This window comes from Coloeus monedula (assembly GCF_965178545.1).
Source record: "Coloeus monedula genome assembly, chromosome: 12".
In the NCBI taxonomy this organism is placed as follows: Eukaryota; Metazoa; Chordata; class Aves; order Passeriformes; family Corvidae; genus Coloeus; species Coloeus monedula.
Window position 1 is genome coordinate 1,230,648 of NC_138792.1, and position 115,177 is coordinate 1,345,824.

General features: G+C 55.3%; 5 protein-coding genes across 6 annotated transcripts; 2 read left to right on the forward strand and 3 right to left on the reverse strand.

The window, feature by feature from the left end:
• Nucleotides 1-6,572: 6,572 nt before the first annotated feature.
• On the forward strand, nt 6,573-37,612 carry LOC309577573 (endothelin receptor type B-like; the record flags this gene model as incomplete). The annotated part of the gene is made up of 8 exons (XM_082289700.1): nt 6,573-6,641; nt 32,053-32,565; nt 33,295-33,407; nt 33,876-34,080; nt 35,201-35,350; nt 36,014-36,147; nt 36,736-36,844; nt 37,463-37,612. 8 exons carry the CDS (start codon nt 6,573-6,575, stop codon nt 37,610-37,612), a joined length of 1,443 nt encoding a protein of 480 aa, XP_082145826.1.
• A 1,141-nt stretch (nt 37,613-38,753) lies between these two features.
• On the reverse strand, nt 38,754-41,859 carry LOC309577473 (DNA-directed RNA polymerases I and III subunit RPAC2-like). The gene is made up of 5 exons (XM_082289535.1): nt 41,787-41,859; nt 40,696-40,793; nt 39,652-39,728; nt 39,248-39,330; nt 38,754-38,947 (listed from the first exon to the last, which is right to left on the reverse strand). The coding sequence occupies exons 1-5, from the start codon at nt 41,820-41,822 to the stop codon at nt 38,900-38,902; spliced, it is 342 nt and encodes a 113-aa protein (XP_082145661.1). The 5' UTR covers nt 41,823-41,859; the 3' UTR covers nt 38,754-38,899.
• A 35-nt stretch (nt 41,860-41,894) lies between these two features.
• Nucleotides 41,895-55,729, forward strand: VAMP7 (vesicle associated membrane protein 7). Of its 2 annotated transcripts, none has more exons than XM_082289412.1 (9): nt 41,895-41,938; nt 44,023-44,126; nt 46,998-47,156; nt 48,743-48,800; nt 49,286-49,423; nt 51,164-51,254; nt 51,534-51,601; nt 53,074-53,166; nt 54,045-55,729. In XM_082289412.1, exons 3-9 carry the CDS (start codon nt 47,011-47,013, stop codon nt 54,111-54,113), a joined length of 663 nt encoding a protein of 220 aa, XP_082145538.1. In that variant the 5' UTR covers nt 41,895-41,938; nt 44,023-44,126; nt 46,998-47,010; the 3' UTR covers nt 54,114-55,729. The 2 variants fall into 2 exon arrangements, with proteins under 2 accessions (XP_082145538.1, XP_082145537.1); XM_082289411.1 differs by having other exon boundaries at nt 47,001-47,156.
• Nucleotides 55,730-57,958: 2,229 nt separating this feature from the next.
• On the reverse strand, nt 57,959-75,019 carry LOC309577329 (SLAIN motif-containing protein-like; the record flags this gene model as incomplete). Its single annotated transcript, XM_082289268.1, has 9 exons — nt 57,959-58,125; nt 58,895-59,204; nt 59,298-59,435; nt 60,232-60,549; nt 61,096-61,236; nt 63,504-63,653; nt 65,727-65,860; nt 73,968-74,671; nt 74,969-75,019. The coding sequence occupies 9 exons, from the start codon at nt 75,017-75,019 to the stop codon at nt 58,059-58,061; spliced, it is 2,013 nt and encodes a 670-aa protein (XP_082145394.1). The 3' UTR covers nt 57,959-58,058.
• Nucleotides 75,020-81,811: 6,792 nt separating this feature from the next.
• Nucleotides 81,812-101,877, reverse strand: ZNF185 (zinc finger protein 185 with LIM domain; the record flags this gene model as incomplete). The annotated part of the gene is made up of 27 exons (XM_082289702.1): nt 81,812-81,910; nt 82,459-82,561; nt 83,378-83,458; nt 84,457-84,525; nt 85,832-85,909; nt 86,922-87,017; nt 87,256-87,366; nt 88,580-88,729; nt 89,246-89,347; nt 90,715-90,822; nt 91,045-91,128; nt 91,548-91,631; nt 92,747-92,836; nt 93,160-93,204; nt 93,406-93,489; nt 93,992-94,060; nt 94,358-94,438; nt 95,027-95,110; nt 95,650-95,688; nt 96,547-96,630; nt 97,936-98,016; nt 98,509-98,577; nt 99,508-99,582; nt 99,793-99,831; nt 100,709-100,768; nt 101,416-101,551; nt 101,853-101,877. 27 exons carry the CDS (start codon nt 101,875-101,877, stop codon nt 81,812-81,814), a joined length of 2,226 nt encoding a protein of 741 aa, XP_082145828.1.
• Between the last annotated feature and the right edge of the window lie 13,300 nt (nt 101,878-115,177).

Below are 115,177 nucleotides of genomic sequence, written 5' to 3' on the forward strand. Positions count from 1 at the left end.
AAGGGCGTTGATGTGAGAAACAGCCAAACTCCACAGACAACCAAAGGGAAGGAAGTGCTGGGACCTTCTGGGTCTGACAACAACCCCAGCCTCATGTGCTGACCACGGCACAGGTGTCCCAGCTGCTTCTCAGGATGACCAGGTGGCTTCACGTGCTGGGGCAGGTCAGAATCCTGGTGTCACCAGGCATCTTCCCAATCAATTCCAACACTGAGGCTGCAGGACAGAGCCCTTCCCTAGGCCCTCCCACAGCTCCATCCACCCAAAAATGAGGCAGCTGAGCCTAAGCATCCCTTTGTCCCATGGAGAGGGACAGCAGTGCTGCCCAGAGCTGATTCACTCACCCCAGACTGAAGTGTGGCACACGTGGAAAAACCACCTGCCAAAGGGGTTGTTCTTCCAGGAACTGCAACAAAAGCCTGGATTTCCCAGGAACTGGGAGATACCCCAGTCTTTTCTGCCCCACAGACCACGGGACTGCCCCTGGGCTGAGTGCCACAGTTTGTGCTTGGCTGTAGCACAGTTTGAACACATTGCACATTCCCTGGTCCACAGGATTCAGTGCCAAAGGCTCTGTCCACACCAGGGCGTGGGGGCGAAAATGCAGGAATCTCCTCGTGGCCCCTCCTCACGTTCTGCAGCCACCCTGGGGCAGAGCACATCTTCCCCCCAGTAACCCCTCACATCCTTATTTACACTTGGTTCTTTCGCTGCACACGCCTCCCTCATAAGCCCAGGAACCTGGTTTGGTTCATTTTTAAGTTGTTCTTTTAAAAAATGCACGAAATAAAAGAGTAGGAGCAAAAATTTAAATTGTTTACCGGAATGCAAATTGGGGTGAGCACCATCCCAGCATCAGCTGGCTCCAAGCAAAGGGGAATTCATGGTTTGGTTGGTGGTGGTTTCCAGGGCAGGAGGCTCCTTGCAGGAACCCCTCTCGGCTTGCTTTCAGTGCAAGAAGACACAAATGGAAAGGGAGCCTTGCTGGGGATGAGGTGATGGAACATTTGGATTGTCAGCGTGGGTGTGAGGGAGAAGGGGGAAAGTGGCAATTGTTTGTAGATATTGGGCTGTAGAAATAACCAAAGGGACTTCAAAGGGAGGCGGTGGCCTCCTAAAAGAGCAGATTAAAACTGGGCAAAGGGTTAGTAGGAAATTCCCACCGTCCCAGCCAATAGTGAGGAATGGGATGCCAAGACACCTCAACCCAGAAGCTGTGGGCTGGAGGTCACGCAGCCTTTGCCACTTGGGTCTGAAAAGAAATGGAAAAGAAAGAATTGAAACCCCAACAGAATCCCACAATGGTCGGGTCGGAAGGGACCTTGCAGCTCATCCCATTCCACCCCTGCTGTGGGCAGGGACACCTTCCACTGTCCCAGGCTGCTCCAAGCCCCGTCCAAGCTGGCCCTGGACACTGCCAGGGATGGGGAATGGCGCAGAGAGGTTTGGTGGCATCCAGGAACTCACATCAGCTGGTTGGTATCTGACAGGACTGAACTCCCAGCTTGGTCTAGAAGAAAAGGCATTTCCTGGATCAAAGCCTGGGCTTGGGGGTAGTGCAGCTTTTCCAGTGTCATCCCTGTCCCAGCCGAGGGAAAACCAGGAAAGAGCATCCATTTCTTGGTTAAAATAAGAAATTTATTCCTTCATGTTTCCAGGCAGAAATCACTGGGATAACTAAACCGAAAAGAGCTTGGCTGGGGTTTTTGTGACTCCCCAAGCCCTGACAGGGAATAGTCAGATTCCCAGGAGGAAAAGGCAGAGCAGTGGGATATTTCACATCCCTTTCACAACTTAGACTCAAAAAGGCCACTCAGTTTTAGCAGCTCAGGTCCCGAGGTCTCACAAAAATGAAATCCGTGCCCAGGAGCAGAGGAACTCCCCGGACCTGTCCCATGGAGATATACCTCACCTGCATCACAGATGGCACTCAAGGGTTGGACAGGGGATTGGGGATCCAGGACCTGGTGTGGACAGTGCGGTTCAGCCACTTTTCCAACACCTGGAAGAGCCCCAAAGGGTAAGAGGGATAACGGACCAAGTGAGTAGGAACTGCTTCCAGCCATAATCTTTCCATGGGAAAGATCTCCTTGGGCTCATTCCAGTTTGGGTTAAGCCCATCCTCCCGTTCACTCCAGCCCAGAGCAGATAACGAGGTTGTGTCCTGCTGGTTTTCCCTCTGCCCTGTTGGGATCCCAGCCCCTCCTCAGTTACACTGCAGCAAAATCAGCCTCTCCCAGCCCTGACCTTCCCCCCGCAGGATTTGCAGGGAATCCACTTAAAATGATATTAATGAAACGACTTTGACGTAATTAAAGCAAATTATTGACAAACCCATGTCCTCACTCGCTGAGCAGCGTCAAATGGTTGGGTTTCCTCTCTCACCACCTGACGCCGAGCACGGGTTGCAGATATTTCCTGGATTTCTGGAAATCACTGCGCTGCTCATGGCAGGCAGCCAGGCTTGTGAAGAGACAGAGGCTCCGCGGCTCCTGTCAGGGTGGAATTCCTTCCTGGGAGGGCAGTGAGGCCCTGGCACAGATTCCCAGAGCAGCTGTGGCTGCCCCTGGATCCCTGGCAGTGCCCAAGGCCAGGATGGACACTGGGGCTTGGAGAAGCCTGGCACAGTGGAAGGTGTCCCTGCCCATGGCAAGGAAGGAGACGAGCTTTGAAGTCTCTTCCAAGCCAACCATTCTGTAATTCCACAATCTGTGATTCCATGGACGAGTTCAAAACCCTCTCCTCTTCCTCCCTTCAGAGATGCTGCTTGTTGCTCCCTCAGGAGAAACCACAAGGCCGAACCGTGAAACCACCACTGAATTGCAAAGCCGGCAGAATTCCTGGTGGGAAACCGAAAATGTCCCAGTTCAGCAGCGGTCTGGGAGCGCGGGAGGGCCGTCGCTGGAGCAGATGAGGAGGGAGCTCCGTGGCACCGCGGCGAGGGCGGCGTGCGGCCCTGCCAGCGGCGAGGAAGCATCACTATCAAAATCAATAGCTCCTGTTCTCAGGGACGGGAATGATCCGAGCAGGGAGGGAGCTTCCCTCGCAGCTGGGAATGGTTGGGGTAATCCATTATTGATGCTTGACTGCAGGCCCGGCACCCAGAGGTTGCGTTGGTGTGGGAGCACATCCGTTGTGTCCAAACATTGCACCGTGGCCGTGGCCAGGGAAATTAAGTTGGGGATTTCTGTCAGGCTTTGCCTGCAGCTTCTCTCAGGGAAGGTCTCCTGAGAAAATCTCGGCATGAGGGCAAGCACCAGGACCCACCTGATCCCTTTGGGGCTGCAGCTCAGCCCTGGCAGAACCCCATGAGTGGAATTTTGTCTTCTTTTCCACAGGCACTGAAGGGTCTCCAAGGGAATGGATGGCATTATATGCAATGAACCCGAATAAAAGATCTCAGCATGCAGTTGAAAGGAAGGATGAGGAATTTGGGTGAGGTCATGGTTGAGCTGAGGAGCCTTGATGCTGTTTAGACCCAGCTCACCTGCCCTGACACCAAATATTCCTGTGGTTTTGAGGCAGGTGGGTGAAACTCTCTCACATCATTCATTCCATCAGATTTCCTCTGCACATCTCCAGAGAACATCTCCAGTTTTCCAGGAACAGCTGTATGGACATGGAGCATGGGACAGCTCCAGACTGAAATCCCAAACCCAGATCCCACCTCAGACCAGAGCCTGCAGCTCCAACCTGTCTTTGCTATTGAGCAGCCCAAATAAACCTGAGCTCTAAGAAAAGGTCTCTCAACCTGAGTTCAGAAAGAGAAGAAAGAACCTCAGAAAGAGTCTTGACTAATCAATAAATCAGTGGAATCATTCAATAGTCTAAGGAATTCTTCAGACTCAAGCCTTTGCAGGGTCTTACGTCGGTATCCAGCTTGGACACCAGCCAGCACTGAACCCAACTGGGCACGGATGGTGGGGAAGGTGGGAGATCCCAAAGAACAGATTTTTAGCTGGATTTGGTTAGGTTTGATCCAGCTTCACAACAGAGGATGAATTTCCTGAGGTTATCGGCATCGTTTGCCAGAATTTTACTGAGTTAGGGAATCCTCCCTCCACAAAAGCTGTGGTCAAATCCCATCTCCACCAGCGTTTCAGGAGTGATGCTGAGCCCTCTCCCTTCGGAAGAGCTCTGATCCAGGAACTCTGCCTATGGAATCCGTATGGGGTGGGGAGGGACAATCTGAAGGGAGAAACCGCCAAAGCCCCCAGTTTCCATGGAGAAGTGGAGAACAGAGAGGAGAGTAAATTCCAGCCGGCTCTGAGCACGGAGTCTCCCTTTCCAGAGGAGCTGGCCACTGCCCCTATGGCTGCGCTCGGAAATCTGCTCTTATCAATAGCTGAATATGCTCAGGGCAGCATTGAAATGCCTCACATCGGTGTCCCTGTCCCCTGCACCATGGCACCAGGTCACCTCCCACACATGTTCATGACCCCCAGGGTGAGGGGGTGCTTTCTGCCGGCTCACCCACACTCCTCTTTATTCAGTCCCTGTGCGTGCCCCAGGTTTGCGCCCTTGTCACTTATTTTATTCTGAATCCAAACACTGCCACACAATGCACTTGACCTTTGCCCTGCAGGGAACACTCTTGGGACGAAGGAAGAATTCACTCTTTATTCCTTTCTAAGTCGAGTTGTTCCTCCACCATCCCGGACAAATCCCCACTTACACAGTAGGAATCCAGGCGTCTGTTCTCCCTGGACCTGGGACTTGGGCCAGGCTTCCTCCTCCCGCCGCAGGCGGTCCTGCCTTTGCCCCTGTCTGGGTTCCACACGCCGCCCCTGCCCCGATTAACTCTGCTCATGGCAGCACAGCAGCTCCAGAAGGGGTGGCTGGGCTGGGCTGGGCTTTGTGCCCCTGCCAGACTGGATGGGTACAACAAGAATCCGCCACAGGCAGGGAGAATTCCAGAGTCATGGAATGGTTTGGGTTGGGAGGACCTTAAAGCTCATCCAGTGCCACCCCTGCCATGGGCAGGGACACCTCCCACTGTCCCAGGCTGCTCCAAGCCCCAGTGTCCAGCCTGGCCTTGGGCACTGCCAGGGATCCAGGGGCAGCCCCAGCTGCTCTGGGCACCCTGTGCCAGGGCCTGCCCACCCTCACAGCCAGGAATTCCCTCCCAATCTCCCATCCAGCCCTGCCCTCTGGCACTGGGAAGCCATTCCCTGTGTCCTGTCCCTCCATCCCTTGTAAAAAGTCTCTCTCCATCTTTCTTGGAGCTCCTTCAGGTCCTGAAAGGCCATGATAAGGTCACCCCAAAGCTTCTTGTTTGCAAGAGGTCAAGGGCTGAGCTACTCTGAGGATGTTTATAGGAAGCTCCTCCATCTGCTGGGGCTCACCTGTCTCCACATCGGATGGGTGGAAATGTCCCAAACACCACACCCTGGGCCGTTCCACCTGCACCAAACCAGCTGGGGAAGAGCCTCATATTCCCTGACTTCTTAACTGCCCATCCTCTACATGGGACACCCCATGGGAGACTCATCCAGAGCCAAAACACTTAACCCCCTGAAAGACCAGGCCCCCTTTTCCCAGAGAACCCGGGAGCAGCCTTCCTCAGCTCCAAGCATTTATTCATCCCTCTTTTTTGTTTCCCTTCCTGTTGTGTTAACAGAGCATCTAATGTGACTAAATAGGACAACCTGCTCTCCCATCCCCATAAAAAATAAATTATGTGCATTCCCTGGACTCCCTTCCCCCTCCTCCTGGTGCTTTTCCCACCAGGCAACTCTGGGACCGGGTCTCCCTTGGGCAGAGCTCATGGAGGGGCCGGGGAACCTCTCCCAGCCATGGTGGGAGCCGTCAGCTGGAGCCAGGGAAGTGGTGGAGGCAGAGTTTGGGGGAGCCAGAGGAGGGTGGGGGGTGTGTGCATGTGGGGGTGGAATGTGTGTGCAGAAAGCAGCCAAGTGGCAGCTTACCCTGTGAAATATTAATCATCTCTGCTTCTGCAATTTCGGCAATGCGTTCAGGCCCACCACTGCTGAATATTTCATTAACACCACTCACTTCCCACTGCACTTCTCCCACTTTTCTCTCTCCCATGGACCCCTCTCCCATTGCTGCCCCCCAGTCCTTGCCCAGCTGCCACCAGCACCAGCCACGGCCATGAGCTCCACCCTCCATCCCCATCCTGGACATCTCAGCGGTGAGACCAGCCCAGCCCTGCTTCGGCCACAGTCCCCCAGTGGTGGGGAGAGAGCAGAGAAGCCATTCCGAGGAAGGAAGATCATCAACTCCACTGGGAGCAAAATATAAGTGCGCATCAACAAGTCCCGTGCTGAATAATCCATGAGGCAGGGCAGGGCAGAAATGCTGACTCTGGGCTGGGAGCTTTTTAAACCACAGAGTCTCTGTTTCTTCATCCCTGACTTGCTCAGCGGGAGCACTTTGGGAGTGCAATCAAACGTGCCAGGGTGAGCTTTGTTGGGGCTGAGCAATTTTCACCTCAGGCTCCCAACTGCAGCTTTCCCTGGCTGCTTCCAGCCAGGACGGAAGGAGCCACGTGGAGTGGGGGGTGTTGGGTGGCTGGAAGCAGCGGGGGCAGGAGCTGGGGTTGGAGAAGGACCATGAAGGACATGAGGATCTGCCAGGAGACCAAAGCAAGGCGAGGTCTTGGTGCTCCAGTCCGCACCTGGGTGGGTTTAACCCTCTGCTCTCCCCAGACGTTGTTAACACCCACCGTGAATCTCCACCTCTCTCATCCCAAGCCCTTTTCCATCCATCCTCTCCTTCTGTTCCACTCTTCCTCTCACCTCCATTCCCAGCCTTACTCTTTCTCCTGTCCATCCAAACTTATACCAAGTGAAGGACCGAGGAAGCTCAGGTTGACCTATGAGCGCTGCACTTCTGAGCACTCAGATCCAGGATTAAATGTTTGTGTGATCCCAATGGATTGTGAGGAGGTGCAGGAAACAAACCAGGCTGCCCCGGGATCACATTCTCTCTCCTCATGGTGCATCTGACTCACTGGTGGAGATTTCTTGTGCTGATGGGGAGACCTGGAGAGCTGTGGGCTCACAACCTCTTGCTCCAAGAGGAGATGGACATGGAGGGAAAGAATCCTACGGGAAAGCTGGAGAGAGTCTTTGCAAGAGCATGGAGTGACAGGAGCAGGGCAGGGTTAGCTGGGAGCTCAGCTCCGTGTTGGGACTCCTGACATGGCCACGGGGTCTCTCCAGCCTGGAGAACGACACGCAGGCTCCTCTTCCCACACACAAAGTGCAGATCCCAGGCAGGCCTCAGTGCCCTTAGCTGGGAACGAGGAATTGGGATTTTGATCAGCAACAGAGGGAACGCCTCCAGCCAAGGGCCCGCTTGGAGCAAGGCAGGCTTTGCTCTGCAAGTCTCACCAGAGGACCAAGACGTTCCTTTTGTGCAGTATATGAAATAAAATGTGCACTGGAGAAGCCACTGGAAAATATTGAATGAGATAACTTGGTCTGATTAATGTAGCGTGCTTCCTTCCCCCTTTTTATTAAAAATTCACAAGGCTTCCCAGCCCTTCTCTCAATTAAGCAACTTGTTTGTCAGGATTATTTGTTACGCATTTTCATAAACATTTGATGAATTATATGCAAACATCTCACTAATGTATTAACAAAGCTGAGGTTTTAATTACACAACACCCAAGGAAAGTGGGCTTAAGGCTCCTCCAGTGGAGTTAATTGTGCTTTCTGCTGTGTCTGGGCATTGCAGGGGGAATTTTCCTCTGGGGGAAATCCCATTACAGTGGCAACGTCCCCGCCCAGGCTCCCTGCGAGCCCCAGCTGGAGCCCCATGGAATTCAACCACTTCAGAGCTTCCCTTCCCTCTGCTGGAAGGGCTGTGGCTTCACCCAGACTTTGGTAAGGAGGAGTTGGGGGTTGATGAAATCGGTTTTCCGTCGGTCCTTGCTCACGGTTTGTCACGTGGAGATGGGATTTTTAAGGGACTTCTGACAAAACAGAAGGGCTGTGCTGGATCCCCGCTCTGGGCATTTTCAGTTTAGGAGGACGTGGAAAGTTTCGTGGAACGGTTTGGGTTGGGAGGGACCTTAAAACCCATCCAAGTTTTTAGAATACTTCGCTTCCCAAAAAAAAGTTGGAAATCCCTGAAAGTCCACCTTATTATTAATGAAATATTAGCTGTGGTCCAATATTTGCGGCGGAATAATTTGTTCAATGTAATTTTTTATGGTTTGGTCAGAGCTGTACATACTCACTACCTGTGACCCCTGGTGACACGTCCTGACGTATTCTGGTAGGATAGAACAGACAGCTATATGAAAGATTCCTTTTTTAACTTTATTTTCAAGCCTCTGATTTTGTTTTCTGGTCTTTTCATTCCCAGATTGGGAGATTTGCAGTGTTTGATACCCTTATTTTAAGCAGGCAAGAATTTAAGACGTTTCTTCTAAAATCAGCTTCTCCCCTAATTAGTGCTGAGCCCTTTTCTTTTTTCCCTTTTTCAGAAATAATAAAACATCAAACTCTTTCATTAGGCCAGCGAATGGTGTGGCCTTTGATTAATAAAATAATTAATAAGTGAACTGCTAATTAGCCATTCATTATTGGGCCATTTGCTTTGTGACATGGGATCAAGAATGGGTCTTGTAGGTGGCATCTTGTGGATGCCACTTGTCCCTCCCACAGATTTATCACCGGAGCACAGGTGCTCGATTCAAGGACAACTGGAGGAGCAGGAGTTGAGTGGCTCTTTGGACAAAATTAAAAAGAAATTAATTGTTTCGAGACTTGTATTCCACGGACAAGGAATTCCCAGAATCATGGAATCACCCAGTGGTTTGGGTTGGGAGGATGTTAAAGCTGACCCAGTGCCAGCCCTGCCATGGGCAGGGCCACCTCCCACTGTCCCAGGCTGCTCCAAGCCCCAATGTCCAGCCTGGCCTTGGACACTGCCAGGGATCCAGGGGCAGCCCCAGCTGCTCTGGGAATTCTACCCCAGCACCTCACCACCCTCCCAGGGTGGAATTCCTTCCCAATGTCCCATCTAACCCCCCTTGAATTCCTAACTACCACCTAATCTAAACCTGGCTCCAGCTTGCCTTGGATGAACCCATAACGCTGCTTCGAAATGCCTGAACTTCCCTGGGAAGGCAATTGAGTTTTCGCCATGCTGGTGCTGACACCTCCCGTTCCACCAGCACGGGGATGGCTTTGGGTGCTCCTGTCCCGTTCCTGTGGGATGGAGGGGGCAGAGCTGGTGCCTCCATCTCCCACAGCCCCGGCCGGGCTGACAGCTCCAGCCAGGAGTGAGCTGTGTTTCCCTTCCCCGCTCGCCAGCCCGGCTGGGGCAGCCGGTGAATACAAATCAAGGCAGCAGCGTTAATATTCTCATTACATTGAAATCCAACGGCCTTTTTGAATATTCAGAATCAAAGGCACTTCACCACCAGTAGATTCTTTTATATTATTTTTTTTTTAAATGGAGCCCTGCATCTCATTCCCCACTTCCTCCTCCTCCTCTAATATATATATATTTTAATTAATTTATTTATTTTTATTATTTTAAGCCAGGCTAAACCACCAGGGAAGGGCCATGGCTATAAACAGATGCCACTCGCAGAGGGGCTGGGAGGCCTTCCCATCATTAGATGATGCTGAACTTTGAACTTGTGATTTGGAAGCTGCTTTTTCCGGAGAGGAGGAGGAGGAGGAGGAGGAGGAGGAGGCAGCCGGGATGAGGCCGGGGTGGAGGGAGCTTGACGGGGCCTCTCTGGTGAATTGCTGCTCTGCCCAGCCCAGGAACGCTCAGCACTTCAAATCCTCTCCAGTCACTTTGAAGCTCCTCTCTCTTAATCTCTCTCTCTCTCTCTCCCTCTCTCTGCCTTTTTCCCCCCTCACATCGATGAATCATTCATGCCTTTTTTTCTGCCCCCCCCCACCCCCGCCCCGCCACCTCAGAGGTTCCTTCAGGAAAAAAAAAGGGAAAAGAAGAAAAAAAAAGGGGGGAAAAAAAAATTTCTCCACACAAAGCTCTGCCTGTGTTTATGTTCTTATTGCTTATTATCACCAATGTAGAACAAATTACTGACATGATGCTGCCGAGGCTCCGGCGGCCCTCGGAGCGAGGCTCCTGATGGAGCTTCCCGCTTGTTTTAACTGGAAATGCTCCGTGGGGCACCGCATTCCACGGAAACGCGCCGGGAAGAGTCTGCACGGAGCGGGGAAGGAGCCTGGACCCAGCGCTGGAGCTGCCAGGGGAGCAGCGGGATCCGCACACGGGGCTCGGCAGAGCCGGGGGCCGGTGCGACCACGGGCGGGTGGGAGAGGGGATTCCTGGTGGGATCGCAGAATGTTTCAGGTTGGAAAAGCCCCCGAAGACCATCGAGTCCAGCTGTGCTCCCAGCGCTGCCAAAGACACCACGAACCCGTGTCCCCAAGTGCCACATCCACGTGTCCCATACTCCCCCAGGGACGGGGAATCCACTGTGCCAGGGCAGGACAGCTCTTCCCACAGAAACCTCTTCCCTAATACCCTAAATCCAATCCAAACCTTCCCGGGGACAACTTGAGGCCGTTTTCTCTCGTCCTACAGGAAGGGTTTGACAGACTTTGGGAAAGCTCTCGAGTTTCTCCAACGATGCACTACCTCCTCCTGAAAATGGGATATTTGGGTTTTTGGAACACGTTCCTGCTCCTGAACCGACCCAGGAATGGGTTGATCCCATGTTTGTGGTTGCACCACGTCCACTCCTGCTCTTTGCTGAAGAGGATGGTTGGATCAGGGCCTCCCCACCCCCCCAGGCAGGAATTCCTTCCCAATCCTTGTACGGGTGCCTCGACTGCCCCAGCTCGTGGGGAAGGGCAGAGCCTGGTGCTGTGTCCCACATCGAGGTCAGGAATGAGGGGCTACATTGCACTTGGAAGGAAATTCCATGGGGATAGCCAGCTTTTCCCAGCTCCTGGGAGGCCTGGGGAGATTGATGTGGGGTTAATGCCATCGGAAGGGGGGTGAAATGCCGGGGGGTTGTGCAACACTCGTTTCCCCCCCCGACACCTGGACTTGGCAGCAATTAAGTCCTGATGCACTTAAGCATCCAGCAAACTTCAGGAACTCCGGCTCTGGAGCTCGGGAAGCTTCGTAGATATTTGCTTAATGATGTCTCAGAAGGGGGAAAAGAGCTTTTGCTGTCACCGTGTGCCTCCCAGTCACTCCGGGGATCCCAAAGGGCCGCTTGGCGCGATCCCATTTCCAGACTCCAGCCCAGTCTAGGGTTTAAGTGGTTTATCCATCCTGACACGGGGAGTCCCTGGATGGGCTGAGGCTGGACCTGCATCCCCACCTCTTGGTCACATTTCTAGACCACGTCCTGGGAGATGCCAGGAGCAGCCCCGCAGTTACCCGGGAAGGAACCTTCCAGCCCTCCTGCAAACCCAAAGGCTGGAACTGTGGATATGATCCCAGCTTGCCCAGCCCAAGCAGGAGCTCCTGCATTCCCTCTTTCTGCTCACACCACAACAGCGAAATCCTTCTCCAGGCGAGCAGAGCCAGCCCTGAGGTTTTATTAGATGAGATATGACCTATTTAATATGTAAAAAATAAACAGCTTTGCTATTAATAATAAATATTTCGGGCTCATTCCAGCTGTTCTTGTGGAGCTCTGTGATGGAGTGTTTACCACGGATTTGGGTTCTCAGGAAAATGTTTTTCCTGATGCGATGCTCTGTAAACCCCCTGGGTCTCTATTATTATTAATAATATCATTAATATCATTGTTATTATGATTGTTGCTGTTGTTGTTATTGTCATTATTTTTACATATAACCCAATCACCTTCCCAATAAATTCAGGGCAAGAAGGGTTATCAGGAAGCACACGAAGGGCACCCACCTCCCCTCCCAGGCATCCTGGGTCATTTCTCTCCATCCCTGTCCGATTTTAACCCCAAATTCCAAGTACAGGCTCCAAGTCCAGCACCCTGGGAAGTTGATATGGGGTGGAAGGGGATGACTTGCCTGGCAGCAGGTGTAATTAAACCTGGTTTAATTAGACACTGCTTTCCCACTCCACAAGGGTGCTGGATTGCCGTGGGATGTGAGGATCACAAGAAAAGGACACACGTTTGGGACAGAGACCCAGAATTCCCACTGCTGGGGCTATAAAACCATGGAAGCATTTTCCCTAAGCACTTTTCTTTCACTTTTCCACACAGCTGGGATCCACAGCAGGACTGGGAGACTTCCATGTCCATCAGGGACATCCAGCAGGGATGCAGCAGGAGCGGGGACAGGCTGCTTGCCCTGCCTGGGGACAGGAAGGGAGAGCCTGGCTGAGCCAGCAGGGTTTGGTCCACGCCTCTGGTGAATCCCACCTTGGCAGAGAAAACTGGGCTGGAGGGGGAAATACACAAGGGTTAAACACCAGGCTTTAGGGGAGGCTCCTAAAACTTCCCTGCTCTCTGCACAGAGCTGGGAAATACATGAAGGGCTCGTGGAAAAGCATCAGCTCTTCCCAGGCTATTGATTCCTGACCTTCCTTCCGCAGCCCTCAGCTGGCTCGTTAGCCCCGGAGCAGGCAGCCTGATCTGAGCTGGTTCTGTGATCTTCACTGACCAGGCCGAGGAAAATTCCCCTTCCCAGCCCTAAAACCGAGCCTAATGGGCCACCTGCCCCCCTCCAGGGACTGCTGGAGCGCCGGGAGCTCGTTAGGGCCTGGGAAGGGCATCAGCATCCAAGGGTTCCTCAGGCTGGGGAGCAGCATCTGCAGCCAGGCACGAGTTTGGGTCAAGGTTAAAGACGGGCTTTGGGGATTAAACTCCAAGTTCAGGTGCAGAAGGGGCTCTGTGAGGATGCTCTGCTTGCCAGACACCACAGGCTGGTGCCAAACCCCACAAACACCCAGGAGCACTGGTGATCCCAGGCTCCGGCATCAGCTGGAAGACGAGCAGGAGCCACAAACCTGCATTTATTTTCAGGTAGAACCAGAGCAGACTGGTGGATTTTTTGGCAATTTGGTCAAAAAAGGAGAGAAGGAATTAGGCTGAAAGGAGCTGTGGAGTACAAAAGTGGAACAACGTTGCTTTAGATCAAGTTCGAGTTGCATATCCCAGCTTGAACTTTCAGGAAAATAACACAACCCCTCGCCCTTTTCCCAGGAGGTTCATTTCCACCTTTCATGGCTCAGTTTCCCCACCTGCCCCACAGAGTTTGCCTCCATGGGGTTCTCTTTTGCTCTGAGGCCTTGACAAACACTGTGAGGCTCTTACTGGGAGTTTTCAGTCGGTGGCTTTGGGCCCCCAGCTCTGTCCTGTTCACATCCCTGAGGGCTCCAGCCTTCCTCACCCCACTGCCTCTCGATGGCCAGGCTGGAAAATTGCCTTTATTGCTTGGAGTGTGCCGGAGGCAGGGAGTGGGGAAAAGGAGAAAGGAGGGGAGGGGAGCGGTCGGTGTGGCCAAGGCAGCCACGTCCCACCAGGACATGGGGGGCAGAGGGTCCCCTGTCCCACTCGGGTCACACCCTTCTCCCCCACTGGCCAGCTGGGCCATCCCTGGAAAATCCCTGGGGCATCCATCAATCCCTGGGGCATCCATCAATCCCTGGGGCATCCATCAGTCCCTGGGGCATCCATCAATCCCTGGAGCGTGTCCTGACCCTGCAAGGACAAGAGGAAGGTTTTCCTCAGTCCTTGTGTTTTAAACCCGCACCCATGCGACCGATGCGGGTGAACCGAAACACTTCTGGACCGGGAGAAACTCTGGCCCTCTCCCTCCACCCAGGGCTCTCTCCTTCCCTTCCCCACAGCTTTCAATTATTTAATTTCCCCTCCCCCTGGCAGCATCTGAAAGCCGAGCGCCTTAAATACAAATCACCTCCAAATCATTACGAGCAGGACCTTTCGGCCCCGTTCAGAGCGGTGGGCCCGGAGTAATGAGCTCTGCTGAGAGTTTGCTGCATTCCACATCCAACAGATGTAAAGGATGGGATTGGGGAAGGGGGAGGGAAGCGGGAAGAAGGCCAGACCCAGCTGGGGAGGTGAAATATCCGCCACTCACCTTTTCTTCCCTCTGCAGGGGCTGGAGGAGGTCCAGGTCCTCCTGAGCCTCGGGCTCCTGAGCTGGGATCAGGTGGACAAACGGGGAGGTTGCCACTGGAAGTGGAAGCCCTGAGTCCCTCCAGGGCTGGGTACCTCGCCCCCAGCAGACCAGGAGCAATCCCTCATTCCCAGGAGCTGTCCTCCCCTTCCTTCAGTCAAATCCATCCCTGGAAGGGACTGTCAGGGACCCCTGGGTGCCTCTCCCACGTCTCCATCCCAAATCCCTCTGGTGCAGGGACCAGCCCACCCCATCCCACCCTGCCTTCCCCAGGGCATCTGTGCCCACCTCGGAATGCCCTTTGCAAGTGAGTGCCACTCCCTGCAAGACCTCATGGCCCCGAGGGGCCGGACACCCTGGCCTGGGGGTCACCAAGGCCTTGCACCCAGGTTTAGGATGCTCCAGGCTCAGGTCCTGGGAGTATCCAATGATTCCTGCAGAGCCTGGAAAGAGCAGGACAGGAAAAGCAGTATGGACCTCCCTGCCACGAAAATGCTGCCCTCAGCTCCTGGGGGCTGCCAGGGCACAGCAGGACCAGGTGGAGGCCTTCACTGCCCCTTCTCCTTTAGCATCCACATCCAGGCAGCTGCTGAGCTCTCTCCAAGGTCCCTCCTGGTCCCTGGAATCAGCACTCAGAGCTTCCCTCCTGCTCCAGCAGTGCCAGCGAGCTCCCACACAAGGACCAGCACACCCTCCACGCCCTCAGGCAAGACCCCATCCCCTTCGACAGCCGGGCTGGCCAGGACTGCCCTGCCCTCCCTCCCTGCCTGCGAAAAGGTGTGGAAGGAGGGGATGGAGCAGGGAGGAAACGAGAGCAAACCCTTGCGCCCCAGACTTCAAAGTCCTCGTCAGCAGGAGCCTTCGGAACAGTTTAAGTACAAAATGAATTGTTTTAATATTTAATCAGCCTATAATAGGCCCGGGGATCCCAGCGGAGATGGTTTGCAGCTGAAAGGATGTCCAGAGCGAGTATCCCCCCTCCAGAAGGGACAGCGGTGCTGCAGGAGCCCTGGGACATGGGGAGGGACAGTGACAGGGCCGGCTGCCCTGGATGTCACACAGCACCTGGGACCGGCTGCCACCCACTCACCTGCGAGTGCTGAGGGCTTGGAGAGCCACAGCCCTCAATCCTCACCCTGCAGCGGGATGATTTCATTCTCTGGCGAGCTCAGAATAAATTCCAGCCGGCTCCCCCCGCTCTGTAATGCCCATCCCGAAGGGTCAGCGCCCCTCAGCCCCTGCTCTCCCCCTTCCCAGTGGGGCTGTGGGGGCACCCAGCCACGGAAAGGGCACAGTCCCAAACGCTGGCACTACCCAGGCTGGGGAGAAGCCCTCGGCCCTTGGGAATTGGGGTTCTTGGATGTGCAGGGATACAAACCAGAAGTGGCTCAGCTCAGCCGTTCCCCTCCAGCGTCACTGCTCGGCTCCACAGGCCGGGAGCTGGAGCTGGGATCCCAGAGCCTCTTCCCCACAATCCTGGGGCACATCCCAGCCCCAGCCCCATTCCCACCTTGGACATGGGGTGATGATTTTAAACTAAAAGAGGGTCGGATTATATCAAATATGAGGAAGAAGTATTTTTACAATGAAGGTGGGGAGGCCCAGGCACGGAGGTTTCCCAGAGCAGCTGTGGCCGCCCCTGGATCCCTGGAAGTTTCCAAGGCCAGGCTGGATGGGGCTGGGAGCAGCCTGGGGTAGTGGAAGGTGTCTCTGCCCATGGAATGAGATGATCTGGAATGTCATTCCCAACCCAACGCATTCCATGATTCCCTGATGCCGGGCTCCTGCCCAGCGCACGCAGGTGGATGTTGGGAGGAGGGAAGGAGCCTGCCCTGGCATCAGCTTTGGTGCCTTTGTCCTTGGCAGAGGGGCAGGTTATCCCCCTAGGCTGGCAACGGGGATCCCTGTGGGACTGCAGACACCGCGGGCAGGGGAATCAGGGAGCGGCCGAGGGCAGCAGCAGCTCCAGAGGCACCGGAGACGCCCCTGTGTGACCCCACAGCGCGCATGGCTCCGGTGGGGATTCCCCCCAGAAGGACACAGCGCGCCCAAACTGCAGCAGAACAAACCAACCCCAGCCTTTCCCAGCCTTCACCAGGGGGACACCCCAAAAAAGCCCTTCCCCAGGGTGGGGTGTCCCCCCCGTGCTGCTTTTGGGGGGAAATCCCCGGAGTTACCCCCCTGTGGGGCAGCCGGGCTCAGCCCAGCCAGTCCGGAGGATGTTCTGAGAAGGATCCAGGGGAAAAATAAATCAGCTTAAGCCCATTATCCATCAGGGCTGTGCTTCCATTAGAGAGCCCTCTGCCCAGAAGCTGCCGGAGCCTCCGGGCTCTCGGGTTACTGCAGCTGAGCTCCCGGGACCCCGCTGGATGCAATAAATAACCCGGTGGGTGCTGCGGCGTGGGACTGCGACCATTAAACCTGCCCAGTTATTTTTACAGGGACTCTTGGAGGAAGGAGGAGGGGGAAGAAAAGGAAAGGCCTGAGCTGTCCTCTCAGCAGAGGAGTGGAGCGAGGGCTTCATCACCTTCCTACCAGCACCATCTTCTGGCCAACGCCAGCCCCGGGCCACGGCTGCGCCCGTGGAATCCCGGAATGTTTTATTGGGAAAGAACTTTAGGATCATCGAGTCCAACGGGTCCCGCAGCACTGCCGAAGCCACCCCTGCCCCGTGTTCCCAAGAGCCACATCCACAGAGCTTTTAACTCCCTCCAGGGCACACCTGGCTTTATCCACGCCAGGGGCAGGGCTGCGATTGACTCTTCCCGTTGGAGCCCCTGCTCTGGCTCTGGGACAGGACCTGCAGCATTCCTGTCTCTGCAGCCCTGCTCATGCCTGCTCCTGCTTTGGAGAGTGCAAGGAAAGGTCTTTGCACTCCAACAGAAACGAAGGAAGGGGTGTGATCCATCCCCCCTGAGGCCGCAGGGCACCGGGAATGAGCTGCAGTGGGATTGGATGTCCCACCTTGGCACGAGTGCGAGGAAAGGAAGGAATTCCTCCCTGGGAGGGTGGGCAGGCCCTGGCACAGGGTGCCCAGAGCAGCTGGGGCTGCCCCTGGATCCCTGGCAGTGTCCAAGGCCAGGCTGGACATTGGGGCTGGGAGCAGCCTGGGACAGTGGAATAGGATGAGCTTTAAGGTCCCTTCCAATCCAAACCATGGTGAAAATCCCCAATGCCTAAAGAAAGAGAAAGCCCGGACACAAATGATGTACAAAGCCCGGTGCTGTGTGCTGGTTTGGCCCGTGTGGGAGGGGCCCTACCCCCACCACCCCAGAGGGCTCTTAGACCATCCTGCAGCCTCGCTGGCCCCTCCAGTCCGGTGCCACCACCGCCAGCAGTTGGCCCGGGGAGTGGCTTTCTCCTTGTGCAGGAGCAGCAATCCCAACGTTTCCAAGGAGGGAGAGAGGAGGAAGGCACGAGGAGCTGGAGCTGCTGGCCCACCCTCCCCACGGAGCCCGTGGGGCCCTGGCCAGCACACACAGAGCCACGGGGAGCTGCGGCCAGGCCGTGCCGATGGCCCCGTGTCGCTGCTGATGGCCCCGTGTCGCTGCCGATGGCCCCGTGTCCCTGCTGATGGCCCCGTGTCGCTGCCGATGGCCCCGTGTCGCTGCTGATGGCCCCGTGTCGCTGCCGATGGCCCCGTGTCCCTGCTGATGGCCCCGTGTCCCTGCTGATGGCCCCGTGTCCCTGCTGATGGACGGCAGGATGCGAGCGGCCGGCGCCTGGGGCACGAGTTAAACGTCCTGGAGAGTGAATTCCGCACGGCCCTTCCCTCCACGCAGTTCAGTGACACATCAAAGCCCAGATAAGCCTTGCAGACTGTTGCCCTCTCCGGGGGGCTCGGGGTGATTTATCTCCCTCCAGCTCTGGCCTCTGCATTTCTGGCCCATCACGTGGCCAGGGCCCATGGGGATGCTTCTGCTCCTGCTCCTTCTCTCTCTGCTGCCCATCCTTCGGCCCAGTTCTTCCATGGATGCCCAGCTGCTCCTAGAAGCAGACCAGGATGTTCAGCATTGCCACTGGACACTGTGGCCATGGCATCCGTGCTCCTCATCCACACTTGGCCCTCACGTGGACTTGTTCCAGGCTGTGACACCAAGAAATAAACAGCAATTCCTGTCATAAATTCCAAACCTGCACCATCTGGTCTCGTGTTGGTGGCTCAGCTCTCCCAGGTGACAGAGCTGTCCCCTCTCAGAGGCAGGGCCAGGTCCCACCAAGCAATGGCAGCTCCCACCAGCTCCGCTGGAAGTGTGGGTCATGGAATATGGAATGGTTTGGGTTGGAAGAGATTTTAAAGCTCATCCAGTGCCACCCCTTGCCACGGGCAGGGACACCTTCCACTGTCCCAGGCTGCTCCCAGCCCCAGTGTCCAACCTGGCCTTGGGCACTGCCAGGGATCCAGGGGCAGCCCCAGCTGCTCTGGGCACCCTGTGCCAGGGCCTCGCCTCCCTCCCAGCCAGGAATTCCTTCCCAATATCCCATCCATCCCTGCCCTCCTACAGTTTAAGGCTGTTCTCCCTCATCGCTCCATGCCCTCAGGGGAAATCTCTCTCCAGCCTTCTGGAGGCGAAATCAAGGGAAAAGTCCTTGATTTCACCTGCACCAACCTTTGAGGTAAGAGGGAAAACAGGAGCTGATCCAGCAAAGACAACAGGTAACAGTTTTTTTCCCCCTTAACTGGGACAACTGACCTGGAGCAGATTCCTGTTCCATACAGGACAATCCCAAGTGATATTCCAGATGCTGACCCTGCTTGAGCAGGGAGGTTGGACCAGAGGACCCGCTGTGGTCCCTTCCAAGCTGACCCATTCCGTGATGCTGTGGCAGCTGCCCGGAGGGTGCAGGGGCAGCTCTCCAGGTCTGTCCTCCCACAGCCCCTTCCTGACCCTCCCACAGCCCTGCAGCATCCTTGCCACGAGCAGCTGGAGTCTCCCCTGTCCCACTGGAAGCCTGGTGCCAGCTCTGCTCCCATGCCATTGGGATGATGGGCAAACAGATTCCTGGCATCCAGCCCCACGGAGCCATGCCAGCACTGCCCTTCTCTGTGCCACAGGAATTATCTGGAATCCAGGCAGGATTTGAGCATGGCATTGCTGGAGATGTCTCCTTTAACCCCGGGGACTGCTGTCAGAGGGGGTTCCTGGGCAGGGAGCTCTTTCTCAGCCTCTCTGTGCTGCAGGGCAGGAGGTTAATTAGGTAGCAGGGTAATGAGGAGTCATTAAATCTGCCTGCACCGTGCTGTCAGCATAACAAGGGCAGCCCAGGAAGGTTAAAGCCGGGATTCTCCTTTTCCCTTTGCCTTCAATTAACCTTTCCATGTTTTTGCAACACTCCGGGCCCCAGAGATGGGGTCTGGGTGTTCTGGTAATTAGCAGAACACAGAAACAAACTTTTCTTTGAAGTCACCGGCAGGAGCCTCTTGGCTTCCAGCTTAAAATAAACAGGAGGACCCAGCGTTCCCTTTAAACACCACCACTGTCCCACCCGAGCTTGGGGGGGAATGGGGTTTATTTGGAATTGTTACTCTACTTTTGCTCTCCTCTCCTCAAGTGGGAAGTGCTGGGGGCTCATCTCAGCCCCCCACCAGTGAGACCCCTTTACTGGAGTGTCACAGCTGGGACAGAGTTCCCTAAAACCGGAGGGGAATTATCCCACCACCTTCTCCTGCACCCCTGGAAATGCTGGTCAATCCAGCTGCCACAGTTGTGGCGTCTCCACGGGGCAACTCGGGGCCAGGAGATTCAGAGCTCCCACTAATTAGCAAGAGGAGTCTGGAACTTAATTTAGGTCTCTAAATAAAGATGTGCATGATGATGTATCCCTGGGATATTCGGGGGTAGCAGGCACATCCCGGGAGGCCGGACACGAACGCTCTGAGTGATCCGAGGAGGATTCTGGTCAGCCCAGCGTGGCTGGGATGATGGCTGAGGTGGTACCAGCCTGCACAGGGTTGGGAACCAGCCCTTGGCTGCAGGATTCGCTTCCTCTCCTGCTGGATTTTGCCTGACCTGGAGCAGAGAGCACCTCCCTGCGGGATCTTGCAGCCTCCACGGACTGCAGGAGGTTCTCCCTCCGGAGCAAACTGCCCCAGGGCAGACAAACCGCACACCCACCTCTGTCAGGCTGCACCTGCCGCGGGAAAAGCTTGGAATGCGAAGGTTTATGGAGCAGCTGGATGCAGCCTCTGGAGGCTGGGACATCTCCAGCCCAGTGGGGATAGGAAGGAGATGGAGGAATCCCTGCTGGAGGGTCTGGTAGAGCTGGGGGTGGGGAGAGGCGGTGGAGTAGGAGCCTTCCAGGATTCCCTGGTGTAGGATTTCCTACAGGTGAGGAGGAGCAGAGCTGACTGATCGGGAAGGACACAGCAGGGTCGGGAGAGCTCCAGCATCAGCATCCAAGAGTTCCTCAGGCTGGGGAGCAGCATCTGCAGCCAGGCACGAGTTTGGGTCGAGGTTAAAGACGGGCTTTGGGGATTAAACTCCAAGTTCAGGTGCAGAAGGGGCTCTGTGAGGGTGCTCTGCTTGCCAGACACCACAGGCTGGTGTCAAACCCCACAAACACCAGGGCTTTTCCTCCCTGTGCCGAAGCTCCTGGCTCAGTGAGGGAAGCGTTTGCTCCGGCAGATCTTTACCAGAGCACCAAGACATCTCCTTCCACTTCCCTGCTCTCTGCTGGCGCTCCTTCCTCCCCTCGTTTTGCCCCTCTGACAGATGAGTGGTGAGACTCTCAGGACATCCCAGCTCTCTGAACGAGGTCTTTCCTTCCAGGGCTGCCCCACGAGTGTTTTCAGGGTGCTTTCACTGGTGGAGAGACACCTCAGCATGGAGGAACCTCCCACGGCGGGTGGGTGGCATCCCGTGGTGGGGGGATGGAACTGGATGATCCTTAAGGTTCCTTCCAACCCCAACCATCCCGTGATGTGTTCAGCAGGTAACAGAGGACATCAGCTCCTGCCCACGTGCTGCTTTCCCTTCCTAAATCCCAGAGGAGCTCTGTGGGTGACAAATGAGGAGTCTCCACAAGGAAATCCTTGTCCTCGTCCGTCCGTGGCAGCAGAACCGCCTTGCAGAGCTGCTGTGTGCAGGAGCCCACAAAGCTCCCCAGAAACCAGCATTTAATAAAATGGGATATTGGGAGCGTTTTTATGACAAAACCCTCTAAACCTCTCCTGCTTAATTAGTGGAGCAGGGAGAGGCTTCCCAAAGCCCTGTCCTTAACTCCCCATCCCGAGGGATTGGCCGTGGTGGGGTGGCAGTGTCCAGTCACATGTGGTGCTTGTGACCCAGCGGCTCTGCAGGGACGTGCAGCCCTCACAGAGGGCCCAGTGTCCCCTCACAGAGCCCCTTTGAGGCTCCTCACATGGCCCAGTCAGCCCTAACACGCGTGACTGCCTCTGTCCCCAGGCCATCCTTGATTTACAAGGCAACTCCTCTTTTCCGTGTTTTTTTCTTCCCTCCGTCAGTGTCACTGCAGCTCCACTCCAGCGGGATGCAAACCCCCCCTGAGCCCCTCTGTCCCCCCGTGTCACCTGACCCTCCCTGGGCTCTGGGAGCCAGCTCCACACTGTCCCCCAGCACACCCCCTCCAGGGGTGTGGAATATCCTGGAAGATCCTGAGTTGGGAGGGACCCCAAAGATCATGGATTCAACTCGTGGTCCTGCCCAGACACCCCAACAACCCCACCCTGGGCATCCCTGGCAGCGCTGTCCCAACGCTCCTGGAGCTCTGGCAGCCTCGGGGCCGTGCCCATTCCCTGGGGAGCCTGGGCAGTGCCCAGCACCCTCTGGGGGAAGAACCTTTCCCTGATATCCAACCTAACCCTGCCCTGACACAGCTCCAGCCCTTCCCTGGGGCCTGTCCCTGCTCACAGGGAGCAGAGATCGGAGCTGCCCCTCAGGAGGAGGTTCCAGGCTCTGATGAGGTCTGCCCTCTTCTCCAGTCACCTCAGCCACCGCTCGTTTGGCTTCCCCTCCATCCCTCACCATCTCTTAGGCCTCCTTTGGATGCTCTCCAACAGATTTATGGCGGAGGATTTGCCCCCCATTCTGGGTGGACCCCCCGTCCCCATCAGGAGTGGGACGCACAGGGTCACTCGGGAGGCCTGGAGGTTCATGGCATTAAACCCAGGGCTTCAGCTGCTGAGGACACGAAGGTCCCCTGGGGCACGGAGATGGGATGGTTCCCGTGGATGGATGGGTTTTTAGCTGACGGTTCCTTTCCAAAGCCAGCTCTGCCCACGTGCTCTAAGTGCTCTTCCCACCTCTCGGGATTCCCTTGGAGCAGCCAGGGAATTAAAGATGGGACAATTCTTGTCTTCCTCAAACTTTTCTGGGGACACTGAACTCAACACTCAATGCCTGTCCCAGAGACTGTCCCAGGCTCTGGTGGGGCTGCCAACCTTCAGGGCTCTCACCATCAGTTAGGGACATCCCCTGGCACAATTCCAGTGCTCCTAAAGCATTTTCCATCCTTCATTTAATTGTCTTGGGGATGGCCTCCATGGGCAGAGCTCTAAAATTCATCTGGTTCATTCCAAGCCTCCTCCTTATCCCTGCTGGAGGTGCCACTGCAAAACTCATCAAAAAAGGCTCAGATCCTCTTTAGGCACTGGGGACTTGCAGGGACAGGGATTCCTCACTTTTCTCGGATGGCATCCATGATTTCCTCTTCCCGCAGGGCCCAGGCTCAGGGGTGATTTTGAACTCAGCAGTGCCCGGTTGTGATTAAATTCTGGTTTTTCCTGGCTCGTCCCTGAGCTGGCCACTAAATTATGGAAGTGATCTGGCAAATCCCTGAGAGAAGGCAGCCTGGAGCTCCTTGCTGGGCCTTTGGGAGCCTCCTTCCCCAGGGACGACCAAAGCCCAGGCCATGGGCAGGATGGGTCCTCTCCCAGGTGCCAGGGAGGTGATCCCCACTGGTGTTTTCCTCTGCTGTCATTCCCCTTTTCCCGCTGCCAAGGAGGCATTTTCCGCTTTCCCCATTCCCAGCTATCTCTGCTGAGCAGCGAGGGGGTGCCATGGGTGAACATGGGGAATCTCAGCAGTCCTGCCCTGCCCAGAACTTTGAAGACTCTAAATTCCACACTGTTTATCCAACCCGTCTCCCTCTGTCTTTCCTCATTCCCATTTCCTGGAAAGGTCAATGGCACTTGAAGCCGTCGGTGGCTCTTGGAGGAGAGGCCATTAATCTCTCCATAATTATCTGCAATCATTTCAGGAGCAATAACCCGTTTGTCCAGGCTTTTCTCAGAAGCTTGTTAAGCAGAAGGAGGGAATGGAAGGTGGGAGACACTGGGAAATAATCCAGGGGAGTCTTCTGGGCCCTGTGGCTGTGGGAGCTCCGGCGCCGGCGTGGTCCTGCCAAAGCCACCGAGGATCTGCCCCAGCTCATCCTCCCCTCTCCACTTCCCACACTGGAAAGGTTTGGAGATCTCCCCAGATCTTTGTGGGTTTCACATGAAGTGTCTGGATCTACTCCTGTACTCACAGCGCTTGAATTCACTTTAATTCCCATTTTTTAGGAAGTTCGGCCCTGAATTCAAAATATTCACAGTTCTGGAGCTGAGCTACTTCATTTAAAGTAAATTTCCCAAAAGAAATGAAGGTAATAATCAGCATTCAGACATTAAAACCCCAAACCCACTCCCATTTTCTATCAGTTTGTAACAACATTTTTTACAGACACAAGTGTGTATAAGCAAAGGATTGATTAAAGGTTGTAACAATTACACAGGCCAGGGGAGTTTGCTCAGCTCTAGCAAGGTCAGGTTCAAACCCCACTGATGCCTTAGGTCTTTTCCACCTTAACAATCCTGTGAGCCCATGATTTCAACCCTGCTCCCGCCAAGGCCGGGATCAACATCCTCCCACAGCGCTGGTTTCGACATCGCTGGAAGGCGGAGATGCCCTCGGTCCCTGTGACATCCTTATGGCTCCTGCACCCCCAGGGACACGGCGAGCCCAGCCTCTGATGTTTTGCCATCGGGGCCATCCGAAGGCAACGAGCGGCTCATCACAAGCCCCAGTTTATCCGACGCCCAGCAGGAGCCCCAGGCACGGCCACGGGACAGAACGTGCGAGCTCCGGGCAGCAGCAGCAGCAGCTGTCCCCTGTCCCCTGTCCCCTGTGCCCTGTCCCCTGTGCCCTTTCCCCATTCCCCTGTCCCCTGTCCCCCTGTCCCCCTGTCCCCATTCCCCATTCCCCTGTCTCCTGTCCCCCATCCCCTGTCCCCCATCCCCTGTCCCCTTTCCCCATTCCCCCGTCCCCCTGTCCCCTGTCCCCCTTTCCCCATTCCCCTGTCCCCTGTCCCTCCCGCTGGCCCGGAGCTCCCCGTGCCGCCCAGGCGGGGCCGTGAACGCCCCGTGCCTCTCCAAACAACTCCGGAGAACTCCAAGGAACTTGACTTCACTCGGCCCCGGCTGATAAGAAAGTTATGAGCAGAAAAACTTCAAGTGCGGGGTCAGCGCGGGCTCGTGGGAACAAGCAGGGATCTGGCTCCGCTTCCCGAGGCACCCGCTCCTCCAGGGAAGGGAAAGTCCCGTGCGCCCGAACAATCCCATTCCTGCGCTCACCCGTCCCGGCTGGAGGGAGGGGATGTGGCTGCAGGCACTGAAATAATCCCCATTTCCCAGCTCCTTGCGCAGGAGAACATTCACGGCTTGGTGGGATCCAGCCTGGAGCTGCTGGAGGTTTCACAGTGGGGGATCCAGGGAGTTTACCTGGAATTCCTCTTGGCCTGACACAGGGCAGGGTGGGGATGAGGGGCAGCAAAATGGGAGGGATGGGGGTTTTCATCCCACTGCCTCCAAGTTCTCCCAAGCCACTGGGGCATTTCTCCTGACTCATCTGAAGGGCATCTCTGAGACTTCAGACTCCATTCCCCATGAGGAAGGAAAGGAACAGAGGGCAGGGTGTGAGCTGGCACCACCTCTGGCTCTCTTCACTCCTCGTTGCTGCTCTGCTGGGTTGCTCCAGGAGTTAAAACCGGGGAATATCAGCCTGGAGGGGGGAAAGGAGAAGCTCAGAGATCAGAGCTTGATGCGAATGAAAATATTTGCAGCAGAAAAGCACCACTGGAAAGGTACCAGAGCTGTTCTCCAGCACTCCAGACCTCTCTGGCATAAGGGGCAGGGCGAGGGGAATGCTGGCAGCAGGATTTAAGGAATATGACCAGAAATGCAGGCACAATCTTCTATTTATTTATTTTAAGTGATGCCAGCGGAGGTGTTGGGCCGGGAGGCAGTTTTGGAGCGTTCCACATCAGCATTGCCAGTGCCCCAGAACTAAATCCAAGCCTTCCCAGAGGATGCCTGAACAGAAATACACCCAGCACTTCAGTCAGAGGACACCAGGCCTCCCAAAAGCAGCAAGGTTTGCCAGCTGACAACCCTGGAAAAGCTTCTTCCCGAAGGATTTGTCCCTGCAGGTCCCCAGCAGTCTCTTCTCCGTAATGTTTCACCTGTTTGAATTCCCGAGGGACCATCTCCGAGTTTTCCTGTTCAGGTGCCAGAGGAGAGGCTCTGTCCGTGATGCTCCCAGGAATATTCCCTCCTCCCGGGCATCCCTGCTGTCCCACAGCCCCCTCCCTGCATTTGGGATAACACAGACTCACACCTGCAGACCGGGACTCCTCCGGCTGAACTGAAACGGGGTCTGGGGCCGGGCTGGGTGTCCAGGGCCATAAAGACCAATTAGTGCCCTAATTAGTGCCATAATTAGGTCAATTAGTGGGGGGGCTGGGAGGCATCTCCATCCCCTCCTGGGCACATCCTAGGGCACACAGCTGCATTCCCTCTGCCATGGGGTGAGCACCCAGATGTTGGGGGGGGTAGGGTGAACCTCCCAGTGATTCTTCCAGAGGTTGCTCTGCTCGGTGACCACACCTGTAAATCGGATTCCTCTCAATCCCCACACCCCAAACCAGAGCCCAGCTGAGCCTCTGTGGGGCAGTCCCACACTTGTCCCACACCTGCAGGTTAAACCCTGTGACTCCGGCTGGGAGCAGCAGCGATTTTCCATCACCAGTCCTTGTCTGGCAAAGCTGTTCCAGTGGCTTGGACTACCAATCTATCAGCGTGTTCCCACAGCGGCAAGGCCATGAGGGATGGATTCCCTGAGCTGTGGCTCTCTCCAGACCTCAGGGATCTCTGAGCTCTCCTGGAAGCTGCTTTCCTGCTGTGACACAAATCACGGGATTTGGCACCACTTTGGGGTTTCATTCTCATCGCTGGAGCAACTCAACACCAGCCTTGCACCCCAATGTGTGTCAGGGCCGCTCTGGCTGGACAAGGTTGGGTTTTCCTGGGGGTCTCCGAGGGGTTGGAGCCATCCTTTGTCTCTGGCAGAACAGAGAGGGCCATTCATGCCCTGTCCCGTGCAGAAACGTGACTGGCCCAGAATAGGCTGCAGGACCCTGCCAGGGGTCGGGGAGGGGGGCCCGGCAGGCCCCAAATTCCTCTGTTTTGGGAGGAGAGCCAAGGAAAGGCTGCAGCCCCTCCCGGAAGGGTTAAAGGGTGGTTAAAGCCGTGCCGTGGATTCTGCCCTGGGCAGAGGAGCCCTTTGAGGGGCTGCTTCCTGCTCTGCCCGGGCATGGACTGAGCCGAGGGGACGGGGCCAGGGCACCTCCCGGGGCCCCTCAAAGCCTCCAGCCGGGAATGGACTTGTTTGCTCCCACCTGAGCCAGAGCAGGAGTCCGGCCCCAGAGTCCCAGGGATGCACCAAGGGGCAGAAATGATCCACTGAGCTCCAGAGTCAACTCTGGGACACAGATTTCAAGGTGGAGACACCTCTGAGTGTCACTGGCCATAAAGGGGGCACCAGCTGAGTGCTCCAAGCACGGCCAGGGATGGGCGGTGTCCCTCCAGCCCAGCCCACCAAACCCGGCTTTTCCTGCTTGTCTTCCCACCAAACCTGGCTTTTCCTGCGTCCTTCCCACCAAATTCGGCTTTTCCTGCGTGTCCTTCCCACCAAACCCGGCTTTTCCTGAGTGTCCTTCCCACCAAACCCGGCTTTTCCTGCGTCCTTCTCACCAAACCTGGCTTTTCCTGCCTGTCCTTCCCACCAAACCCGGCTTTTCCTGCCTGTCCCTCCCACCAAACACAGCTTTTCCTGCTTGTCCTTCCCACCAAACCTGGCTTTTCCGCCTGTCCTTCCCACCAAACCCGGCTTTTCCTGCTTGTCCCTCCCACCAAACCCGGCTTTTCCTGAGTGTCCCTCCCACCAAACCCGGCTTTTCCTGCGTGTCCTTCCCACCAAACCTGGCTTTTCCTGCTTGTCCTTCCCCACAGGCTCCTCACTCCAAAGTGAGATGGGCAAGGATGACTGAGCTGGAGAACGGAAAGCAGAATATCTGAGTCTAAAATGTATCCAAAGAGAAGGAGAAATGTGATCCTCAGGACCTCATAAAAATCCTTCTGCTCCAAAGAAGCATAAAGTGACTGTTTGAATAACATATTCAACTTTAAAATGAGAACAACAAAATCACCTCCCTCAGCACCTGGGTTGGTTCTGGTACCTTGGCTGGAGGAAGGAGCTGCTGGGGCCGTGTCTGTCCCTGGGTGATCCCAACCTGATCTACAGGGCCAAGGCTGGGAAACCACGGAGAGACGGGAGGGTGGCAGATCCCTGAGATGCCTCCACTTTGGGATGAAGAGGGAAGAGCCTGAATGAGGTTTTGTTCTCTGCTTGGCTCTGATCAACAAGGGCAGGAGTAAATGAAGACATAATTTTCCATGGATTGCCCACAGCTCTAATTCACTGAATATTCACGGAATCATGGAAATGACTCAGAGGAGAGACACAGACCTTCTGCTTTCACACAAAGAAGGAAGAAAGCACCCAAACAACCAATACAGATGATTTCTACCCTATTTCCAAACCTTGACCTCTGAGGAAAGCCAGGCTGGTCCAGTTCTCATCAGCAACTTTGAACAAGTCTTGAGATGAGAGGATCCCGTCACTCACGCAGCAGACGGTGCCACCCCCTGTCCAGCTCTATTTGTTTATTATTTTCACTCCTTCCCAGAGCTATCCCGTGTTCCTCCTGCTTTTCCCTCCTCCATCCCCATCCCACCCTCAGCCATTGGTCGCAGGGGCTGTGCTGGGGGAGCCCTGGGGTGTTCTATAAAACCTCCCACTGCGGGAGGCACGGGAGGAAGGAGCATTCCCCGCAGCCCCAGCCCCCACACAAAAGCCACCTCCTGGATCCAAACCTCTGCAGATCTCCCAGGACATGCCCAGCATCCCGGAGCTGTGAGGGGGAAGGAACAGCTCCCAGGAGCACCCAAATTCCATGGTCACCAGGAAGGTAACGACTCCAGCGGAAAGCTCTGCTGTTCTGTGCATTCATCTGCAAACAAAACGATCTCTTGTGCCAGGGTGAGTTTTTTGCAGGGTTTACAGCCCCCTCTGGGGAAGGCCTTGAAGGGACCACGGTGCTTGGACAAAGTCCAGGATGTGGGCAGGGAGAGGAGAAATCCAGCACAGCTCTGGTGGAAACTCCTTCTTCTGGAGCAGGCTGGGCTCAGGGCAGGGAGCAGTGGGATGTGCTGCTGTCACCTCTTGCCCTCCTCTCCTCTGTCCGCAGATATTTTGCTGCAATATTTATCCACAGAAGAGCTGTGTTTGGTGTCTGGAGAGATGAGTGTGGCAAGGTGGAGGTGCTCTGGAAGGGAGGGAGAGGAGGAGGAGGAGGAGGTGGAGGATGGAGGGAGAGGCTGCCAGAGGTGAGGGTGCTGCCCTGGGCTCTCCTGGGCTCCCAGGGAAGAGGGATCCCCAGCCCACACACGGCACCTTTTGGGAAGGATCAGGCTCTGCAGGGCTGTGGTGACAGTTTTCAGTCTTGTTTTCTCTCTGGGAGTCACTCCCCGAGGTCCGTGTCAGGATTCCAGCGGGCTCAGCTGCGATTTGGGCTCGTCAATCCCTGCTGGGATGGGTGAGAGCAATTCTCTGACAGCAGCAGCTCGGCCAGGCAGGTGGGATGGGGATGGTCCCTCCAGGCACAAGGTCACCTCCCTGAAGGATCAGCGACACAAGCAGAGCTCAGAGGACCTGGGGTTAAGCCGTGCTGGGATTGGTTTCCCATCTCAGCAAGTTCTTGATGCTCCCGTGCCTCAGTTTCCCTCAGCTGAGGAAGGGCTGTGCTTCCAACACTCCAAGATGGGAAGAGCAAGGAGTAAATGGGCAGCTGGACAGGAGAAAATTCTGTTTCTCTTTGCCTAAATTTCGGATTTAGTAAAAGATTTGATGAAGTTTAAGGCAAGATGGGGAGAAAGGCGAGATGGGGTTTTGCTTCTCCGGTGCTTCGCAGCTGCGCCGCGGAGCGGCCGGGCAGGAGTCGTGTCCTGTGATCCTCCCTCACATGAGCTCCTCTGCCAAGCCCCAGGGCTTTGATGCTTCTGCATTTGTCTTTCCCAGAGCTCTGAGGTCAGGCTGGGCAGATAAAACAGCCCAGGGCTGTGGGGGGCTCTGGGCGCCACTGACGGGGGGGCTCTGGCAGCCTCTGCCAGTGCCAGCGCTGTCCTCCAGCCACAGCTGGTCCCTGTGAACCCCCAGGGACCTCAGGCAGGAATTCTGAGCTGGATCTGCCCTCTCCTGAGAGCTGCAACCCTGTGGGCACGGCGGGGAGGAGAGGTCAGGACAGCCCGGGGGACCCCTGTCCCTGCTGCGGCTGGGGGGACAAGGGGGCGGGGGAGTTGAGCAGGGCTGAAATCCCTGGAACGGGTCAGAGCAGGGATTTGTGTCCAGCTTTGTGATCCTTTGGGGTATTTATCCATTCTCTCCCTCCCTTTCTTCCCCCCTTCCCAGCTCAGCCCAGGCACTTCCACCGAGCCCGAGCCCCGGGGGAGGCAGCGCTGTGTCCGCAGGAGCTGCGGGCGGAGCTGGGGGCTCCTGGCTGGCCTGGCCACCTCTCCCCAGGCTGGGAGCAGAGCTGGGCCCGGGTTCCCCCTTGCCATGGGCAGGGAGAACCCTGCTACAGCCCGGGGTGGATGGTCCTGGGATCAGATCCCGGGATGCAGCAGGTTTGGGATCAGATCCCGGGATGCAGCGGGTGTGGGATCAGATCCCGGGATGCAGCGGATTTGGAATCAGATCCCTCCCAGCTCTGCCTGGAGGAGTCAGAGCAGAGCTCGAGTCCCCAGTCCCCATCAGGCTCCCTGATCCCTGCCTCACTTGCTCCTCTGGAGCGGGGAAACCCCCGGGACTCTCGCAAAGGCTCCGGTTCCCAGTCCAGCAATGGCTTCTGCCTTCAGAGCTGGGAAGTTTCACAGTTTGACAAAAGCGCTCCCCACTCACTCCAGCCAAGAGCCCCCGGACTTATCCCTGTCTGAGGAACAGACTGGAGCTCGCTGCCCTCTCCCACTCCTTCTCCGGGCTCATTTCCAAGCCTGGATCATCCAGAAACCTCTTCCTCAAACCCACAGCCCCCAGGCCAGTGCCACGGCCACCCTCAGCCTTCTCCAGGCTCCTCCTGCCTGGAAGCGCCGTCAGAGCCGAGCCAAGCAAACCCACCCCGGGCATATTTATTGGTGTTCCAGCCCTGGAGAGCTTTTCCTGTGCCAGCAGCCAGGGCTGGAAAGAGCCCCGGGAGATTTATACCCCTGAGCACGGAGCCGAGCGGGCACGGGGGATGTGGGGAGGAAGGGGTGCAGTTAATAGGGATGGGGATGGGGAAGGAGGGGCTGAGCTGCTGCGCATAAATCGGAGTGAGATGTCAGGTATCAATACGGCATTGCTGGAAAAAGCCCTGCAGTGTTTTCCCATCAGGGCTCCCTGCAGGACTGTGCTGAGTCTTCCCTCGGCAGGGGCAGCCCCTGGAACTGGCTCCAGTTTCCCCATGGAACGAACTGGAAAAGTCCTGCTGGTTCTGTGGACCCCGAGGTGGGACTGCAGAACTGCCCAGATGTGCCCCAAAACTGCATCCTCAACCTGCCAGGAACGAAATGACCCAAAACGAAACCCTACAACTCCCTGACAGGAGGGGACAGCTGGGGAGGTTGGGGTCTGCTCGCAGGGAACAGGGACAGGAGGAGAGGGAACGGCCTCAGGCTGGGCCAGGGGAGGTTCAGGGTGGACACCAGCAGGAATTTCCTCATGGAAAGGGTGGTCAGGGATTGGCAGGGGCTGCCCAGGGAGGTTTGGAGTGCCCATCCCTGGAGGTGTCCAAGGAGGTGGCACTCAGAGCTCTGGGCTGGTGACAAGGTGGGCATCGGGCACAGCTTGGACTTGATGATCCTGGAAGGCTTTTCCAATGTCAATGATTCTGGGATTCTGAGATTCTAAGTGAGGAGAGGGATGGGCAGAGGAGGAGATTGGGATTGGCCACAGGAGCAGGAGGTGCAGTCACCGTCCAGCACTCTCCGAGCCCAGGCAGGTGCCCTCAGGGGCAGGGCCTGTCAGAGGCACAAGGGGCCGTTTGTTCTCCTCCCAGTTTGTTCCACTGAGCTGTTTAAATTTAGCAGCACTAATTTCCCCCTCAGGGTCAGCAGCTCTGACCTGCTGGGATCCAATCTGGCATCGTTTCTGTGTGCTGGGATGATGGAGCTCTCCAGCAACTCAGAAATAGAATTGAACCATAACACAGAGTACCCCAGGTTGGAAGGGACCCACAGGGATCATCCAGTGCAGCCCCTGGCCCTGCCCAGACACCCCAACAACCCCACCCTGGGCATCCCTGGCAGCGCTGTCCAAACGCTCCTGGAGCTCTGGCAGCCTCGGGGCCGTGCCCATTCCCTGGGGAGCCTGGGCAGTGCCCAGCACCCTCTGGGGGAAGAACCTTTCCCTGATATCCAACCTAACCCTGCCCTGACACAGCTCCAGCCCTTCCCTGGGGCCTGTCCCTGCTCACAGGGAGCAGAGATCGGAGCTGCCTCTTGTGAGGAGGTTCCAGGCCCCAGCGAGGTCTGCCCTCAGCCTCCTCCTTTCCCGGCTGAACAACTTCTCTACTCTCTGATTTCCCATCCCTCCTTCTCTGCTAAACAATGTCTCTCCCTGCTCCCTTTCTCCCCTGGCAGATCCCTGCAAGGCCCCAGGGACATTCCACAAGCACCATGAGGACTTCTGCCCCCCGCTGCTCAGCGGGACCAATCCCAGCTCCCACCACTCTGGCCGTTTTCCTCATCTGCCTCTTCTCGGGGACACACAGCCAGACCCCACGGGCCTTCCAGGAGAGCCCCGTGCCCCTCGAGGTGCTCAGCCAGGAGCAGGCCTACAGCCTGGTCCAGCCCGGCCTCTTCCGGGGCGTCCCGCTGTCCAACCTGTCGGAGAGCAGCCCCGGCAGCGTCCCCTCAGAGCCGCCGCTGCTGCCCGTGTGCGCCAAGCCCGCGGACATCCGCCACGTCTTCAAGTACATCAACACCATCGTGTCCTGCACCATCTTCGTCGTGGGCATCATCGGCAACTCCACGCTGCTGCGCATCATCTACAAGAACAAGTGCATGAGGAACGGGCCCAACGTCCTCATCGCCAGCCTGGCGCTGGGCGACCTGCTCTACATCCTCATCGCGCTGCCCATCAACGTCTACAAGGTGGGGTCCGCGTGGCACGGCTGGGGTGGGGCTCTTGGATGAGCTGTGGCCACCCCTGGATCCCTGGAAGTGTCTGAGGCTGGGCTGGGAGCAGCCTGGGACAGTGGAAGGTGTCCCTGTGAAACCCCTCAGGCATTCCATGATTTGCGCTGCTGCTGAGGCTGAAGGAAAGAGCTGGAAAGGTTCTGGGGTAACCCCAGGAAGGGCCCCAGGGGTCAGGGGACAGAAAGGGACAGAATTCAGGCTCATTCTTGTCCTCATGAATGAGTGGCCTGGATCTCTCCAGCCTTCAGCACATGTTGTCCCCACCTCTGCTTGTCACAGCTGAGCGTGGGGCTGCAGAGCCTGGGGTCTGTCAGGAACGTGAGCGTGCTCAGGGTCTGGAAAAGGCTCAGGACACACGGCTTTGGGGCTGTCCGGGCTGGATTTTGGCTGTGTCAGAGCATGACTTTCATTCTCCCTTTGAAAACAACCCAAAGTAGCCCCGTGTGGAGTTTAGGACTCAGATCCATTCCAAACCCCCCAGGGTCTGGAGTCAGGAGCTGGTGTCTGGACCATCCTTCATCTCTGTGTCCAGTCAGGGAAGCCAAAGTTTCCCAGTGCCAACAAACCACGGGAGAGCGCCCACGGCACCTTCCCAGTGGTGGGAACCTCCGAGAGCTCCCCCTGCTCTCCATGGGCTCCCCACACATTCCCAAAGCAGCCTGGTAACCTGTGGTTCCTCCCCAGCTCCTGGCCAAGGACTGGCCCTTCGGAGTGCAGGTCTGCAAGCTGGTGCCCTTCATCCAGAAAGCCTCCGTGGGCATCACGGTGCTCAGCCTCTGTGCCCTCAGCATCGACAGGTGAGACACGACAGCCATGCCTGCCCTGCCCAGCCTGCCTCGTCCCTTCGCTGCCACCCAAGGCAGAGCCAGGAGCTCGTTGCCAGGCCAGTGCCAAGATGGGGACAGGCTGCTCTCGTGTGGAGCTGAAATCCAGCAGGAGCTCTCCGGTGACAGAGTAGAAATCCTGCTGGGAAAGGCTGAGGGAGGATAGTGGTGTGGGTGGGGTGCTGGGAAGGGTGGCAATGCTGGCCAAGGACAGCCCCCATCCCATCCCATCCCATCCCATCCCATCCCATCCCATCCCATCCCATCCCATCCCATCCCATCCCATCCCATCCATCCAGCCCCTGCTTCCCGTTCCACTCAAGAAGGTCCAGAGGTGGAGGAGGAAGGTGTGAGGGAAAGGACCTTTGGGGACAGCGCTAATCTGCTCCTTCTCCTCCCCTCCCTGGCTGCTCTTCCTGTCCCATTCCCACCCTCGGGCAGGTACCGGGCAGTGGCGTCCTGGAGCCGGATCCAGGGCATTGGGATCCCCATGTGGAAGGCCGTGGAGGTGCTGCTGATCTGGGCAGTGGCCATCGTGCTGGCAGTGCCCGAGGCCATCGCCTTCGACATGGTGGAGCTGAGCTACTGGGAGCAGCACCTGTGGGTGTGCATGCTGGCCTCGGAGCAGAAATCCCGCTTCATGAGGGTACGTGTGCATCCCAACCCCAATCCCAACCCCAATCCCGCTTCATGAGGGTACGTGTGCATCCCAACCCCAATCCCAATCCCAATCCTAATCCCAATCCTGCTTCATGAGGGTACGTGTGCATCCCAGTCCCAACCCCAACCCCAACCCCAGTCCCACTTCATGAGGGTACGTGTGCATCCCAGTCCCAACCCCAATCCCAACCCCAACCCCGCTTCATGAGGGTACGTGTGCATCCCAGTCCCAACCCCAATCCCAATCCTGCTTCATGAGGGTATGTGTGCATCCCAATCCCAATCCCAACCCCAATCCCGCTTCATGAGGGTACGTGTGCATCCCAACCCCAACCTCAATCCCAACCCCAATCCTGCTTCATGAGGGTATGTGCCCTTCCCAATCCCGCTCCATGAGGGTACATGCACATCCCACCCCACAGCCATGCAGGGAACAGGGATCCCACCAGCCAGGGGATTGTCCCTGCTTGGTTACAGGGATAAATCCTTCTGGAGAGGGCTCTGGCCTCGGGAGAGCAGAGTCAGGCCAAGCCCAGCATTGTGGTGACGCGGGGCGGAGTCGTGCGGAACGTGGGGCCAGAGAACAGGAAACTCTGCCATGCTCCACCACCCACCTCAGCTCATGAGGCATCTCAGGAGACTTCAGAACCTCCCACGCTGTCCCAGCAGGCCAAAGAGTGGCACCTTTTACTGGGGTGTCAGTTTTCATTGTGAGCAAGGGAGTGAAGACTTTTATCCGTCGGGATTATCCCACTGTGCCAAACCAAGGCGCTCCTCCAAGAGTGATGACGGGACAGAGGTTCCATGGGCACAGTGGTGCTTGGGTGAAGGTTGAACTGGATGGTCTTGGAGGTCTTTTCCAGCCTTGATGATTCCATGATTGTATAATCCTGTGATTTTATAATTCTCTATAAACCAGCCTTTACATCTTTAGGTCAGACCTGTGCACTGGCCTTGGGGGAGGACAATCCCCAGAGCTCTTAGGGCAGGAGTGTGACACTGCCACACATCCTGAGTGTCTGTACAGGCAGCACCAGCTCCAGCTCATGCCCTGGTTCCCCCTCGTGCCCTTTCCCCCTTTCCAGCTGCTCTCCCTTTCCCTGCAGTTCTACCGGGATGTGAAGGACTGGTGGCTTTTTGGCTTCTATTTCTGCCTGCCCTTGGTGTGCACAGGCATCTTCTACACCCTCATGTCCTGCGAGATGCTGAGCAAGAGGAATGGGATGAGGATCGCTCTGAACGACCACATGAAACGGGTGAGAGAACCAGGGAGGGATCCCGGGATTCCCAAGGAGGAGGGAGAGCTGCTGGAGGGGGGTCACTCCCATCCCTGGGAAGGACGAGCTGGCAAAGCCTCACAGCAGACCTTGGCATGTTGGTGCAGGGATTAAACCAGGGAGAAGGGCCTTCAGCTCCGTGATCTCCAGCCTTGGGGATGACCCCAAACCCTTCTGGCCACAGCCCAGCTCTGTTAAAGCTCTCCTGGTCATTATGTCTGCCCACACCAAACTGGACCGAAGGCTGAATGTTCCAAATCCCAGACAAGGGGCGCAGGGAAGAGTTCATTGTCCCCTCCCACGCTTTGGGAATGATTCCCTGAGGAACAGCAGCCGCTTGCCACCGTAACAGTGCGAGGGGCGGAGGGAGGAGGCCCCACGTCCCAGGGAACACTGTCCCAGCCGAGCCCTCAGCAGCGATGGTGGGGAGGGGTCCGGCCCACATGGAGCTGCTGCTGCCCTGCCCCTCTCTGCAGCCTGGACCCGATGATGCCGGGCTCCAGGAGCAACCCGGGCTGGTGGAAGATGTCCCTGCCTGTGGTGGGAGGAGACGAGCTTTGAGGTCCCTTCCAACCCAAACCATGACTCCATGATTTGGGACCTGCTCCCCAGTGCTCATCTTCCCCCTCCCCTGTCTGGCAGCGCCGGGAGGTGGCCAAGACCGTGTTCTGCCTGGTGGTGATCTTCGCGCTCTGCTGGCTGCCCCTGCACCTCAGCCGCATCCTCAAGAAGACCATCTACGACCAGATGGACCCCAACCGCTGCGAGCTGCTCAGGTAGAGGCCCCACAGCTGGCACCGGCCTGGGGGAGCCCCAGTGGGACCAGCACAGGCTCTGCTGGGCTCAGAGCAGGTGGGGGAGCCGCCTTCCAACTCCTGCTTTCAGTAATTCCTTATCCAGACAGCGTCACCCTCCTGACGGGCACAGAGAGGGTGGGGGGACATGAGAAGGGTTAAATTGAAGTTTGGAATGTCTCTGTGAAGCTGGAGGTTCAGGAGGTCTCCTGGGCACAGGAACACTCCCAGCAGGGCCGAGGGCTCCACACTTTGTGCCAGGAGGGAGGTGTCCACCTCCCTCCCCTCCCACCCTTCCAGCCAAAATCCAGCCCAGGCCAGGGGCTGCTGCTGTGCTGGGGTTTGGGAACATCGGGAGCACCAGGAGAAATCAGTGTTCTTGGCTTCCTCAGGGAATGCTCCTCACAAGGAGAAGTGGTTTTTCTTAGGCAAGGATGGAGTTGTGCTCAGCTCTGCTCTCAGTCACTGCTCCTCCACAGACGCAGGATCCCAGGCCAGGCAGCTTGGAAATTCTGGTTCACAGTCCTCTGTGAACTTCTCACACATCTGTTCTCTCCCTTCCTGCCTCAGTTTCCTCCTGGTGATGGATTATTTCGGGATCAACATGGCCTCCCTCAACTCCTGCATCAACCCCGTGGCTCTGTACTTCGTCAGCCGGAAATTCAAGAACTGCTTCCAGGTAGGAATGACCCCTCCAGAGCTCCTGGCTGTGGTCACCAGGCCCAGGGGGACAAGCTGATCTTATTCCTCATCCCAAATTTTCCCCCTGTTAGGTACCTCTCTTCCCAGCTCCGAGTACACCAGAGCTCAGTGCCCTGCTAGGGGGAGGCTTTTGCCAGAGCAGGATTTAGGACAAGCCAAAAACTCCCTGTCATTCTGGAATGGGAACATCCCCACAAAGCATCAGACCAGGGGCTGCTCCAAACTTTGAGCCCAAGATGTTGGGAGATAATTTCCAGGAGTAATGAAGCCCTGAGAAAGAAAGGGAAGGAGATGGGATGGTTTGGGATGGGATGGAGTGGGAGTTGAGCCCAGCTAAGCACCACCTGTATTTTCTGTCCCCCAATGATGAGAACACACAACTACAAAAAATGCCCCGAATTTCAGTATCCTCATTTCCCATCCACACCAGCCCTACCCTGGAAAACCCGCTCCCAGCAGAGCTGCAGGCCAGCAAGGCTCAGCAATTCCCAGCCTGGCACTGTGCGGGGACAGCTGCCGGCACGAATTTGGGAATATTTCCTCCTCTTTCCCCGTATCCCACACGTGTGACCTCTCCCCCCTCGTGTCTCCCCAGTCGTGCCTGTGCTGCTGGTGCCAGCGGCCGGCCCTGAGCATCACCCCCACCGATGAGAAGGGATCTGTCGGGAAGTGGAAAGCCACGGGCCAGGAGCTGGGGCTGGACCGGAGCAGCTCCCGCCTGAGCAACAAGTACAGCTCTTCCTAAACCCCTGTTGCTGTGGAGGACAAGGCACAGGGCCAGGACAGCAGGACCCCTCCGATCCCACCCCAGGCTTTTCCTGGCTGGGCCTGAATCAGCTTTGCCTTCGTGTCCTAACCCACCTGGAAGGAGCTGGAGCATTTCCCCGGGCCCAGCTCTGACCCCAGCCCCTGATCCCAGCGACTGCCTCTGCAGGAGAGGGAAGGGGATTCAGATCCTCACAGGATTCTTCATTTCCTTGCAGGAAAACCAAAGGACTTCTGGCCATTTGCCTCAGGGTGGAAGGTGGGGATGTGTGTGGGAAGGGAAGGAAGGCTGGTGTGGTCACTTCGAGATGGGTGTGGGGTGAGGAGGAGAGGGAGAGCGACAATTTCCAGCTGTAAAAGCCAACCAAAGCTTGGATAAATCCCTGTGAGGGACAGAGACGTGCTCGTGGTCACGGGGAGGTTGGAAAGGCAGTGGAGAAGGTCCAATCTCAGCTGGAAGAGCCACTAGATCCAACCAAAATATGAGAAAGAGCTTCCTCAGATTTATTATTGGCAATAATTCATTCCCCAGGTGATTTTCCAGCAATTTTCAAGGCCAGGTTGGACAAAGCTTGGAGCAACCTGGGATAGTGGAAGGTGTCCCTGCCACGGCAAGGGTGCCATGAGAGGGAGTGAAGGTCCCTCCCAACCCAAACCAGTCTGTGATTCCAATCCATGTGATTCCATGTGACTGTGAATCATGTGGTTCCATTCCAACAGTCATTCTTGCCAAAACTTTCAGAAAAACTACAGAAAAAGTTGTATTTACCAAGTTTTTGATCATTTTTTGTTGGTTTTTCTGGCTCTCTTTTCCCTCTCTTTTCCTTCTTTCCCCCTCCTATCTTGTCATGGAAAAAAATGGAGAGAGGAAAAGGGGAGAAGAGACAAGACCTGCAATTAAAACATTTTCCAGGTGTCGGGGTGGATTTTTTAGCTTAACTTTCACTGAAATGTAAATGTTTTGCAAATAAATCATAAAGACAAATGGGTTTCAAGCAAAACAGAGACTGAGGAATATCAAGACCAGCCCATTTTCCATAAATTTCCCAATCTGTGGAGCAATCTGTGTCCATGTTCTATGACCTTCCATCCCTGTGCTGAGCAGGACACAGTGTCAGCTCTGCAGCATCTAAATTAATAAACTTTATTATTAAAGAAAATACGTTTTGCATCGAAGTCATAAAAAAAAGCCAACCAAAAAAAAATCTTCCCTTGGACACAGGGAATTCAACACACAGAGGTCACACATCCATGGACATCCCAAAGGCTACTGCATCTCCTCCTCCTTCTGTGCCCTGAACTCCTTCATGCTCCTCTGAAACAAGAGCAAAGGACAAATGTCACCAACATGTCCCTGAGTGACTTGTGGAGCACAGAGCCACCCCCCTGCTGTGCTGGGACTCCTCTGCCCGGAGCCTGGGAAGCTCTGCCAGAGCTCCAGGTGCCTTTGGAAGTGACTGGGGGAAAGGGAGCCAGGCCACGCCATGGATCAGGCAGAGCCTGTCCCAAAAAACTCCCAGGTTCTCCTGCCAAAGGTGTCTCCAACACAGGCTCAGCCTCCCCTCTCTGCGATCAAGGGCCAGAACAGACCCGGAGATCCCCAGGAATGTCTCACCTCAAAGGTGTTGAGCACGTGTTGGCAAACTCCCATCAGGTCGTTCAGCCCTTTCCTGAACGGCTCCACAGCAGGAAGAGTCCCTTTGGGAAAAGGCAGGAAAAGATGGATTAGGGACATGGGAGGTGGCTTCCCAAGGGCAGTCCTCACCTCCCCAGGTGTGTGCCACCTCCCCAGCCCCACAGCTTGGGGTGCCAGGGCTGCTCCCAGCCAGCCCAGCTGCCTGGAGGCAGAGCTGCTGGAGCAGAATTCTGTGAGCAGCCTGTGAGGCTCAGCACAGGGGCTCAGCACTGCAGTGCCTGGCAGAGGGCAGGGGAAAGGGCTCTTCTTTATTTAATGGACTCCTGGTAGGAAGCTGGCCTGAGAACAGGGCCCCAGACATGGAGGGACAGCCCCAGCCTCACCTCTGGTCTGGATCCTGAAGTTGATCTTGCTTTCTGAGGGGTGGGTGATGCAGTAGCCACAGAACTCCACGTCAGGGCTGTGGGAGGGCAGAGAGGAGAGGGAGCGGTGAAACCCAGGCAATCCACGGCACATCCTGGGAAGTCAGAGGCTTGGGGCACCCCACACCTGCTGGGGCTCTGGATATTTCTAGAATGACTGAGGGGAGAGATGTGCTGAGGGGAAACTCCCTATGTGAGGGGAAGCTCCCTGTGTGACCTTATTCCCTCACACCCATCTCGCCTGAACTGAGCTGGAGCTCTGCAGGGCAAAGACACAGCTGGCACCGTGCTGCACCACAGCAGAGCAGTGCCAGCCCTGCAGATCCAAACGTGGGATCCTGGGTGCTTGGGATTCTCCCTGTAACCCAACCTGCTGCTGCTCTGCTGGATGGAAGAGGCTGAGTGGTCCAGGGCACTGGAGGAGTTCCCAAGGCGCTGCAGGGCCTCTCCCTCCAGCTGAGCTGCGTGCTGGAGCTTTGCCCCCAGCAGGAAGAGCCCCTTCCTGGCCAGCAGCTTCTTTTGTGTTGTCACAGTGATTTATCAGAGGGACCTTAAAGCCCATCTCATTCCACCCCTGCCATGGGCAGGGCCACCTTCCACTGTCCCAGGCTGCTCCAAGCCCCGTCCAACCCAGCCCGGGACACTGCCAGGGATGGGGAATCCACAGCAAGTGGAGTCCATGACCCAGTTACTCCTCCAGCAGCTCAGGAAGGACTGAAAGCCCTGGGCTGAGCTTAACTGGGGTTCCTGGGCAGGGGAGGGTGTGGGTGGAGGCTCAGGAGAGGCTGGTCAGGCCCTTTAAGGGCTGCTGGTGCTCTCAAGGTCCTGACACAGCACAGAGAAAAGGAGGAGCAGCAGGTGGGTTCCATGTCTGACACAAAGGCTCGAAGGGCGTGCACAGAGGGGATTTGGGATCGTCTGCCTCATCCCAGCGACAGCTGAGGCGTGGATCAGGAAGGAGAAGGTCAGAGCAGGGCATGGAGGTCCCTCAGAGGCCACACTCACTTCTTCATGACCATGTAGCGCAGAGAGTTGCCCAGGGTGTGATCCTCGTCGTGCAGCACAAACGTGACACAATTCCCGTCCGTCCCATCCGCCTGGATCTGTCACCAGCGGGAAGAGAAGAGCAGCTGTAACCTCCCTGGAGTCAGGGACACCTGAAGGGTGAGGATCTGCTCCTGTGCTCAGCTTCCCAGAGCAACTGGGAAGTCTGGCTGGGCCACCTCTGGGGCTGCTGTGGGACCAAAACACCTTCAGACAAGAGGGAAAGCTCCAGAATTCCACCTAGTTTTAAACCAGCTTAGTCCTGACCTCCACCTGCTGGTGCTCCCCACAGGATGACCTCGAAACCCTGAACTCCATTAAACTGAGCTAAAAGGTTCCTTGCTGTCCTCAGCCTCATTCCCTGCAGACCACGGACACCGTGGCCACTCCATGCCAGGGAAAGCCCCGCGGTGTCCCGGGGTGGGCTGGGGGTGACACCTGAGGGGTTTAGATGCAGCAACGGAGGGAAAGCCCGGTGGGATGGAGCACCAGGGTGGGAGCACAGGGATCCGGGCTGTTTCCCACTGCCGGCATGAGGCACCAGCCCCGGGATGTGGCCAAGGGCGACCTGCAGAGCGGGGTGTCCCTTGGAGCCATCCCGACTCGGTTTGTGCTGATGCTGATGCTGATGCCACCCCACCCCGCGGGACGGTGCCCTACCGCTAAGCCAGGCTTGGGAGTGACGGAATCACGGAATCATTTAGGTTGGAAAAGCCCCCCAAGACCATCGAGTCCAACCATTCCCCAGCACTGCCGGGCCACCCGAACCCCTGTCCCCAGGCGCCACATCCACGCGGCTTTTAAACCCCTCCAGGGGTGGGCACTCCGCCCCTGCCCCGGGCAGCTGTGCCAGGGCTGGACAGCCCTTTCCACGAAGGAATTTCCCCCGATACCCCCTCTCACCCTCCCGGGGCACAACGTGAGGCTGCTTCTCCCCGGGAGCAGAGCCCGGGCCCTCCGCTCCACCTCCTGTCAGGGAGCGAGCGGCGTCCCCCCGCTCCCGCTGCCGTTCCCGATCCCATTCCCAGTCCCGATCCCCCGTGCCCCCTCACGGTTTCCAGCGCGGGCCCGCCGCCGGTGCCGGCCATGGCTGCGCTCGGGCCCCGCCGCTCCGGGGCTCCCGGCGGCCCCGCGGCCGGAAACGCGTCGGGGCCGGGCCGGGCCGGGCGGGGCCGCAGCGGGGCCGGGGGGCCCGGGAGCGCCGGTGAGCGCGGGGGGCTCGGGGGGCCCCGGGGCGGCCGCGGGGCCCGGGCTGGGCGGTGCGGATGGGGTGGGGGTGGGGGTCTGGCCGGGCACAGCTCCGGCCCCGGCCCCGGCCCCCGGAGGCGCTGCCGGCGGGAGGAGGCCGCGCTCGGCACCGGGAGCGGGGTGGGAGCGGGGGACGGGCCCGGGGGACACAGCGGGGCTGCGGGGGCTTACTGGGGGTTACTGGGGTGTTACTGAGGTGTTATTAGTGTGTTACTGGTGTGTTATTGCCGTGTTACTGGTGTGTTACTGGGGTGTTATTAGTGTGTTACTGGTTTGTTATTAGTGTGTTACTGGTTTGTTATTAGTGCGTTACTGGTGTGTTATTAGTGTGTTACTGGTGTGTTACTGGTTTGTTATTAGTGTGTTACTGGTGTGTTATTAGTGTGTTACTAGTGTGTTATTAGTGTATTACTGGTGTGTTACTGGTGTGTTATTAGTGTGTTACTGGTGTGTTTTTGCCGTGTTACTGGTGTGTTATTAGTGTGTTACTGGTGTGTTACTGGTGTGTTATTAGTGTGTTACTGGTGTGTTTTTGCCGTGTTACTGGTGTGTTATTAGTGTGTTACTGGTGTGTTTTTGCCGTGTTACTGGTGTGTTATTAGTGTGTTATTAGTGTGTTACTGGCCTATTACTGGGGTGTTACCGATGTATTCCCGCCGTGGTATTGAGGTGCTGCTGGTGTGCTACTGGTGTGTTACTGGTGTGCTACTGGTGTGCTACTGGTGTGTTACTGGTGTGCTACTGGTGTGCTACTGGTGTGTTACTGGTGTGCTACTGGTGTGCTACTGGTGTGTTACTGGCCTGTCTGGGAGTGGACGGTGTCGGGGAGGATGTAGCACTGCGTGGTTTAATTAGTTCATTCATTCATTCATCACGGGGGTGCGGGGAGGCTGTAGGGGGATGGGCTCTGCTCCCGGCGAGCAGTGACAGGATGGCAGGGTGTAGCTGTGCCAGGGAGCTTTAGGTGGGATAGTGGGAACATTCTGGCCTGGGAAGGGCTGTCCAGCCCTGGCACAGCTGCCCAGGGCAGGGGTGGAGTGCCCGTCCCTGGAGGGGTTTAAAAGCCGCGTGGATGTGGCACTTGGGGACAGGGGTTCGGGTGGCCCCGGTAGTGCTGGGGAATGGTTGGACTCGATGGTCTTGGGGGGCTTTTCCAACCTTCACAATTCCCTGATTCCATGCTTTGGGGTGCACGTGTTCCCTGTCTAGAGAGCTGCTGGCCTCATCACCGTCGTGTTCTGTGTCCTTGCCCCCCTCCAAACCCTGTAATGCTGCTTCCAGGAAGGGTGATGGGTCTGGAAGACCACGTGGATTAATTTCCTTGGTGATGCACTGGGGGAACCTGATAAACTCTGTGATCTTGAAGCTGAACTTGAGATGAGCTGGAGCACGAATGTCACAATTCTCAGGCTCAAAATGAACAGGAGAACCCCAGGGCTTCACGTTGGAATATTCTGTAATGAAATAATGATTTTTCCAGCTGCCCAGCAGAGGTTAAAGGGAAGCCTGGGCTGCTTTCTGCTGAGCTCACCCTGCTCAAACGATCTCTTTATTGCAGCAGTTTGCAACTCGCTGGGTTGCAACACCTCCCCTTGTTGGGTGCTTAAACAGCAGCGTGGTGCCCTTTGCTTTCTGTAAGGATTTCTGGAAGCACAGGCAGGGACCTCCTCCGTGGCACTGAGCTGCGAATCTTCTGGGCCGCAAGAGCCACTGGAAAACAGTAAATCATCCTTACAGGAGTTTTAAACATCGTGTTGGAGACTGAGCCTGTGTTTCTGGTGTTGCTTAAGAGGTTTTTCTGTGCCTTTTTTCTGTGCTCTAGTATTGGGAAGGAATTCCTCCCTGGCAGGGTGGGCAGGCCCTGGCACAGGGTGCCCAGAGCAGCTGTAGCTGCCCCTGGATCCCTGGCAGTGCCCAAGGCCAGGCTGGACATTGGGGCTGGGAGCAGCCTGGGACAGTGGGAGGTGTCCCTGCCCATGGCAGGGCTGGCACTGGATGGGCTTCAGGGTCCCTCTAACCCAAACCCTTCTGTGTTTCCAGGATCCTTCAGTTAAATCCCCAGAGGGACCTCAGACAGCAGCTCGTGCATCTCGCAGTGTCTTTTTGGAAGGTTTGATCTCGGCTGCTTCCAGCTGTGTAATATTGTAAGTTTAGATAGCAAACAGCTCTGCAAAGGGGTTGATTTAAGTGGGTTTCAATCCTGACTCCTGTAACTGCTGAGGAGGGACGTTCTCCAGCAGTTTAACAGCTTTGTGTTACTAACACGACTGGTACGGGGCTGCTCAGGCACAAAACCGCTCCTTGCTAATCTCTTTTACTTCCTTTAACCCGCTCTGCTCAGAGCTGGGGCTGGTATTCTGCAGAGCACGGGGCTCCTGTGTCCTGACTACAGCGAGGGCCAGGAATTTGGGGAGTTAGGAGTGTGAATTTGGGGAGCAGAGGGCTGTGAATGTGGGGAGTTGAGGTCTGAATTTGGGGAGACGAGGGCTGTGAATCCAGGGAGGTGAGAGCCATGAACTCAGGGAGTTGAGGACTGTGGGATCCTGCAGTGGCAGCGAGTGTCTCCTCCGTGCTGCTGCTGAAACGTCCCCTGGGGTGGGAGCTCTGTGAAATCCGGTATTGGAAGCACAGAGACTTGAGGGAATGGTCTAAAGCCCTTCCCAGTGCTCGGTGTGAGGCTGCGATTGTTCTGCTCCATTGTTCTGCTTGGGGAACCAGCCCTGAGGTTAGCTGGTCCTTGCAGGGTAGGGGGAAGCTCTGGGGAGGTGTTTTCTGGTACAGCTGCTCCTTTCTGTTGCTGCTGGGTGACTGCAGGAGCAGGCACTGGATTGCTCAAGAGGCTTAGTGGTGGTTGTGATTCCAGGCCGTGCCCTGGTGTTGCTCCACGGGCCTGGGGCAGCCCTGGGCTGGCCAAAGCCTCTGTGTCCAGTGGATCTGGAGGGCCAGGAGGGTGCAGGGAATTCCCTGGGGATAGTTAGCTTGTGATATTATTTAAGACAGGAGCATTTCGACCTGAAAATGATCCAAAGGGGAGATTACTCAGAGCTGAAACATGAGGGAATAAGCAATTCCTTGGAAGCTTCCTGCAGGAGCCACCACCTCCACCTGAAGAGCAGCCAAGGCAGAAACCAGACCCAGCAAGTTTATGAGGATGAAAGAAAACTAAACTGGGGATAAGTCCCACTAAATGCAGCTCACAGAAGGTCAACCCCAACAGCCAGAGCAGCTGTGGCTGCCCCTGGATCCCTGGAAGTGTCCAAGGCGGGGTTGGACAGGGCTTGGAGCAGCCTGGGACAGTGGAAGGTGTCCCTGCCATGGGGATGGTCTTGAGGGCCCTCCCAACCCAAACCATTCCATGGTTCTGTTCCCTTGGCAGTGCTGCCAGCTGGGTGTGTGGAGTCTGTCCTGTGGATAAATCCATGGCTTTCTCCTTTTCCCCTCCAACGCCAGGCTCAGACCTGTGGGAGGTTTGGAGGTGCCCTGGTTGGTGCTGGCTGAGCCTGGGTCTGTGGAGCTCAGAGTGCCCAGGTGAGCCCTGCTGGGACCTCCCTTCACATTAATCCAGGAGAGATCCCTAATTCCCATCAGGCAGTGCCAGGGGGATGGAAAGTCTGGCTGGGCACGGCCTGTGCTCGGATCCAGAAGCTCAACCAGCGCTCCTGCTCTGTGGCTGTTCCCAGAGGTGTCCTGGGGCATTTGGGACAGGTCTGTGATCTTTCCAGACGCTTCGAGGCACAGAACGGAGCAGGCGGTAAACAGGGCCTAAGTGCAAAGTGAAAAATGAGATTTTTGGGTTTTGCAGGGTCCAAAGTCGTCCTAAGCCCTTCCTGAGCAGAAAAGAGGCTTATGGATGTGTGGGATGAGCGGGGCAGCTGTCGCAGCTGGGCTCTGGCATGTGCTCCATGTGTTAGATCTGGCCCTGGCAGTAGATTAATGTGCTGATACTTGAGCTGATTAAGAGTGTCCCTGTCTGTGGCAGCAGGGATGTTCCTCCAGCTCTGGAGACCGATGGAGCCCCACAGTTTGGGTTTGGGTTGGAAGGGAGCTTAGAGCTCATCCAGTTCCAACCCCGACACCTTCCACTGTCCCAGGCTGCTCCCAGCCCCAATGTCCAGCCTGGCCTTGGGCACTGCCAGGGATCCAGGGGCAGCCCCAGCTGCTCTGGGCACCCTGTGTGCTTCACCACCCTCCCAGGGAACAATTTCTTCTGTATATCCGCCCTGAATTTCCTTCTTTCAGTTGGAAGCTGTTCTGCCTTGTCCTGTCACTGCAGTTCCTGATGCTGAGTCCATCTCCTGCTTCCTCGTCCGCCCCTCCAGGCACTGGAAGGGGCTCTGAGGTGTCCACCCAACCTTCTCTCGTCCTTCCCAGCTCTCTGTGCCCTGGCCAGGTGGATCCACGTGCAGCTGAGGATAAAGGATCCGTTTGCAGAGGTTCTGCCTGCTTTGAGCTGGGCAGATCGTGAGCTTTTACAGCAGTCCTGAGGGAACACACCCTGGGAGCGTCTGGATCATGGAAGGGAATGTTCTGGTGGGACTGAGCTCGGGGCAGTGATTTTGGGGCAGTCTGGGAGCAGTCAGAGCCCTGGGCTGTGTCACAGCTGTGTCACCAGCACTTCCTTTGTGCTCCAGAGCTGGGCACGGGCAGCTTTGCCAGGAATGAGCAAGGAAGAACTTAAAGGTCAGCTGAAGAGCAAAAGAGAAGGGCACTAACAGGTAGAAATCCAGGTGGGAACAAGGCAGGGGGAGTTCTCGGTGGGATCACCGAGTGCAGGGCACGGTGGTGATAAAAACCCCTCTTTCTAGAGGGTTTGGTGTCGTCCTGAGCAGAACCTAAAAGGAGAAATGAGAGAACTTTGTGGTCGTGGAGTCCTGTCTGAGTCCTGGCCACGTCCTTGTCCCTGTGCCAGGGGTCACCCTGCAGGTCCTGGTGCCAGGGGCCACCCTGCAGGTCCCAGTGCCACCCTGCAGGTCCCCATGCCCAGCTCCTGAGCTGAGCCCTGTTGTGTCCCCCAGCAGGAGAGGAGCCATGGCCATCCTGTTCGCTCTCGTGGCCAGGGGCACCACCATCCTGGCCAAGCACGCCTGGTGTGGAGGGAACTTCCTGGAGGTGACGGAGCAGATCCTGGCCAAAATCCCGTCCGAGAACAACAAACTGACCTATTCCCATGGCAAGTGAGTGAGCCTCTCCTTTGGGTGTGGGGGACACTGCTGGGGATGCACGAGGACAGAATAACCTGAGTGTGTTTGGGGGTTTCTCTGTAGTTCTGGATTTTTTTTCCATCCGAATTCCCGTTTGGTGGAATGTGCCACCAGCTCAGTAGCTGCTTTTGTCCCCCAGAGCTTTGCAGCATCACCAGGGTTTGAGTTCAGCTCCAGCAGCAGCACAAGGCAGTTGGTACAAAATCAAGTTCCCTCTTTTTATGCAATTCCAAAGTGGGCTGGAGGGTGCCCAGCTGTGGAATCTTTGGAGTTTGGCACATGGGAGCTTTCCCTGGATTTTCTGAGGCTTGAACGTGGCTTTAGGTAGAACTGTCACCCAGCTTGGGCTGCGTGTGGATCTCGGGGCCTGTGAGACAAGCTGTGCTCACAGATCACGTGGGGTCATCCTGAGCTGCCCCAAAGCCACTCTGCAGGACAGAGGGGTTTTTCCTGGGATTTTTCCAGCTCTCTGAACCCTTGGTCAGTGTTGGTAGGACAGGGATAAGCTCCTTCATCACCTGGGACTTCCTGCACGTGGGAAGCGGGTGAGTCAACAGGAACAAACTAAAAAAGCCACGGAAAAAAAACCAAATTTAGAGGTGCTGGAGCCCATTCCAGCTCTTTTTTTTGGAACTGGCAGCATGGCTGGATCCTCTCTGGTGCCCGAGCTGTTGTGTCAGAGCTGTTCTGAGGATGCAGGAGATGGGAATGGGCTTCCCACGTCCTCCCCTGCCTCGGGAGCACAGGCAGTCCCTGTGGGAGATGTTCTGGAGGCAGTGCCTGCCCTGGAGTCAGACACACCTTGGGTGCTGCAGCTTTTCTCTGCTGCTGGGATTTCCTTTCAGTGAAAGGAAAGGACTTTGCCTTGAGTGCTGTCAGCCAACTGCAGAGCTGAGTTTGGGGAGAGCTGGAGTGCATTTTTAGAGGTAACTGGGCAGAATGTGAGGGTTGTGAAGCTCAGTGAGCACCTGGAGTTGTTCCTCCTGTCTGGAGTCTCCCAGGGATCCTCTGCCTCACCAGGGTCCCAGCCCATAGGCTGGAAAACTCCCTGGGTTCCATCCAAGGTCGTTTACCCTGTTCTGAAACAGGAAAAACTTGAGTTACTTTGAACTCCTGAAATTCATTTGAGGAGTTCCTTTTCTTTTTAAGAAGAACCTCTGTGTCTTTTGTATAAATCTCCAGAGAAAAGGAGCCCTCTGGCACCAGGAATTCTTGGGGTTGCTCTCTCTCTGCTGTTGGGATCCTTCTTGGACTCTCTGAGGAGTCTCCAAGGTGGTACCAGACCAGTTTCACCTCCCTCCTTCCAGGAGACTTGTAGGATTTTGGAACTTTTTTATGGGAACAGACCTTCAGGGCAGAAACCTGTGCCAGGGTAGGTGACACAGGGTAGATCCACACCTGGACATTTACCTGGCACATGTTGGCACCTGTGCCAGCTCCGTAGGAAAACTGGGATTTTCTCTGCCCAGCCCCCAAAGGCCCCAGAGGCAGCAGTGGCTCCTGGAAAATGAGTCCTGTGGCAGCTTGCAATGACCTTTTGTTCCTTCAATTCCCTGCAGTTACCTGTTCCACTACATCTGCCAGGACAGGATCATTTACCTGTGCATCACAGATGATGTGAGTATTTGGGGCACAGCTGGGCCCGGGCAGGCCCTGGGGAGTTTGGGAATTTTGGGGTCTATTGAGGGCTGATCTGAGGTGCCTTGTGTCCCACCGGAGCTGCTCTAACCTCAGTGACAGCTTTGAACTCAGCCTGGAGCTCCAGTCAGAGCCGTGGCATGGTTTGGGTTGGGAGGGACCTTAAAAATCATCCCACTCCAACCCCAGCCACGGGCAGGGACCTTCCCCTGCTGTGGATGGTGAGTTTTGGGGTGAAGTCCTTGCCTTTGCCCAGTTTCTCTCTCCGTGTGGTGGGTTGGTGGTGCAGAGACCATTCCAGCTCCCAGTGGGATTTGCCTGGTGCTCCTGAGCTCTGGGGCTGCTGAAGGAGAAGCTCCGCTGAGAGCAGCGGTGCAGCTGGGCCAGCCAGGCCAGCCAGAGCTGGCAGCTGCAGCCCCTCCAGCCCTGAGGGACTCCTGGCATTCCCTGCTCTCCGTTCCCAGGACTTTGAGCGCTCCAGAGCCTTCACGTTCCTGAACGAGATCAAGAAGCGCTTCCAGACCACGTACGGCTCCCGCGCGCAGACCGCCCTGCCCTACGCCATGAACAGCGAGTTCTCCTCCGTGCTGGCTGCACAGCTGGTGAGCCCCCAGGCCACTCCCTGCCAGCCCAGCTTGCCCCAGCGATCCTCCTGGCCTTGGCTGGGGGGGGGTTGAGATGAGATTAAAGCCAGGATGCCCTGGGCATGGTGCCTGTGGGGTGGGAGGCTCTCGGTGCTCTGCTGTTCTCCAGGGAGGGCTTGGCTGTTTTCCTGCCGGTCCCACGGGAAGGGCCAGGTTTGGGGGTGTCAGGTGCAGGAGGAGGGGGACAGCCAAGGAGTTCTGGGAGACTCCCAGCTGTCCCAGTTGTGTGGTGGGTGCAGGGTGAGGCCAGGGCTCTGAGGGAGGATTTGCACCTGCGCTGCTGCTGCCTGGAGTTTGCACTGGAATTTGGGACTGTGAAGGGGGTGTGAAGCAGGGAGGGTCATGGGAGTTCGTTCCAGGAGCTGCTCCTTGGCTTCCACAGCAGAGGGAGAGCGGGGAACAGTAATGCCAGCGTGTAAGGAATGGGATTAACTTCCTGTGTGAGGGGAAGGAGCTTTTCCTCTCCAGCCTTTGATACGTGGGGACTGAAACTACCCACAGTGCTGACTCAGCACTTGATAAGCTGTTCAGGGCTGGAATAAGCTGGAATTGCCTTATCAGAAAAGCCAGGCTGTCTTTGGAGCCATGGGGCTGATATTGCTCTAAAATCCCAGCCTTTCCATCCCCCCCAGCACAGCAGGAGCTGCCTGCCCGAGCTTTTCCACATTGCTGGGATCCCAGTGTCAGTTGGGTGCTGGCAGAGCCCTTCCCTCCCTGATTCCACAGGATGTGAGGGCTGACATTCCCAGGGGGGCAGGAGCAGGGATGGTTCTCCAGGAGGTTCCTGTGTGAAGCTGAGGGGGAGGCAGAGATCCAGCCCCAGCTCAGGTGCAGCACTCGGATAATCCTGCAAAGGGAGGCTGTGCTTCCAGTAAAACCGGTGCCCAGCTTTGGCAGTGGCCAGTCTGAAACCTCCTGGGAATCTCCCCCTGAGGAGAAGGAGGAGGAGCCGCTGGATTTGGTGCTGTCACCATGAGTGTGAGTGCCCAGCTGGGGGTGGCAGTGTCAGACTGGCTGCCTGTGCTGTCAGGGATGCAAACTGAGCCTTATCCAGGAGAAAATCAGGATTTCAGCAGCCCTGTGGGTGATCATGGAGCAGTGACTTAAAATCCATGCAGGAATAGCAGAGCTCAGCTCCCTGATGCTGCCTGGGCCTTGGGTTCTGCCAGCACTGAGGCTCCTCTAAGCTGGCATTGGCTCGTGCTGCTCTCGCCCACCCCGAGCTGTGCAGTCACCAAAGGATCCCCAGGATCCCCAGACTGGGGGGAGCAGTCTGAGAGAGGTCCCTGTCCCTTGGGAAGGGAGTTGAGGGATGCCAGGAGCAGTGCTCGGGATAACACCAGAGGGGCTGGGAGCAGCAGAGCTGTCAGTGGATGCTCAGCTGTACCCAGGAGGTGGCAGGGGAGATCTCTGGGATGGCTCCAGGACGGGGGATGGCTCCTGGCTGCTCCATTCCTTTGGGGAGGGCAGTCAGGCCACTCACACTGGCCACCTGCAACGTCTGGTGTGGCATTCCCAAACTGTTGGTTTGTTGAGGGTCCTCTTTTCACTGGATCCTGGTTTGTTGAGGGTCCTCTTTTCACTGATGCTTGGTTTTTGAGGATCCCCTTTTCCCTGACTCCTGGTTTTTGAGGATCCCCTTTTCCCTGACTCCTGGTTTTTGAGGGTCCTGTTTTCTCTGCCCGTTCTCTGTTGCAGAAATACCACTCGGAGAGCAGAGGCCCAGACCAGGTGGCAGAGACACAAGCCCAGATCGATGAACTCAAAGGGATCATGGTCCGGAACATCGGTACTGCTTCCCTTGGGAAATGCTCTCTGCAGCTTCCTTTACTTTGGGTTTGGCTGTTGACAAGTCTGACCACTCAAAATAGAGAATTAGATCCGGAATTGACCGAAATTCAGCCCCAAATGCAGCCTGTGGGATGTGAGGCTGTTCCCTAAGTCCCAGCTTATCCCGGGAAGGCTGGGAACTGCAGCCAGGAGCTCCTGGCTTGGGGTTGGGTGTTGGGAGCAGCTTTTGGCACTGGGATTTCACCTTCAGTGCTGAATCTTTGTCTCTTTTCTCCAGACCTTGTGGCACAAAGAGGAGAGAAGCTGGAGCTGCTGATTGATAAAACAGAGAATCTCGTGGATTCGGTGAGTGTGGGGAGATCCTGGAAGTTGTGTTACTGCTCCACAGGGAGCAGGGAGGTGGGGACAGCACCTGGAGACACTTACAGGGACACAGAAGCATCGAGACCTGCAGGGAATCCTTCCCCCTCCTTTGAGCTGTTTCCCAGCTGCATCCATCCCAGTTTGGAGAAGATCCAGCTCCCCCTTGCTCCTGGTGCCACAGCCAGCCAAGGGTGACACATTCCTGCCCTCACCCTGTGTGCCCACTTCCCCACTCATTATCTGCAGCGATAGGAGAGATAAAACCACAGTTACACTTCCTGGAAGCCTGGCCTGAAGGCAGCTGGGTGCACATAAACTGGAAAATGTGCATCTGTGGAGCTGTTCTGATCCCAGCAGGGAAAGTGTGGCTGATTTAAAATTTAAAAAGCCGAGTTGTTGCATCTAAATAATCTTTAAAGACTCTGGAGCTTCTTGGAGTGTTTCTGCGGAAGTGCAGACTTAAAAAAACCCCAAATTAATGTAATTCTGCAGCACTGTTATCTGGTAAAGTGCTGTGCACTCTGGAAGCTTTTTGTCTTTCCTTTGGGAATCCCCTGCCCTGGCTCAGCATCCCCTCTGCAGCATCCTGGCCTGGTGCCCAGCTCCTGTGGCATCCAGTCCTCAGGCTGGGAGAGTGCCAGGAGCTCCTGTGTGGGGATCCAAACATCTCGCAGCTGTCAGGAAGCCCTCCTACTTTGGAGGGGCAGCAGAGATGCCTGGAGTTACCCAGCAGGAAGGGTCCTGCAGCCCCCAGGTGTTGAAACCTTCCCCCCTCCTCAGGTGGTGGCAGGAGTGAAAGCTCAGGGAGAGCTTTAGGGGAAGGGACTGGAATTCCTTCAGCAGCTGGGCTGAGTTCCTGGAGGAGCTGTCCCAGGGAGTGCTGGCTTTTGGAAACCACAGGGAGAGGAAGGATGGAATATCCTGCAGTGGGAATGTCCCACAGCCCAGCAGGGAGCGACCCCGGAGACCCAGGGCTGACATTGCCCACCTTGGGAATGGGCTCCAGGGCAGAACTGCAGCTCACAGGGATGTGGTTCCTGCCTGCTGCAGCCTCGTGGAGGGAGGTTTGTAGGAGAACTGGCACATCCCAGCTGGGGTGGCTGCTTGCATGGGTAGTGCCTCCTGCCCTGAGCTGTGTGGGGAACGTGTGGGAATGGCTGCACTGACCCAGCCTGGGGGGCATTTGGGGTCATTCGGTGCCCAAACCCTGGTTTGAATGAGTGGAATTGCAGGGAACAGAGAGGAGACACAGAATGGGACCAGCACGAGCTCTCCATAACGGGGTGCCCAGAGCAGCTGTGGCTGCCCCTGAATCCCAAGGCCAGGTTGGACGAGGCTTGGAACACCCTGGGACAGTGGGAGGTGGCCCTGTCTACGGCAGGGGTGGCACTGGATGGGCTTTAGGTCCCTTCCAACCCAACCCATCCTGGGATTTTCCTTGTTTTCTCTTGCAGTCAGTCACTTTCAAAACCACCAGCAGGAACCTTGCCCGAGCCATGTGTATGAAGAACCTCAAGCTCACCATCGTCATCATCATCGTGTCCATTGTAAGTGTGGAGCACAGGAGCCTGGAGCTGCTGAGCCCCTGGGAACACCGAGCCCACGCTGTTATCCTGGGATCTGGGGGGGCAGAACCAGGGCAAGGAGTGTCCTGATGGGCCTGTGTGAGGAGAGGGGGAAGGCTCTGGGAAATCAGTACTGCAGTACTCAGGGGCTGGGGGGGCTCAGCCTGGAGGAGAGGAGGCTCAGGAGGGACCTTCTCGCTCTCCAAGCACCTCGAGGAGGTCGTGGTGAGGTGGGGTTGGCCTCTTCTCGCAGGCAGCTGCAGAAATGGGCTCAGATTGCATCAGGGGGGTTCAGGTTGGATGTTAGGAAAAATTCCCTTACAGAGAGGTTAAACCCAGCTGGGGTCACCGTGGAGGTGTTCAGAAAACGAGTGGCTGTGGCGCTTTGGGACGTGGTGGGATTTGATCAAAGGTTGGGCTCGGTGATCCTGGAGGTCTTTTCCAACCTTTCTGACCCTCTGAGAGGAGATGGGAGCACTGAGTCCATGAGCTGCCCCTGCTCGTCCCAGCAGCAGCTGAGGTGCCCTGCTCGAGCTGGGGTGGCTTCTTAGCCCCCAGTCCTGGTGGGATCTTGTTCTGTGACTCAGAACTGGCTTTTTTGGTGTGACAGTTCCCCTCCAGCTGTAAGGACTGTGGATGGGGCAAGGGGAGGGGGCTGGAGGGCAACTGCAGGGTCAGGGTGGGAAGCCCTTTGTCACCTCCTGCATGGGGACAGTTCTCAGCTGCAGCGATGTGGAGGGACAGGAGGGTGGTACTTCCCTCGAGGCTCTGACAATCCGGGGGTTCCAGGCGTGTGCTGCGGGCACTTGGTGAGTGCTGGAATCCCTAATTCCCTCCGGCATTCCCGTTCTCCCTGCCAGGTGATCCTGTACATCATCCTGTCGGCCGTGTGTGGTGGGCTGGCCTGGCCCAGCTGTGTGCAGAAGTAACTGGAGCTGGTGCTGGGCACTCGGAGATGAGGCAGAGTGAGAAGAAGGAACCTCCAGAGAAACTCCCGTCACCACCTCCCACCTCCCACCCCTCCAGGACTTCAGACTTTTTGCCTTATCACCCAGACAGCCCCAGCTGGTCGCTGCTCCTGCAGCTGTGACCTCAAGAGTGGGCTGGGTTAATTACTTGAAAGGATTTTTGTGTTCCTTTTGCTGTCCCAATGCCACCCTTCCGGAGGGTTCCGTGCATGCCGGCCCTGTGTCCGTGTGGCTTCGCACCTGGATGGGGACAGGAGTGGCTGCAGCCGTCCCACCTGGGATGGAGCTGTCCCACAGAGGTGGTTCGGGGTGGGCTGAGCCAAACTAACGGGGACAGGCGGGTCTGGGGTGCCACATCTGGCCACATGTGGCTCTCAGTGCTGCTCCACAGTGTCACCCTGGTACAACAAATGGGGTCTGGGCTTTGTGCACTCACAGGTGGAGGTGCTGCTGCTGGGGACGTCTCCCTGTTCCTGGAGGTGATCCTGCAGGCAGGAGGAGGCTGTGGGGTCACCTCAGTGTGTGCAATGGCTGCCTCTTCATCCTCACTTCTTCCTCATCTCCCCCCTGATGGCTGAACGGACACAGGAAAGGAGACGGTTGCACAGTTCAGGATCTGCTTTCTCACAGATGATTTCTCCTGCTCCTCTTCGGAGGGTGGACTGCAATGAATAGAATTCTGTCACTGGCTATGGTGAATTTGGGGCCAGTCTGGCTTGCTGAGGTGTCAGGGAGCTGCTGCTTGTGCTTCTCCTGGAAGGTGTGCACTGGAACTGGAGGGCATTGGTGGCTGGTGACTTTCTCCAGGGTCTGAGGGAGAAGGGCTCTGCCAGAGGATGTGCTAACGTTCTCTGGAAGGATTTCAAACCAAACCCAAGGCTGGTAACCAAATGCAGGCTCAGGGGCTCTGTTTCTGTCCCAGCTGCACATCTCCATCCCCAGCCAGGCCTGGCTGAGGGAGCCGGAGCTGCTGGGGCCTGGGCAAGGGCTGGTGGCACTTCTGTGCTGGAGCTGAGGGGCTCCTTTCCCAGGGAAGAAATGGAAACACCCTTCAGGTGGGAAGGAATCTGTTTTTGGCCCAGGGAGGTCGAGGGATGGAAGGAGAGGCCTCTGGTGCCTGAGCTGGAGCACGAGGTCAGTGCTGCGGGGTCCTGGTGACACTGGCAGGGTGGGGATGTGGCTCTGCTGCTCCTCCATGTGTGACACTGACCATGGAGCTTCCCAGCAGGGCCCAGGGGAAGAGTTCTCCTGTGAACAGTGGCTCCTTTGGGTTGGGCTCCTGCTGGGCTGAAGTCTCACCAAGGGTGATTGGACCTTGATACCCACAAAGTGCCAGTGGCCACTGACACCTGCTTCTCTTTCTGTTCTGAATGTAAAGCTTGGAGAGCCCTCCCTGCAGCTCCTGCTCCTGCAGCCCCAGGTCCAGCTGTGCATGTTTTAGGGATCGTGCTGTTACCATGTTCATTTGGATGATTTCTTGTCTTACGTACCAATAATTTTTAAAGAAAATCCTTCCTTTCCTTCTCGAGGATGCACTGAGGCATTAGTGTAAAAACATGACCTTGATTTCAATAAAATTCCTGTACAGAGAGCAGAGTTCCTTAGTTCTGTGGGAAACCTACCTTGGGAATGCCCAGTGCTGATGCAGGGGTAGCTTTGGAAGCAGGCTCATGCATCAGGATGAGGGAGTTGGATTTCCTGCTGGACTTGCAGGAACTGTTGGAGCTGTTGATTGTTACCTCAGTTTGAGGAAAAGCTGCATTCTAATGGTATCAGCCAGGGCTGGGGGTGAGAGAGAATATTGGGAGCTGAAGGGAGATCACTTGGTGTGAGATCAGCTTAGAAAAATGAAAGGGTAAAGTTCAATTGCAGCTCCCGAGTTTGATGGTTCTGACAGGGCTGTGCTCAGGGCTCCCTCCTGAGGTGGGACAGCCTCTCCCAAGTACCTGTCAGCATCAGGTTTGTACTGAAAGCGCCGGGAATCAGAATCCAACCTCAGCACCTTCCTGCTGCTCTGCTCAGCCTGGAACTGGATCCAGGTCTGCCATCTCCACAGCCATCCAGGCTGGGAAACAATGGAAACAACCCCACCCGCCTGAGAGGCTTTAACTGAGACATAACCTTCAACTATTCAACATTTTACTCTTTCAGGAAGCTCCTGTTGTTTACCTGCTGTTAAATGTCCACAAAAGAGCAGCAGCTCTTGACTCAGGTGACTGCAGAGAAAGGCACACCTGGAAAATCCCCTTTGGAATGCAGAGCACAGGAAAGGCAACAGGAGAACCCTCCATGCAGAAATCAAACTGATGGTGCTGGTGGTTCACCCTTCAGTGCCCTGGGAAGATCAGTGTGAGCAGGGTCCAGCTGTGGCAGCAGGGAGAAGTTCTGCATGAGGGAAGAGCCTCAACAGGGCAGGGCTGGGACCCCACTGAGCTTTATCAGGGTGGGAGAAGCCTCTCTGTAAACTCAGCTGTGTCTGACCCTGTGGAGGGGAGGGGGTTACAGCCAGAGACTGAGCAGCAGCTCCAGCTGAGGCCCCTTCTGTGCCCTGTGACTGCTGCTGGTGCCAGCCCTGCCCTGGCACTGTCCTGGGAGGAGCTGTGGTGACGCAGGGACACTCCAGCACTGTGGTCCCAACTGTCTCTTCCTCTTTTCCTGGATCACAAGTGATCTCTGCAGGGCAGGAACTTCCCCTGTGCTGCTTCCTGGCATTGGTCCTGCCCAGGCCACGTGTGGATGGTTCAGAAATGGCACACACCGAGTGCTGTGCGTTTTTAATTTACTAGCACCGGCCTTGTCCTTCTGATCTCTGAGGAATTAAAGGTGACTCTCACTCCTTGCTTCCTACCAGGCTTTATTGGAGCCCTGTTTACCCTTGCAGAGCTCTTTTCTGTCAGGAAAAGCCTCGTTCACAGCACAAAACTCACCGCTGGAATAAAGCAGATCTACTTCAGCACCATAACATTTTATTAAACTACACTATCAAAGTCACATTGATGGCAGGGAGAACATTGCTATCAGTGCATGTTTCCTGGACTAAGACTGTACTTGTAGCATCCAGCACTTGCTGAGGAAAAGGACACTGGAACAGAATCCTTAAGAGACAGTAGAAAACTTCTACAAAAGTCAGGGCAGTTGGGAACCAGCTGAGAGCTCCAACACTTCAAGACAAAGCTGTCAGGGAGGGTGATTTTTAAAAAGTTTACTCTTAAGAGGTGTTGAACTCACTCAGCTGAGGTAAGAAGGTGCTGGTGCCCAGCAGTTTGTAACATCCCTGTCCCTGCCTGTTCACACCCCACACAAATATTGTGTACTGTTCCCTGTGACCTGTGCTGACACCCGGCTACAACTGCTCAAAGTGTTCTACAGTTATAAAAACCTGCTGCAGGCAGCTCTAGACCAAACAATAAAAAGTAGCAGAAATACATTCTATACAGAAGTAAAAAAAAAAAACCAAAACCAAACCAAACCCAGTCGAGTTCCAGACAAATATTAGAGTACATCAGGTCGGGTTTAAAAAGTCTCAATTCTAACACCTATGTCACTATTTCTACTCTCCACGAGCTCTGCCACAGCACCAGCTCAGAGCTGCTTCTGGCACAGAGGACACCCCCAGCCTGTGCAGCACCCTGGGAAGGGATGGTGGCAGACCTTCCCCAGGGCTGCAGGCGGGGTGTGGATGAAATAAGGCTTCTTCTGTCTTCCTGGGAAGACTCAGGGTTCAGCAGAGTGAGGAGCTGTCTGTCCCAGCCCCGGCTCCTGGCAGAGCAGAGGGGAGGTGCTTGGTGTGGAGAGCACAGGACGAGGGATATGTACAGCAGTCTGCAGGGACAGGGGCTCAGGGCCCTTCCCAGTGAGGTCATGCCCAGCCAGCTGGGATCTGCTCCACCGAGGTGTTTCGGGGTGTCAGTAGCACCCATCCTTCCAGGAGTCGTCCTCGGGGGCCTGGGGGGTCTGTGCTGCCTGGAGGAACCTGGGGGGACAAAACAACACATCAGGGACAGCTCCAGGCAAAGCCCAGGCACCTGGGGGGACAAAACAACACATCAGGGACAGCTCCAGGCAAAGCCCTGTGGTGCACACAGGTTTGGGGTTTGGGTCACCAACATCTCCCTGCCCTGGGTGAAGTGCTGCTGTCACACCCTGAGCACCAGCAGCACCAGTCTGAGGCACTTTAGGGAAATTCCATGACTGTTAGAGGATGCTTAAACACTAATATCTGCCAAATTAACGCTGTTGTGGCTTCAGCCCATGACTGAGTCCAAGAGAAATATTTTTCCATGCAAGAATAACTGAGCACATGAAAAATAATCAGGTATGTAGAGAACTGATATAAATTAAGAGATTAAAATTTCCCTTTTTCATGTTTTTAAAGTAAGTAGATACATTTCACATTTGATCCCATCAAAAATAATCAGGTAGGTAGAAAACTGATATAAATTAAGAGATTAAAATTTCCCTTTTTCATGTTTTTAAAGTAAGTAGATACATTTCACTGTAAGGCTCCAACAGGACATTAAAGATCAACAAGCACTGGTTGCTTCTCAGTCTGGTATCAGTCGTATCGTAATAATAAGTCTGAATCAATTTCATTTCACTCCCTCCTGAAAGTCTGAATTGTAGCATAACAGCTGTAAAAAACCAGCAGCAAGAAAGACAAATTTCAGTTTTGGGACACCACTCCCTCTGCTGTGCTTTCACCCTGCAGGATGGAGTTCTGAAGGATGAAGAGCCCCACTCACCTCCTGGACGGGGGCGTTGCCTTTCCCTTGGGCGCGGCCACCCCTCCCGCGGCCGGCCGTGCTTTCAGGGCAGAGCCTTTGGCCACAGTGACCATGGTGGTGCTTCTGGAAGTGCAACTGCTGCTGGGAGAGCCCGTGTGGAGCTGTGGCTTCCGGACCCCGGGCACAGGAGCCGTGTAGCTGCAGGGCTTCCCCACCTGCCTGCCGGACAGCAGGGAGCTGCTTCCCGAGGCCGCCTTCCCGGGCTGGCGCCCCGTGAGCGGGGACTGCCCGGCCCCCGAGGAATACCTGAGCTTGCTGGGAGTCAGACCTGCAGGGAACGCCACAGCGCTGTCAGCGCCCTGCAGGCCCTCGGAGGCTGCTTAAGGGGACGAATGGGGCGTGTGGCCGGCGTGGCACTGACCTGCTGACCGCTGCTGAGTCCTGGGAATGCGGCTGCTGGGCACCTGCAGGTCGGACTCCAGGCTGCGGCTGCTCCGCACGGCCTCGAGCGCGCGCAGGCTGCTCCGCGCCAGGTTGGGCATGCTGTGCCTCAGCTCCTCTGAAAGCAAACGCAGCCTCAGCCTCCTGCTGCTGCTGTAAGGCTCTCTTGAAAAACTCGTGCACTTAACAGCAGAGCAGTCTGCACCTAGTTCTTAGCTTCCAGGAAACAGCAGTGCTGTTGAAATCACAGGATATGGAGGTTCGGAGAGACCTTCAAGATCATCCCATCAACCCAACGCCACCATAATCACCCCTAAGCCACATCCCCAGGTGCCACATCCAGAGACGGTGACTCCACCACCTCCCAACTCATTCCAAGGCCTGACCACTTCTGTAGGGAAACAACTGCTTCTAACAGCTAATCTAGACCTCCCCTGGTGCAACTTGAGGACATTTCCTCTTGTTCTTTCACCTGGGAGATGGCAGAAGAGATCAACCCCCACGTGGCTCCAACCTCCTGTCAGGAGATGCAGAGACAAGTAAGGTCTGCTCTGAGCCTGCTTTTCTCCTGACTAAACAATTCTAGCTCCCTCAGCGTGGTGCTCCAGCCCCTTCCCTGGACACGCTCCAACCTTCAATGTCCTTTTTGTAGTGAGGAGCCCAGAACCGGACACAGCACTTGGGCTGTGCCCAGCACAGGGGACAATCCCTGCCCTAATCCTGCGGCCACACTCTTCTCGATCCAGGCCCTGCCGCCCTTGGCCTTGCCCACCTGGGCCCGTGCTGGCTCATACCCAGCACCGCCAGGTCCCTTCCTGCCGAGCAGCACTCCAGGCACTCTGCCCGCAGCCCGGAGCCCTGCGGGGGGATCCGTGTGTCCCAGAACCCCTTCCCTGGCTCAGCCCGGCCCTCACCTTCGCTGTTGGCGTACTTGAGGCGCTCCTGCATGGGGCTCTGCACGGCCCTGCGCGGGGCGCGCAGCCGCGACGCCGGGGCCCGGCCGAGATCCGCGGCCGACGAGGGGGACTGGCAGCGCGGGGAGCTCAGCGGGGACGGCGAGTAGCGGTGGGTGCTGCGGAAGGACAGCGAGCAGTCGCAGTCGTCCTCGTCCTCCAGGCTGTAGGTGTCGAACTCCTGGTCGCTGTAGGTGCCGCGGCGCAGCGAGTGCAGGGACGCGCTGGAGCTGCGCCGGGACACCGAGGCCGAGCTGGAGGCGCAGTCCTGGCGCAGGCCTGGGGACACGGGGGACACGGGCAGCACGAATTCCAACAGCACGTTCCAAATCCCGAAGCAGGGCTTTGGCAGGGATTTGTTTTGCGTTGGAAGGAGAGTCAGGTTAACACCTGTCCTCCCCGGAATCCATCAGCTGGGACAGCGTCACCTGCGTCAGCACTGGTTAATTACGGCGCAATTAACATTTGGGGGGCCTGCAGTGCTCCCTAATCCCACCTGAGACTGAGAACCATACACTGCCATCGAGCTCCAGCAGCTTAAGTAGCGATGGGAGTCTCATTTACAGGGTAAACCTTTAGTTTAATTAATTCTGCACCCACCAGCATTTCAAAGGTGGAAACAGAGATTTGAAGTCTGCCTCCCATGAACACACACCTGCCTTGCACTGGCACCTGGGTCATTTACAGCTCCTCCCCAGCCTATGCCTGTATTGAAGCTTTCCTGCCTGACAAAATACAAGCAACTTAAAGAAAAAAAACCCCAAACCAAATAAAACCACCCAAAAATCCCCCACCCTCCAAAACAAACAAACCAACCAAACTTACTCTCTTCCTGCAGCCGTGCCATGACCTGGACGTCGGTGAGGTCCTGCAGTTTGTACCCCATGGAGATGGAGTCATCCGAGGTGCTCAGCTCGCTGTCCACCGAGGACTGGGAGCTCAGGGCCGAGTGCATGCTCAGGTACCCTGGGGGAGAGGAACACAAAGCTAGTCAGACTCCCACACACCACCAGGAGCAGCAGGGATCTCTCCCGGGAATTCAGCAGTGCGGCCGGGAGCTTCAGGATAGCTGTGAGAAACACGGAAGAATTTAGACATGACAGAGCTCAGTTTTTAACCCACAGCTTTCAGGTACTTTTCAAACAAGGAAGTTGAGGCTGACAGGCAGGAAGCAGCTTGGTCAGGGCCCGTGTAAGAAATTCAGTTTACACCTGGACTTCACACCTGTGTTTTCCATGTCAGCAGTTGCTTCTCTTCCAAGCTGGCTGAAGAAATAATGTTGGGAACCTGCTGCTGTTTCCTGCCTGGCTGGATTTGATCACAGTTTGAAAGGGCTGCTCAGTTTTGCTGGGAAATGGTTTATTTTAACATCACTGTTGAGTATTCAGGAGGTGCCCTGCCTTCAAACCTTCTCAGAACAGGGCAGGAAAACTGTGAGCTTCAGGATGCTTAAGTAACACAGTGACAGAAGTGTGGCTGTAATTTAAGGTGCATCTGTCTGTGTGTTGCACAAATACACACTCAAAGTCCAGGTATTCCACAATAAAATCCCATTTCTTTCCTCCTGGTGTCAGGAAAAGACTGCAAGAGTTGAAATAAATCCATCCTGAGCAGGGCTTGCACCTGTAGGATGTGGTGTAATGAACAAGAACAGGTTTCCTGCTGTAATTAACACCGCCTTCAATACCGATTAAAAATCCAGATGGACCTTGAGATCAGCTTTTTGAAAGGCAAAACCCCCAATCCAACTTTTTTTTTAGTTTGGTTGTTGCATTTCAAATTGCAGGTCTAGGTAAAAATAGCTGAGGAGGGGAAAAAACTGCTCCTTCTTCCATCAGTAGAGCGGAGCTGATGATGGTTTCTGAACAGAAACCACATCTGGGTTTTGTTAAAAAGGGTTGGTTTGGTTTTCAAGGGAAGTCACTGTTTAACATTTTCCATTTGAAGGGTAGGAGAGCTGTTTTTTCTTAGAAATAAAATAAGTTTTGAGGCAGTCAGATTGACAGGAAACTTTAAACTCATGTTAGCACTTGCACAAGTCACAAGAAGAGGCACCTGAGATGAAGTGAACTCTCATTTTGCTCTGAAAGGACAGAGCCTGTCCTTGCCCTGCCCTTGCACCCAGCATATTTTCAGAGTGAACCTTCCAGAAGCCACAGACACTTTGGTTTGACTCATCAGGAGGTGTTTCTGGGTGAAGAGATGCTCAGACACCTGGACTGCCCCCCAACCTCATATGAAAAACAAGAAATTGCCTTAGAGGTGTTTCCCTGCAGAGCTCAGCTTGCAAAAATCCTCAGTCCTACGTGCATCCTTTTGTTTGCAAAACAGAGATAAGTGTTAATTCCTATTAATAGCAGAAAATCAGACCTCAAAAACAAACCTGCACCTGTGAAAACATCCACAGGCAACCCTTTTTCTTTTTTTAGAAGGGAAAAAAAGTTCATTTCACATCAAGTTTGAAGGCAGAGACTGTTAAACATGCTTTGTGTTTTGAAACATGCAAAGCAGGGTTTAGCAATTTCCACACAAAACAAACAAGTAAGGAAGAGTCCTTTGATAGCAGAGCCAGGAGGCAAAGCATTTATGCTGGGAAACAGCAGGAACTGCACCAAGGATAACAAATGAAGCTCTGGGAAGGGTGTTCCTGGCTCCTGAGGCAGCAGGGAGGCTGCAGGCCAAAGCATTTTGGAGGAGCTTCATTATCAGGCTGTAACAAGAGTTGTGGCTGAGCTGCCTCAGGTAGGGAATTTTAATCTTCCTCCAAGCACAATTAAGGCTAAATGAAAACTTCTGTTATCTTGTTATAGCTGCCCACTCAGGCAATTGCAGGGTTTGCCCTGGAGATTTTGGCAGCCCTACATTAATCAATGTTCCCAAGAGAAGCCTTCCCCAAAAACCTGAATCCAAGTAACTTGATAAAGATCACATCTACACATACAACACTATTTGCCAGCAATATATTTTTGCCCCAACAGCTGTTTTCTATTTTAAGCCACTTAAAATTAGTACAATTTATAAATATATAGAAAGTAGAGAAACCCAAACCAAGAAGTAACTACAGGACATTTAGAATGCAAGGAGGTTTTCTCCCACACAAATGAAACCTGGCTGAGCAAGGGAGCAAACCAAAAGGGGAAAACACCATGAGTGGCCATGCCAACCTTTTCCTCTGCCAATTCCTAACCCTCCTTGCATTTTAAACACCCCACTGCTGCAGTGCCATGCCATACCTGAGCTGCCACAGGTTAGTAGTGCTTTGTTAGTCGATTTGAGGTGCCCAGGAGAGTTTAGTGCATTGCTACAGGAGCCTGCCTCGGAATTCAAGTTATGTGCGCTGGGAGATGCCAGGGGGCTGCAATACAGGTTTTTCCATCTACTGGCTAGAAGGAAAAATACAAAAAAGCCACAAAGGTTAGCAAATTATTTTGGAAACAGAGAGCAAGATAAAGAACAAGATACAGAGGTATCAAACAGGATTAAATGCTGTAGCAGAGGTACTTCTGGGTGGTGCCAGTGCCACGCTGCAGGGAGCAAAGCAGTGCCCAGTCCCCCACTCTTGTCCTTCAACTGCTTTTGTCTCTTCTGAAGAATTCCAAGAGTAACTCCTGACAAACTTGGCTTTAAAAAAGCCATAAATTTCACAGAGTTCCATATGTGGACTGTTTTCATCAGTATCTACCACTTCTACACCCCTTCACTTTAAAGAGCTCACCAAACTTTATGTTACATGTGTGTTATTCTGAATTTTTATGATGGAATCAAGACAGTATTAAACCTCAGAAACTCTGCCATTAGATTAAAGGAACGCAATCTAATATAAAAACCAACTCTTTGAGTTAAATTCCTTCAGGTCACACACTCACATGTTCATCAAGGAACCAAAATCAGGCAGGTGGCAAAGCCATCCCTACTGGAGGTGGAACGAGCAGCTACAACACTGAGGAAATTACTCACACCGTGATCTGGAGATACTCAAGGGGCTGCTGAACTGCCCCCAGAACTCAGTTCTCCCTACTGTGAGAATATCAGCTAAGAAAATAACGAAGATTCACCAAATTAGTAAGTTTTCTTTTTTTATTTCTCTCACAAATTTTACCAGGTCAGACTAAGTACAACTAAAGCCTGATACATTTCAGAGAGAAAAGAGGCAATCAAATAGACTTCATCCAAAATTTTAAGCACAGATGGTTTATGAAAGCAAATGAAGTTTGTTCTCAAAGTATATTTGGTTATCTCCAATCAGGAATGCCAAGGTTAAACTCAAGAGAAGCCTGAGATCTCAAGCAGTGCCAAACACTGTTAGAATGAAAACTAAAAAAAACCCAAACCAACCCCCAGAGCAGTGACCTCAGACTCCAAACCACAGGGGCCAAACTGCTGGCTGAACTGAAAGCAGAATCCCTGCATCCCCATGGAGACAAAGCCAGGCACCCCAAACCCTCAGACAGCAACGTGGGGACCCAGCTGGGCTTGGATTTCCAGCAGTTCAAGGATATCCCTGAGCTTCCAAACACTGATTCTCTCAGAAGTGTCACTTGTTCAAACACAGCTGTTGTGTCTGGAGGTTCCTGAGTCCAACTGGACAGAGGAGACTCCAGCAACTCTCTGCAAGAAACCTGCAGCAAATCCTGACCAGGAGAGTTGGATGCCAGGGAATCTAGAGAAGGTAAAAATTAATTACTGATTCATTTCCCGCCCCTCGGTGTCCTGGCTGTCAGGATTCCAGCCCATTTTCCACAAACCTGGAAGCCATTTGAACTGACAAAGGCAGGATATGCACCAGGTGCTCTGCAGGGGATGCAGGACAGAGGGAGGGACAGAATAAACTCATTTTTGTCCTGTGAACTGCATCTGTTCTGAGAGCTCTCCCACACCGAAAGCCAAGGTGGAAAAGCAAACCCCCAAAGCCAGGCCCCAGAACAGTGCCTGTGGTCACAGACATCACCACAGCACACAGCACTCCAGGTTTTCACTTCAGGCAGGTGAAACCAGGGATTTCCCCCTCAGGATTAATACAGCCCACAGCCACCAGGAAGTGCTTCTAGGGGATGATAAACTGGAAGAAAAACCTGGTTTCCAAGTGACACCATTTCTTTAAGTTTAGCATTTCATTGTTGCAAGCTTTGAGCAGCAGACAACTTTTTCACCCAGGCAATAGCAGCTGGTAAGATTCAGGAGGAATATCCATAAGGATATCCAGAGGAGCAAGGATCACCACTGGAACACTCAGCACCAGGAGTTCCGATCTAGAAAGCTGCAGTAACAGTTTTCCATGGTTCTCTCCCCACTCCCCAGCAGCACATTTTTTTCCTCTACATATTTCCTACATTAAAAAATGTTTAAATATTAACAAAAGTTAAAAATTCAAGAGCCTGACAACACTAAGCTGGATCTCCCTGCTTCGACTGAGGTTTGAAAGGGACCCCACAGCAGTGAGGCTGCAGCTGCCCTACCTTGGTCCAGCCTGTTGATGAGGGTCCTGCAGGCAGCCTCAATCTCGGGGCTGGGATTATCCAGCACCTGCCGGCACCATTTCAGAGGAGAGGCTGTTTTCTCATCCATGGATTTCCTTGGAGACACATAGAGCCTTTGGAAGGATTCAAAGGAGACAGGAAGAAATGCTCGTTAATTCAAAGCATACAGCTACGGAAGCAGCATTTGCCAGAGCGTAGCCATCAGCAACCAACAGTTACCCAAATTAAAAAATTCAAGTTTAAATTGCGTATTATGGCTCGGAAAGAAAACGTACTGCCACCACAGGAAAATTCAATGGCTTCACAGAGAAAGCCACAGGCTCTGCAAGGCAAGCTGCCAGCCTGGGCTGTTGCACCACTGCTGGAAATGAAGGTGTTGGAATACTCACCTGTCTCTCCCTCCACTCCCCTCCTCCAGAACACCCCACCCTCAGAGGCAGGGAGGGTGGGAGCTGCTCCCAACTGGAGCTGCAGGGTGATCTCCTTCCAGGAGCTGCAGGTTTTGTTTAAAACCCTCTGTTCCACCTGTTCAGCACTGCAGGCACAGCTGCGTCCTCACAGAAGCTCTGAGCCACACAAAGGTGCGTTCCCAGATTCCAGCAATAAAGCCCTTCCTTGGAGGATTTAGACATTCCCAGACAGGTAGGAAGTGTGGCTGTAGCTCATCTTCCTTGGAATGCCTGATAAGGTCTCCTCCAGCCTGAGTAGTTGGCAGATCTCTGACACCTCCATTGCTTTGCATGGCCAGCCAGGATTAGCCTTATGGATAGACAGAGTTAATCATTTTAAACCCCTGGATTATTTACAAGGGATTGGGTGTAAAGCAGCATCTTCACCCTATTTCCAAAGCAGAACATTTCTCTGAAGAAAGGTCAAAGCTGGAAGAGCCTTTGCTATAAAAGCACCTCAAGTATTTTATTGACACATCCCACATCTGTACTTTTTATTCTTAAAAGCAAAAAGCAGTTCCCTATTTTTTAACGTTTTTGCTGTTCAGCAACACATTCAAAACTTGTAAGGGGAAAGAAAAATCAGTGCTTTGTACATCCAAAAGTGAAACTGTTTTTAATTCTTGCACATCACCTGGAGAACACCCTGGTGCAGAGGGCAGTGAGACCTTGACCTAGACCTGGAACTTGATGGTCTTTAAGGTCGCTCCCAGCCCAAATCCTTCTGGGATTCTGTGATCTGTGGACATCAAGTTTGCCTCTCGGGTCCCCCCTCTCCTGAGGCTCTGCTGAGCTGCTGGCACAGCCTTCAGCTGCTCCCTCTGCACCAAGAAAATGCCCAGCAGCAGCTTCAGGAGCTCCTGGGCCAGCCAGGAGCTCTTCCATGCACACAAGTGCTGCTTTCCCACCAGCACCTTCCCCCTCCTGGTGCTGCTTCACCTCACGAACTGCTGCTGGTGGGTGACAGAACCCTCCTGGGCACCAGCAAACCACTACAGCCACAGCTGAGCATTTATGGTGTTCCCAAAGCTGACCTCGCTGATGTATCCAGAGGATTGCATCTTCATCAGGCCACAATCCAGTATTTAGGCACAAAGTGACAATGAGGATGGAGTTAAGATTTCAAGGAATGTCTGCCTGTGCTTCAGTTGCCTCCTCCTCTCTCTCCCAACTTCTGCCACTCCTGCAGCAAGGTACACCGAGCCCTTCTGCTCCAGTTACTCCTTCACTCCCTGCCAGCTCATATCCAACCCATAAAATACTGATTTCCACAACAAAACTGATGTAAATCAGCAGGAATGTCGGTCATTATCCCATTCATTCCTGAAAACCCAGGTTTAAAACATACAGAAACACACTGTGGGACTCTCAGCTGTCAGGTGTCCTGTCTGTAACAGCAACATCTGGCCAAGACAGAACACAAACAGCTGGGATATTTAAAATATCGTACAGGTCTGCCTGACCTACTGCCCTGGCTCTTGTCCTGGATCCAGGCAGGGATAGTATGGAATGCAGAAAGCAAGACTCTGCAGATATGGCAATTTTGGGGCTATGAGAGGGAGCATCTCTGCATGCACCAGCTCTCAAAATACTGTTTATCATCCAGGGAAGGACATTATTCCTCTTTTTTGCCTCCTGACTTCCCAGCCCTGCCTCTGGCCAGAGCCATATTTGCAGGGAACAGACTCAGCCTCTTTAGTCACATCTCATACAGATGCTTTTCCACACCAAGCTTTACACAAATCCACATGCAAATAAAAAAAACAAATCCAAAGGCTAATTTGTTATTGACAAAATAAATGCTGAGGAATGAAAGCAAATATTCCTGGCTCTCCAAAGGCACCTTTTAGGGAAGGCCCCCCCAGCGAATCTTGCTGCGTTTCTGCATGGATAAATGAGCATTGCAAGCACTCAGATCCAATCAGGCACAGGAAGCAAAGTGCTCCCTCTCCCTGGGTCTATTTTACAGTTCAGACCACAAAAGGAGCAGTAAAACCATCACACAAAAAAGAGGCCAACAGCCTCCTTAGGGCAGGTCAGGCTGCTCCTCACATATTCCAGGTTCAGGGAGAGAATCCTGCTCTGCTCCAGAAGTTGTTCTGCCCAGCTCCTCCCATGCTCCTCACCCTGCTTCCACCCAGGACCATCCCAGCTGAGAGAGGCAACACTTGTTTGCTTACCAGAACCATTCCCACATGGAGCAGAGCTGTGGAGTCCTCTGGACTCTGCCAGAGGACTCTGATTTTTTCTGCTGACAAGTCCATCGGCAAGAGAAGCTCTCACAATTTCCCCAAACCCAATTAAGTGAACACAATTCCTCAGAGCACTGACAGGCAACTTATAAAAAAAAAGGAATTGTGGTTTGATTGCACAGCATCAGGGCTCCCATTTTCCTTGTGCAGGAGCTTGGGGAAGGGCTCAGCATCCTGACTTCCCCAAAGGTGCTGGCACAGCATTGACTGCTGAACTAAAAGCACCACACACAAATATGTGGATGTGAATATCTTTCTGGACATGACATTAAGAGCCAGAAGTCACCTTTTCCTAGACTCAGGAAAGCCCAGTGACCAGTGTCACCCACCAGAGGCTGAGTTAACCCAGCCTCACATCCAGGGAGCTGAAACAGCCTTTCCTCAGAAAAATGGGGGTGTGAAAAGCTAAAAACTCTCGGCTTTGTTTAAAAATACACAGAATTTTTCTTTCTGGTAGTTTCAGCCTCCAAGGCTGTTTGATTTGCCAGGTTAACTGAATCCCATAAGCACTGGAAAAGCAGGACCCATCCCAGAGTCAGGCAAAGCCGAACAAAGCCTGATCAAGACCAAGCCTTACCCTGCAGTTTGTTCCACCAGCTCAGCAGTTTGGGTGCTCTCTTTAAATGTCTCTGAATGTTTCCTTTTGTCAAATTGCAAATGAAAATCGGTTATTTAGATAGTTACAAGGCCTCATACAAAATGCACAAAGTAAACATTTGGGCAAATATTCCCAGTTTGATGTATTGGGGGTTTGTTGTATAAATTATTAAATGAGATTTTCTTCAGCTTCTGAGGGGAAACCCTTAGATAAAGTATCTTTAGTTTCTGCTTACTAGTGTTTGTGTTTACTCTGTAAAACAGAGTATTTTGTGACAAACACCTCTGGTAAATACCCAGTGCCATGAGCACAATGGGAGATTTTTCTTTCATTAAGTTGTAGCCACTCACAAATAAATCTGTGACACTCTCTGCACTTTATTCTGACGTAATCCAGCACACTAAAAACAGGGATTCTTCCACAGATACTGTTTTCCTTTTGGAATCAATGCCACAGAAGGATTTACAGGAATTAATGGCCACTGTTGTTGGATTTTGAAATTCCAGCTTTTAACAAACCCAAACCCCAAGAATGTAGGAAATACAGCAACTTTCTCAACTTGCACAGTGCACTGAGAAAAAGCATCCTCACAGCTGAATAACAGATCAGAGCGGCTCTAAGAGCACAAGCCTGAGAATTTTAGATCCTGCTCATGCAGAGTATTTGCAGCAGCCATCTGTAAATCGTAAGAGCAGAATTCAGGCTGCAGAAGGCTCTAGAACCAGTGCATTAGGGAATTAAACTGAGAGGAAAGCGAAGCCCATTTCTGAAGACACAGGCTTGGTTTATTATCCATCTTCCAAAGCACTTGGCACCAGTGTCTGCAGCAGCTCCAAAAATGGCAAACACTGCACTGATTTTCAGGGCTTTGAGTTATACACAACAGGGCAAGGAGAAGGAGACCTCAAGTAGCTGAAAGTGTTTAGAACAATTCAGGTTTATAAGATACACCTCCTTCAAGTGCTAAAAGGCAGCTGAATTCCTCTCTAAAGCATGTATTTCAAACAGGGAATACATTAATTTTCCTTTCCCTTACACATCAGACTTCAGAGAGCTGATTTTCAGATTTAGTACTCTGCTTCTGCTGGGCTAATCTCAAATCTAAACACTCCTGCTGAACAGAAATCCCAACACAGACAAGACTGGGGTAGAAAGCCACAGTGAAACAATATTATCCAGGTTCTGAAATGACAGAAACATAAAAGGAAAAAAATGGGAAAAATCCTGTGGAGAACACTCCACACAAAACATTCTGCTGTTAGCCCAAGTAGAGGCCTGAGCTTTATTCCTAAGAAACTGCAAAGAGAGGAAGAAAAATGACACTGCAAAGACACTTTCTCATGTCTATTTAGGGACTAATCCTGCTGAACAAACACCAAAATCAGTCCCCCAGTCCGAGCAGCTCTAAAGCTCACATGAAGTTAATCTCCTGACCCGGCCAACAGCCCATACAACGATCAAAAGGCCCCTGGGGGACCAGCTCCAGAGCGGTGCTGTGTGCTCCCAGCATCTGCAGCAATCCTGCAGCAGCAGCAGCAGGCTGTTCCCCACCTCTGGCACCCACACTGAGCAATTTCCCTGCCCACCCCTCATTTTACCAAAATGGGACCAACAGGAGCCGCAGCCTCAGCGCTTCCCGAGGCCTTGGACACTCACAGGCTCTGCCATCAGGAGCAATTCCCCCTCACAGGCTGTGCTCTGCACGCAGTGTCACCACCAGGCTGCCTTTTGGATGGCTCTGCCACGGAGGGGGGAGCTGGTGACACTCCCACAGAGCTGCACTGGGGTTCTGAAGGAGCTCCTGCACCCAGAGATTGTCCCAGCAGGGCAGATGTCACCCAGCCTGTGGCCATGGCCATCTGCAGCCAGCACAAACAGGTAACGTGCTCCTCAAACCAGTCAGGAAAGGTTTGGAGAAGTTACTCACTTGTGGTAAAAACACCTCACAAAATGACCAGTCTGAGAAAATAAGACTCTGCAAATTGCTGTTTCTAAGTCATGCAGATCTTGTCAGCAGCATCCTGTCACAAGGAGAGATGACAGGGGAAACTATGCCATGGGCTGTGAAGGGTATAAATTGATTACACAGAGACAGTCTGTAAGTAAAGTTCTCCCCCAAATTAGAGGCACGAGGTATGGTTCCTGGATTTTGTGCAGCGTCACATCCTCACTTGGTGGAACTTCTCCAGAGTTTCTTTACCCACCTCTGATAGCACAAGCAGCAATGATATCCTCCAGCATGTGGAATTAAAAGTCTCAAACATGAAAATAGAAGGTCACTGGACACAGAGCTAAGGCTGAAAAACCACACTGCCAGGAAGCTCCTGCACTGTCATTCCTTAGAGCAAACCATGCTCCTTCTCCCCACAGACACTAATCCAAGGGCACCCCACTTGCTGTGCTGAGCACGGATTCAGGCAGGAGACAACACCGCTGAGGTGAAGACAGCATGACCCAGTTTCAGCTGAGAGAGAAACTTTTGGGAATGAGAGCAGCAACACAGGGATTCACCTGAGTGCCAGGGATTCCTTCTCCTCCTCACCCCATGGAACAACACAAGAATGACAAACACTGGGGAACACAACCAATGCGATGCTAGCAGGTTTGTTCCCTGGCTAAGAGGGAATTTGGGTAACAGCCTTCCCAAAACAGCTCAGGAGCTGCCCTGTGCTGGAGTCCAAGGTGAGCATCACTGAGCTCCTCAGTGCCAGAGCCCAGTTCCATGTGATTGGTCTCCAGGATATTTACAATTTTGAGCAGCTATTTGAGAAAGGGACCTGAGGGAGCAGCCAGAGGCCAGGCAGCCCAGGGCAGAGTTACAGCTGCTGTGAGTGGGCACTGCCTCGGGTTTCACACAGCTCGGTCCCTACAAACAACTCCAAAACACAACTTCAGACCTGCTGAACCAGGGGGAGCTGCACAGAGACTTCTGCAAGTTCCAGCTGAATAAAGCCAGTAATTTCAAAATACAGCAGGAATTGAGACTCCACCTGTAGAGAACAGCAAGAAACCCTCTGCCCACTCCACCCTTCTTCCAGGGAAGAAGGATGTACAATATTTTTAAAAAGGATTGCAAATACACAATACAGTCAGCTATTCACTTTGGATTTGCTCAATCCAGGCAGGACAAAATTCCCCCCATCAGCAAAGCCACCTTATTAGAGCTGACTCTAAATTCAGAGAGAATTAAGGGGGTGTTGTTGGCTTTTTTGGTTTGTTTTAAGAAAACCCTCCCTCCCCTCCAAGCAGTTTCTTGGTTCTTGCTGTGGGAATGCACAAACACCTGCATGTGGGATGTGTTTGTGCAGGCAGTTTGGGATAGCTGGCAATAAGCACAGGCAGGCACTATTGACTGTACACAGGATTCATTCCCCACTTTCAGAACAAGCTCTAGAACAAGAAGCCACCACTAAAAACAGCTTCCTGTTTCAGCAGGTTTGTTTGACAAGAGGAAAAGGGAACAGATGGAAGAGATGCAGCACAATCAAAGATAATTTACGGTAACAGCACTTGCACAAAGTGCTCTGGATCACCACCCTCTCATCCAGCTCCTCAGGGGCCTCTCTGTCATAGGTTACCCTGTTCCAACCAAATCTGGCAGGAAAACAGAGGAAACAAATCCACAAGGATCCTACAAGGTGTAGAGTGAAGGGTACCTGGGAAAGAAGGACCTTACCAGCCACCAGCTGAGGGAAAGGTTAAAGAACAGAACTCCAGGGCACAGAATCTCTCCTGATTTCACTGGGCAGCAGCCCCTGCCTGGGTAAATTTCAGCCTCTGAGACTCAACAGAATTTGAAGAATCTCCCCTGTCACAGGCTATATAAATATGAATATAAACCTGGCTGCTTCCATTAACATAGAAATAATAAAGCCAGTCTTCCATATGCAACTTGGTAAATATATTCCTTTATTTGTAAGAAATCTGCTCAAAATGCTGTTTAGGTATATTGAACAGTGATCAAATTAGAACCAGGATTTGGGTTTTAAAAGTACACTTGCAAAGAAAAAAAAAAAATCATGTTTTAAATATAACCTCAAATTCAGGCTGGAGCTGATGCCATGACCTCATTGAGCTCCACTCCATTAACAAAAACTTTACCTTCCCTTCTAACAGCTAATGAATGTCTGGAGCTGAAGGTTTGGTTTGTGTTCAGCAGCCCTGTCCTTGCTGCCAGATTAATCTGCCTACACAAATTTGAAACCCAATTTGCAGAGCCCTGAGGCTTTTCCTCCCAAGTCTTACAAATTAACAACTCTGGCTAAAATCTCAAGTCTCAGTTATTGCAGGAGCTGGAATCAGCCTCAAACTTTACATCTCCCTTGCCCTTCCAAAGGTTGTTAATCTGCTGATTTATAAAACAAGTTTTAAACAAGGCTGGTGGTGGAGGGGAGAGTTCCAGAGAGTCGGGTCAGTTAAGGATTACATCATTGATCTGGTTCAGTTCATGTCTGAACAAAAGAGGTGCTTAACTGGAAAGAAACAGCCTTCAGGAACTGGGAATGGTTTGTCTCCTCAGGTCCTAGCAAAACCCACAAATTCCAGACAGTCTGGGGATTCTTATGGACAAAATTCTAATTTAAATATGGTATTTGACAGTTGTGTGCAAGGTTTAAAAGCTCCATTATTCATTCATCTGCATGTGCTACATATAACTGAACTTAGGGGGAAAGGAAGCTCCTGTGCTTGCTGCAGCAGTGGCTGGAAGGAAAGGGGAAAAACAGGGCCTACAGGTAAACTTATTTTTTAAAACATAATGGTCTGGCACAATGGACATAAAAATAAGAACAGTCACTAATGAGAACTGCATTCTTGCTGCTAAAAATCAAAAGTCCTGTACAGAAGTCAGTTTACAGCTTTAAAAGGAATTGCTCAGCTAAGCACAGAAAGTCCCTCTCCCCCCGAGCCTGGGGATACCTACCAGCAATCCTCCTCTTCGGGGCAATTTTCCAGTTCTAACACTTTGACTTCATCCAGATCCGCGTTACTCGGAAGCCCCTCTAGCTCTGCACGCTTTTCACTGGCATTCTGTTCATGGATTCCAGCTGGGGCGTGCATCCCTGCCATGAGCAGGCTGCCCAGCAGCTCCGAGCTGTCACTTGGATCCACAGGTGAGGGACACCGGCCCTCGCCAGGGCCCTGCCCCCCGTCGGGAGACACCTCCTCGGGGGCACTGTTGCAGCTGTATTGCACCTGGGCATCGAGGGCTCTTTTGAAGCAGTTGTTCTCTCCTTCCTCCTGCCTCATTTTGCTCAGCTGGCTGTGCAGGCCCGCCATGATCTGCAGCTCCTGCTTGTCGGCGATGGCGTTGATGCTGTTGTTGATCTCCATCCCGTTGAGGCCGGCCTCGTGGTTATCCACCCCGGCACGGATGTCCCCCGGCACGTTTGTCCCCAGCATGCTCCTGCTGCTCCTGCTCCTGGCGTGCTGATTGTCCAGCTCCAGCCTCCTGACCAGCTCCCGCAGCTTCCGCACCTCCGGGCCCACGTCCTCCTCCGGCTCCGTGCCGGGGCCCATGGCCGAGTGCTCGGGGGCGTCTCTGCCTAGGGCAGGCTCCAGAGCAGGATCCTGCTGGATGAGCGGGGCATTCCCGGGCACCACCATCCTCCACAGCGCCCGTTTCCACTGCAAGGCATGCAAAACACAGCAAAGGTCCACAAGGATGCACAAGACTTTTAGGCAAATGGAATTAAGACACCAAAAATTCTGGCCTTTATAAGCATCAGCTAATTACATTGGAGTGGAAGGTGAGTGAATTTCATCCAAATCCAAAAGGAACAACTGAAATTAGGATTAGACATTGCAAAGCCCACAAATTCCTCTTTTTGAACGGCAAGGATGCGCACCTGTTCTGCTGTAAATGAGTGTAATAAAAGGAAGCTGATTTAATCCCCCACAATAGTTTAGTTTCCATCTGTTTACCAACAAAATACTTGAGAAAAGCACTGACTGAGCGAAGTCAGGAAACATCATTAACGAGGTGCTGACGTCAGACAACAACAGCGTCAAGAAAATGGTGAAAACATCCTTTGTTCATTACCAGGCTTATCCTGGAAAAGCAGAAAAAACTTGGAAAAATTTCTGTATCACCTCATGCCAAAGTAACAACAGGAACTGCAGTTACTGCGGTACGTGAAAATAAGCTTAAACAATGTTTTTACTGGTGCATTTTTCCTGTTACAACTGAAAGGAGAGGGGTGCAAACAGCAAAAAAGAAAAAAATTTTAAAATATATCCCAACGTAAGATTACATATTCCACTAAGTTTTAGAAAATGAAGCCATCCCTCTGCTTTTTCCTTAGCTGAGCAAGGCAGAGCGTGCAGCTCACTGTCACTCAGGCAGCTCTGAACTGCACAAGGCACTCAGGCTTTCCCAAAAAACCATAAAGTGCATTTCACACCAGTTTTACAACATGAGCAAACACTGCTTTTCCCATCCACTTGATTTACCCGAGTTTTCAGTTTCATTGGGCATGTTCATTTCCAAACTGCCTTGTCACTGAAAACCCCTAATACTGAAAATCCCCTAATTAATGGTCCACGGAGCAGTAAAATGGATTAAAAGTCAGAAATCCTCTCTATTTTGCAGAAGGAAGGGAAATAGACTGAGGGAAGAGGGAGTGAGTCAACACAGCCAACTGAAGGTTTAAAAATTGATGCACTTGTTACAACTGCAATCAAACCCTGACTTTTTGTGGCTGTGGATGTTCTTCCCCCTCCCTCTGCTGCCTAAAAATGTCATCTGTTTTTAAGTGCCAGTGGGCAAAGGAAACCACAAAAATTAAGTGTCACACAAAGCAAGGTTACAAACAGACACCCCCACAGGTACCTCAGCATATCCCTATTATTTAGGCACTTGTCACAGCAATAGCTGGGTATGTTTCTTTAAAAATACCGTTTTGTTGGGGTTTTTTTTACCTGATTTTTTAAAATTATTTTGGTCCTCTATCTGCGAGATATAAATTTTCAGCTTCCCCTTGAGTTAGTAGGAAATACAAACAGCTCTTAAGAAGAGCTGTGAGTGAACAGAGCACACTTTCCACTCATATTCCAAAGCCGTGCCTGTAAGCAGCACTGCTGAAGGCATTTTGCCTTGGGAAAAGGAAACGTAGTGTGGAGTTACCAAGCAATGTCATTCCCACCCATGTGCCAGCTTCAAAAAGCTCCTTGCATGGATTCCCACTCCTACAAACCCATCCGATCCTCGTCGGGTAACGGCACAGGGCGATTCCCAAAGAGATCTCGGAGTAAGGGAACAGTGTGATTTCCAGAGGTATCCCAGAGCTCAGGAACTCTCAGGATGCACCAGTGGGCAGTTCTAGGCGTTCCACTGTCCAAGCAAAACAGTGGCTCAAGGAGGGGAATTAAGGAGACGGGTCACCCAAAAATGGGTTCCTTTCCAAGGGTGAGGAGCTGGGAAAAAACCTCACGTGAGGGGGAAGAGCAGCTGAACAGCGCTCAGTCTTTCCCCACAACCACCAAGTCTGAAAACCACCCCAAAAAACCTCCAGCAAAGACATGCGGGGGAAGAGACACAAACCCGCAAAAGTTCATTTCATTGTGTAAGGGGGGAAGAAATAAAACACGTTTGGAAGAAGGCAAAAAGGCGGCAGCCGTGAGCGGGCCGGAGACAATAATTCGGAGTTTGCCGAGCAGACATCCGGGTGCCTCACGGAGGGTAACGGTCCCGCTCACCCCGCGGGCCGCGCTGCCCACGGGGCTTTGAGGGCCGGGGGGCTGCGAAGGCTCTGACGAGGGCGTGGGGGGCTCTGAGAGCTGGAGGCGCTGTGAAGGATGGGGAAAGGGACTGTAAAGAGGCTGGAGGGGCTGCGATGGGGTTGGGGGGGTGTCTGAGGGGCAGTGATGGCCATGGGGCTGTGAGGGGCTTGTGCGGCTGCAGGCTCTGGGGAGGCATTGAGGGGCTGTGGGGGGGATCTGGGAACCAGGGGGGAGGCTGTGGGGGGCTCTGATAGCCATGGGGCTGCGACGGCCAGGGTGAGGCTATGGGGGAGGTGGTTCTGAGCGGCAATGATGGCCATGGGGCTGTGAGAGAGCTGCGGGGACTGTGATGGCCATGAGGGCTGTGAGAGGGCTCTCAGAGGCCGGGGGGCTGTGATGGCCGGGGGGCTGTGGGGGCTCTGAGGAGCTCCGAGAGCCGGGGGGGGGGGGTGCGCGGCGTGAGGCGAGGGACGGGCTGAGGGTCTGTGGGGGGCTGTGATGGCCACGATGAGGGTGCGCGCTGTGCGGCACCGGCGGACGCGACCCCCGCGGGGGGCACGGGCGCGGCCGGTCCGCACCGAGCGCGGCAGCGCCGAGCGCGGCGGGCACCCTCCCCCCTCGGACGGTACCTGGATGGATGGATGGATGGATGGACAGACGGAAGGACAGGCGGATGGCGGTCGGTCGGAGGGCGGGCGCCCGCCCGGTCGGTGCCGGTGCCGCCTTTCTCCGGCGGCTCAGCCCGGCCCGCGAACGGCGGGAGGCGCCGCCCCCGCCCCTGTGTGGGGAACGGGGGATGGGGGCGCTGCGCCTGCGCGGGCCGGGCTCGGGCGGCGGCGGGCGGGGGGCGGCCCGGGGAGGGACCCGGGGGAGCCCCGCGTGAGGGGAGATGGGGCGTGAGGGGAAAAGGGGTGAGTGAGGGGAAGGGGGTGGTTGGGAGGGGAGAAAGGGGATGACTGAGGGGAAAAGGGGGGAGTGGTGGTGGGAGGGAGGTGAGTGAGGAGGAAAAGGGGTGAATGAGGGGAAAAGGGGGGAGTGGTGGTGGGAAGGAGGTGAGTGAGGAGGAAAAGGGGTGAATGAGGGGAAAAGGGGGCAGTGGTGGTGGGAAGGAGGTGAGTGAGGAGGAAAAGGGGTGAATGAGAGGAATGGGGATCAATGCGGGGGGAAAAGGGGTGAGTGGTGGGAAAAGGTTTAAAAGGGGGAAAAGGGAGTGAGAGGGAATGGGGGAAGTGATGGCAGAAAGGAGGTAAGTGAGGGGAAAAGGGGCAAGTGAAGGGGACAGGCCAAGGTGGGGGGAAAGGGGCGAATGAGGAGGAAAGAGGGGAGTTAGAGGGGAGTGGAATGGGCAAAGGAGGAAAGAGAGAATTAGAGGGAAATGGAGCAGATGAGGGAGGAAAGGGGGCAAGTGAGGGGGAAAGGAGTGAGTGAGAGGGTGTAAGAGGGAGGAAAGGGAAGGAGGGAGAAAGGTTAGGAAGGGAGGGGAAAGGGAGAAGGGCAAATGAGGGGAAAAGGGCTGAGTAGGGAAGGGATGAGTGAGGGGGGGAAAGGATCTCTCCCTGTGCATTGATCTGGAAAAATGCACAAAATACGGCTTATCTGGGATCTCCTAAAGCTCTGGCGAGTGTTACGTCTCTTCAGGACAGTTTTATCAGGCAACAATAGAACTAGCACCATTCTTTGACATCCTCCCCCCAGATGTGCATGCTGGACCCAAACACCCTCTGGCACCTCCTGATAAGAAGCGTTGGATGTTTGGCAGTCACCAAGGCCACGTGCTATGAGCAGAATCTCGTTTTTATACCAGTTGGCCTGAACAGCACATCCAGCACTCACCCTCCTCAAGGTCTGCCCTGGTTTCAGCTGGGCTAGAGTTGATTTTGTCACTCTGTTGTTCGTTTTCAGATGCTCTGGGAAGGGTTGGTCTGTGTAGAAGACAGGCTTTCCAAAAGCAGAGTTCCTTGTGCCACCATGGGAGCTGCAGTGCCAGGATGGGTTTGCTTCCACCTCTGCTCAGTCACCACCAGCACATTTCGTAGCCTTTATATATACGTATATTTATTTAATTAATTTCACATGAAATAACCTGGTCAAGATTTGTCCCCACAAGCAGCAGAATCCCAAGAGAAATAAGATCTTTCTGTGAAAGAAAATGCCTGACCTCATCCATCATGTAGGAAAAAAATCTGTCTGCAGGTGACCCTTCTTCACAAATACCAGGAAGATTCACCTCTTTGAATAATTCATTTGGGTTTTTTTTTTCGTGGGGGGTAGGTCAGCAATTCTTCAAAGCTCAGGCCAGTACAAATTATAAAGCATAACATTTTTATAATAGCTGCAGGTTCCTTTTGGGTGATACATGTCTTTAAGGGGGAAAACCCCCTCCTGTCAGGGAGCTGTGCAGAGCCAGGAGGTCGCCGCTGAGCTGCTCTCAAACACGGCCCAGGGGGGATCAGGGCTCCCTTTTCCCCAGGTAATCACAGGAGTTTAGGACAAGCAGACTGAAATCTCTGCAGAGCGTCAGCCTGTGGCTTTGCCAAGCCCTTTGCTGAGCCCACCCCTGCTTTGAGCACACCCTGTCTGCGTGGTGCTGCTGCTGCTCCTCTCCCTCATTGCCTCGTCCTCCAGCTAAGCCTTTGGAGACTTCAGGGATGGGCCACGGATGGAGGAGCACAGGTGACACAGTCCCTGAGCTCAGAGGGCACGGCAGGAGCGGGTGATGCAGGGGGGGAGGGACACAAGCTGAGGCTGTTTATTAGAGCTGTTACCGAGGTGGGACAGTTCCTGCAGGACAGCCAGAGCTGAGGGGACACAGTGCAGAACCCAGACAAATCCAGCTCTCCATGAGGCCATGGACACTTCAGGAGCTCTGCAATCAGGGAATACATCATTGCTGCAGAAGATCTTCTCAAAGTGCGCTGTGGCACAGGCCCTTCTGCTTTGGCACTTGAAACCATCCCCCTTTGACCGTGCTGGAACAAGCCCTGGCTGTACCAGTCCTTCCTACTGCTGGAACTGGTCCCAGTAAGGAGCTTGTGGATGTGGTTTTCATCAGTTCTTGGCTGTGAGGGTGGGCAGGCCCTGGCACAGGGTGCCCAGAGCAGCTGGGGCTGCCCCTGGATCCCTGGCAGTGTCCAAGGCCAGGCTGGATGGAGCTTGGAGCAGCCTGGGATAGTGGAAGGTGTCCCTGCCCATGAACTTTAGAATACATGAATTTTTAACTCCTTCCAACCCAAAGCATTCAGGAAGTCTATGGTTCTATGATTCCTAATGCTTCCCATGAGGAAACAGTAAGTCTGGACACTTTTAAGGCACCTGACTTTCAGGTTTCAGTATTCAGCATTCCCAACCTGTCAGCTCTGAGTTAAGGGCTAAAATGATACGATTCTGATTTTACTGAGTGCAGCATCTGCTGGAAGTTCAATGCTGTTGGTGAGCATTTGGGCTGTGAATAATTCACAGCAATGAGAGGTCTGGGCAAAGCCCTGTTGAGGGGGGAGTTGGGATTTCAGCTGAGCAGAGCTCTTTGTCAGGAGAGGGAACGGAGATGTCCCTGCTCTGGCACAGGACACCTGCCCTCAGAGCCCGAGTTAAACACCAGGTGAAGGACACCGTTATCTCCCCAAACAGGCAGCAGCCACAAGTGCTGCTGCAGCATCCTCAGGGAAGAGGCAGGAAGGGGAATTAAAGCTGACACACAATTAGAATAGAGCCTGCAAGCGCTCCTGGAATCCTGGGGAAAGCAAATGGAAATCAGGCAGAAGCTATTTCTAGGCTGAATTTGGGGGTGAAAGAAGCAGAAATAGGCTTTTGCTAAGGACTAAATTCAAACCCTCCCAAGAATCCAGATTTAGTGTTTAAGGCTCCCAGTGCCTGTGTGCCAGCTCACACAGCCTGGCTGCACAAGGGAAAGAAATACAAACAGCATCAGGAGAGACTCGTGGCAATGAGCTGGGGAAAACCTGAGGAGCTGTGCCTGACTCCCAGCTCCGGGAGCACTCGGAATCTTCATGCAGCTCAGGCCAGGCTGGGGGGCTCAGCACCTCTGGAAAAGGTTATCTTTGAGGATGAGGCCGCCTTATCGCCTTCCCTTCGCGCTTGTCTGGTGCGGGTGGCAGCACCGAGCAGCGGGTGCTGAACTCATTCACGGCCACGGGGCAGCGGGAGGGAAAAGAACTCGAGGGAAGCGGGAGCAGGAATTCTGCGATCTTAGCCGGGCAGGAGCTGCTGCATCCGCAGGCGTGCTGCCGGCACGGGCTGCCTCCCCAGCTGCGCAGGACCCTGCAAGCACACAAAGAGCGGCTGAGCAGGGCCGGTCCCACCTGGAATGCGGCGCTGGAGGTCGGTGGAGCCGGCAGCGTGCGGGGCTGGGCACAGCCTCACCCGTCACATCGCATCACCAGGTACAGGGAGCAGCGAGGCAGGAGCTCCGTTCCCTGCTCCTGCTGCTCCTCTGTGCCGGGAGCAGCGGGGGGACACGAGGGCTCCCAGCCCCAGCACAGCAGCTCTGGTGGCTGCCATGGTGCCTCCCACTATTCCCAGATAATCAGACAAAACCAAACCGCGTCCAACCCGCTCCTGTCGATCTGTTGGAATGTACAACCCTCCTCTTCCCAAAGGTTTTCGCCTCAAAGGATCTTTAGGTAAAGGAGTAGCTGCAGCTGCCGCCGAGGAGCTGCCTCGTGTCAGCGGAATGTCACCGCCAGGGTCAGCCCAGGACACAGGGAGGAACCTTCAGCTGCCTTCCACGAGGCCTCTCCACCTCTGAGGGACATTTCTGTCATCACTCAAGCCAGCCTCTGCCTGCCAGCCCCGGGAAGCCACCACAGCCTGTTTGTCACTGAGATTGTGGCTCCAGCCGACACCCCCGGGACAGCTCGAGCGAGTTTCCAGCTAATGCTGCACCGAGGTCGCTGCTTCCCCCTGAACACCCCAGGAAGATCCCTGCCCGGTCACCCAGGAAATGTGAGGGTTAAATGCCCTTCACCATGAGCTCTCACCCAGCCATCCCCCTGGGAACAGCTTCGGAAAGGGGCCCTGGACACCCACCTAGAAGAGCTTCTCGTAGCACTTGTCACAGTGGACAATGTCCCGGTGGATGAATATTTTATCCAGGAGATCTCCCATTGCTTTGTGGCAAATTCCACACTGCCAAAGGGAAAACAAAGAGGTTGGACAGTGACCAAAGCCCCACGCGGTGACAACAGAAGGGAGGGGGCAGAGGAACAGTCTCTGCATCGTTTTATTGAGGGGTGAGGATGTGACCTTTGAGGCTGCACTTTCCTACAACAGACAAATGTCCCTGCAGGCCTCTTCCTCCCACACTCGCCATCCCTCCTCCTCCCACCTTCCTCACATCCCCACTGACATTCCTTGGAAACCCTGTGGGGTTTGAGGATTCAGCCACCTTCACCAGAGCACAAAGACCACAAAGCAGCAAGTCTGCCCCAAGGACGGTGGGGCAAGGACACGAGGGTGTTCTGAGGGTGTTGCCAATAATAAAGAATTCTCCTTGGTCTAATATTTATTCAAGGACCTGGAAACCTTCTGAGGACACCTGTGACTGCCTGACTGGTTTTGTCCTGGTGTGAGGCAAGGATTTGGCACAGCCCACATATATCACTCTGAAAGCCTGAGGATGGAATTTGCAGGAAGATCCCTGCAGTTCCCCGCAGCACAGCAGCACCGGGGCTTACCCTGAAGCAGTACTCGTGGCAGTGGATGTTCAGGTGCTCGATGATGATCTTGGGGCAGTCCCGGATCTCCCGGCTGCAGTAAGTGCACAGGGGCTCACTGGACCTGGGAAGAGCAGGGGAGGGGTTCCTCTGTGATGCTCTGGTTCCAGTCCCAGCACTGGTGCCACGGGTTTTTCCCAGCCATCAGCGCTGCTCTCCATGAGCAACCTGCTCCCACACGTGTGACTGTGCAGTGACGGAGCGGAGGGACTGTGCTGTCCCAGGGATGCAGGGACCCCAGCAGTGGGGCAGGACAGATCTCAGAACCTTACAGTCATGGAATCATGGAATGCTTTGGGTTGGAAGGGACCTTAAAGGTCATCCAGTCTCACCCCCTGCTGTGGGGCACCTTCCACTGTCCCAGGCTGCTCCAAGCCCCAATGTCCAGCCTGGCCTTGGGCACTGCCAGGGATCCAGGGGCAGCCCCAGCTGCTCTGGGCACCCTGTGCCAGGGCCTGCCCACCCTCCCAGGGAGGAATTCCTTCCCAATATCCCATCCAGCCCTGCCCTCGGTCAGTGAGAAGCCATTCCCTGTGTCCTGTCACTCCAGGCCCTTGGAAATAATCCCTTTCTATTTTTCTTGCAGGCTCCCTTCAGGCACTGGAAGGCCACAGTTAGGTCACCCCAAATGTTCTCAGCTCCAGGCTGAACAACCCCAATTCTCTCAGCCTTTCCTCATAGGAGAGGTGCTCCATCCCTCTGATCACCTTGGTGGCCTGCTCTGGACTCTGACTTGGAGTCAATGTCACTGTATTTGCATTTATTGTGCTGCTGTTCCATCACACACACACACACCAGTGCCCTCAAAAAGCAAACCCTTAAAATCATTTCTGATTAAGAATTTGATGAACCCCCCCAAGGCAGCCCCACCCTGTCCTACCTGTGCAGGGGAGCACTGGACAGGTAACTGTGGTGGCTGTAGCTGCTTCTCTCCTGGTCACTCAAATCCACAAGGCTGCCACTGTGGAAGGAAGGAGGTATCAGCACTGGACAGTGATATGTGGGAAGAGAATCTCGGATGGAATCATTAACCCAGCGATTTGGAATATCCCAGCTACCTGTTCCTCAGGGAGAAGGTCCTCAAAGTGCCTTCCCAGGACACAAAGAGGAACCTTTAAGTATCCCCAGAGAGGGCTCTCCAGGTAAAACTCCCCTGACCTCACCAGGGCCCTCGTGTTTACACCTGGCCCCTACAAACAGCAGCTTTTCACTGCTAGAACTCTGAATCCTGCACAGTTATGCAGGAAAAGGCATGGAGCACATCCCTGGCCTCACCCAGCTGAGTGTTCCCTCTCTGCCTGGGTTTCCTGGATATTTGGCTTATCTTTGGCTGCTGACAGCAGCTCTGCTGAGCTCTGGGACAGGCTGGAGATTTACAGTGTGTAATCAGCTCCCCCAGGGATGCCAGCACAGCGCTGAGGGAGGATAATGCCAGCACGGAGCATCAAACTGGTGTGAACTGGTGCCACATCACTGTGAGGATGATGTGCATGGGGCCAAATTCTGCTCTTGTCACACTGGGGCCAGTCTGGAGCAGCTTCACTTGAGCAGAACACAAAGGACTGAAGATTTAAGCTTGAAAAGGGTGTAATTTAACTTCTTAAGACTCACATAATGAAGTTTTTCCAGAGAGAGCCCTCACCCCCACATTTGCCTCACGCATTCCAGTCGTGCCAAACCTGCAGGGACCAAGCCACTCCAGGAGGAGCTTCCCTGTCCCCTGGGAGCAGGGGGACACGGGTCCTCCTGTCACCACCACAGCGGCAGGAGCCGGCAGGACCCCGCAGAGCAAACTGTGCCCTCCCGATAACCCCCCGGGGCAGAGGAGCTCCAGCTGCTCCATCCTGGTGGGATGTGTGAGGAGGCTCGGGCTGGGCTCTGCACGCGTGTGTGCCACCCGGCTGTGCCACCCGGCTGTGACACCCGGCTGTGACACAGGGTGTCCCCAACGCTCCGTACCTGCCGTAGCGTGGGGAGGCTGCAAAGCCGCCGGTGTTCACGTACTCCTTCACAAAGAGGATTCCTCTCCTAGGAAAACAGGGAGCATTTCCATGAGAAAAGAGCGGCTGCGGCTCGGGAGAGCCGGGCAGGGACCGCGTGTGCCCCCGGACACGGAACGCGTGCGGGAGAGGCTCGGAGCGGGATGCTGCTGTTCCGAATAAATCCTGGATATCGAGCATTGTTGCTAAATAACAACTCCTCTAATTACCCCACCAAAACAAATCGAGTTAATTGGAAAGAATGGGATGGATAATGTAACCCTTTCATCCAGTTATGCGCTGGTTGGAAGGATAAGTCTGTCCCAGCTCCCGCCAGGATTAGGCGCACAATGGGCATGGAGAGAGCTCCCGGCTCCCCCGGCACCACCGAGCCCTGTGGCACAGCGCTGCTTCCAGGGGCTGTTCTGCCACTGGGATGTCTCCAGCGTTTTCAGCCAGTGCAAACTGCCGCTGGTGTGGTTGGGGATGTTTTTACGTCCCTTGCATATTCCTGCCTCTTTACAAGCCCAGCTCAGAATTCCATGTCCCACCCGGGTGCAGCTCTGGGCAGGCCGAGGGGAGCCCTGTGCCCACAGCCCTGACAGGAACTAATCAGCCTTTTTCCATGGTGCATTTCCACTGCTGCCTAAAAGCTGGGATTAATCCTCCCTTCTTACACTAAGCCCTGTCATGGCTGAGGAAAGAAACCTCTCTTTTTTTCCTTAAACTGAGCACGGGCTCTTTTTATGTCTTGGAGTCACAGAAACATTAACGTTGAAAAAGACTTTTAAGATCATCAAATCCAACCATCAATTAACACCACCACCATGGTCGCCACCAAAGCACGTTCCCAAGTGTCACATCCACACGTTTTCTGAACACTCCCAGGGATGGTGACTCCACCACCAGCCTCAACTTCCCCTGGCCCAGCCTGAGGCCGTTCCCTCTCCTCCTGTCCCTGTTCCCTGCGAGCAGAGCCCGACCCCCCCGGCTGCCCCTCCTGTCAGGGACTTGTGCAGAGCCACAAGGTCCCCCCTGAGCCTCCTTTGCTCCAGCCTGAGCCCCTTTCCCAGCTCCCTCAGGAACTCTCCAGCCCCTTCCCAGCTCCATTCCCTTTCCTGGACATGCTCCAACCCCTCAGGGTCTGCCTTGTCCTGAGGGGCCCAGAACTGACCCCAGGATTCCATGTGGGACCTCACCAGTGCCCAGCACAGGGGGACAATCCCTGCCCTGACCCTGCTGGCCACACTGGGTGACACCAGGCAGGTGCCAAAGCTGGAATTCCTCACCAAGCAGGATGGCCCCATGCCAGCCCCATCCTGCAGCGAGGGGATTGTGCCCGCTTGGATCTTTACCCGGCAGTGCTGGAGTCAGGCTGGTACCCAGAGCTGTGCTGGGAGCTGGAGAGCCTCTCACTGGAACTGGAGAGGAGCCTGTGGAGAGAGGGAGAAGTCTGTGAGCCATGGCAGGATCCAAACTGGCAGCCAGGGGAAGAGTGGCTGCCGCTGCTGGGAGGGCAGATGGATAGCAGAGCCCTTTGCCAGCCCTTATCATGGACCAAACCAATCCCTTTGTCCTTCTACACCTGCCACAGGACAGGACTGCTTCCCTGGAGAAGGGATTTGGGAAAGTCTCACTTGTAGGGCCATGAGAGGGAAGACCCAACGAGATCTTCCAATGAGGATGGGGTGAGTGAGCCACAGAGGCCGAATGGGAGCAGCCACGGGGAGAAATGGCACAGGAAGAATTGCAGGAGCTGGGGATGGGGACGTTCCCAAAGCAAAGGGAACTGGCCCCAGCTGATTTGAAGGAAGAATGCAACAAAACTACGGAAAACAGCTCTGTCCATCTGCTCTGCAATGAGGCTGACCTTTCCTGGAGCCAGTCCAAGGCTACCCAAGGATCTTGTGCCTCCTCTTCACCCCTACAGCCTACTCCTTGTTACAGAGCCAGCCCTGCACTGGTGGCTCCATGGAGCATCAGACTGCACTTGGATGGGCTGGCACTGCCAGGAGGGACTGCAGGGAGCCCAGGATAGTGGCATTCCATACTGGGTACCTCCTGCCCCTTCCAGCAGCCTTGTTCTGGGAGCAGATCCGTCATTTAACCATTGATCTTCTGGGGACATTCTCTCCTTGCTGTGATCTCTGTTTTTCCTGTAGCAAAGGCCAATTCCTGGCCAGGAACCAGCTCCCCATTCTCCTGTCCCTCTCTTCTGGCCTCCCACACAGTGAAAAATCTCCAGAGGTTTTCCTGGATGTATCCCAGAGCTTGTGCTAGGCAGCTTTATCTGGGAATGGTTGAAGAGTTGCTCTGTGCCTCTGGATCATGCATCCACTCCCTGGAAACCAACGCTCCCTCTGTCAGCTCTTGGCTCTGCCTGCTGGCTTCTCTTCCATAGATTCTGGGCAGTTTCCCTCAGAGCCCTTGTGCCTCCCCGTTTACCTGGAGCTGTTATGGTTTAAGCTGTCCATGTAGAACGGCACCCTGTGGCTTCTCTGGGACATGGACATGGTGGGATCTCTGGGAAGGGACTCGTGGCTGGGGAGAGGAAGCGGAACAGTCTCAAGTTCGGAGTCTGGGCACGTGAGGGATCCTCAGAAGGGGTGGGAATCTCGGCTGGGATCTCCCTGCTGGGCACTGACCCCTCCCACTCCATGGCCATGAAGTGCTCCCATCCAGGGAATCAGCAAACGGAGCAGGACATCTGCATCCCGAGTAAATGTGGCAGCGGGGAGCTCCTTGGTTTGGCGAGTTGGGATCCCAGCCCTGGACTCACCGTGCTGCTGGGGGGCTGAAGTCCCCGTGTCCCCTGGCACTGTCGTACCAGCTGCTCCTGGGGCTGCTGCTCCCGGAATAAACGCTCCCTTTGGGATCCGGGCTGGGCCTGCTGAGGACAAACAAAGCCCTGAGCATGTGGCAGCAGGAGTCTCCAGAGTGCCCACACTGGGCTCACAGTGCAGCAGGAGCCTCTCCAGAGTGCCCACACTGGGCTCACAGTGCAGCAGGAGCCTCTCCAGAGTGCCCACACTGGGCTCACAGTGCAGCTGGAGTCTCCAGAGTGCCCACACTGGGCTCAGAGTGCAGCTGGAGTCTCCAGAGTGCCCACATTGGGCTCACAGTGCAGCTGGAGTCTCCAGAGTGCCCACACTGGGCTCAGAGTGCAGCAGGAGCCTCTCCAGAGTGCCCACACTGGGCTCACAGTGCAGCAGGAGTCTCCAGAGTGCCCACACTGGGCTCACAGTGCAGCAGGAGCCTCCAGAGTGCCCACACTGGGCTCACAGTGCAGCAGGAGCCTCTCCAGAGTGCCCACACTGGGCTCACAGTCAGTGCCGTGCTTCTGTCACCACCAAGCCCCAGCACAGCTGCCCAGGGCAGCAGTGGAATCTCTGGCCCTGCAAGTGTTCAGAAAATGCGTGGATGTGGCACTTGAGGCTTGGTGGTGACCTTGTTACAGCACTGGATTGACAGCAGGTGATCACAGAGGCCTTTCCCAGCCGTGAGGACTCCATGATTCCATGGTACATCCCCCCAGTGCTCTGCCCATTTTCCCTGTGCCCGTTTTGTACTCCAAAGCCAGGAGAGCAGGCTCCAAACCCAACACTTGAGCAAAGCCAAACCATTCCCAAACAGATTGCCTGGAGAAGCTGGGGCTGCCCCTGGATCCCTGGCAGTGCCCAAGGCCAGGCTGGACATTGGGGCTTGGAGCAGCCTGGGACAGTGGGAGGTGTCCCTGCCCATGGCAGGGGTGGAACTGGATGGACTTTAAGGTCCCTTCCACCCAAAGCATTCCAGGACTCCATGATTCTAAGAAATGGCCAAGGAGGATCCCAAGGTGTAAATCCCGAGGCCTAGAGCTGCTCCTGGTGATGTAGGAATGCCTTCCCCAAAGTTACTCATATTGTACTTAGTCCAGGTGCTCCATCCTGGGACAGGCCTGGTTCTATGATTTAATCCTCCTGTCCCCTCTGGGAACAAAATCCTGCTCTCACTCCTTTTCCCAGTGATTGTACAACCTGGAGTGGGGTTTCTAGGAGATATTTCCATGCCATGACAGCTTTCCCTGTCTCTGCATCCTAAACCCCTCATCCCCAAATCCTGACCTCCTGGTGCTGAACACCTGGCTGTCCACATAGGCCGGAATCCTGTGGCTGGGCATGGAGCCTCCGAAGGGTTGGCGGTCCTGGAACAGGGACACGGGGGGCTGGGACTCCTGGGCACTGGGGACACTCTCCTGGGAGCTGAAGTCAGACCTGCTGAAGAATTAAAACCAGTTTGACCATAAAGCCAATGGGTGCCTTTGCTCTGAGCAGCTCACACGAGGGTTCAGGGTCTGCCGAGGGTGGGTCCTGCCTCTTCCTACAGGGAACAGGGAGAACTGGGACACCCTGTTGTTAATAGAACCATAGGATCATGGAATTGTGGAATCCCAGAATGGTTTGGGTTGGGAGGGACCTTAAAGCTCATCCCATTCCACCCCTGCTGTGGGCAGGGACACCTCCCACTGTCCCAGGCTGCTCCCAGCCCCAATGTCCAGCCTGGCCTTGGGCACTGCCAGGGATCCAGGGGCAGCCCCAGCTGCTCTGGGCACCCTGTGCCAGGGCCTGCCCACCCTCCCAGGGAACAATTCCTTCCCAGTATTCCTGTGGTCAGTGGCATTGGATTGGCACATTTCCTGGGTCCAGCCCTTCAGCCAGGAGTGTTTCAAGGAGCAAAGGGTGAGGGTGAGCGAGCCACTGATGGCACAAACAGGGATGTCCCCACCGTACCTGGCTGGCACCGGGGCAGGCTCGCTGTGCCTGCAGCCCCCTGGGCTCTCACGGGGACTGTCTGTGCTGGGAAGGGTTTGTTCCTCATAGTCCAGAGTGATCCTGGTGGGGAGGAAAGAGCTGTCAGGAGCTCTGGCACCTCTGCCTGACCCCATCCACTGTGGGGGCAAATGCAGGACACCGTGACTGTCACAGGATCAGTGCCAGGAGGCTTTAGGTTGGGAGGGACCTTTAAGCCCACCCAGTGCCACCCCTGCCATGGGCAGGAACACCTCCCACTGTCCCAGGCTGCTCCCAGCCCCAATGTCCAGCCTGGCCTTGGGCACTGCCAGGGATCCAGGGGCAGCCCCAGCTGCTCTGGGCACCCTGTGCCAGGGCCTGCCCACCCTCCCAGGGAACAATTCCTTCCCAATCTCCCACCCAGCCCTGCCCTCTGGCACTGGGAAGCCATTCCCTGTGTCCTGTCCCTCCATGCCTTGTCCCCAGTCCCTCTGCAGCTCTCCTGGAGCCCCTTTAGGCCCTGCCAGGGGCTCTGAGCTCTTCCTGTGTCCTTCCCTTCTCCAGGTGAGCACCCCCAGCCCTCCCAGCGTGGCTCCAGAGCAGAGGAGCACCTCCCAGCCCTCAGAGCAGCTCTGTGGCCTCTTCTGGCCTCGCCCCAGCAGCTCTACATCCTTCTGATGCTGAGCTGCAGCAATCCCTGGGGGAGCTCCCTGCAGTGCTGTGCTCCAGGGGGAAAGGTGGCACTGGCAGAGCCTGTATTGGTTTCTGAATTCCTTGAGCCAAGAAATGAGCATCTGGGTGCCTTTGGACAGGCCGGGAAGGAGAACTGGAGGTGTGTGAGGGAGTGTCCTGGTGCCACGGCTCCGCACCTGGCCCCGCGTGGGTCAGACTCGTTTGCCTGTGGAATGTCTGGAGCTGGGATGCTGCTTCCTCCAGGAACAGAGCTGGACCTGCCAAGACATGAGACCTTTACAGTTTGTCTCTCCTTAGAGACCCTCTGCTCCCAAGTTTAAAGTCTAGGAAGCGACTCCTGGCAGCCCAGCTGGACAGGGGTTGATGGCTCCAGCTAAGGAGGATCATTTCTCCCAGGTTTTCCTATAAAACCATGGTAAAAGGTTCATCCAGGAGAAGCAGCACTAGAATCAGGCCCAAAAAGGCCTCAGGTTACACTGGAGGAGGTTTAGGTTGGATATTGGGAAAACTTTCTTCATGGAAAGGGTTGTCAAGGCCTGGCAATGTCCAGGGAATGTGTGGATGCAGTGCCTGAGGACAGGGATTAGTGCTGAACATGGTGGTGGTGCTGGCTGATGCTTGGACTTGATCTGAGAGGTCTTTTCCAACCTTAACAACTCCGTGATTCTATGAGAAGGAGAACCTGGGAGAATATTTATCAGCAGGGGGGAAGATGCCCAAGGAATGACCCCTCATCCCACAGGAGAAGGCGGGGGGGGGATTGCCCCATTCCTTACCCAGCCCTGCTGGGCTCAGAGGGATCCTCCAGCCTGGGGGGCTCCGGGTGGGTGTCATGGCCAGGGGGTCCTTGGCCCCTCTCAGTGAGGCTGGCTGAGTCCAAAAACCTAAACCACACATCCACAATCGGGAAAATCCATGCTGGGATGGGCAGACACCCATTCCCTGCAGAGGAGCAGGCCGGGAGCAGGAGCCAGTGTGGCCAGAGCCATTCCAAACCTCCCAGACCACCAACCCCAAACCTCCCAGACCATCATCCCCAAACCTCCCAGACCACCAAACCTCCCAGACCACCAGCCCCCAAACCTCCCAGTCCCCCCAGTCCTCACCTTGTGTCATGCCAGTAGGGCTGGTGCTGGGCTGGGCCCTCAGGATTCGTGGAGCTGCTCCTCTCCTCATAGCCCAGGACAGACCTGGCAAGCAGAGCAAGGCCCATCACATCCCTAAAAACTGGCACCTGGACCCTGGCACTGCTCTGCTCACCAGGTGCCAGCCTGCCCTGGGACTTTTCTCTAGAACATGACACAGTCTCTGTATTCCAGCTGCTTCCAGCTCCCTGCTGCTGCTCCAGCATCCCTGGATTTTCAGGGAATTAAGAGGGAGTGACTGAACCCCACTGAGAACACAAGAGGAGGAAAAATCTGGAGTGCTTGGCTGGTCTCAAAGGAGATGGAGAGGGATACAACACAAAGATCCTGGTTTATTTAAACCTCAGTTGTCTCCATCTGTGGGATAAAAGCTGGAGAAGGAGCCTCTTTCTGTGCCTGCCCATTCGGGTTTCCCTTGATCCTCAGGATTATTCCTACATCCACTAAATTCACCCTATTCTTACCTTTTAAAGGAATATTCTGTGTCCTCGATGTGCACAGGGCTTCTCTCAGTGGGAGGAAAGGGGACATCAGGCTGCAAGTGAGACCTGGCAAAAAAGGGGGAATTCAGAGCTTCCAAAGGCTTCCAGGGGATTTGTATGGAGCAGCAGCACTGCACTTTGTATCAGCCCAGGAAACACAAAGGAATTGTCTCAGAGAACTAATTTTCCTTCAGAAAAACCCATTTTCCATCTCTAACCCAGAGGAGGAGAGGCTGCTGGTGGAACTGAGGAGGTTACTGGGACCCGATTCCCACACATCTCTGTGCAGGAATTCCCTGTCCTGTCCCAGGATGGAACACCTGGACAAAGCACAACATGAGTAACTTCAGGGAAGACATTCCTGCATCGCCAGCAGCAGCTCCAGGCCTCGGGATCCTCCTCACCTCAGCACAGAGGGCTGAATTCATTCCATAGAATCCAGGAATCATGGAATGGTTTGGCTTGGAAGCACCTTGAAGCCCATCCAGTGCCACCCCCTGCCATGGGCAGGGACACCTCCCAGCACTCCAGGTTTCTCCAGGCCCTGTCCAACCTGGCCCTGAAATCTGCTCACCTCAAGGCCTTTGATGGGCCAGTGCATGGAAATGAATCCCAAAACAATGGACAAGGGAGGGGAGCAGCTCCAGGGAGATCCCAGTGTTTGCTGCCAACAGCAGCAATTCCCTCCCGACCCTGCACCTCTGGCAATGTCACGGGAGAAAAGGCTCTAAACTCCTGGGGGGTGGAGGCACTAAAGGCAATGCTGAAGCTGCTGGGTCTGCTCCCAGAATCCCAGAGATTGGAAAAGGCCTCCGGGATCGAGTCCAGGCTGTGCCCGATGCCCACCTTGTTCCCAGCCCAGAGCTCTGAGTGCCACCTCCAGGCCTTCCTTGGACACCTCCAGGGATGGGCACTCCAAACCTCCCTGGGCAGCCCCTGCCAAGGCCTGAGCACCCTTTCCATGGAGAAATTCCTCCTGAATTCCCAGGCTGCTTGTCTGGGGTGAAGTTGTGTAACAGTGAACAGAAGGATGCCGTTCCCCCTTTCACCCACGCAGGATTTTCCATTTCCGGTTGTTGCCCGGTTTGAATTCTAATCCCAGCCCTGCTCTGGACAAGTTGCTTATTCCCAGCCCAGCTGGAAGCAGAGGTGCCAGCCCCAGGCCCTGAGCAGGGTCCCACCTGGTGTCACCCCGGCAGGGAGAGGGCTCGGACTGGCGGAGCAGCTCCTCCGGAGCATCCCCAGGTCTGTCCCAGGAACCAGAGCTGGACCTACAGGGAGAAGGGGGATGGGATGGTCCCAGCAGGAAGCTCAGCAGGTGGAGAACACCAAGAAGAACATCAACCACAAGCTTTTCCTGGCTCCAATGGAACATCTTTTCCTCCCTCCTGCTTAGCTCTGGAAATTTCCTGAAGGGCTGAGCTCCAAATCCAACCAACTCGTCCTTGTGTGAGGAAAGCAGCTGGGAGATCCCAGGCCTTTTGAGCCCACCCCCCTTTTCAAGGGCTGCTCCCAGAACTCGTCTGCAGGGCAGTGCCAGGTCAGAACACCCCCCACTCTAAAATGAAGGGGAAAAAGGGAATTTCCCACTTACTCTGGTGGGTAAAACCCATTCTTGGCTTCTGTGTGCTCAGGAAAACTGGAAAAGAGAAGACACAGCTTGAGGAATGCTCTGCAGTGACTTTCCCGAGCATCTCGCAAAGGACAGAGCAGTTCTACAAAGCCCAGATGCAATGGGTTTTTCCATCAGGAAACATCCATTCCCAGATTCCAGCCAGCTCCAGAGCAGCATTTCATGGACTGTGCAGTGCCCAGGTCAGGAACCCCACAGGGACTCTACCTTCCATTCGTGGAAGCCCCGGTAGCCCTGGGGGCCTGTTCATCCCATGGCAACACCTCAGGCTTTTCCTTCAGAGCTTTGTCCCTAGAATAAGGGAAATCCCGGTGAAAATGGGGCCCGTCAGCATTTGTAGGGTATCACCTCAGAAAATCTGCTGATATTTAGTTGGGTGGGGAACAAAACGGGGTTAATCTCTCTATCAGGCCAAGCAGGGCCACATTCCCGAGCCCAGTGGGCAGATCAGGGATCATGGAACCATGGACCAACATCAGCAGGAGCCACCACCTGCCAAGGGCCAGCACAGCCCCTGGAGGTGGGACACTTGCAGGGAATGGCAGTGGGAGGCAAATGGAGCAGCAAAATGAAGTGAAATGAGGGGAGTGGAGTGTTCAGGGAGCGAGGCAGGGAGGAGAATCCCAGGGGAGTGAGGGAAGAGAGGAGAGCTCTGCCAGGCTGCAGCTCTGCCAGCAGATGATGCTCTGGGAGTGCAGCCCAGCCTGGGGTGCACCAGGAGCTGCTGCTCCCGAGAGAATCCAGGGTCTGGCCTCGGTGCAGCAGCACGGATCAGCCCCTGCCCATTCCTTACCCATCCCCAGGCTGGGACACCGCTTCCAAGGAGAATTTCCCATTCGGGGCCTGTCTGTCCTCACCATTCCTGCAGGGAAAACAGTGGGAGCATGAGGGAGGGGGAGGAGGAGCCGGGAGCTGCACAGGAAGGTGTTGGAAGTGAGCTATGAGCAGGGCAGGAATGGGGGAGAATCATCGGAGGAGCCCATGGAAGGGGCTGGATTCGGATTCCCAGCACAGAATGTTCCCTCCCGGACGCTTTTGCCCCTTCCCTGGATTCCCTGTGTGGTGTTTGCTGTTCTGTGCTGCTCCGTGTCCTGGAGGATTTTGTGTCTGCAGGGAAGCCCCCCAGGCAGAGCTGCTGCTGCAGGGCCTCCAGACCCACCTGATTTCAGCAGGAGTGGAGATTTCCCCCGAGGTTTCACTTGGGGATGGGGTTGTTTGGCTCCTGCTGCCTGGTTTGGGGCTGTGAGAGAGGACAAAGGACAAAGCTGTCATTCCTGGTCAAACCAGCTCCAACTGCAGCTGCCCAATGTGCCCTGCATGGAATGGGACTGGAGAAGGTGGGAATGAATCATCACTCTTCTCAATCCATTCACTGACAAAGTCCTCTTATCAGAAGCAAGTTTTAAATTAAAAGCACTGATTTTGCCAGGAATTGCCACTTTCTGCAGTGACACACCAACAGAAGCACCAGGACAAGGGCAGCAGCCAAAGTGCTGTTTGCAGTGAGAACTATTCCACCTTTTTTATACTCCAGGCATAGATTCAGTCAAAAACATTGGAAAACAACTGAAAATTATTCCCTTGCACCTGTTTGGCAAGAAAGAGTTCAGCTGGATGGGGCTTGGAGCAACCTGGGATAGTGGAAGGTGTCCCTGCCCACAGAGGGTGGCACTGGATGGGCTTTAAATCCAGGGGCAGCCACAGCTTCTCTGGGAAGTCTCCTCTGCCAACCCTCCACATGTGGCTGTGTTTGGACAGCCAATAAATGCACTTATCCCCAAGCTGGTGAAGCCCTGGAACCAGGCATCCCACCCCAAGGAACGGATACCTGCTGCTGTCCGGTGAAATCCTGGATGAACCCGGCACAGCTGGACTCCTCCTCTGCTGTCCTTCCTCCTCTTCTATCTCAATTCTTTCCACAGCAAAAAAGAGACAAATGTCACATGGTTTCCTCTTTTCTGTAGCTTTCCAGGCAGTTTATCCCCGTTTTCCCCCACCCTGTTTCCCCTGGAGCAGGAATTTCTTGCTCCTCCTGCTCCCTGTGCTCCTGCTGAGCATCCCAGGGGACTGAACACAGCCAGGCATTTTTGCTCCCACAGCATCAGGTGAGTTCTTGGATTCCAGAGGGAGCCCTGGGCTCCTTTCCCCATCCCACCGACAGCCTGAGGAGGGAGATGCCTGAGGAGCATCCTCCTGGAGCAGCTGCCCGGGAAACAGGATGGCTGTGACCGAGTCTCTGCAGTTTCAGCTTGCCCATAACCCAAAGCACCATCAGGATTGTACTCCCAGTGTTTCCAACACTGTTTCTCCCAGAACAACCCCAGCGGGATCCAACCCCCAGCATCCTTTTTCGAGGAATTGTTCTTCCTCTGCCGTGAAACTCCCGGGATCTGCTGTCCCCCTGGCACGGGCACCCAGCCCCAGCAGTGCTTCCCGAGCTCCAGCTCCTACCTCTTGGCAAACAGGGGTGGGAATTCCTGGGTCGGGCTGCTGTGGAGGAAGGATTAAGGAGCAGTTAAAGGATTGGAGGGAAGGACTCGCCTTGGGCAGGGGCAGAGCCCGCCAGGACCCTGCCCCACGTGTGCAAGGTCCCATCACCCCGTGGGCTGAGCTGAGACTGGGGTCTCACACCTGGGCAAATTCCCAATGAAATAACACAACAAAACTGCAGAGAGCAGCTTAAGAACTGAGGCTGAAAACTGGGCTCTGCATCGCCTCAGGGAATTAGGGACTCCCACAGTTTTTCTTTTCCAGAAATTCCATCCCTCTCAATAAGGAAGGCTTGGAGGATTTCCCCAGCTCTGCAGACACCTGCAGGTATCACGGAATGGTTTGGGTTGGAAGGACCTTAAAGATCTTCCTGCCCTACCCCCTGCCCTGGGCAGGGACATCTTCCACTGTCCCAGGCTGCTCCAAGCCCCAATGTCCAGCCTGGCCTTGGGCACTGCCAGGGATCCAGGGGCAGCCCCAGCTGCTCTGGGCACCCTGTGCCAGGGCCTGCCCACCCTCCCAGGGAACAATTCCTTCCCAATCTCCCATCCAGCCCTGCCCTCTGGCACTGGGAAGCCATTCCCTGTGTCCTGTCCCTCCATGCCTTGTCCCCAGTCCCTCTGCAGCTCTCCTGGAGCCCCTTTAGGCCCTGCAAGGGGCTCTGAGCTCTCCCTGGATCTTTCTCCAGGTGAGCACCCCCAGCTCTCCCAACCTTCCCTTGTAGGGGAGGAGCTCCAGCCCTGGGAGCATCTTTGTGGCCTATCCTCGGCTGCTGTGTTGGAGAGGTTCCCTTCCCCTGTGCCCCCTCGAGCAGCCCTTCCCTGGCTCCTGTGCCATCCCCACCCCCTGGACACTCACCCGTTGCTCTTCTTGGCCGCGGACAGGACGTAGGCGCGCTCCCGGCCGGCCGAGCGCCGCAGGACGCTGTTGGCAGCCTCCGTCCTGGAAGGGAGGGAAGGAAGGGGTCACATCCTGCTCATCCCAATACTCCCTGCTGGCTGGAGCCTTGGACAGGCTGGGGCTAACCCTGACAGAGCTCCTGCGCTCTGGGGAGCAGATTTCCTGGAATGGTTGAGGTTGGAAAAGACCTTTGAGGTCATCCAGTCCAGCCATCAACCAGCACCATGGTCACCACTGAGCCATGGCCTCAAGTGCCACTGCCACAGGATGGGGACTCCACCACTGCCCTGGGCAGCTGTGCCAGGGCTGGACAATCCATTGCAGACCTGGACTGGTGCAATATTGGGTTCCATGCACAGAAAAACGGGACATGGGCTCTGTGGCTGACACACTCCATGGAGTGTCTGCACTGGCCTCGGTACCACCCACTGTCCCAAGGGAGAGGGCAAATCCCTGGAAGGGCCTGGGACACTGCCGGGGATCCAGGGGCAGCCACAGCTGCTCTGGGCACCCTGTGCCAGGGCCTCACACCCTCCCAGGGAACAATTCCTTCCCAATATCCCATCCATCCCTGCCCTCTGGCACTGGGAAGCCATTCCCTGTGTCCTGTCCCTCCAGCCCACATCCCAAATCCCTCTCCAGCTCTTTAGTGGTTGGAGCCCATCGGACAGTGACCAAGTTTTCCTTTGTACAAATCTTGTGGCTGAGGAAAAGGGACCTCAGAAACCCCATGAGATGCAACGAGGCTGCAGCCAGAGAGAGCAGACCTGTTGCTGTCCCTGTCCTGTGCCCCATCCCTGGCAGTGCCCAAGGCCAGGTTGGACACTGGGGCTTGGAGCACCCTGGGATAGTGGGAGGTGTCTCTGCCCATGGCAGGGGTGGGGCTGGATGAGCTTTGAGGTCTCTTCCACCCAACCATTCCAGGATAGGAGAAGGACAGCCCTGCCTGGGTCTGGCGTCGGGTGCCAGTCCTGGAGTGATCCCGGCTCCGAGGGCACCCGCAGTGGGTGGAGCTGGGCTCCTCCCTCCCGGCTGTTTGTGCATCTCCATCCTTCCCCATGGACACGGGGCAGCCCGTGGATTCCACGGCCCTTCCCAGCTGCCGGGTTAATTGGGCCGCGCTGTCAGGCTGCATCACGTCAGGATTTTAATGACGCTTTGTCGGCAGCGCGGTGGCCCGTGGGCAGAGCCAGGCTCGGAGCAGCGAGAGCTGTGATTGTCCTTGGATTGCCACCAGCCCTGCTCCATGCCCGGATCCACCAACCCCCCCAGGATGGAGCAGCCTGGCTGGGGCGAGGCCCCTTGTGACTGTCCCTGAAGCAGCACGGAGCCACCTCCAGGCCTCACCTCTTCTTATGCTCATCCGGGGAAAAAGGCACATCCTCCTCATCGCCATCCACGGATTTCTGCCGGACGTTGTACGGAGCTCTGCCATGGGGAGGGAGGGAAGGGAGAGCCGGGGTCAGGGAATTGCTGCCGTGGCTGGGGCAGAGGCAGCAGGAACACAAGTGAATCCAAGGGAATGGTTCAGACCCTGGGAAACACCTGCATTTCCCAGTGGGGTGCACGTGCCCCTGTAGGATTTTTTTCCTTAGTCCAGGGGTTAAGCCCAGAGACCCCAACCCCATTTCGGATCAGAGCCACAGGCTGGGACATGAAAAGCTGGACAGGGAATGCCCACAGTGCTGTTCTGCCAAGGGATCCCCCTTTCCCCAGGCTTCAGGAATGCTCCAAACCCAGCTCTCAGGCTGCACCCTCCATTCCTGGCTGGTGATAAGATCCCCTCCCTACAAAGGCCACTATCAGTTCCAGGAGCACCTCCTGGCCCACAGAGCCCTGGGAACCACTGGAGTTTCTGGTGGAAGCTCTGGAAGCTCCACGGAGCAGGGACAGGAGGAGCCGCTCCCTTCGCACACTCACAGCTTCTTGTAGTCCTCTGTGGTCATCCTGTATCCGGAGGGGGAGCGGCTCTGTCCCTTCAGGAACGTGCTGAGGGCACACAAACCACACCTGGGAATGTGACCTTCCATCCCTCCCCTCCTCCTGCCCCAGGGGAGCTCCACAGGAAGGGGGAAAACAGGGTCACCCCAAATATCCCCACTGTGATTGCAGGGAATGCTGTCCAATTCAAGGGCAGCATTTGCCTCCTTTTTAGGATTTAGGGCTGGGATTTGGGGTCTGCTTTGCTTCCCCACGGCCACTGGGAGTCGTTGGAGCCAATATGGACACACCCTTCTGTGGGATGGAGCTGCTCCATCCCGGGATCAGCGAGGGGGAAGGGAGGAGACACCTTGGGGCATCATCCTTCTTCCCAGGGGGAAAATGGGGTTACAAAGGGTTTCACTTGAGATGCTACAGAGCCCCTACAGAATCCCAGGAGGGTTTGGGTGGGAAGGGACCTTAAAGGTCACCCCATCCCACCCCCTGCCATGGGCAGGGACACCTTCCACTATCCCAGGGTGCTCCAACCTGTCCTGGAACACTCCCAGGGATGGGGCACAACTTCTCTGGGCCCCTGCTCAGATCAGAGCCACGCTTAGATCTGACTTGTTAGAACCAAATGTAAGTGCCTTGCACAAGACAGGTTGAAAAACCCCCACAAAAATCCCACTAAAACCATCAAAATTTAGCATTCCAGCTTTGCAAGGTTTTCCTGGGATTTTCCCTCCCAAATTAACCCGAAGCCCATGGGTGCTTTCAGAGCCAGCTGTGGAGAGGAAAACACGGAGTGTGATGCCTGGTCTTTTCCTGTGTCTGTAAAATGGACAGCAAGGTCTTCCAGCATTTTGTAAGGATTTAGGGGAGCTCTGGAAGCCCATGAGCACCAGCCAAAGCAAGAGGAGGGCTGGAAATGAGGGTTTGAAATCTCCTTTCATGACGGGGGAGCAGGAGGAGCAGGAGGAGGAGGCACACACGTACTTTTTCTGTGCTTGATTGGGAGGTGAAGAATCCGTCACGGACGAGCTCTTATCGATGGTCCTGGTGAACACCCCCCTGGGGAGGGAAGGGGCATCTTAAATTTTGGGTTGGAAAACGTTTGGAGCAAAGTTCAAACCACCGGTGAAACTGCAGGACTGGCTCTTCACCCTGAGCATCGGGATGTTCCCAGCCAGTAGAACCTGAGAGGGAATCTTTTTCCTGCTCGTTGCTCCTGATCCAGTTCTCCTCCCCCTGCAGCCCAAATCTCTCTCACTCCACACCCACCTGATGAGGTATCCGGACTGGGGCTTGGAGGCAGAGGACCTGTGCCAAGAACAGACATCAGTAAATTAAAAACCACGGGAAAAACAACAGCAGCAGCAGCAGCAGGACTGAAGGGGAATGTCCACGTGGATGTCAAATCAAAAATCCAGCTAAGCAGGCCTGGAGGGATCCCACAGCTGGATTGACCCTGGAGGGATGTTTTAAAATCAATAATCGACAGAACAAGCTCTATGAAAGGTTTTTTATAGAAAAAGTGAATTTTAGAGCAAGCCAATTAAAATTAGCCCTGCTGGCAGTGTTCTCTGGCTCCAGATTAACTCCCCAGGTTGGTGGCACGGAAGGGGGAAATCAGAGGTGATAGAGATCCCGATTATTTTATCACTGGAGAACAGCAGCTCCACTCCAACTCCTCTGAGGGAGCATTCCCAGGAAGGGAGCACAGCGTGGCTCCTCTGGAGAGCACTGTCTGACAAGCAGAGGGAAGAGCTGGCACAGGGAAAGGGGAGCAGGGAAGGACTCACAGGAGAAGGCAGAGCTCTCACACAGGGCCAGGCCCTCCCCAAGAGTTTGATATTTCAGGATATTCCTACAAACTCCTGAGTTCCTGGAGACCCCTCGTGCTCTGAGCCAAATTCAGCCCCAGCCAGGGCTCCCCCTGCCCCAAGCTTGGGGCACTGAGGGGTTGCAGCAGCACAGGAGCTGGTGCCCCATCCCAGCCTTGTGGGATCACGGGCTCATCATTCCCCTGGATTAAAGACGCCCCTCCATCCCGCTGCACCCCTCAGGAGCCAATCCATGCTCCCCCCAAGGTGAGACATTGTTGTGAGCAGGGCTGAGGAGGGGACACACCGAGAGCTTGCACCGACCCGCGGAGCCAGCACAGCAGGGAAGGAGCGGGATGGGCCCCTGGAATTACCTGTCCTGCTGGGGAGCAGCGGGTTTGGGGGCCAGGGATCCCCCACCAGCCTGTCCAGACCTGAGGGAACAGGAAACACAAGGACCTGGTTAACTGAGGAACTTGCTGAACATGGCTGCGATGGGTTTGGAGAGAGAGGGAAGAGAAGATGGATTTGGGATTGGGTTTGTTTCCAAGGAAAGAGGAGCTGGAGCAGACTGTGCTCCCTGGCACAGGGCCCCGTGTGACATCCAGGAGCTGTTTGATCTCCTGCCTCTTCCACCCTGAACTCCCTCCCACCCAGGCCTGCCCTGAGTTTGTCACTCTGAGATGCTGAAGCACAATCTGGCTCCACAAAACTTTGGAGCTCTCCTGACACTTCCAACCTGTTGGTGCTGCTGAATTCCCAGCTCCAGGAGAAGACATTTGCCCAAGCCTCTTCCCACCCTGCATTTATCAGAAACAAACAGGAGCAGCAGTTCCTTTGGCAGTGGCACCACGGGGACCCCAAAACCTGTCCCAGCACATCCTGTGCAGCTGGAGACCAGAGTGTCCAGAGAACCCAGAGCTCCAGGAGCGTTTGGACAATGCCCTCGGGCACAGGGTGGGATTGCCGGGGTGTCTGTGCAGGGCCAGGGGGTGGATCAGTGATCCAGGTTCCTTCCAGCTCAGGGAATTCTGATGAGGGAAAGGGAAGGAGAAGGGAATGTTCCTGTGGCCACACTTACTGGGGGCTGCTCTTCTCCTCGTCCGAGTCAGAGTTGTGGTGCTGGATCCAGCTCTTGTCCCCTCGCAGCGTGGTGCGAACCTTCATCTGCCGGATGATCCTGCGGCGATCCTCGTCTGTGGGCGGGATCAGCCCTCCTGGGAGAGCAGGGAGAGGGAGGGAAGGACGCACGGATCAGCGGGGCAGAAGGGATCTATCCCAGCAGGGAGCTCTCTCCTCTCTGTCAGAGACCCCGACACTGGGTGGGACTTTCACCAGCCCTGATGGAGGATGGAGACGTGGCCATCCAGACCTCAGGATCAGCTTATCCCTCTGGACCACAGAGGGTCAGGCAGTGTTTTCACACCTCAGTGAAACAGCTCCCTGGTGGCCTGTCCCAGCAGGGACATTCCAGCACATCCAGCTGGGCAGAGGAAACAGAGGAAAACCAGGAATTACCTTTGGTGACACCCAGGGACATCATGGTCTCAGCAGCACCTTCCCCTTCTGCGACTGCTCCAAGCCAAGAAGCCCTGGAAGAAATGGAAAAGGGGATAAACAAAATCTGAGTTGTGGTATAAAACCTTGGCAGGTGTGTGGGGAGGAGAGCACAGCCCCGGTGCCCAGAGGATGGGGAGACTCTGTCCTTGTACCACAGCTGGGATTGCTCCTCACCCATGAACCTGCAGCATCAAGGACAGGGAAAATCAAATCCAGCCATTTTCCAGCTCGGGGAGGAAAGTGGTGCAGGAGATCTTGCAAAAGTGCCCAGAGCTACTCAGGTGGGCCAGACCTTCTGGAGTCTACAGAACTCCGAGGTTCCTGGAACATCCTTGGGATTTGTGTCAGGTGGGATGAGAAGAAGCCAGGTTAATTCAGCACCTGGGTATGTTTGTCAGAAATGGTCCTGTTTTCACTCCTAATTTTTTCGTGGAAGCTGCAGGATGAGCTTTTGTTTTGGAGGAGAAAATCAGGCATTGAACCCCAGAATGGTTTGGGTTGGATGGGACCTTAAATCTCATCCAGTTCCAAACCCTTCCAGCTTTTACCACCCCCAGTCTTCCCTTGCCAAAACCCTCTCCTGGATTCTGGAATGACTCTGCCAGCCAGTAATGAAAGGCCCAACCCTATTTGGGAGAACCTAAAATTAGGCTGTTCTTTCCTGCTGGTGGGCCTGTCCCTGCAGTATTCCCGGGAAGCCACACGCCCGGGAGGAATGCTGGGTGCTGATCTCATGGCATTGCTGCTTGGCAAAGCCTTCTCCCCTGCCTTGACTCAGCCAGGGATCTGCCCACTGCTCATCCCCTCCTCTTCCCATCCGATCCCAAACAATTCCCCAAGGCTCCCCTCCCTCTGCAAGCACTCCCAAGCATTGCACCCATCCCTGTGCAATCCGAACACACAACAGCCAGCTGGTATTCCAATATTCCTTCTGATATTTGGAATCATCTGTGATTCATGGTCCAGCTCATGTCTGTGGTACAACAAACCCCTCATGCTGCGTGCTGGATAAATGCAACTGGTGCTCAGCTCGGATACCAGCCTCTGGGATGGAGCACTGGGATCAGGCAGCAGGAGATCTGTAAAAATGGTTCATTCCCACTGACAAAGCATCCACCATGAGCCACCCAGCACAAGAAAGAAACATCCTGTCTGCACAGCAGCAAAATCCTGTCAGAGCATATCCTGAGACTGCACCCTTCCAATGGAGCTGCTGCCTGAATCCAGGTAACTAACCCCAAATCCCTGTTTCCAAAGGCATGGAGCACCAGCCAGACAACACACACAGGCTGTTCCCACCTCTGGGAAGTCCTGGGGTTCATGGGCAGCTTTGCTGAGAGCCAGAGATGCCCTGGTTTGGGGTCAAGCCCGGCTGCAGCAGGAAGGGCACGGTGCTCCCACTGAGGACACTCCGGAGCTCCTCGTCCCTGAGAAAAGCCATTCCAAGCTATTTAATGAGGAAAGCGATTCCAGGCTATTTAATGAGGAAAAGGGAGCTGGAACCTTGTTTGGATGCCAATGTTCAGGTGCTCTGGGGCAGAGCCCAGCTCGGCTCTCCCTCCGCACGCTCGGGGCTCCGTGGGGTCCCTGCCCTGCCTCGGCCTTTCCGTGCCCTGGAGTTTTAAAGCAGCTCCAACACCACAAACTTCTCTCTTGTGCCCAGCAGGGAGCGATCCCTATGGATCACAGCCCGTGGGATGAACGAGGGAGCGCCCAAGGCTACGGAGCTGCCGTGGCCCTGGAGGGGGTGAGCTGTCCCTGCCCTCTCATCCCATCCCCTGAGGAGAGCAGGCACAGCCACACCAACCCTTCCCTAATAAATTCTTCAAGTGCCTGAAATCAGCAGCCCATTCCTTAATTGGGAAGGATCCTGCTTTCCATGGAAAGCGCTTAAGAAGCTGTAATTACCCTGCAGGAGATGAAACATTTGCTGCTCCTTCAAAGCTGATGGGAGCTCCTCTTCCCTGCCAGCCACCCTCCTTTTTGATGGCTCAACTGGGACTTTTAAATGTTAATAACAAGCTTTCAGCCTGCTGCTTGTAGGGAACTCGGGGTAATGGCCCCTTTGTGCCTAATAGCACCTTGCTCTCTGTGTGTTTTGGGGATGAGCTGGATCCCACGTTGGACCCAGTTCTGAGGACTGAAGGAATGCCCAGGGAAAGGGAAGCGGAGCTGCTTTGATCCCATAAATCCAGCTTTCCTGGGAGCACCGCGGGAGCCTTCAGAGTCCTGAACTGTCCCCGCAGCCAGGCCAGCCACTGAGTCCAGCTTCCAGCACTCCTGCTCCCAGGGTTTTGCTTCCTGGCCCTGGGATGGGCTGTCCCAAGCTCCACAGCTCCACTCTCCCTTTTCCATGCTGATCCCTCGTCCTGCACAGCGATGCTCTGCACCTGCAAAGGCTCTCCCAGCAGGACCCTTTTGGGACAGGAACCCCCAGGTTCCACTGCTGCTGTCCCTTGGTGGCACTGGAGGACCTTGAAGGTCCCTTCCAACCTCGATGACTCCGTGATTCCTGGACAAGGAGTAAAACTCTTGGTGCCTCACCCAAAGGTCATCCACAGATACCAACTTGTGCCCTCACCAGGGTTATTTCCCTCAGCCCAAAGCCCATATGGGATCTGAAGTGATCCTGTCCTGTGTGTGATGATCCAGGCCCTGCAGTGATCCCGCCCTGCCCACGGGGATCCCATCCTGCCCACAGTGATCCAGGCCTCGCGGTGATCCTGTCCTGCCCACAGTGATCCCGTCCTGCCCACGGTGATCCAGGCCCCGTGGGGATCCCATTCTGCCGTGATCCAAGTCCCACCCGAGGTGATCCAGCAGCAGCTCCAGGCTCTGCTCCCGCTGGCTGAGCCCGTGCCAGAGCTCTCCATGGAGCTCTCCGTGCTCCCCCTGCCCCTGGCCACCAGCACAGAACTCGTTTCCCCCAGGAGCTGGGCACTAATGGAGGACTTGGCCGGTGACCCGAAGGCCCTTGGCTGCAAACAGGACCCGGGGCAGTCATGCGGAAAAATCTCCTGGTTTGAGGATAATTAATGCCTGTTCTGACCTTCACAAGTCTCAAATTAAAATGTATTTAAAGCTTGCAAGAGGTCTGAACCTCCTTCCTTGGAGCCTCCTAAAGCCTGCTGAGAGTTTTGGCCTCCAGCCCTCCCTCCAGGCCAGGTCCCCGCTCCCGTGTGGAAGGTGGGGATTTGATGTGACCCTCAGCAGCTCGAGCCCAGCTTCTGGAAACACACGGGAAGGAGAGCAGGGCGAAAGGCTTTTCCTTTTTCCTTTAGCACACGTTTCCTGCCCCAGCAGCAGTTTCCCAGCTGCGGGATGGCTGATCCAGACCACAGCACTGCCTCCCGGCAGGGCACAGAGTCGAATTTCCCTGCACCAGCCAGAGCACACAATGCAAACCTTGTCCCTGCTCTGCTGCCACCTGACACCTGATCTGCTGAGAAGGGACAGCACCGAGCTGGAACGAACCCTGCCAGACCCACCCTAACCCCTGCCAGCCCCACGCCAACCCCTGCCACCATCCCACTCCAGGCAGCTCCTGCTGGAGCAGCACCTGGGCCCAGTGCAGTGACATTGTTAAGCCAGCGTTGTTAAAACTGGATTTAGTTCACCTTTGAACTCTGACTTAAAACCCATCCCGTTCCTGGGAAGGGTGGGCACTCCTCTCCTGCTGCCTGCCCTTGGGGACACAAGGGGCAGTGGGAATTTCACCTCAGGTTCCGCACTGGGGACTCACAGCCTGCACCTGAGGATCTCATCCCAGCTCCTGCACACAGGAGGCTCCGTGCTTGGAGGGGGAGGTTCTGAGGGAGCCTCTGGAAGTCCAGACCCACAGCCTGGAGCCCTGGCACAGGGTGTCTCTGGAGCCCTGGCACAGGGTGTCTCTGGAGCCCTGGCACAGGGTGTCCCTGGATCCCTGGCACAGGTTGGACGGAGCTTGGAGCAGCCTGGGACAGTGGGAGGTGTCCCTGCCCATGGCAGGGGTGGCACTGGATGGGCTTTAAGGTCCTTCCCACCCAAACCATTCTGGGATTTCATGGTTTTAGACAGTGCTCAGCTGCTCTGAAGGACAGGGCAGGATTTTTATTCCTGCCTTTCCCATTTTCCAAGCAGTGACTACTGAACGCTGATGCTGTTCCATGCACACTTGGGGATATTTAAGAAGCACCAGGAGATTTCTAAAGTCAAGCTGTGAACAGTCAGGAATTCAATAACTGAAACAGTCCAGGCAAACCTTAAATCCACCCTTCTGGACTTGTCCAACACAGCAGCTCATGGCTGCCTGGTTCACGAGCCACAGAAGCACTCACAATCCCAGAATCCCTGAGGCTGGAAAAACCCTCCAGGACTGAGTCCAAGCTGTGCCCGATGCCCACCTTGTTCCCAGCCCAGAGCTCTGAGTGCCACCTCCAGGCCTTCCTTGGACACCTCCAGGGATGGGCACTCCAAACCTCCCTGGGCAGCCCCTGCCAAGCCCTGACCACCCTTTCCATGGAGAAATTCCTCCTGGTGTCCATCCTGAAGCTCTGTCCTGAGCCTGTGTCCCATGACCCCATTTGTGGCTGCAGCAGAGCCTGAGGGCTGTGCAGGAGCTCTGAGGAGCCTCATTCCAGCACCACATTCCCTTGGGATCTTGTCTCCATGACCTGAGGACACTGAACATCTCTTTTTCCCTGAACAGGGGGCAAAGGGATGAAATCCTGCAGCTGGAGTGGGCAGTCCTGCCCGAACCTCACAGGGGCAACACAGACACGTTCCAGCCGTGCTCCAGACAACGCCTGGAAAGCTGCAAATGCACAATTAGAATTTCCTTTCATTCACTCCCAACCACACATCCCACAAAAAAAAAAAAAAAAATCAAATCCAGATAAAGCTGGCACAGCCTTGTGCCATTGAAGTCAGGGAAGTGTGGCATAAACTTCACGAGAGCAGCGCACAGACCTGCCCATCCCAAGGGATCATCCTGGGGCTCTGCCGTGCTGGGAGCTGCCAGCAGGACCACCCCCAGCACAAAAACTCATCCCTGCTACTGCCAAAAACTCGAAATGAATTTTCACCATGCTGGGCGTGCAGTTTCATTGCTCTAATTACATGGAATTAATTCCTAATTGCTCAGCTAATTTCTGGGTTTGAAAGGAAGGATGTGCAAGACGTTCACCACACCCACACACCGCTGACCTTGAGCCTTGATGTCCCAAAGATGAAAGGAAAAAAGGAAGGAAAAATGGGGTTTGTGTCAAAGGTGGAGCTTTGTGTTCGTGTCACTGACCCACAGAGAGAGCAGGACAAAAGCTCACTGAAGCCTCATGACATCACAGAGACACCACAAGGTCTTGCCAAGAAAACACAACTTTTTTGTAAAGGAAAACTAAAATCAGCCACTTGTGGAAATTGGGACTTCCACTCAAGTCCTGATCATTTTTTGGGACAAAATGTACTGAATTGTTGGTTGGATGGATAAAATAAACCAGGTTTATAACAAAACAAAATATCCTAAATAAAACATCCTGATCCAGCTGAGGAGGGAGGACATCCCTGCTTGCCAACCTGCCCAGGTGAACCCAGCTCATCCTCCTGCGAGGGGCCTGTCCTGGAGCAGAGGGTGGGACAGGGAAACGGGGATGACATTCCCTGGGCTCGGATGAAGCAAGGACAGGGAGGTGCTCGCTCCTCTGTGCCAGCTTTGCCACTCCTTCCCAGGGTGCTGATTTCACACTAATTCAGGGAGAAACAAAACAAGGCAGAGCAGGAGAGGGAGAAATCTCTGCCTGCACCCCCCGTGTCCCACAGAAGTCCTGGGAAGGAGGGGCTGGAGAGGCAAAAAGAGCTGGAGCTCCCCATAAACCTCTCCAGAGGTTGTCAAGGGTCACAGGCTTGAATTTTTCCTGGTCTCTGCCCGCACCCAGACCTGTCCCAGGCAGGTCACTGCCGTGCCCCGTGGAAATCCAGAGGGGAAAGGATTTTAGGAGGATGTAGGGCAGCGGGCAGGGAGGGAATTTGAGATCAGACAGGTGCAGAGAAGCCCCAGAGCCAAACCTCAGCCTCACTCCCATTCCTGTAGGAGCCCCATCCCATCCCTGCAGCACCCACAGCACGCCGGATCCACCGCACTTGGATCCAAGGCACCCCCGCCAAGCTCCACTTCCCCGAGGAGGAGGAGGAGGAGGATTTAGGTGTCCCTCGGGGTGTCCCCCCTCAGGACAGCTCCTGTTCCTCGCCCTGCCGGGCAGGGGAGCGGGTGCAGCACCCCCAGCTCCGGTGCGGGGCTCGGGGCCGGCGCTGCCCAGCCCGGCCCTACCTGCGGCGGCTCCCCGGGCGCGGCTCCCGATGCGCGGCTCTCCCGGCACGGCTGCGGCACAGCTGAGCCCTTACCTGCCGAGAGGGCTGGCTCCGGGAAGCCAAGCCTTGTTTTGAGGAGGAGACTTGGGTGTGTTTCGCCCTTCAGGGGAATCAAACAGGTTTCTCCGTTCGGCCGGCACGGGCTCCCCTCCCTGTAGGCTCTGCTCTGCATTCCTGGCATTCTCCAGCGGATGCCACCGTCCCCGGCCCTGTGGGCCACTGGCACAGCCCAGAGCAGCCCCCCAGCTCTCACCCCATGGAGTTTCTCCTCAGGGCAAGCACTGCCAGGGCTTGGCCGCCGGGAAGGGGCAGCAGGGCCGGCGCTGCTGCTCGGCTGCTCCGGAGGCTCGGAGCCGCTTTAGGGCCGTGGTACCCAGGGAGCATCAGGGAGCGGGGCTGTAATTAGCGCTCGACACTGATTGTCTGCTTCGAACTCATTAACGGGGCCCACAGATGCCATAATCACCCAGGAAATTGCCGGGCATTCCGCTCTTCCTCAGTTTATTTCCCTTTCTAATTGCGCCGGTCACCGCACGGCCCCCGAGGCCCGGCTGTGGTGACAGCCTGGCACAGCCAGACCCTGGGACACGCTTTTTGCCACTTCCTAAAGACTGGCAGCTGGGGATGTGTGCTTAGAGCTGTCCTGAGAAGCCAGGACTTCAGCCTGGCACTGCCACGGGAGGGTGACAACCGGATAATCGTGGAATGGTTTGGGTTGGAAGGACCTTAAAGCCCATCCAGTGCCACCCCTGCCGTGGGCAGGGACACCTTCCAATGTCCCAGGCTGCTCCCAGCCCCAACGTCCAGCCTGGCCTTGGGCACTGCCAGGGATCCAGGGGCAGCCCCAGCTGCTCTGGGCACCCTGTGCCAGGGCCTGCCCACCCTCCCAGGGAACAATTCCTTCCCAATCTCCCATCCAGCCCTGCCCTCTGGCACTGGGAAGCCATTCCCTGGGTCCTGTCCCTCCATGCCTTGTCCCCAGTCCCTCTGCAGCTCTCCTGGAGCCCCTTTAGGCCCTGCCAGGGGCTCTGAGCTCTCCCTGTGTCCTTCCCTTCTCCAGGTGAACATTCCCAGCTCTCCCAGCCTGGCTCCAGAGGGGCTCCAGCCCTGGAGCAGCTTCGGGGCCTCCTCCAGCCCTGGAGGTGACAAAGCCCCAACCAAGCACCTGCCAGGACCCCCTCCCCTCCTCTGCACCCACTAGGATCCCCTTTCTCCTGCTCCATGATCCAGGCACAAGTAATGCTGACCCGACAGCAGCTGGAAAGAAAAGCTCCTGTTGTCTCCCCCCGGATCTGCTGGGCAAATATCCCATCCCATCCCATCCCATCCCATCCCATCCCATCCCATCCCATCCCATCCCATCCCATCCCATCCCATCCCATCCCATCCCCTCCCGAGCGGGATGTGCTCGAACAGGGCCGATAACCCAGCCCTGGCTCCCAGCAGCACAGCGGGGATGACATCAGGGATTTTCAGGCATTAACGCGTTACTCCAGCCCCAGATCTCCCTCTCGATCTCCTCAGGCTCAGCAGCAGCAGCAGCCGGGCTCAGCTGAGCTTTGCTCCGCGGCTGCCGCTGATCCCGGCCGAGATAAGCCGGGATATTCAGAGCCGCGCCCTGAGCTCCCGGCGGCTCGCGGTGTCCAGCTCAGGGAAACCGGAGCTGTTTAAAGCAGGCTGTAAGAACGCAGCCCAGACCCTTCCTGAGAGAGCATCCTCTGCTCCAGGGCTCCAGCTGACGGTGCAGCTTTATTTTCAGTAAGCCCTGAGTCATGCCAGGCTTTGCTGAAGGTTTGTCCGGGTTCTTCCCCGAAACAGCAGTGACTAACAACCCGGCCTGGCCAGCCCTGCAGGTACAAGAGGTCCTCGAGCACGAGAGGGCCACCCAGGGACTCGGGGCTCTGTTTTTCCCCAGTGGGAACACACTGTTCCACGCTGAAGGTTCAAAAAAAGGATCTGTTATGAACACCTTGATATCAAACACTGAGGGAAATGGATGAGGAGCTCCCGCAGCAACACCCCCGGGCCGGTGGTGGTTTAGGAGATGCAACCCCACAGCGTGGGCAGCAGGAAAAGGGGGGATTCTGCCCTTCTGATCAGGTGAGAGCCCACCTGCAGAGCTGCCCCAGCCCTGGGGCCAGCACAGGGAGGACGTGGAGCTGCTGGAGAGAGGCCAGAGGAGGCTCCAGGATGAGCAGAGGGATGGAGCAGCTCTGCTGGGAGGAAAGGCTGCGAGAGCTGGGATTGTTCAGCCTGGAGAGGAGAAGCTTTGGGGTGAGCTCAGTGTGGCCTTGCAGGGCCTGAAGGAGCTGACAGCTTCTACCAGAGGCTCGGGGATAAAGACTCCGGATTTCTGTTCACAGTGGGAGTAAAATACTGACCAGTTAAATACTGACAGACTCAGGATACTCCAGGAAAAGGCACCAGCCTCGGTCTCCCTGGCAGGAGCAGCCTCACCTGGAGCAGCACAGGTGCCCTGCACACCTTTGGGGCAAACACGAGTGTGCCGAAATCAACAAAAGAAGTCTTTTATATTCATCCTACCTGAGCAGAATCCAAGGGGGAATTTTTCCATTTTCCCACTGAATCTGTTAAAACCAAGTGGTTCTGGCTTGAACCCCCACCCTGCAGGCCTGGCCCCCTCCTGAGCCACGAGCCAAGGTTCAGGTAAAGCTGTGCCTGAGCCCAGCCCCGAGCAGGAGCGAGGTCCTGTCTGCCATCCCAACCCCACAGCTTCTCCAGGGTCACTCACACACTCCTGCAGCACGGGAGAGCAGGAAAAATGAGCCTTTTCCCCCTGCTCCAGGTAAAAACATTATTGTTATAAAATAAATTTCAGCCTGGAGTATCTGACTTTACCAGGAGATGGATTTTCATGGAATCCCCTCTCCAAGAAAAGCACACAGGCCCCTTTCTCGTGAAGCTGGCACTGACTGATCCTTGTTCTGCTGCTGTTCTGCCTCCCTTCCCTCCTCAGTGCTGCAGAGCAGAGCAGCTGGGATCAGTGAGACATGGGAATGCCATCCCACGAGGATGCTGCAGCCACAGAAACTGCTCCCTGGCTGCAGGGGATGCCTGCCAGGGACGGGCTCACAGGACCTGGAGCACTGGGGTTAAAAAAATCATTTCAAAGAAGCAGCAGAAGTGCCCTGGGTAGCGCCTCGCTGCCACTTCCAGCACAGCTGGGTGCAAGGAACCTGCTCCACCCTGGAAATCCAAGCAGACAATTTTATGGGACGGGGATTTCACCAAATCATTCCTGTGGTGGCGGTGACTCCGGCAGAGACACCCTCAGCAGCCCCGCCTGTGTTTGAACAGCTCCTGCAACATCCTTTAACATTTTTTTAGTGTTTTCTGGCTGTGAGAAATCCACCAACCCCACTCCAGAGCACGGAGCTGCTCCGGAACATTTCCTGCTTTCCTGATACCACTTTCTCCAGCCGCTCCCTGGTGCTGAAGGGGGAGGGCAGGTGAGTAACCTGTCAGCCCGTGGACTTTGCAGAGGTGCCACCACCCCCAAGCCCAGCTGAGCCCCAGCAGAGCTGCAGTGAGTAGCAGGGTGTAAAACCACTACACCCACCTGTTACGAGGGAATCAAACTGGTTTTTCATGAGGTGTCATTCCAGAGCTCTGCCAGAACGCCAGACCTCACCTTCCTAATAGCAGGTAGCAGCTCAGAATTGTCTATCCCAAACTATTCCCTGCTGGAATACAACGATCTCCCCGTGGCCACGGACACACCTGCACACTCCTGGAGCTCAGGAGTGCCAGCACTGACACGAAAGGTTGTTGTCAGCAGAGGCCGTGGCCGAGTGCCAGCCGAGGCAGGGACACCGCGGTGCCACCAGGAACACCCCAAACACGCTCTGGCGCAAGCAGGGAGATGCTGGTTTATCCTCAGCAGCTCTGCAGGCTCCCTGCAGGCTCTGAGGCAAACAAGCTGCTCTTCCCCCTGCCCTGACAGGGCCCAGGTTGCACCACTCTTCCCCCCCCTGCCGTGGGCCTGGCACCGGCCCGGGGCTTGCACAAGCAGCAGCGAAACTCGGGAGAGAATTCTCCCGGGAAGCAGAGGCCGGCCCGTCCTGCCGTGGTTGGGAGGTGTGGGAATGTCCTGGTGCTCCCTGGCATCAGCACATTTGGGTAACAGCATGCACTGGGGTAGGAGCCACCCCTTCCTCAGCTTCCCAAAACGCTGGTTTGAGCCCCGCAGGGTGTCCTGGATCCCTGTGTCTGGAGACCCCACAGCAGGGTGCAGATGTTGCACTCCTCCCAAACCTCACTGACTCTCGGAATGGTTTGGGTTGGAAGGGACCTTAAAGGCCATCTTGTTCCACCCCATGGGCAGGGACACCTCCCGCTATCCCAGGTTGCTCCCAGCCCTGTCCAGCCTGGTCTGGGACACCTCCTGCACGCCCAGCTCGGGCTGGACTGCAGTGCCCTCTGTGCCTTTTCTCTCCCTGGACGTGCAGGGTCATTTCTGACCTGCTTTTATCCATTTTTCCTCTTACCTATTTCTGGTAATTACACACAAGCCACCCTTTTTCCTCTCTGGAGGTGTGTCTGGACCAGAGCTTCCCCCACACTCCAAGGACAAGACTGAAAGGAATTCCTTGGACAATTCCCTTTGCAGTCTCTGTAAGAGGGGAAATGGGGGTTTGGTTACCTTAACTCCACCTAGAAAAGCACTTTTAATCCTCTCTCTCTTCCCTCCCTCTCCTTTCTCCAGGATAAGCAGCAGCAGATCTCTCTTCATCTCTCCCACTGCCAAAACCAGTCTCAGGTCAGCAAAATCAGGAGCTGCAGCAAGGAAAAGCCAGGAAAGCAGAGAGGGAGATAAGGAGTTTGATGAGAGTGCTCCAGGGAACTCTTTGAAGTCCTGGGGAGCTCCTGTGGAGTGCTACTGACAGGCTGCACCTGCATTTGATCCTCGATGTTTGGAAGGAAAGTTTGATAGTGGCAATTCTGCTTCACAGCCTCTGCTCGCTGAGACACACAGAATGCAGACTGGGGGCCACAAAAATCCCAGACTGGTTTGGGCTGGAAGGGACCTTAAAGCCCATCCAGTGCCACCCCTGCCAAGGGCAGGGACACCTCCCACTGTCCCAGGCTGCTCCAAGCCCCAGTGTCCAGCCTGGCCTTGGACACTGCCAGGGATCCAGGGGCAGCCCCAGCTGCTCTGGGCACCCTGTGCCAGGGCCTGCCCACCCTCCCAGCCAGGAATTCCTTCCCAATATCCCATCTGACCCCTCCCTGTGTCCTGCCTCTCCATCCCTTGTGAATCGTCTCTCTCCAGGTTTCCAGCAGCTCCTTCAGGCCCTGCAAGGCCACACTGAGCTCACCCCAAAGCTTCTCCTCTCCAGGCTCAACAACATCAGTTCCCTCAGCCTTTCCTCCCAGCAGAGCTGCTCCATCCCTCTGCTCATCCTGGAGCCTCCTCTGGCCTCTCTCCAGCAGCTCCACGTCCTCCCTGTGCTGAAGAGGTGGCACAACAAAAATATCCAGGCAGGACACAACAGAAGGATCTTCTCAGCTGCCCCAAACCACCCAGGATGGGATTTCTGCTTATTAGAACTGGGAAACGAGTTGAGAGGAGGGGGCTGGAGCAGGGCTGGAAGAGGCCGTGGATCCAGCAAGGTCCCTGCTGTGCTGTGGCTGGGACGGAGGCACAGCAACACTCCCTGGTTACCTGTGCTCGGGAACCAGCAACGCTCAGAGCCACAGGAGAGCTGGCAGCTCCTGCTCACACCGGGAGAGCCGCCCCGGCCCGGGGGGGACACAGCCCTTCCCTCAGTGCCACCTGGGAATTGGGGACTGTCCCCATCCCGGGGGGGCACAGCCCTTCCCTCAGTGCCACCTGGGAATTGGGGACTGTCCCCATCCCGGGGGGGCACAGCCCTTCCCTCAGTGCCACCTGGGAATTGGGGACTGTCCCCATCCCGGGGGGGACACAGCCCTTCCCTCAGTGCCACCTGGGGAATTGGGGACTGTCCCCATCCCAGCAAAGCTCTGGATCCCTTCCCGTGTGAGGGAACCCCACTGCCCTGCTGTGATCCTGCTGACTGCAGCTTCCAGGGCCCTCCTGCTCCGGGAGCACCTTCACCCCTCACCCTGCCAGGCTCCAAGGACAGGGAGAGGAGTGACCCTGCCCTGGAACTGTGTCCGAGCACACACACGGCCCTTTTGGGGTGGATCGGAGCTGCCAGGCGGGTCCAGCTGCGAAATGCCATCTAGAGGGCAAAAGGCATTCAGCGATTTACCTCCTGCTCGGCTTCGGGTAATCCTGAACCCTCCCACTTCCACCCGGCCCTATTCCCTCCCAGCAGGCCGGGGGACTGACCAGTGCCAACCAGCATGGCCCGAGCAACTGGCCAGTACTCACTTAAAGATCAAGTAAGGCCGAGGTTGGTAAAAACAGCTGTCAACCAGCAGGTAAGAATTCCCAGGAAAAAAAGCCCAACGTAAAACTTCCCAGAAAACAGAAGTTAAAATAAAACCCATTTAATGGGACTCAAGCAGCACACTGAGCTCACAGGTGGATCCCTGGAAGTGTCCCAGGCCAGGTTGGACGGGGCTTGGAGCAGCCTGGGACAGTAGAAGGTATCCATGGGGGTGGAATGGGATGAGCTTTAAGGTCCCTCCCAACCCAAACCATCCCGGGATTCCCTAATTCTGCGACTGATGCACTTCCCATCCTTCTGAAATCTGGAACACCAGAAGTCCCAGGGAGCCAGGAATTTGCACGGGGGGGAAACTCCAGCTCGAACCTAAACTCCTCCTTTGAAGCCAAAGCAGAACTGCAGTGCTTAGAAAGATGAGAGGGCAAAGAACATTTAACAGACAAGCCACAGGAAAGAGCTCGGGGACCATCGCTTTGTACCCATTTCCTTGTGGGAAAGAGGCTTTTTCATGGACTAAATGGTCAAAGAAATCCCCATGAG

Bases quoted from the DNA above. Each gene is read 5' to 3' on its own strand.
- VAMP7 (XM_082289412.1), top strand. From the start codon at position 47,011: ATGGCCATCCTGTTCGCTCTCGTGGCCAGGGGCACCACCATCCTGGCC. The intron at 49,424-51,163 runs GTGAGCCCCCAG...TCTCTGTTGCAG, and splicing joins CCGTGCTGGCTGCACAGCTG to AAATACCACTCGGAGAGCAG. The intron at 51,602-53,073 runs GTGAGTGTGGGG...TTTCTCTTGCAG, and splicing joins CAGAGAATCTCGTGGATTCG to TCAGTCACTTTCAAAACCAC.
- LOC309577473 (XM_082289535.1), bottom strand. From the start codon at position 41,822: ATGGCCGGCACCGGCGGCGGGCCCGCGCTGGAAACC. The intron at 40,794-41,786 runs GTGAGGGGGCAC...CGCTGGTGACAG, and splicing joins GCGGGCCCGCGCTGGAAACC to ATCCAGGCGGATGGGACGGA. The intron at 39,729-40,695 runs GTGAGTGTGGCC...GCCCTCCCACAG, and splicing joins CGCTACATGGTCATGAAGAA to CCCTGACGTGGAGTTCTGTG.